The 135,039-nt window shown below is 38.6% G+C and overlaps 1 protein-coding gene across 1 annotated transcript; it reads left to right on the top strand.

Annotated features, from left to right (window-relative positions):
• Positions 1–18,213: 18,213 nt before the first annotated feature.
• On the top strand, positions 18,214–124,655 carry LOC117402897 (PH-interacting protein-like). Its single transcript, XM_059024145.1, has 40 exons — positions 18,214–18,434; positions 18,542–18,600; positions 18,685–18,714; positions 18,864–18,923; positions 23,756–23,906; positions 24,009–24,107; positions 24,395–24,555; positions 47,659–47,880; positions 49,279–49,379; positions 50,624–50,694; positions 54,158–54,258; positions 55,772–55,812; positions 56,956–57,054; positions 59,902–60,055; positions 60,397–60,531; positions 60,980–61,108; positions 61,511–61,736; positions 64,025–64,162; positions 68,785–68,968; positions 71,655–71,760; positions 72,271–72,411; positions 76,035–76,114; positions 77,301–77,523; positions 78,065–78,184; positions 78,596–78,703; positions 88,952–89,076; positions 89,424–89,506; positions 90,927–91,038; positions 92,479–92,540; positions 106,304–106,459; positions 107,587–107,707; positions 107,981–108,106; positions 108,738–108,813; positions 110,895–110,945; positions 111,732–111,881; positions 113,677–113,829; positions 114,866–115,029; positions 115,934–116,202; positions 121,964–122,125; positions 122,574–124,655. The coding sequence occupies exons 1-40, from the start codon at positions 18,395–18,397 to the stop codon at positions 123,296–123,298; spliced, it is 5,514 nt and encodes a 1,837-aa protein (XP_058880128.1). The 5' UTR covers positions 18,214–18,394; the 3' UTR covers positions 123,299–124,655.
• Positions 124,656–135,039: the final 10,384 nt, after the last annotated feature.

The following is a 135,039-nucleotide window of genomic DNA, read 5'->3' as shown; positions in this document are numbered from 1 at the left end:
AGACGAGTGACAGTTTGTGATTAATTCATGTTAGGATTTCATATACATAGGTTTTTAATGTTTACTTCACATGAATTCCATATCATTCATATATGTAATTATCTTAGAATTATTAAATAATCTGTAGTCAGACCACATCATAAAAAAGCAACAGAACAATCAATGCCTTCTTGTATGCAATGGGTTGAGAAATGTGCGTCAGAACACACTAGCAATAAAACTGGCCTCAGCTTCACCATTCTAAATGAATCATTAATGTTCTTCAACAGATGTTCCTCTTTTAAAAAAAATACATTCATAATGTATATAACATAACCAGTACAAGTACACTGTATCCATAGCAAAAAATGATTAGACTGTGCCTTGCTTGTTATGTGACTGGAGCAAAAAATGACAAATAATAATCTTAAAAACAACTCATACATAGATACATCGTTGTTTTCTCACTAGCAAATACATTCAATGTGTGTTCTAATGCATGCTAGTAATGGATGTAGGCATTTTGTTCCAGGCAAGGTTTTTCGACTTTAAGATATATGACAATTACCAACTCTGCAGTTAACACTGGTGCCTTTAAATTAGTTTTTATTTAATCCACTGTGGTAATTTCCCAATGCTATTAAATTAAAACTAGCCTTGACAGAGTAGTGGGGAATTATTATAGACTTCAGTGTTCAACAATGTCAGTCTGATTGCCTGAAGCAAAACACAATCAGAGGCCTTGCACATTTTTCTACAGTCGTAAAGTTCATGCGTTTTCAGGGGTTTTTTTTCAGCTCTTGAAAATCTTAAGTTAAGAGTTGTATTTCTACATGGAACTAGTCGTGGGTGTAATCAGGAATAACTTCAGTAGGTGGCGCAATTAAGATTAGTTACTCTGTCATAAAAAAAAATATATATATGATTGCATAAGTAAATACTGTAACACATATTAATATATGATATTCGAGCCACGTTTGTATGGCCCCCACTGCAAATGGCATTGCTTTTGTTACCAGATACTGGTATCTTAGGCTGCAGTCACACTGGATCAGTTTCAAAAGGACTCGGTCTGGTTCGTTTCATTTGAAACATTGTATCAATATGCTTGCTGTTCACATTTATCTGCAAAGGGGCCAAGTTCGTTTGGATGCCAGCTAAAGTTCTTTTTTTTGGTCCTTTTCCATTTTCTTCAGGACCAAGTTTGTTTTCACAATGCATTTTACTAGTGCACTTGGCTCATTTATATGGTGTGTGAACCGGATGTTTACAATATCCTGCAAGGCAAATTGAAAGATGGCAGCTATTGATGTATTGCTCTGGTTTTTAATATAGCATGGTTTAGATTCTTACGTATTGCTGTGGAAGAATGCACTGGGGGAGCACTCCACTAATTTAATTAATACATTTCTTGAATGCCCACAGTAAGAGAATAATGCAGTTTACACAATTCTTCACGGTTCTATTACTGTCAGCATTAAACAAAGTAATTTAAGAAATGATTGAATATATTTACTATTTTTGTGAGTTTTGTCCAGTTTGGCTTGGATTTTGGTGTTTGGCAAAATTTCTATCAGAGCTTTCTTGCACTGTTCATGTAGTTTAGGGTTACCAGATTTCCACAGTGAAAAACTGGAACTTTTTTTTCTTAAATTCACTGACACCGTAGCAATTCTGAAGCCATTAAAATAACAGTATATATCAACACAATAGTTTAACAATTAAACATCAGGTGAATGTATTGCAGATCATACTGTTAACGTCACCAGACTCCCTGCTGCAGGGTATGGTTAAAGGAGAGTCAACCTATCTGGAAAAGGGACACTGAACTAAGATTTCTATGGAACACTGTAAAGGGACTGTTTGGGACTGGTGGGCTGACGTCAGGAGGGATGGGATTAGGGGCACTATGAAAGCAGCCGGGCGCTCTCACCACAAGAAGAGTGTCGGGAGTAAATGAAGAGTCTGGTTAATGTTGTATACAGTACACGGTTGTTTAGCATGGTTGAGGCCTACAGCGACCAAGTACATTCAGAAGCCTGTAAAAAGTTAATTGCAGCCGTTTCTAATATTAGTTTCAAAGGGACTGCCAGCTGCTATGGCTCGTTCAGTTGGCACTCAGCAATTGTACAACAAATAAACCGTGAATTGGAAACTGCAACATCGTCTCCCTGCTCTTCTTAACCGTTACAATACCAAACTTGCCAACTGTTGAAAATATCAAATAGGGAGATTTTTTTTCTTGCAGCGGCGGGTGCTAAATTAAGATATATACATACCATTTTTATAGTTTCCCCTATGGGGCGAGCGAGCCAGCGGGGGCTGGGGGTGGGGGTTGGTGCTCAATTAAGATATATGCATACCATTTTTATAGTTTCCCCTATGGGGCGAGCAAGCCAGCGGGGGCTGGGGGTGGGGGGTGGTGCTCAATTAAGATATATGCATACCTTTTTTTTACTGTTTCCCCTGTAGAGCAAGTGAGACGGTGAGGGGGGTGGGGCGCTTGTTAGAGAACATTTACTTAAGGTAATAATACATTACAATTGGCAATCTACAATATCGGGAGTTTTTTGGCAATCTGCAATATCTGGAGTTTTTTGAGACGGGAGAATCATGATCTAAAGTGGGAGTCTCAACACGTTATTTTCTTTATATTGTCATGTAGTCAAAACATGTTAAACGTACAAAAGTCAGATTTACCATTTTAACATATGGGGGTAGATATAAGTATAGGCGCAGTGCAAATAATTGCAGATGCAAAATTCTAATTGAATTCCGGCCAGGCAATTATTTTGCACTGCGCCCTGCGTAAGCGTAACAGCAATGCAAATTAATCAACACGCACAAACAATGATCTGCAATTATGATAATGAAGGTCTCATGAGCGCATCGGTCTATTTAGCGGCCGCACTTGGAGAGTTAGGAGTACAGAGAGCAGTGGACGTTGCGTGACGTTTGTGGAGCACGAAAATACAAACCAAAAAAAATATGTCAGAGGAAGGGCAGCAAAGTCCTCTTGGCACACAGAAAAGAAAAGAAAAGTTTTCTGAGAAGGAGCTGAGAGTCCTTACGGCTGAGGTCACTCAGTATTAATCAGAGTTGTTTGGAAAAGCCTCAGCCAACATCACTTATGCTAGGATCCTTAGGAAATTATTGGCCTGCCCTTTATAGCATGACATCCAGAAATGTGCCTAGCACTCTGGAAAAGGTGGATTGGGCTATCCCTCCCAACTGTGGTCTGAAAGGAACCAGAGGCTAAGTAGTGCAGAGAACACAGCACTTTCACATGTGCAGGGATAGACGATAACACTTTATCACCGCATCCTCCGGCATCCCTAACAAAGTGACCCTGGGACTGAATATGCAGGGTCTTCTTATCTTGCCCTTCTCCTCCGAACGTGTTCCTGCTCTCCTCAACAAGTGTCACCGCATCAGGAAGTATACCACAGCAGCCTCCTGAAGCAAATGACAGGTCTCTGCACTTGTGTGCTTTTATACAGTTCTTACTTACTCGCTTCTACAATGATTTGCACCTTGTAAGAAGAGGTGTAAAGTTTTTGGAGGGTCAGCATGGATGGATTTACCAGTGAGCAGGAGGATGATGGAAAATGTAGTTCTGAGAGGTCCATGCTGGTTCATGTGAAGCCATCTTGAGGCAGGGAATGCAGTTTAAAAGTTTAAAAAACTGGTCAAAATGTAAAAAAAATAAAAATAAAACAATACACACACCTTACGTAAACAGTTGTAGCAACACATGGGACCATGTAACACAATAAAATAAAAAGGTCCTTATGTACCCTTTAAGTTACAAAACCTGGTACACAACGCGCTGTGATTGCTCGCGCATGTCTAAACAATTTCGCTAAGAAAGCAGGAAAACGCCCATTCAGATCCGGTACGTTATGTTGTTTTCGGTTTTCAACATCTTTTTAAATTTAATTTATCATATTATGTTCCAATCTTTTGCATCATTTTGTATGTAATTTAACATATTTTTCCACTATTAAGAAAATAGAATGTGAATATTTATCATATGCAATACATGAGGTCTGTAAATTTGTTTACTTGTACAACTTTGTCTTGTTCGTTGTGAATTGTTTTTTTCTTTTTAGATAAACTGGTTGTCTGTTTCCAGTTTTAAGTTTGCAAAAAAAATGATGTATAATTAACTTTAAAAAATAAACTTTCTGACATCACACAGGTCAAGTTTTGGTACTTGTACCATATTCTGACGATTTACCACTTTCTGGCCCTATACCGGGATGATTAACAATGTTACTGTTTCCGACCGGGACAAACAATTAAGGCTGAAACTGTGACAATCCCAGTTTTCCTGGGAGGTCTGGTAATCCTAATGTAGTTCCCAGAGACATTTTTAGTTTTTTCCTCTATTTGTTTCCTCAGAATACGAACTAAACGTTTTCTTCCTAGTTAGGTTACCTTGTCTGTTTTGTTTACTATGTGCAAAAGGACCGAGTCCAGCAGTTGTTTACATTGACGTTTAGCAAGCAAACCAAATGGATCGAGACCACCTCTTTAGGTGGACTCGGTACGGTTCATTTCCCAAGTGGACTTTGTTGTTCACCCGTCACACCAAACGTACCAAACCGTACCGAGTGCGGACCAAACCCTCTAAACGGACCCAGTGTGAACACAGCCTTAGATCATTTTCATTAAAAAATTCTATAGCTTTTGAGATAGAATATTTTGTATTGCAGTTCACAATATTGCACTAAAAATTCACCGTTTTTTTTTTTAACAATGGACTTGTGCACACAAGTAATGTAGCATAGTAATTTACAAATAAGCCTTGCATAGTCCTCTTCAAATTCCAGTCATAATTTATTTATTTATATCCAGGTCATTAAAAACCTCCATGAAGGTCCATTACGGACTGAAATATTTATGTTTTTAATGACTTGGATATAAACAAACTAATTAATTTGAGTTTGAAGAGTGTGCAATGTCTGTAAATTACTTGGCATCAGATTATTTCTCATGCAGACAGACATGTAAATGTGAGAGACATCTACCTCCCTGTAGACAAGCGAGGTCCAGCAGGGTTAACTTCAGGACATTGAAGCTCCATAACATGCATCTATTCAACACCTTCAACATAAGAAATAACATGTTGTTTGTTTTTTTTTTATTTATTTATTTTCTATTTCTAAAGATACTTTATATCCAATTCTGGAAGAATGTTCTGAACAACATAGATTGGACATAATGGTGGCCAGCTGGCTGGAACTCCCTCTTCTGGGCCTTAATTTGCCTTGCCGATACTGTTTGATAATTTGCTTGCATGCCATTCGATTCTAATTATTATTATAATTTTGTATTTGTTCACTAGGTGACGGGAGACCAGTAAGGAGTTACATTGTGAATTCATAACACAAGCATTACAGTAACTAATGGTCAACGCTATGTTAAAGACCACCGGTAAAAATGGGCTATCTGTCTACAGTGACCACTCAGATCAATCCCTATGTAAAAACTCTTCATATGTTAAATAGCCAGCATTTAAAGTCCACTTTTAAGATCATATTCATAAAGCATTTACAATTATTTGTGAAGCAGAAATCAAACTGAAACTGTTACAGAACTACCCTAATAAAAGTAAAAGCATAAAAACGTGTAATACGACATAGTGACCACATAGTAAAGCATAGGTTAGCATTATAAAGCCCAGAGAGGCATGGTAAAGCAAATTATTAAACATGGAAACTTGTAGTGGTAAATGCTTTGTGAATATGGAAAATAGACTCCTATGCCATCAGCTTATACTGTATAAACCACAACTACAAACAGATTCTGTTAATAAACACATTATTACCACTTGACTAGGGATATATATCTGGCCCTTTGAAAGTAATTTAATATATCTTGCTGGTGTCCCTTTAAATTACAGGGTTCTTAAAATATACAGTATCCAGAACTTACTGAATGCAATCTTTCAACTGATACTACAAACTCTGAAATAAAAATGATGTATTGCAGACACACATCTGCAGTAAGATTCAGGTACTATTGCGGTTTCCTGGATCTCAATTGAGTTGCGAGGCAGTGAGAATAATGAACATGATAGATGTCTCTGGACAATATACCTGTATATATATAAAAAAATACTTTTAATGATTGAATTAAGAAAAATAACATGGCACTATTGTGATATGGAGGCAGAACTGTGGGCTGCTTTATGTAGCAACCTGTTCATTTGACACACGATAAGTACCTGCTGAAAACTAGGTCATCCTAAATCCCGCCAGTCCTGCCTAGCCAGTCTTACACAGATGAAGACAGGAATGAATATGTCAAAAAAACTATATGTGGAATATATTGTTTTTCTCATGTTGCTAAATGTGTGTTTGGGTGTACACTACCCTTGTTGGAGATAATGTTTCACAGAAAAATAAAATCGCAAGGTAGATAAAATTATGCCTTAGTCCATGTTAAGCAAGAACTGTGACTACAGTATAAAAGACCAGAATTAAATCTCCATAGTGCAAACGGGAAGGTGGGGCATAACCCTGGGGTAAAATAGACCAACCAAGAAGGCTGTCTCCCTCTAGTGACATTCATACTGGATAAAGACTTGACATTTGTATTGACAGAGATAGTGTTTTGTGTGTATGTGTCACAAAGACGGCCGGAGTGGGTGGCGTCAGACCAGAGCCAGGAAATAAATAAACAAAACGAGAGGTAGAGTTTGGTGGAGCTGAGCGAATGCTTTTGCTCAGCATTTAATAAACAAACAGAACAGAAAATAAAAGGTTTGAACACAAAACAGGACACGGCACTTGCGCCAAAATAAACAGACAAACAAAACGTACTAAACACTTAACAAACGGTGCACGGAGAGACAAACAAACACAGTGAGTACAAACACTTATAGATTATTTTCCTTCACTTTACTTTACTTTCTCCTTCTCTTTCTCACCTGTTCTCCACTCTCGAACACCCAACCCCGAGTGAAAGAAATGTGCATCTATATATACTGTTGTGCTGGGATTCAATTACTAATTAATTGTTCACTTGAATCCCAGCACGTGAATGAATTACGTGCAACCCCGTGCTCACATATTACATACTTTAAATGCACGTGAAGTGATTTGTGCCATCCTCGTGCCTAAATACAAATCTACATTTTTAAATACACGTGAAACACAGACCCGTTTATATCCCGTGTACCAATCTCTATACACCAACATTAACACACGCAACATACAACACATAACACACACATGCACACAGGGGCGGGGCACATTGCCACATATACCCCCCCTTGTGTGCAGCACACATGGCCTCAACAGCCACCTCCCCCTTTAAAAACCCAGCAGTCCAGGACAAAGTCTCGGGCTAGGAAGGGAGGCTTCAGTGGGCCCATGGCTGGGCATGCTGGTCCACTCCTGCAGCGAAATTGCTGCGGGGGATGCTGGTCTCCTGACCTCTCCCCCTTTTCTTCGTAGCCGGTAGCTCCCCTTGGTGGGGCTCTGTCACAAAGACGGCCAGAGTGGGTTGCGTCAGACCAGACAGGAATTCAAACACAGACAGTGGTTGTGATGAGCTGAGTGCAATGGCTGCACTCAGCGTTTATTAACAAATAAAAGGTTTTAAACGGCACAAAAACACTGGACACGGCACTATATGCCAAAATAAAAGGACAAACAAAACGAACTAAACAGTGCACAGACAGACAAACACGGTGAGTGAAAACACTATTTACTTTATATTTACGTTCTTCCGTTCTTACTATTTAGTTTCTCCTTCGTTCTCCACTCACCGTACACCTAACCCCGACTGCATGCTATGTGTCTCTATATATACTGTTGTGCTGGGATTCAATTACTAATTAATTATTCACTTGAATCCCAGCACGTGAATTAATTCTGTGCAACCCCGTGCTCACATATTACATTTAACCAGCACGTGAAGTGATTTGTGCTCTCCTCGTGCCTAAATACAAATCTACACTTTTTAAATATACGTGAAACACAGACCCGTTTATATCCCGTGTACCAATCTATACACCAACATTAACACACGCACGCAACATACATACACAGAACACACAAATGCACACAGGGGCGGGGCACATTGCCACATATACCCCCCCTTGTGCGCAGCACACATGACCTCCCTGCGGAGGTACGGGCAGCAGAGGCAGCTCCTGCTCCTCTGCTCCGGGCGGTGGCGGAGGCAGAGGCAGCTCCAGCTCCTCTGCTCCTGGCGGTGGTGGAGGCAGAGGCAGCTCCAGCTCCTCTGCTCCTGGCGGTGGTGGAGGCAGAGTCAGCTCCAGCTCCTCTGCTCCTGGCGGTGGTGGAGGCAGAGGCAGAGGCAGCTCCAGCTCCTCTGCTCCTGGCGGTGGCGGAGGCGGAGGCAGAGGCAGCTCCTGCTCCTCTGCTCCTGGCGGTGGTGGAGGCAGAGGCAGCTCCAGCTCCTCTGCTCCTGGTGGTGGTGGAGGCAGAGGCAGCTCCAGCTCCTCTGCTCCTGGCGGTGGTGGAGGCAGAGGCAGCTCCAGCTCCTCTGCTCCTGGCGGTGGTGGAGGCAGAGGCAGCTCCAGCTCCTCTGCTCCTGGTGGTGGTGGAGGCAGAGGCAGCTCCAGCTCCTCTGCTCCTGGCGGTGCTGGCTCCCTCTGCTGTGGCGGCTGGGCATGTGCGCGCCGTGCTGCCTTCAGCAGCATAGCGAGAGGCTGCTGGGGGACACCAGTATCCTGCCCTTCTCCCCCCCAAAAATTTTCAGGGGGTTGAGCCTGTAACCCCTCCCCTTCCGGCTCTTGGGGCTGAACCAGCAGGCATTTTCCCTCTGCTGGTGGCTTGGGTCCCAGGGCTGTGGAAGCCCCGACTTGCCTCCCTTTGGGCTGTGGACGCACCGACTCCTCCCTTTTGGGCTGTGGACGCACCGACTCCACCCTTTTGGGCTGTGGACGCACCGACTCCTCCCTCTTGGGCTGTGGACGCACCGACTCCCCCCTCTTGGGCTGTGGACGTTCGGGCTCCCCCCACTCAGGCGTAGGACGTTCGGGCTCCTCCCACTCAGGCGTAGGACGTTCGGGCTCCTCCCACTCAGGCGTAGGATGTTCGGGCTCCTCCCACTCAGGCGTAGGATGTTCGGGCTCCTTCCACTCAGGCGTAGGACGTTCAGGCTCCTCCCATTTGGGCTGTGGACGCTCAGGCTCCTCCCGCTTGGGCTGTGGACGCTTAGGCTCCTCCCCATAACTGCGGAAGGGACAGTGGGCGAACAGGTGATCCTGGTCGCAGAGGAGGCACCCCGGCGATGGCTTGTTACATCGCCGTGGATGCCTGGCCCTTAGGCGGCACTCCTCCTCCCTGTCCTTCACCTCTTTATCCGTCTCTGCCTCCCGCTTGGGCTGTGAAGGCAAAACCAGCAGGCATTCACCCTCTGCTGGTGGAGATGGGGACAGCAGGTACTCACCCTCTGCTGGTGGAGATGGGGACAGCAGGTACTCACCCTCTGCTGGTGGAGATGGGGACAGCAGGTACTCCTCTGCTGGTGGTCCTGCTACCTGGGCTGCTGTTCCATTTATGGTTGCCTCCAGGTAGCTGAGGACAAACTCCACACCTTCCTCCAAGGTGTTTGGGGTGTGTTCCTCCTGATAGGCCTCCCATCTCTCACTGTCCATCATCCACAGGGCCCGGACGACTATGGGCAGAGACTGGGCCTCCAGCCCAGCATTCTCCAGCAACCAGCCCCGCAGTTTGATGGCGTCTTCTGCCATTGACTTTTTTTTTGTTGTTTTTTTCCCCCAAAACAATATTTGTAATCCTTTTTTTTTTTTTTTAAATACAGACCCCTCCTGGTCTGACGCTTGGAGGCGCGGTTATCCCACGATGACACCACGTGTCACAAAGACGGCCAGAGTGGGTTGCGTCAGACCAGACAGGAATTCAAACACAGACAGTGGTTGTGATGAGCTGAGTGCAATGGCTGCACTCAGCGTTTATTAACAAATAAAAGGTTTTAAACGGCACAAAAACACTGGACACGGCACTATATGCCAAAATAAAAGGACAAACAAAACGAACTAAACAGTGCACAGACAGACAAACACGGTGAGTGAAAACACTATTTACTTTATATTTACATTCTTCCGTTCTTACTATTTAGTTTCTCCTTCGTTCTCCACTCACCGAACACCTAACCCCGACTGCATGCTATGTGTCTCTATATATACTGTTGTGCTGGGATTCAATTACTAATTAATTATTCACTTGAATCCCAGCACGTGAATTAATTCTGTGCAACCCCGTGCTCACATATTACATTTAACCAGCACGTGAAGTGATTTGTGCTCTCCTCGTGCCTAAATACAAATCTACACTTTTTAAATATACGTGAAACACAGACCCGTTTATATCCCGTGTACCAATCTATACACCAACATTAACACACGCACGCAACATACATACACAGAACACACAAATGCACACAGGGGCGGGGCACATTGCCACAGGCTCCTACCACAGTATTTCCGGCAGCGAAGAAGCTGCAGTGGGAGCAGGTCTCCAGACCTCTCCCACGATCTCCGGCAGCGAAACTGCTGCAGTGGGAGCAGGTCTCCAGACCTCCCCCACGATCTCCGGCAGCGAAACTGCTGCAGTGGGAGCAGGTCTCCGGACCTCCCCCACGATCTCCGGCAGCGAAACTGCTGCAGTGGGAGCAGGTCTCCTGACCTCCCCCACCTTCTTCGTGGCTGGCAGCTCCCCTTGGTGGGGTTCCGGCCACAGTACTTCCTGCTGCGATGCGGAGCAACAGGCAGCCCCAGGCGATGCGGAGCGGCTGGCAACCCCAGGCGATGCGGAGCGGCTGGCAACCCCAGGCGATGCGGAGCGACAGGCAGCCCCAGGCAATGTGGAGCGACAGGCAGCCCCAGGCGATGCCAGACAGGCATCCTTGGGCGAAGCGTGGCAAGCATCCTTGGGCGAAGCGAGGCCGGCATCCTTGGGCGAAGCGAGGCAGGGAGTCAGGACAAGCTGGGGTGCGGGTGTTGGCCCTCTTCTCGGCCTCTGCGGCCGGGCGGTTCTTCCCCATGCTTCCCTCAGCAGCCTATGCAAGGGCTGCTGAGGACCGCCAGCTTCACGTCCTGGTCCTTCTGGTGAAGGGAGAGGCAGCTCCTGCTCCTCTCCCCCTGATGGTGATGGAGGCAGAGGCAGCTCCTGCTGCTCTGCTCCTGGCGGTGGAGGTGGCGGAGGTAGAGGCAGCTCCTGCTGCTCTGCTCCTGCCGGTGAAGGTGGGAGCAGCGTGTAGTCTCCTGGCGACGAAGGTAGAAGCAGCGTGTAGTCTCCTGGCGACAGAGGTGGGAGCAGCGTGTAGTCTCCCCCTTTTGCAGGGGACTGGTGCTGCTCTGCCTCTCTTGCAGGGGACTGGTGCGGCTCTGCCTCGGAAGGGGAAACCAGCAGGCATTCTTCCTCTGCTGGTGGAGATGGGGACAGCAGGCATTTTCCCTCTGCTGGTGGAGATGGGGACAGCAGGCATTCTCCCTCTGCTGGTGGAGGTGGGACCAGCAGGCATTCTCCCCCTGCTGGCAGCTTGGGTCCTAGGGCTATGAAAGCCCCGACTTCCCTCTCTTTGGGCTGTGGACGCACCGACTCCTCCCTTTTGGGCTGTGGACGCACCGACTCCCCCCTCTTGGGCTGTGGACGTTCGGGCTCCCCCCACTCAGGCGTAGGACGTTCGGGCTCCTCCCACTCAGGCGTAGGACATTCGGGCTCCTCCCACTCAGGCGTAGGACGTTCGGGCTCCTCCCGCTTGGGCTGTGGACGCTCAGGCTCCTCCCGCTTGGGCTGTGGACGCTCAGGCTCCTCCCGCTTGGGCTGTGGACGCTCAGGCTCCTCCCGCTCAGGTACTGGCGAGCTGGCATAGGGGCATCCCGACCAGTCGTGTCCCCCTTCCTCACATCGCCCTCAACAGCTCGGTGGCACCTCGGAGCAGTCCCTCCAGCGGTGATCCACCTTTCCGCACCAGGTGCACCAGGGGACCTGGTGCGGAAAGGTGGATCACAGTTGGGGTAGCTGTCCGAGGGGGTACCAGGGGCAGTTGGTGCTGGAATGCCCAGGCTCAGCGCAGCAGTAACACCCGGGCTGCTGTTCCTCCGGCTGGTGTTGTGGTTGCTGTTGCTGCTGCAGCTTTCCTTTCCCCCTTCTCTTCTTACTCCTCCTCCCTACCTTCCTCTCCTGGGCCGGTTCCTCCTCCTCCTCACCTTGGAAGGGGCAGATCGCCACCGTGTGTCCGTAGACCCCACAGGCCATGCACCAGCCTTGGTCCTCGAGGCCCCCGAGGAGGTCCTCCAGGTCCCGGCAGCCGTCTCTCCAGCCTTCCATTTTCACTTTTTTTTTTTTTTTTAACACAAAACCCCCTCTCCTGGTCTGACGCTTGGAGGCGCTGTTATCCCACGATGACACCAATGTAGCGTTCTCGGTTCCTGCAGGCAGGCGCATCACACAGAGCGAGGAAATCCACACACAGGCGGAGGGCGGGCGCGAACCCGGGACCTCTCGCACTAAAGCATAGCGCCGATACCGCTGTACTATAGAGCCGGCTCCTTTGCAAGGAGCGTATATCGGGCTTATGTCTCTGTGCGTGATTACGTCACCTACCAGCCCTACTCCTGCCTTCCCCCATGCACGCTACACTCTCCCCTGCCAGCCTCAAGTCCGCCCCGGACTTGCTAACCAGGCTACAGTCCGACGAATGCCTTGCTGGGGTACCTGCATCCCCCTTCTGACACCACGTGTCACAAAGACGGCCGGAGTGGGTGGCGTCAGACCAGAGCCAGGAAATAAATAAACAAAACGAGAGGTAGAGTTTGGTGGAGCTGAGCGAATGCTTTCGCTCAGCATTTAATAAACAAACAGAACAGAAAATAAAAGGTTTGAACACAAAACAGGACACGGCACTTGCGCCAAAATAAATAGACAAACAAAACGTACTAAACACTTAACAAACGGTGCATGGAGAGACAAACAAACACGGTAAGTACAAACACTTATAGATTATTTTCCTTCACTTTACTTTACTTTCTCCTTCTCTTTCTCACCCGTTCTCCACTCTCGAACACCCAACCCCGAGTGAAAGAAATGTGCATCTATATATACTGTTGTGCTGGGATTCAATTACTAATTAATTGTTCACTTGAATCCCAGCACGTGAATGAATTACGTGCAACCCCGTGCTCACATATTACATACTTTAAATGCACGTGAAGTGATTTGTGCCATCCTCGTGCCTAAATACAAATCTACATTTTTAAATACACGTGAAACACAGACCCGTTTATATCCTGTGTACCAATCTCTATACACCAACATTAACACACGCAACATACAACACATAACACACACATGCACACAGGGGCGGGGCACATTGCCACAGTATGCCATTAAAAAAAACAAGAAAGAAATTTGACCCAATTTTAACAGATTACAATGATTCATATATGTTATATATTTATTGTATATGCTAATCACAATTTAGTGATTCCAGGATTACCAGTTCATTCATTGAAATATTTGTCCATTTGTGGTATAATATTGTATCACGACCTGATGAAACTCCGGCAAAGAACAATGGTCCAGTGGTTAAAAAAAAAAGGGCTTGTAACACGGAGGTCCCCGGTTCAAATCCCACCTCAGCCACTGACTCATGTGTGACCCTGAGCAAGTCACTTAACCTCCTTGTGCTCTATCTTTTGGGTGAGATGTAATTGTAAGTGACTCTGCAGCTGATGCATAGTTCACACACCCTAGTCTCTGTAAGTCTCCTTGAATAAAGGTGTCTGCTAAATAAACTAATAATAATAACAAGGAAACTAACGATAATTTAGAGATGGGCAGTAAGAATATCACCAAACCTTTTTTTTTTATTTGTCACCTAAATTAATTGGAACCAGGTGAAAAGCCGTTTTAGAATAATATAACCTAGTTGAAATGACAGCACAGGAAGCTACAGCTCTCTGCTTATACAGAAAGGGTATAACATGGGCAAGAGCTATGCAAAGAAAAACCACATTACCACAGGAACATTTTTTTTCACCCCACTGCTTCCTGACACTTGACTCTCTAGAGTTGACTACACATTAAGATCTGTCCATTGAGATGTTGGGAACCTCTGTATTCCTGATTTTTCAGTACTTTTACCTTTTCTTTCTAACAGCTAACTTCTGTCAATGATTGAAGGGGTACAGTCAAACCCCTTTAATACTACTTCAAATGAACTGAGCATGAATGGTGACAAAAAGCAGAACTGACTTCATCTGGACTTCAGCAATAACCTGGCAGAACTGGCATTAAAGCAAAGAATAAGTAGAACAAAAATGCCTGTTTTGCTTTAGGACTGTATTTTATTTGGCTTTGCATTGATTACAGTAGTATTCATTAATACAAAAAAAGTGTTTTTAATATAGAAGTCTATTACACTGTGCATGAGGAAGCATAGTTCTATATATAGAAACACAGACAAATCCTCTTTTCAGTATACTAATAATAACTTATAGAAAGGGTTCTGAAAAAGAGTGATTGTGAAGTTTCAGAAACATTTGCTGTCTGACTCATTTACACATGTATGGAGTATGTATTTCTTGAAGGAAACCCAATCAATTGCATTTGCATTGTACAAATAATCTTATTATTTACTTTTTGTACTGCAGTAATCTATATGGGCATATCTATATCCCCACAGGTAAATTTCAATGAATAAATCTACTTAATTAGTTGATTAAGTCCAAGTTTGATAAATAATCATGTTCTGTGTAAAAGCTACATAACCTAATTTATCAAGATATGATTAAAAAATATTTTCAAATCCTGTCTCAGCCTCATAGGTTTGCATATACTGTAAAGCTATGTATATCAGGTAAAGCTTACATGTATGTACCATATATTGCATTATATTTGAGGTTGCATGGTTGCTAAGGAGTACAAGCTTTTTGATGTCAAGTCAGTAACATATAGTTACTCAGGAAATAAATTCAAGGACTTTAAGGTATTGATCATACACTGTTTATTTCTAGTTCTGTAAGATTATAGTGTGATGGGCTTTGTGAATTTTCCTGTGGTGTGTAAACTTATGTGAACAACAAACCATCACTGGATAGCATCTATGGCAGAGTAGATGCAATTCATTCCAACACAATTACAAATATACAATACTGTGAAACACCCCAGTAGTTTGGCTCTTTGTGGGTAGGAATTTTCCTTGCCTTAGAGAGGGTCTTTGGAGGGGACGGTCATCTGTGTATCTTTCTTCTAGTACTACTCACAGATGCTTGCAGTTTTAGGTCCAATTTAGTCTTTCCAGTCTACAAAAATGTTGGGAGTGTCTTCAGGCATCGTACAGTGTTTCTCTAGGTTAATTCACTGGCGTTTTATCATAGCAGATACTATACTTAACTTGTCGCTGTTGTTTAAATCATTACAATAGTGCCTTCCTTGGTATTTTACATATTTTTTTCAGACTGACAATAAAGAAACTTGTTTGCAGTGTAGGATATTTTTCAGTTGGTACAGAACATATTATATGTATGACCTAAACATTGGCAGTATTGGAGTCTCTCACTGTTAAAATAGTGTAGTTGACTTCAGGGTGTCCCTTTCAAGAATTAAAAAAGTAAAGCAATTTTAGTAAAATACGATGTCATAGCATGTGTTAAATTAAACTGTACAAGACAAACATTGTAACTGCACAATGGTAAGGGGAGCAGTGAATATGACACTGAATCTAATAAAGGTTTTAGTAAAATGGAATTAAAACTCTTAGGGACTACAGCTAAAGCAGTCACGTTGGGTTGTGATAATTACTTTTACAAGTTAACAACATGGAAAACCTGAACAGTTGCTATGGTTAACACTTTTGACATTAATTAGACTTAGAAAAAAAGACTTGGGGGCCGATTTACCAAGATTGGCTCCATCAAGGACATCTGATTTTACTCTTTACAATTCATAAGGCCTAGTTTTTTAGTTTTGACTTGTGGGTATAATACTCATAAAATCATCTCAGAATGAAATAAAATGAAAATAATCTATATAAAAGTGGTTGCAAAGCACCATTTTTGTTTGATTTTCCCTGGATGGCTTACATAACACAGTTACAGTAAATAAATAAGCAAATAAAACTAACCAGAGAACGCAAGAAATTGATTAACCTGATTGCTCTCTTTCTATATTCTTGCTTGTACATAAATATATATTTAATTATATGTACTGGTCTTATAAATAGTATATCACCCTTCATTCTTTGAAAAGTGTTAACTGTCGTGCAGATTTTTTTTCAATAAATGTAATGACAATAATCCATTGACATTTATATACAAAAATAGATGGCGCAGTAGGTAAATCCCAGCAACCACAGCCTGTGAATAAGCCTTTAAAAGCAGTACATGGACATTGAATAATAATTCCATGGAAGGTGTATTTCAGTAAGGATTTTAAAAAAATAATCAATTGTAAAATATGAGATTTTTTTAACACCACTGTTGAACTTAAAGCAATTTTATAACATCTGCCTCTTTTTAAGAGTCTGCAATTCTTATTTTTAAGAAGCTTTAAAAAAATCATTATGTTTGAGGTTATGATGGTGACAGTGATAATCATTTTAAATTTATTTTAAAGAATTCCATATACAGTACTACAATTGAGATTTATCATTGAATCTCAGCTTTGTATTATTAAAATGGAAACAAATGCTGATTTCAATATCAGACTTGTAGGTTTCTTCAATAATATACAGAGGTCAAAGCTGGAACTATTTTAAATTATTATTATTATTATTATTTATTTCTTAGCAGACGCCCTTATCCAGGGCGACTTACAGTCGTAAACAAAAATACATTTCAAGAATCACAGTACAAGTATTAATACAATTAAGAGCAAGATAAAATACAATGACTTTTAGGGTTTATATTTCTGAATTGGACAATGACTTTTGTTTACTGGACATACATTAATGTCTTGGCCTAGTAGTTGATAACACCTTTATCAAGAATATTAAACAAAAAAAGTTTTTCTATGAATATGATTAGTTTTAAAAGTACAGGTTTGTGAATTGTGGCCTTCACACAGCATTCCTTTTGTACAATAAAACACAATCATTTAATATCAAACAACTAAACTTACTGTATTTGGGCAATTATACTACTAAACCTTATCATTGTTGTAGAAAATGTTAAATACATCCGTGTCAAAAAACAAAATCTATTTGTTAAGTATAATGGTACGTCCATATGTTTTTGTTGTATGGTAAATGTACTTAGTTTTTTCATAAAAAGTATTACAAGAACCAAAAAATATACATATATTTACTGTTAGCTTGGCGTTAGTCTTATGCAGCATGTAGTTATTTATATATATTTGTAAATCAACTTTACAAAATGTCAAAATCCGATTTCCAATAATTGCAAAAGCATTGCCACGATTGCTAGCCAGCCATGTTGTTACATTGAGATCGTCGTACATGTTTTCAATGGAATAGTGGAAATTTATAGGACCCTTTTTCTTGTAAAAATCAGCGTTTTGATCTTTTCCTCTCCTGCATTAGACTGGTATTCCAGTAATTCACGAGGTTCAATACATTCCCCTGGTTTACAAACCCTTCCCCATTTTAAAGCCAGTCTGTTCATATTTCGGATGGAATGGAACTTTTCGGTTCTGATTACATTTCCATCAGTTCGGCGTTTTTTCAGTTGTTATATATATTATATATATATATAATGTTACTGCTTTATAAACAATATAGATCATTATAAAGCTGTAACATTACATCCTTCTCGTGTGTAAAAATACTGTATGCCAGAGCTCATAGCCAATGGACATTATTTACATACACAGCACAAAAGCCGCGTTTTCACCAATGTATTACAATGAAAATGTTACAAATCAGTATAACCAGCTGCGCCAAACTTTCTCATCTGGAAGAGCAGTTCCTTCCTTGTCCTCAACATTTCTCAGTTACATTTGCTTTCTTTTTTTTTTTTTTTTGCTCCAATGTTACCAATTTCAGCCACCCTCAACGTCTCTGTGCGTGCGTCAGGGAGGCAGCGTGGTATCCATACGCAAAGTGCTTGTGCTGAAAGAAAAAAAAGCAAAAAAAAAACAAAACAAAACATTTCTGCTATTCGCACCTCACCCCGAGACACCCTTCTATTGACAAAAAAGACGAGGCTGAGATTATTAACGGATGGGCAGGGTAGTGTAAATGGTGGGAGCACGTTGTTCTTGTGGACTAGATTCTGTAGCGCGGAAGGCAAGGTGGCCGGGACTCCTTCCTCACTCTGCTTGTGTGTTGGCTGAATGGAGGAGGAGAGACTCTTCCTGGTGAATAAACAGTGACAGCTATAGGGCAGATACTAATACCCATTTAGCACGGGCACACACCTTATACTTCACATTTAAACAACACAAAAATGGCTTCTGACAGTAAAGTCATCGCGCAATTGAAATCTGGTGAGTAAAGAGGGATTTGAAAGCATCGGCGAAGGGATTCTTTATTCCAAAAATTGCCCTGACGTCCCTCCTCGTATGTAATATAATGTGTTTTTTCCCCTCAACAGAGCTGTACTTCCTAATAGCCCGATTTTTGGAAGCAGGACCCTGTCAAAACGTAGCTGAGGTGGGTAAACATACATTTTAGACATTTTTGGAAATTTCTAAGTTAGGTTTATGGATAATTTCATGTTTTTATTTGCATTTGCAGGCCCTCATAAAAGAAGTGGAAGAGAAGGAGGTAAGCTCCAATGTGCTTGCATTGCTCTCGCTGCACTGCACTTTCTGATGTTAATTTCAGTCAGATGTTTAATTTAATATTTAAAATATCTAACTAAGCATCTGTTTGGGTAAAAATGTCACTGAGACGTGAATGTAATTTATTTCCAGCTGCTTCCAAAAAGAATTGACTGGACGGGGAAAGAGCATCCCGGGACTTATGAAAATTTGGTAAGGAATCCCTATAACTGAGAGAAACTTTTTTTAGAGAGCAAAATATAAATTGAATTTCCCGCAATTTCTAAAATAGAAAAAAAAAAACATTTTTGTGTAAAATGGCAAAAAAACCACTAAATATTCTGATTGAAGGACTACCGGGAATGGATTTAGGATGTATAAGGGTGCTATTTTGTGATTTTGGTAGCTGACATGTCGAAAAGATTTAAATAGTTTGGAAAAATGTGCTAGAAATACAGATACGTCATTAATGTTGTTCTGTCGGAGCAGAGAAGGACCGGGGGAGGGAGGGACTAGCGCTGGCGCTCAGAGCGGCGAACACAGATCAGTAACTAGAGATGGAGGCACTCTAGTCAATGTAATGCAGCTGCACCTTTTAAAAATACACAACATGATGGCTAACTAATTAAAATAAGTCATTAGGATTTCACAAGCGTGGATTTACAAAGCGTAGCGACATTATTTTAAAGGGGAATTGCACATTAATAATTCTTAGAGGGCAGGTATATGAATTGTTTTGGTGGAAAGAAACAACGCATCTCTCGAGTAGTAGAGGAGGAAGACAATATTTTTTAATTCCCTCAATACAGATCATATAACATAAATGCATCTTAAAGATGTAGTGTACATGGTTTCTTTCGAGTGGATTACATCATCAGAGTCGTGACTGGCTGGCAGAATTATTGCAAGTAACAATAATATGAAACCACATTTATTATTCTAATCGGAAAAAGGGGGAAAAAAACAGCTGACACCCAAAGAGCTTTGTGAGGCACGTTATAACTTTTAAAAGTTGTATTATTTTAGGGTTGGGAGGGGTTATTAAAGCACGAAATGGGGTTATTTTGTTTTGTGGTATTTACACGATTATGGTGTTTTTTTTATTTATTTTTTATTATTGCTGTAATGTTAAGTCTGTTCTGAGTGAAGGCCTGTATGGTTGCTGATATTGTTTAGAAAACGTTATTACTGTACCTTTTATTGACACTTACAATCATGTTGGTATTTTTAACCTGGGTAGGAAATGAATATGTGTACGCTGAAACAGGAAACTACATTTAGGTTAAAAACAGATCACTCGATCTGAAGAAAAAAAAGCATCAATGTGTCAGCTTGTCTTGAATAATGGTCTGTTTTTTTTTTTTTTTTTTTTAACTTTCTGATTATCATCATGAAATTTACATGCGTTAAAAAGGGCACACTTTTAATTCTGTTGAACAGTTTCCAAATGCCGAGGTAGGTGGACTTCAATACTGAAATAAGCCTGCATGGAATTGCGTTTTTATTGTTTTGGAGACGTTTCGTTTTTGTTGCAATGTAATAATGCATCCGTTGTTGCATAATTTTAAACCACCAACAGATACACTGTTATTTTATAATTATTTTGCCTGGCATTTCACATTATTATTGTGTATACCGGGGAGATTTGGAGTCTCGTTTTAAAAATGAATAAGTATTTCACACTTTTTCTTGAAATCTATAATATTGAAAATTTATAAATGTAATTGGAATAGTACAGTGCTCTAAGCGATAGACATACGCCACAGACGTTATGCATTTACTGGTTAAACATTACAGATGCCTCGAGACAAAGGAAAGCAAACTTTGCAAAATGTCACTGACCCAACTGCAAATAAGTGAGTGTTGTATGATTGCTTGCAAGTCCGACTAGTTTCAAGCATTTTCTCACGCGTGCTTTTTAAGTCAATAACCTAAAGCCTGAAATTCAAAGCCCTAATTGTAAAGCCTACATATGACAACATGACATGTTTTGTTTTTGTAGATGTCAAAGCTGTTTAATTGACTGAGGTAACTTTCTTAAATTCCTGTTTATTTAAATGTATTATTACAATGCACAGCAATACACATCTGACAACTGCCCTTAATGAGTGTTGCTCCTTTAGTTGTGTGTGTGTCTATATATATATATATATATATATATATATCTATATCTCTCTCTCTCTCTCTCTCTATATATATCTATATCTATATCTATATCTCTATATCTATATCTATATCTATATCTATATATCTATATATATATATATATATATATCTATATATATATATATATATATATATATAGATATATAATATAAATACACACACACTACTAATAAAAATGACAGGGGAGCTTGGGGTTAATTTCATATCAGGCTTTGTTGTAATTTTATATTCAGGGAGATTAAAGCTTTACATTCCAACGCAGAGTGATCTAGTTTATTTTTCATTTATTTTGTATGTATTTTTTGTTTGTTTATGGTACTGTGTGTAAGGTAACAATTGATTTACTAGATCAGCATGCTGATAGCTAAGCATGCATCTTGTTTATTCATGCATAAAAAACTGCAAAGGAAAGATGCAGACTGAAGTCTCAAGGACAGTGTCTTTTACTGCATGACATATTTAAAGTCATGCAGTAAAAGATGTGTGTGTGTGTGTGTGTGTGTATATATATATATATATAAATAGTGACTTTTTTACTGAAAATATAAACTTATGTTGAAGAAATTGACTCCCAAAGATAGGAATTGTGCATTTCCTTTAATATTATTATCTCTTTAATTTAGCTGCTTACCTTTATATCACAGTTTTAAAATGTATCATTATTATATATTTTTTTGTAAAAAAGGTTGATTGTGATTTATTTATTTATTTTTGTAAAGTGGAACTAAACATTTTTTCATCTGGATTTTTTCTCAATTGTTTTTTAAAATGTATTTGTTTTTTATGTTCCTGTTTTTCTTTGCCCATTTTAAAGTTTGCTGTGATTTACCATTGTAAATACGTAGCAAAATGCAGTAAAGCACAGTGGAAGCAAAGGGAAGTTTGGTTAATCACAGATATGAGTGGTAAAAACCATAGTAAATTGGATAATGGATAGTATGTTCCAGAACCCTTATGAGTTTATTATGTAAAGAGTAACATACACAATATGCATTATTTGTTGATCATCAAAAATGTTTATTTATCAACATAAACAACTTGTTAATGTTGCCTCACAGCTGTGCCGAGACTTTAACTTGTAAGCACTTATTGTTCAGAATTCTTCAGAATTGTTGAAAAAAACAGTACAGTAGTGAAATAAAAAAAAGTTATTTGAGAATATAATTAATAAAATAAAGCCCAGATTTTTTGTTGTTTTACAAACTAAAATAAACGGAAAGTTAATTGAGTCATGTGATCGTGCAACTGTTTAAGATTAACTACAAATGTGTGCACTGGATTGTAATCTTTAGATCAAGTTGTCAACAATATTACCTATATGAATGGGACAGAAACAAACATTGAACACCATAATCGTTTAAAATTTAGAATATTTAAAATAGTTGCATTTTATTACTAAACAAAAAAAAAAACACCAAGCACTGAACCTGTATTTTAACTCTGTAACTGGCTCGGCCCAATTCTTGCTTTTAGAATGTATGGGCCAAGCTAATCGTCCCAAACTGCGCACACTGTCTTTACCGCGGTTATTCTCCTATTAAAAATAATGGATTGCTTTGAAAACTACACTACCCAGAAGCCCAGCAATGACGCTTGTATGATACGTTTTAGTAAAATATGAATCGAGGAGTTGATACTGTATTTGTTTGTTATTAGTATTGTTTATAACTGTTACATTTCATCAATAGCTACAGTAAAACGTTTAATTCCTGGTAACTAACTGGAGTACTCAGAAGGGACATAGAAAGCATCAGTGGTGCCACAAAGTAACTGGAGCAGCAACTCAGAGTAAAATCTTAGATGCTATTTAAAATATCCAAAGGTAATCTATGTTAAATTTGTTACAATGTAAGTGTATGTATAATACAATAAATGTAACAAATAAATTAACATTTTAGCTATTTTACAGTCCTGTGAGTTATTATTTTTGCTATCTTCTTTTCTTCTGTGGTTTGGATACACATTTAATTCTTCTGCTGGACCCTTTGACCTCATGAAGTGGATGGATTTAGCAAAAAAAGACTTTTGCATCTAAAATGTATACTTGATACATGAGAGAAACATAGTTACACATAGATACTCAAACAGTCTACCAGACAAGATTACGTAAAATCCATGTTCAATTTTAAGCCGTTCTTTTCCATTAAATTGTTTGTTCTATACAAAAAAATTACGTTTCACAAATGTTATGTGACAAAATCTGTCCCTGTGTAATTTTTAAATATTTCTTACTGGAATTGTTGGTATAATAAAGTATAGTCTATTAATAAAACATTTTTTTTTAAAACCATGCAGTTGAAATCGGCTACTATGAATTTCATACAATTCTTGAGAAATGTCCTTACAGTAACTGGTATTATGGTAATTCCCTTATGTCTAATCCACTAAGCAAATAGTACTTGATTTCCTGGGGCATAACTGTTATGTGGAGTATGGCCATTAAAAGGGTACAACAAATAAGCAGCCTGTTGTTGGCACCACAAGTGCAGAGTTATCATCCAGACCACATAAACTGAGCAAACGTACAACAATAAGAGACTTTAATTTCCTGTGTCAGGCTTGGCGATACCAACTCCCACTGAGCAGAACAAGCGCAGAGTTCTGCCTGGGTGTTAAATAGGACATGTGTCTCACAGTAAACCATGTATACACATTCACATTTATACAAAATACACACTGCATGGAATATTCCCTAAAAATAATATTCTATACGGGTTCAAATGAAAAGCACAAAGCTTTATGGATTTAAGAGAATAAAAACATGCTGTATGGCTCACAAGCGTCTCTTTTCTGTAAGAACCGTACAGCTGTGTCTGCTGTGCACGCTGTTTTTTTTTTTTCTTTAAAGCTTTAATTTTTTTTTTTTTGTATTTAAACAGGTTAAGATTTACAGGCATATAGCTCCAGATCATTTGCTGCAAATATGCCAATGCTTGGGACCCGCGCTGGAGAAGGAGATTCCACCGAGTGTACCTGGGGTGCACTCTTTACTGGGAGCGGGCCGCCAGTCTCTACTTCGCACCAACAAAAGTATGAAATCTTTCATTTTAAAATGTATTTCTATTTTATTGTTATTATTATTTTTACATCAATCCTTTGCCAGGTTAATGCATGTACTCCTGTTTGAAACAGGCTGCAAACATGTGGTTTGGAAGGGATCCGCTCTTGCAGCTCTGCACTGTGGAAGGCCTCCTGAGCCACCATTAAACTACGGACACCCGGCAAATATAGGTAGGATTATTTTTAATATACTGTAACACACATGCTAAACTACTAAATATAATTTCATTTATTGTGGCATACATTGGGTGGACATTTAAATTTATAAGTTTTCTTTTTTTTTTTTTTTTTAGAATCAGTATTTACTGGTAGTTGCTTTCCGTTTCATGTTCTTTTACTCAGTCCTCCCTCAGCTGGTGGGATGATATTTTAACAACCAATTATTAAATGTAAAAAACAAGATTTAAAAAACAAAACAAAACAAAACAAAAAAACACATTGTCTTTTTTTTTCTATAGTGGACACCGCCTATGGAAGACGACTAAATGGGAGTTACAGACTTGGACAACTTGTCCCCACTGCTGTCTATCAGCATATGAAGATGCACAAACGAATTCTAGGGCACCTGTCTTCAGTTTACTGTGTTACATTCGATCGAACTGGCAGAAGGATATTTACAGTAAGTAACTCCCTACACAAGTTTGTTGTGTTTACTAATACCATTTACTGTTTCACAGGTTATGGAATGCATTATTGTTTGTGTCATTGTTAAGGCTGCCAATTTTCAAATTTTTTTATAAATCTGTAAACCACCTGCAGTAAACTGAAAGGTAACGATGGGCTGGGCCTTGTCAATTTAAAAAAAAAAATGTACTGGTATATTCTATATATATATAGATTGTCTGAGTGCAGTTATTGTTTAAATGGAAAGTTAGTCACTGAACCACTTAATGGAGCAAAGCACTAAAAATGAAAGGGATTTTTTTTTTTTTTTTGACGGGCTCACTGGACAGAAAGACACTTACTTGTCTACTGTCAAAGTGAGTTCCAGTATCAAACACCAGTAGGGTCTGCTGCGTGCTGAACACGCCTTCATCTCAAAATACACTAGCAGCTCTTTTGCTACAGACAATAACAACAACAAATTAAACATACCAGTATAACAGAAATGCAGGATCGCTGCAAGCCCTTATCAAGCTGAGTATGATCATGATAATAAATGAGTTAGGCTGCGTTGCTCCTTTTTTTTTTTGCGTGTAGTAGGCTATGTAAAGCCTAACAATTGTTAGTTTGCAGTTTTTGGATATGATGACAGTTTTTTTTTGTATGTTTTCTTCACAATTAACAGTTCATTTCCTAGAAGTGCTTACTATAGCTACTATAGCTAAATTATTTATTTTTTTATTAAAAAAACCTCATTTATATAGTGTATAATAAATACATTTTAAACCATTTTATTTACAGTTAATAAAAACAATAGCATCAGTAATAAAACAAATTTAAATTCAATGGATGTAGTAATTGTAACAATTTAATATGCAATTAAAACTGAGATTAACTAAGATTAATTTTTTTAATCGAGAGATTAATTGCGATTAATTTTTTTAATCGCTTAACAGCCCTAATTATATATATATATATATATAATATATATATATATATATATATATATATATATATATATATATATTTTCTTTTTTAATTTTATAAAGCTAATACATCGGTTCCTTTTATATAGTTGTTTATCCTATTTTATTTTACTGCTGTATATCGTGACATACTGTGATCTTTTTTTTATACCACAAATCTTTTCATTTTCTACAAATAAAATATCAGTAAGAATAGCGTAGCTCCTCAAACTCATTTGAAGGTACTGCACTGTAATCTATTACTTTTTACAAGGCAAGAGTACAGAGTGGGCAGTATGGAGCTTCTCACTTCCTGACAGGTGCTGGGTGTACAGATGTGCATTCTTCAAACCCGGTGTTCTGTCAAGTCTTTCTGAAATTCTTCTATTTAAATAATCTTATAAAAGGAAAAAAAAAATGAGATCAGTTTACTTTCATCTTAAAATATTTTCTGATTTATCAGCATTTTGTATAGTGTTGGTTTTAAACAATACACAGTATGCTCAGCAATAAAATGTATCTGTGTTGCAGTATGTCACAATAAAAAAAAAAGATCCAATCACTTACTTTTCAACACATAACATAAAAATGAATTTAGCCACGAGTGGTATATATTAAAAATACATCACCGTGTTGGCGTTCCCTTACCCAAGTCGAGTGTTCACAAGAGCATCCTTTATATAAAGCAAATACCCACCATTTTTTCACTCTCTGCTGTTGCCTGAACAGCTAGAATATATTTTAAAATTGTCTGCTAACACAAACACGAGCATGGATTAATTTGTGTCTACATGGATAATTAGAGAATATTATTTATTAGCATGTACTCTGGTAGCCTCACCTACCATTCACTGTGTTAAGGGTGTTTTTGTGAAGTCTGCCGGCAGCTGAGCGAAACGGAAGCTGAACAGAGGCGGGTTATTAATGTTGATAATCTCATCAGGGCGACGGCGAAAGTTGACTTGCTCTGGCCGGTTTAAAGTCCAGCGTGGACTCGCCCCATGTTCTTGATAAATCACGCTTTGTGTAAAATGTGTAAGGCTCGAATTTGCAGGGCTCCAGACTGGGACTAAAATGGATGCAAATGGGACAAAAAATTTTTTTCAGGGTTAGGCGCATTGGCTCCCTTTTTTAAAAGCATGTGTCAATATTTATGAATGCGCTATGACGTCGGTCTGTAAGGGGGGAAAAATGCATATCGCATGTTTTAATAAACTGAAGTGTGAGAAGGACAGTAACAAATACACTAACAAATGCTTGTAAGCGCAGATAGGTTCTGTATTAACATCAGCAGAAACAGTTACCACAGTTGCATGCAACAGTTGTGATGGTGACCAAAGTGTTGAGTGTTTTGTAAACATTTGGTATTTAATATCGTAAATAGCAGAACTTGCTCACTACAATTTAAATTTGTTTTTACTGAATAATAAAAGGTAACATTTAATCATAAGAGTTGTCTGTTTACATGCTATCATATGAGGACTTCACGGACACTGAGCATTGGAGCTGCAGCATTCTGTTTCTCATGTTACACTGTACACAATTAGAGGCGCCGTCACCAATTCCAGACACAACACTTGCAAAATATTTAAAATATAAACATGCTGCGTTCTTTGCAGTCATCAGCTGCATAGATTAACCACTCAGCAGAATGAGACAACAAACAAGTGAGTACAGACATTAATTGTTTTACTATCACTTTAGTGTCTTAACAAGTTGTTGTATTTTATGCAGTTGAATATGGTAGCAACTAACTAGCTTCTGAAGTGGCACCCAGCAATTGAATTTGGTGACCAATTTTCTTTTGGCCTGGAGCCATTGGGTCCTAAGGCAAAAACTTTGTCTGGAGCCCTGATTTTGTAATTTTGTTTTAAAGAAATGTATTTTAAAGAACAAACGGGGAAACAAAACCAAAACAGGCTGTGATGCTTATTTGACCAAAAGTGCTTTACCAGTGTTATTGCAAACACTTGCACAAGCAAATGAGACAATGGTGTGATTTTTATGTTTTATGCTTAATTTACTGTATCATGATACGTATCGTGATCCTCGTATCTCGATACATATCGTATCGTGAAGACACTGCCGATACCCAGCCCAATGTATCTCCTTCGCAATAAAATGCAAGAACTACAGTGTGCCTGAGGCTCCTGCAATTTGGTACTCAACAGGTTGTTATACTGTATAATATAATTATAAATTTAAAATCAAACAATATGCAGTAAATCCACTTCTTCGGCTGAAATGTCTTTTTTTGTGAGATTTGTTAAAGTGGTTTTCCGTTGCCATTAGAATGATCTGTGTGAAAAGGGTATTAGCTGCATAGATGGAGCAGTTTTGAGCTGTGTGAATGGGTTTTTTAATAATTTTAGAGACGGCTCAGTGAAAGTGGCTTTAGTCGCTACATAATTTAACGTAATGTAATGTGCCCTTCTAGAGGCTTAACACTAGAACCGCCGGATTTTCCAACTACCTAGAACCGCCACGTGGGTCACTGTGACCCATACATTTTTAAACTGCTTCGTTATGAATATTAAAGACATACTATCGGATACACCTGAAAAGTTTTATTCATGAACAACATATCTAACATCTGCATCGCAGAAACACTGTATTTAAATGGAAAATTAAACATAAAGGCTTTATTTTTAAAATGAGCGCATATACAGCACGACTACAAACAGTGAAAAAATATAATGAAATATACATTTCAAAAGAAACGGGTATGTACATATACCCGTGTACAGATGTAAACAGGTACATGTACACACAAAACTATAAAACCAAAGTCATTGTTTCTAATACTACATAAAAAGAAAATATAACACTACTTCCGCTATGACGGCTGCATTGTACTCTATGGAGGAGCGTACGCGTCTGCCAGCTGACTGTGCCTGCATCCAGGAGCTCTGTTGTAAACAGACTCGGTTCCATTGAACACTATTGTGTAAACACATGTAAACTGGTACATACAAACCTGTAAAACCAACATGTTTTTTTTCTAATAGTAATATAAAAAAGAATATATAACATACGTTTCATATTGGGCACCTAAGTTGTTATCCTACCTGTCATTTCAGTTTGCTGTATGCATCTGAGTGCAGCTTCCCGTATTCCAATCAAAATGACTACTTTCAAGATTAAATATTTCCTTCTGATATATTCCCAGTTTGTGGACAAAACGAAGGATTGTTGTCTCCCAGGTACATTGAAAAATAAGCAACTAGCTTTCACTGAGTTTGCATCTTGACAAATCCACAATCATAGCAATCTCTGTCTCGTAGTCAGTCTCCAAACAAAGAAAGACTTGAAATAAAAAAAAATAAACAAGTGTGCTAGGAGGAGGGGGAGTGTCTTGTTTGCTGCATTTACAAAAAAAATAGAATATCTTACGTTACATTAAAAAAAAAAGACGTGTATTGTAATGCGTGGGTCACATTGACCCACGTGGCGGTTCTAGGTAGAATTGTTTATAACTTTATAATTTTTGCGATTCTGGCTATCAAATGCCGTCTAACTATTTAATTCATATATTTTAGGAAAAGTCAAAAACGGACGCACACATACGATTTACAACGGAAGAGTAATTAACATTTTAAATCCAAAATGGGCCAAATTGACCTGCATGGTGGTTCTAGTGTTAAAACAGGGCCCAGTGATGGTTTCATTTTCTATAATCTTGTTGGCTATGTTCAGATTTGGAAGTGTCTTTTCTCAACACTTCACCATCGGATAGGGTAGGCAGGGGTGTGCAATTCGTATCGCCCGACGCCCCGGATAACAAGATTTGTGTGAGGGACAAGTTTTGCCTTTATACTTTGCCCGTCGGACAAGTAGTTTTTATGTATTTATTTTTCCTATGTTCGTTCTGTTGCTAGAAAACACAGGTATATTTTTAGAGCCACGCAAGTTTCTGAAAACTGAATTGTGGAAGTTTAGCACCTACGCACAAACATTTTAAAAAAGTGTTTACATCCCACCCCTATCACTTCTGATTGGCTCGCTGTAGAAAAAGTTGATCTTCTGTTGGTTACAAAGAAACACAGAAATGGCTGCCAGGAGAGCCACTTTTTTTTTTTTTTTTTTTAATTTAGTTGCCAATTATTTTTATTATTTTCTCCCAATTTGGAATGGCCAATTATTTTATTAAGCTCAGCTCACTGCTACCACCCCTGCGCTGACTCGTTACCAATTATTTTTATTATTTTCTCCCAATTTGGAATGGCCAATTATTTTTTTTAAGCTCAGCTCACCGCTACCACCCCTGCGCTGACTCGGAAGGGCGAAGACAAACACACACTGTCTTCCGAAGCTGTGCCGTCAGCCGACCGTTTTTTTTCACACTGCGGACTCACCATGCAGCCACCCAAGAGCTACAGCGTCGGAGGACAACGCAGCTCTCGGGCAGCTTACAGGCAAGCCCGCAGGTGCCCGGCTAGACTACAGGGGTCGCTGGTGCGCGGTGAGCTGAGGACACCGTGGCCGACCTAACCCTCCGTCCCCCTGGGCGACGCTCGGCCAATTGAACGCTGCCCCCTGGAAGCTCCCGTCCTTGGTCGGCAAAGGAATAGCCTGGACTCGAACTAGCGACGTCCAGACTATAGGGCGCATCCTACACTCTAGGCAAGTGCTTTTACTGGATGCGCCACTCGGGAGCCCCCCTAATCTTTTAAATTTAATGTATTATTTATGTTTTTTTGTAAACTAGCAAATAAGTGATGCTGTTTTCTTAATGCATGAACCTGACATTTTAAATGCAGCAATCTAGTAAGTTACAACAACGAAACAACAAAACACCATAGTTGCTAAGGTATTAGCGGATTACAAAAAATTGTGTTGTGTAATTTGTAAAATTAGTCTACTTTGTGGTCAAGCGTCTACAGTACTTGTTTAAAAAAAACAAAGTTTACTGTTTAGAAGCATTTCAAGACAAACTTCTTTTTTCTTTCGACTTTAGTGTTGCTAACCTAGTTTGCAATTTACCATATTTACATTTTACTAAGTTTACTAGGTTTGAACAGAAGCATGTTCAATCCATCACAAACATGCACAATCCATCTATTTGTGAAACAAATAAAACATGAAGATTGTTAAATATGTTTATGATATAAATGAAATGCTTATATATGATTATCTGTACAATATTTTATTATTTTAAAATAAAATACAGACTGCAGATCTCATGGCAATGTGTATGTTTATGTATGAATTCATTTATGTATTTATTTTTCAGTGAGAGTAATAAAAAGCTGCCAGGGTATGTTCCAGTTAGCCATCATGGGACAAGATGTTAGATGAAAAATAACTGAAAAATGCTGTACACTGTTTAAAAAGTATATACTAGAAATAAACAAAAGAAAAAAACTTACTTTGTCTTTGCGGAATTTGATGGAGCCTACTGTAAATAGAACCTGGCAGTTTATATAAAAATCAAAGTTCCACAAAGCAGCAGTAATAGGTCGCAATGATCTCGGATCTGTGATGCAACAAACTAAAACACTTGTACATTACAAGTTGGATTCAGCTTATAGAGAAAGAGTGGGGAAAAAAAAACAGGCAGAAGCTATTTTTATATTTGAATAACTCCCAAATACAGCTTTTTATAGTTGTACCTTAGTATGTTACCTATCTTTACTAGCAAATGTGTTCCAAACTGCACTGAAAGGAACATTTCCTTAAAGTATTTTATAAATTTGTTGAGGTGAGGTGGGGTCACAGAGAACCTTTTGTGTTTCTTGAAGAATTTAGTAAACCAGTCAAGCTACAAGGCTAGATCGGCCCCTGTTAAATCGCTACTTGATAGATTGTGTTCACTGTTAAATAAAACCAAAATCCTACAAGTTTTATTCTACTTTTTTGTGTGTATTTTGTGCAACAGGGAGGGGGCAAGTAGATTCTTAAGAAGGACAAGTGGATTTTTCTAGCATTTAAGAATTGCACATCCCTGGGTAGGTCTCTTTCTTTCCTAATTTATTATTTCAACCTTAAATGGTAGAAATACATGTATTTCTGTGTCAGCCTGGTTATACCTACAAATACGCTGCGCTGTCTTTGCCACAGTAATATGATATTGGGGACCAATTGCCCCCTTAGAGTGGCTACAATAAAAATTCACAGATACTATGAATATCTTTTGGGAATCCATAAACATTGTCTGACAATCTCTTCCAGTTTTAGTTGTTGATGTTGTCAGGGAGCCACCTTTATTCATTGACGTGCTTTTGACAACCCGTGTATCAACATTCAGTTGAGAAAAACAGATGCCCTCTGATGCAGCCTGAAGAGGAGGCCAGGTGTGTCAGTTCTTCTCTTTTTCTTTTATGATATACAAATGTAGACAGAAGATGTATTCTGAGACTATTTAAAATGCTGTGTTTCTTGGAGGGAAAGGGTTAAACAAGCAGAAGATTTGCTTTGTGAGCCATGTATCACCCCAGCATAAGTTCAAACCATCCATCTGTGAAACATTACGAGTTTTATTGTGTTATCTGACAAGCTGCTGCCAGTAGTTGGGATGTGCATTCTGAAAACGAAGCTTAGTGTTACAGAACACCCTGCAGTATTTGCTGGGAATGCATTATTTTACCTTTGCTGTAACCCAAGTTGTCCATATCCCAGCATTTATAGTTTTCAACATAATCCTGATTGTTTTTATTTTTTTTTTAATTCCCACATCATGGGTAATAAATCAGCTGGGGAATACATTTCTCAGCTTTTACTCTGGAGGATCCACCAGGAGAAAGATCATTTATTTTATAAACATTATAGTATGTATCCACATCATGCAAGAAAAAAAAATAATAAACTGGGGGTAGAGTTTAAAAATCATATTGATATGGCTTCCAGGTTTGCCATGTCTAGTCCTTCAACTTATTAAGGCCGTAAATCTGTGTTTATTTACATTGTATTAATTGATGATGAATGTATCCAAGACACTCTTAAAACAGTAAACTTATTTTCATTCTCGGAAATAATAAAATATGTTCTATGCATATTGGTGTGCAGAACTAGTCTTTTATTGGCCTGATTAATCAAAGTTTAATATGTTTTAGAAAAATAAACCTATACTTTACATGTAATTACTAATGAATGCAGTTTTAAAAGAACAAAACCATATGTATGATCGAACATAGTCAGAAAACGCATCGGGGCTGTACGCTAACTTTTACCAATTTTACCAATAGCAGATGGCAAATAAACATAGCTAGTACAGCAAGCCTGACATGGACGCAACCTTCCATGTTTATTGTATACTGTATATACACTCACTGTATTGAACAGCTGTCTGGGCATCCACAGCCATACAGTGTTTTGGTCACATGCACATATCCAGACTCGCATATCAGGTTCACTTGCAAAATGCAAAGTGCACTGTGGGGGGTTCACCTGCTGCTGTTCACCAAGTAATCTATTACATATTTTGTTTTTTTTAATCGTCAACAGAAACTATTTCTTTTGGCCTTTGTAGTATGGTATCCTTGAAAGTTTTGATTGCACAGTTGATAGAATCCAATTATGCATCCCTCAGTGCAGGGCCCTCATGTTCCTTCTAAGGTAACATGTCTAGGTGCACACACAAATATTAGGCACAACAAAAAAATCTCCAAAAAAAACACACAATCTTGTAACAACAAAGTAACAATTACAAACCGAGTTCAACACAAAGTTGAGCCACATGCCTCGCTCTTTAAGACCAATACAATATAAAGTCTGGCGCTGTTTGAGTTGTTTGCTGCTGTTCACATTGTATTAGTCTAGGGCTGCACCGATAAAGATTTTCTTGGCCAATACCGATAGCCGATGGTTATCTACCCATATCGGCCGATACCGATAGGATACCAATAATAGATAGGAAAGTAAGCTATTGTAAACTACTAGAGTAAGGCATAGGGCTTATATTTAATTTGTTTTGTAATTATAAATGTTAAAAAAAATAAACAGATATTGTTTACTTGTATTTATGACAAAAATGAACGTGTATTGTTTACCTGTTGCATTTACTTCAGAAAATGAATACAAAGAATAACGCAGTATTATATTGTGTGCTTGACAGCAATTTATACATTTGTTTTACAACAGTCACACAAAAACAACATTTTGCATTTGTACTAGTAAAAACACTTCTTTAGAAAAAAATATATAATGTGACTAAGTTTTATAGCCACTTGCTGTCAAACATTATAACTTCAACCTATACTGTACAGTAGAAAAGAAAAATGTTGCCTCGCAATGTCACCTATAACAATGTTCATTAAATTCTTATTAAGCATACACTGATTAAAAATGCAGCCCAACTTAAATTGTTCACTTAATCAAAAAAAAGATGTCGTAAAAATATTCAATTTTCAGTTAAATTCAGTCAAACTTTAATTGCAGCACAGTAGTCAATTTCTGCTTCAAAATGCTGCTGAATACATCCGCAACCAATGCAGATTAAGCAAGATAAACAAAAATTACAAAAGGCCATTTGTGTTCAATAATAATAATTAGTGCTGGGACAAATATACGAATATTCAAACAAATATTTTTTGACATTCGGATACAAAAATCAGATGTTCGTATTCGCTAGCAATGACAAAAATACATTGCACTTATTTAGCGCATGACCAGAAGTTGTGTGACAGTTTAAAAATGGGAAATGAAAAAGAGCTCAGTGTGATATGTGAGATTTAATATAAAAAAAAAAAAAAAAATACAGGATCAACACAGCAGCTCGAGCCTCTGTTTAAGTGTTAGATGGCAAAAAGTAAACAAACCAGATTATACGCGCGCATGCTTTGCAATCTATGGAAAGCCATCTGCGTCAAAGTGCTGTGCTGCTTTAGAGCGAGTCAGAATCTCCATGGGACCGAAAAAAGGCGACACTCATTCTGAAATGCCTCGCTTAACGGTGCCCAACTTGCTGGAAATGTTGTGCAAGTGATTTTTATATAGATTGTATGTATTATATATTTTTTGTTGCGACTTTATGTGGAATGTAATAAACGAGAACCAAAACGATTAGTTTGTTTCCCCCTTCGTTTTACAACACCATTTCCACGTTTGTTTTATTTTAAGTGTTTAAAGTTCAATTTCATTTTTCATTTGCTTGTTCATCTACAAAAAGGCTGTACAGAATTCCTGAAGAGAACCCTGATATGGATACTCAGATGTCTGAGTATGCATTTGATTGGTTCAATTGTACAACATCTCTCATTGATTTGGTTTAATATTACAACATCTAACGTTCGCGTAGCTTGTCTGACAAACTAAAGTTTGGTACTGCTCTTCCTGCAGCTTTCAGTCTTGCTCCCACCCATTCCCACACTTAATTTCTGCTCCCATCTGTTCTTGTGAGATTTAAAACTCTTTATTCCCGATCCCACCCTTTCCCGCCAGTTTTATTTCTGTTACCATCTATTCCTACAACCATAAAGAGGAACGTATTCCCGTATTGTGGGAATCCCACGGGCCCTGCGGGAGTCCTGTCCTAATGTCACTCTCTAACCTGGATACATGTTCTAGAATCCATGATTAAGTCTTCCAATTCTGTACATACAATAAAAACGCCCTTCACTGTCTTGCAAACCATGAGTACTGAACACTGATCAAAGCGCATGTTGTAGTGTGTGGGATATTTCTAGTCACACCAACAACTTTAAATTGGGCGTACCGTAGACCCCCGAGTATATCTTTGTTTTAAATGGGTACCATATTTCAGATTTGGAAGGATCAGTGTTCTATGCTTATTATTATTATTATTATTATTATTATTATTATTATTATTATTATTATTATTTATTTCTTAGCAGACGCCCTTATCCAGGGCGACTTACAATCGTAAGCAAATACATTTCAAGTGTTACAATACAAGTAATACAATAAGAGCAAAAAATACAATAACTTTTGTTCAAGCAAAGTACAAGTGTGACAAACCACAATTCAATAATACAGCAGATAATAGTTACATCAGGATATGATTAAATAGTGATAGTTACATCAGGATATGATTAAATACAAAGTACTACAGGTTAAACACTTGGCAGATTACAGTATTCTGAAGTACAGGAGTAAATGCAGTAAAATAGGGGGCAGATAAGAGCAAAATAAAGCACATTTACATGAAGGGTGATAGTGTCCCAGGATACAAACAGAGGAGTTCTACAGGTGCTGTTTGAAGAGGCGAGTCTTAAGGAGGCGCCGGAATGTGGTCAGGGACTGGGCAGTCCTGACATCTGTAGGATGGTCATTCCACCACTGCGGAGCAAGGGTGGAGAAGGAGCGGGCTCTGGAGGCAGGGGAGCGTAGCGGAGGTAGAGCTAGTCTTCTAGTGCAGGCGGAGCGGAGAGGTCGAGTGGGGGTGTAGGGAGAGATGAGGGTCTGGAGGTAGATGGGTGCAGTCTGGTCAAGTCATCTGTAGGCTAGTACAAGAGTCTTGAACTGGATGCGAGCGGTGATCGGGAGCCAGTGGAGCGAGCGGAGTAGTGGAGTAGCATGGGCGAAGCGAGGCAGAGTTCTGGATGAGCTGGAGCGGACGGGTGGCGGACGCAGGGAGGCCAGCCAGGAGGGAGTTGCAGTAGTTTAGGCGGGAGAGTACCAGGGCCTGGACCAGGAGCTGGGTAGCATAGTTGGTGAGGAAGGGTCGGATTCTTCGGATGTTGCTCAGGAAGAATCGGCAAGTGCGTGCCACAGTGGAGATGTTCTGGGAATAAGAGAGGCAGGGGTCCAGGGTGACTCCAAGGTTCTTAGCTGAGGAAGAGGGAGAGAGTGTGGTAGATTCCAGAGGAACAGAGATAGAGAGATCAGAGGAGGGGGAGGAGGAGGGAAAGAAAAGGAGGTCAGATTTAGAGAGGTTGAGTTTGAGGTGATGCGAGTGTATCCAGGAGGAAATAGCAGACAGACGGGTAGAGATACGGGAAGAGATGGTGGAGTCAGAGGTGGGGAAGGAGAGGAAAATCTGAGCATCATCAGCATAGAAATGGTATGAGAAACCATAGGATGCGATGAGGGGGCCCAGGGAGCGGGTGTAGAGAGAGAACAGGAGAAGACTCAAGACTGACCCTTGGGGGACTCCAGTTAAGAGAGGGTGAGGTGTGGAGGTTGCTCCACGCCAGGTTACCTGGTAAGTGCGGTTGGAGAGGTAGGAGGAGAACCAGGCCAGAGCAGTGCCAGAGATCCCCAGGTCAGCAAGAGATGATAGTAGAATAGAGTGATCAACAGTGTCAAAGGCAGCAGAGAGGTCGAGGAGAATTAGGACAGAGGAGAGAGAGGCAGCTCGGGCACACTTAAGTGAGTTGGTGACAGACAGGAGGGCGGTTTCAGTGGAGTGGGCAAAGGGGAAGCCAGATTGGAGAGGGTCAAGCAGAGAGTGGTTGGACAGGAAAGCAGAGAGCTGGCGGTGTACAGTCCGCTCGAGGGTTTTGGAGAGGAAGGGTAGGAGGGAGACAGGACGGTAGCTCTGGAGGGAGGTGGGGTCGAGGGTAGGTTTTTTGAGGAGGGGAGTGATAGAGGCTTTTTTGAAGGCAGAGGGAAAGATACCAGAAAGTAGAGAGGTGTTGAGGAGAGAGGAGATGAAGGGGAGTAGAGCAGGAGCAGCAGCTTGACCTGGGAGGAGAGGTCAGAGTCTGAGAGGGGAGAGAAGGTGGAGAAGGAGGGTGAGTTAGTAGGGAATGCAGTGGGTGTAGGGGTTGGAGCGGGAGGGGGTGGGGGAGAGGGAGAGGTGTTAAAGAGTTTGTGGATATCTGAGATTTTAGAAGAGAAGAAAGAGGCAAAGTCATCAGAGGAGACAGAGGAGGGAGGGGAGGTTTTAGGAGGGAGGAGAAGGTAGAGAATAGTTTACGTGGGTTGTTAGTGGAGGCTTGGGTTACAGATTGGAAATAAGTACATTTAGCAGAGGAGAGTAGAGGAGAAGGAGGAGAGGAGAGTGCGGTAGAGGTCTAGGGCAACAGGGAGTTTGGTTCTCTTCCATTTCTTTTCAGCAGTTCGCAGTGTGATTCTTGCTGAGCGGAGCGCAGAGGAGAGCCAGGGTTGGGGAGGGGAGGGGCGAGCAGGTTGGGAGGTGAGAGGACAGAGGGAGTCGAGGGAGGAGAAGAGGGTGGAGGTAGCAGAGTCTACAGAGAGTTGTGAGAAGGAGTCGATAGGAGGGAGGTGAGAGAGATCAGTGGAGGCAAGGACAGAGAAGGAGAGAGAGCGGAGGTTACGGCGAGAGGTGACAGTGGGGGTAGGAGGAGCAGGGAGAGAGGGGAGAGACAGAGAAAAAGAGATGGAATAGTGATCAGAGAGGGTGGAGGGGCAGCAGGCCCTGGAGAAGGTGAGGTCCAGTTGACGGCCAGCTTTGTGGGTAGGAGGGGACGGAGAGAGACAGAAGTCGAAGGAGTGAAGGAGAGGGAGGAATCCAGCAGAGTGGCTGGGGTTGGAGAGATGGATGTTGAAGTCACCCAACAGGACAGTCGGGGTAGAGAGAGAGGGGAGGAGAGTAGATAGTCGAGTTCATCCAGAAAGTGAGTGAGAGGCCCAGGGGGGCGGTACAGAACAATGAGCAGGAGTTGACAGGGAGAGGTTAGTTGGACTGCATGAAATTCAAAGGTATTGACAGAGAGTGAGGTGAGATTGGAGGGGACAGAAAAGAGTAAGGAGGGAGAGAGGAGAAGACCCGTCCCACCTCCCCGTCCAGTGAGATGTGGGGTATGGGACAGGACGTAGAGAGAGGACAGGGCAGCAGGAGTAACAGTGTTATCAGGGGCCAGCCAGGTTTCGGTGAGAGCAAGGAAATCGAGCGAGAGGTGGGAGGCAAAGGCAGAGATAAAATCAGCTTTGTTAGCAGAAGAGTGACAGTTCCAGAGTGCACCAGAGAGTGTGCGGGAGGGGGGGAGAGGCAGAGAAATGAGGTTAGAGGGGTTGGAGGAGCAGCAGCGGAGACATAATCCTGTATGCTTGATGATTACAGGATTTTATCTTGAAATTAGCTGTGTTATTTGAGACTGGGTTTATATATTTGAATACAAATAATCCATTTGGAATTAATTCCCTGTACTGGTGTAATATGTCATATTGAAAGTGAAGGAAAATGTTGACTGTGGTTAGCTTATAGAAAGAGGTGGATATAGAATTTTAGTCCTTCTCAAGAAAAATGTAGATTACCAAATTTTTTTTTTTTTTTGAGGGATGAATGATTTAGTTCTGGCATGGTATAAATGTATTGATATGTAGCTGCAACAAACGAGAAAATAGCCACAAATTCAGAAAACTAGTTTATGGATTTGGTAACACAGTTTCTTCAAATTGCAACTGTGTTAAAAATATAGTTAAACTGTACAATCATTCTTCGCAATCATATCTGCAATATGACACATAATTGGGGTCTCCTTTAGAGCACTGTAATCTGAGTGAGAACCAATTTTCTGAATACTGAAATTGTGCTGGCCATGTTCTTATTGTTGCAGTTACATAGCATTATTGGGATATGCTTGTAACATACTGTATACCTGTAACACACGTTTATTCACTGTCAAGATTATTATTTTCAAACATAAATACATTGCATAATTGGTGGGTATGTTACTGCAACAAAGTTTATAGTTTTTCAAAAGCAGGTTGAAACTTCAAGATTTGGATAACACTGAGCTAAAAATATGATGACATGATTTTACTTTTTATTTTTTTAAATTGACTAGTTTTCTTAGAAACTAGTACTCAGAAGGATAGATACGTTTTTAAAAAATATGAACACTTCAAATCTAAATAATTGAGTTGTCAAAAATAAAAAGTAGCATACACTGGATTATTGTGCAAAATTATATTTTTGTGTAAAAACTTCCCTGCTCTGATTGCATAAATCAGCTGGTGACTTCCAGTACTGAGAGTAGGAAGAGTAAGTGCGGCGGCTCTGCCCTTTTTTAAGGGTATTAAAAGGTATAGGTAATCTTTTTTTTCTCCTGTCTATACTTTGTCTGTGTCAAGATACCATTTAACACCATGGTTTGAAAGCGATTAGGACAGCCATCTTGACTTTCTTCAGAACCATACATTAAATGTATCTGTTTTAACAAACTTTACAAGTAGAATTTAATTAAAGCGTTTTGGTGATGAAGACAGATTTTAATAGCCCCCCAACCCCCCCTCCCCCCCCCCCCCCCCAAGAAAGAAAAAAAAAATCCCTCAGAAGCTTGCAGGCATTAATGAACAATTTTATGCAGAACAACCACAAAGATGAAAGACTTAAACACTGCTGGTATTTTTCTTTTTTGGTTTACATTTGTGTAAAAAAGAATACCATATCTTTGAATATTTGAATGAAGGGAAGGCAAAGTTGTTTTTATATCCACAGCCTTTTTTTTCCTTTTGCAAATTAGATTTGTTTAAGTGATGAACGACAAACAGTACAACGGTTGTATTGGGCATTATACAGTGCATCGCAATCAGCAACCATATAAGTTGGATATTAAATGGGCATACTGAAATTTATCTTTTTGGGAGCTTTTGAATCAGATTATTCAATGTAATTTGCTATTAGGAAAGTGCTGTCAAGGCAAGTAGAACAAAGTTCAGGCACGACCAGCGTGTGTTGTATTGAAAGCAGTGTGTGCTGCGTCGGCGTGGCAAGAAATGGGCAACAACAACAAAGAAATGCTGAATAAAAGATTTACTCTATATTGAGATACGTCTAATTGAAATGCATTTTTAATTAGATTTTTTATTGTTCTCGTTTTGTGCCCAAAATAAATGAACAATGTAAAAATTGACAGTTTTAGTTTGATGAAGTTGATTCACCCAAGCACTTTGCACCGGTCAATTTTAAGGTTTCATTTGATACCAGATTTATATTATGAAGTTCATTCAACAGTCTTGAAAAATCCAGCACAGACTGTTTTTCTATTTAGTTCACTCTTTGGTTGTACACCCTCTGTTTTTATTAAGCACTTATGTAGGATTTAGCCCTGGGCATTCAGGAAATTCTAATGCCAAGTTTAGTATTTGCTGGATTTTTGAGTATGAGAACAGTTAGCAGCATATTGGTACAGCTTGGTTGAAAGTGGTCAGCACAAATATTGCTGATCAGGTAGTTAAGATTTGTTTTTATCAGTACATTTGTCTTGGATTCAGATTTATAAACACGTGGGTCATTTTGAAAGTGGACAAGGTCAAATAGGAAAGTTAAAAACTGAAGGGTTTGATCAACAGCTTCAGTTTTTTTGGACTCTGCAACTTTTGATGTGACCATGTCCACATTTTGATTGGCTCTGCCTATTTTTGTGTGATAGTAATATTTTCTGGTTTGTGTTATTTCATGTATTCTGTGTTTCATAGAGCATACAAAAGTGAATCGTATATAAAACATTTCTATATGTATTGTTTGTCAGTTTTTCATCTGTTGCAGACAAAACCTATACTGAGTGAAATTATCATATGGGACGTTAGTGATGGTAAAACAAAAGGGGGGATTATGTTAAATCTTGAGTAAAAATGCACGGTGGATATTTTGTGTTGTGCTATTTTATTTTATTTCACTTGTTTCTCCCACTGAACCCAAATATGACTTTGTGAGGTTATTGTCAAGTTATATTTTTCCTTGTATTTTCATTTTCTTTTTGAGAAGTCTCCTTAAATTCTGTTATTGATCTGAACTTTATCGTTTCAGAGTTCTCGTCATTGCTGGGTTGAATGTCAATGTCTTTATTTAAAATGTATTATTTCTTCTCCATTGTACTGTGCTTGTTGTGGCTTGAGTGATAATGGTGACGGTATGAACCTGCTGACCAGGGAGGGTCATGCCGTAGGAACTTGTATATTATAGGAATAGATTTTTTTGCATGTACCTACAAAGATTACAAACATATATATTTTTTCAATAGCTTTGTTTCCATGGCAACATAGAATATATGTTATAATATCTTTAAAACATTAGGTTTTGGGGGCTCCCGAGTGGCTCATCCGGTAAAGGTGGTCCATGTGGAGTGCAAGATGTGCCCTATAGCCTGGAGGTCGCCGGTTCAAGTCCAGGCTATTCCACTGCCGACCGTGGACGGGAGCTCCCAGGGGGCAGAGCACAATTGGCCCGGGGGAGAGCTTAGGTCGGCCAGGGTGTTCTCGGCTTGCCGCGCACCAGCGACCCCTGTAGACTGACCGGGCGCCTGCGGGCTTGAGGCTGAGCTGAGCCTAACATACAATTGTTTTCTCTCTGTTTCATTTATTATCTCTGTTTCATTTATTATTATTATTATTATTATTATTATTATTATTATTATTATTATTATTATTATTTTTATTATTATTGTTATTGTTGTTATTATTATTATTATTATTATTATTATTATTATTATTATTATTATTATTATTATTATTATTAACAATGGTAGGTGCAATTGAGCTTTATAATACAAATTCGTTCTTCTGCTTGTTCATTTTCCAATGTTTGCATATCCTTGTTTTACCTACATATACATACATACATACATACATACATACATACATACATACATATACACACACACACACACACACTTTCGTTTATACTTGGGGTGTACAGTACAAACTGTTAGTACCCACTGACACAACTTTTAATGACATTGCTGGAATGTTGGGGCTGTGGCGTTTATTTGAAGTTTTACGGTATGTCTTTGTGTGTGATTACGTCACCTACCAGCCCTGCTGCTGCCTTCCCCCGTGCACGCTACAGTATTAACATCGCTTTTGTTTATTTCTTTCCGTGCTACCTGACTTTAATAAAGCTATAATTAACAATATTAAACCATGGCTGTTTCTTAATTAAATAATATTTTTTATGACGAAGAAACAAGCTCAAAGCTATTTTTCTAGCTATGCATTCCTTAAAGGAAATGGATCTCTTTACTGTGTAAAGGATGTAGTCACTACACTGTTTATTTCATAAAGACATTCTGTCTGGAGACACACCTCTTGTTAAATCTTGCAAATAAGTCAGAATTAGCAAAGAAATAATAGGGAGGATTAATTATGCGTTTACATTAAAAGGGCTGCTATTTAAATTACAAATGGGTAATACACAGCAGTGAACCTGTTTAGAACAACGAGTCAGTCAACATGCTTTTTTTTATCAGTGTTTCATATTTTATTCTGGTTATTGTAATGCCAGTAAAATGCTAAACTTAATTTGTGGAGTACTGTACTTAGGATTAATCTCACATGACATTGGGGGGCGGAATTGGCCATTTTTGAAAAACATTCTCAAGAATGGAAAATCAGAAGCCCTAAAGATGGTTGCAATTGAAGGCAGTAGAGACGCCACTGTTTTATACAGCAGTATAAAGCAATTTTTTGCAGGCCTCCAGTTAAACATGCAGTCAATATCTATGATAACAACTGACAAGGCTGCATTTATGATAGGATCTCAGACAGGCTTCATAAAAGTATATATACGCTTTATAAAAATTCTATTTGTTTTATATATGTAATCAGAGGATGATTCAGAATCGGAGGCAGAGACACAGTAAATGTCTTGTTTCAATTTAAAGTAAATTGTAAAATTGTTGAGATGCTTGTGTTGAAATATTGTTTCAAAATTGTATAATGCAACAAAAATACATTAAAAGGGTTTATGCTTGGCTGAAGGTTTCTCACTGAATTTACCCTTTCTCAGTCAAAACGGCAAGTTTCTCAGTATCTAAAAAGCTTAGAGGGAACACTGCTGTAGTGATGGTGACATACTGTAGATTTACACATAGAAATGTGTATCTGCCTCCCTTTTAATACTGTTCTTGAGGAATCAAGCTGATTTGTGCTTTCTGTGTATGAAGCTGGTATTAGAAAGATTAAATGCAATTGTGATTCAGCTGCTGTCAGCCTTGTATCAACTGCAGTGTAACAGAGTCTTGTAATGAGGGTTGATATTATTTGTGGCATGAAATTAAACACTGATCACATGATCTCAAACTCATTTTTGCATAATATAAATCTGGCACAAAAATAGCTTTTTGCATTCTTTTGCTAAAGACATTTGCTTTATCATTTATCTTCAGTTCTGTCTTCAAAATATTAATTTATTTAATATTTATAGGGTCTATTAATTTGGTCTAAACAGCAGTGGATGTAAGACATAATAAAATGTGTGTACCAAGATAATGAAAATCTAATGGTTATAATATTTTAGTTTGTAAGAATAAGTAAAAATAGCCAGGGATGGGCTGGTATTTTATAAATGTGCTTAAATGTTAACTTGTTTTTTGTTAAATTAACTGGAAAACTATACATTGTTTTATTTTGCAAGGCTAAAAATGCTATTTCTTAAACAGTGTGTCATGTTGAAAACCCACATTTTATTCTCCCACATTGATAATATTTTCAATAATAAAAAACAGTTTTTATTAAATTTAAACTATGACATTAAATGTAAACCTACTGCTCTTAGCTGCCACAATGATTTGCAAAAAATTATACCAATCAGATAAAAAAAACAAATCCAAGATAAATGTAAAATACTAGATAGGGGGCATTGAGATATTTAAAGAATAATTGTTTCCGTGGAAAATGTGAGTAATTTCCATTTCACATTTCAGATGCATGCAGCAGTGTGACAAATAAATCATCAGGCTATTGATTCACAATACCTTAGATGAGAATTGATGTGGAAACTTTTCCTCATGTTGACAGAGTTGTACTTTTTTAATATGTATTTGTAGTACTTCTTTCTTATGTTAAAGAGTAAGTAGCGGGGTTCTGAAAAAATATAGCGTTATACGTTCCCATGTGTTGCTACAACTGTTTAAATAACGTACATGTAATTTTTCATTGTCAACATCCTGACAACTTTTTACACGTATAACTGTAGCCTGTTTCAAAGCTATTTTCAAAATGGCTGCTCAAGTGCATTGGGGTTTGAGATCTGTCCTCAAATTTAAATTGCTGCAGGAAGAGCGATTTAAAAAAAAAAGTGCTCTGGCTTTTCTGTTCCGTACCACACCATGGATTTTTATTGCTGTTTGTGGGCAATAATCCTTACACTGTTAGTGCACTAGAGCGGCTATATTGAAAAGATCTTTGAAACAGACTCAAGTTATAAGTGTAAAAAGTTGTCAGGATGTTAACAATGGAAAAAAAAAAAAATTACAGGTATGTTATTTAAACAGTTGTAGCAACACGTGGGGATCTGTAACTGTATTTTTCAGAACCCCGTTTCTTACTCTAAGTGGGACTGATAACATTTTGAATTATCCCAATTTAAAAAGAAATGTGTCATCCTGTAAAGGTTTACAAGTGGTTTGCAAAACAAAAGAAATTCTAATTTTAAATTAAAGGATAAATTAACTTTTACATGTTATCCTAAAATTAACTCTATACAGTTTATTTATTTACAGTGTTTAAGAAGTTTGTTGTCGTTTTTTTTTTTTTTTTTTACTTTTTGTTTTTGGAAACCATCTGTAGTAAAAACTGAACAGCCAACAATGGGCAGGCTTTTCTAAATAATGAGTTAACTGAACAACTCGACTGTGACATTGGCAGCTTTGTTTTAAAAAACAAAAACAAAAAAAAAACACTGCTCATTGGTTTTCATATTTATTTTGCTTCCCTAAGCTACAGTAGAACTTGTAGGTCATGAGTCTTACCACTTGCTGCAGCATGCAGTATACCTACTTGCCAACATTTGGAAACTGTTCAGCAGGACGCATATGCAAAAAAACCACTATCACATAATAATAGACATATCCCCTCAACTTAACACCACACGACCAGCATGACACTAAACATAGACACAATGAAGCGCTCTTACCTTTGTATACCAGTAAGTTAGTGATCAGCAGATGTGTCAGCCGCACGAAGAGCACATCGTGTGGTTTTCACTAACAGTGCTGTGCAGAATAAATGAATTTTTTTCTATGTGTAAATATTGGGACTTTCTTTCTATGCATCGGGACGTGGGACGTTTGCTAGGAAATCGGGACTGTCCTGACCATATAGGGACTGTTGGCATGTATGAGTATCTGAAGCATGGCGTGTGTAGTTCATACTAGTGGCAGGAAAGTTAAGGAGCTTTTGTGTCTGCAGCTGAAACTACCTCTTAGGGAATTCCAACAAGCTGGTCTGATCTCTGGAGTGGTGAGTGAATTGTGAATTGCGCTATTGCCCCGGTTTATTGCAAAACAGAAAATAAAAAGGTTGAACAAAACAAATGGCACGGTGGCCAAAATAAATAGACAGACAAACAAACAGTGGACGAACCCCAAAACAAGTATCGTGCGAGTCCTCCCGCACAAGTAGCATTTGTTTTAGATTTTTTAGTTTTTAATTATTTTCTCCTTCTCTCTCCCGATCACACAACCCTGAGTGCTTTGTGCATCTATATATACAGTTGTGCCAGGATTCAATTACTAATTAATTATTCACTTGAATCCCAGCACGTGAACTAATCTGTGCACTCCCCGTGCTCGCATAGTAATACACATTTTATCTGCACGTGAAGTGATTGTGCAATCCTCGTGCCTAAATACAACTATATAATTTAAATCACTTGTGCTACATAGCCCCATTATATCCCGTGCACCAATACATATACACCACATGCAACAACACACAAAATATGCACATGGGCAGGGGCATCCCGCCACAATCCACCATAATACTTGCCCAGCAAAACAGTTAAATAAATAGTAAGTGATTAATTAAATGTATAAGGTAGGCCTGTTCATTTAGTGATTCCAGAACACCATGTCCCTCGACATTATACAGTGTTCTGCAGTCAAATATTTACAAGTAGGGAAGCAAAGTTATGATTTTCCCAAACGGAAACCGACATTTGCATACAATTTCAAACCAAAAGATACTACTGCCAAAAGATAAAACTTTTGAATTTTTTTTTTTTTTTTTTTGTACAGTGAAAAAGCTTCAGCGGTTGTGGGAGCTCATTGAACTCCATGCTATATGTAATCATTTTAATATGGTAACAAATCAAAAGTTATGACAAGACTTACCTGATTGCCCTGAGTGTGAATAAGCACAGCTTCTGGGTGTTAAGATGTCTGGGTCCAGTTTTCTTTTTAGGTTTATTGAAGAAAGGTGCTGCTGCTAACCTAATCCTTTCATTTAAAATTACATTAAAAAAAAGACATCTTAAGAGTTGAAAAGCTGATGCTGGATGTTTTGAGGTAAAAAATCGTAAAATAATCTGTTAAAATATCCTATGTAGACCTAATAAAAAATTTAATAACGATGCTAAACTGACTAAAACAGCCAAATTCAAAAGTATAGATGCTTCTGTGAGCAGGTCAGTTTATTATTTAATGTAGCTTAATTTACTGATACTGTGCATTTATTGAAATTAGTTTTGTTTGTCTGATTACTTTGTTGCTGCATACTATCGGCACATTGATTGAAATCAGTGTAAGGGCCTTATCGTGAATTCATATGTACTATAGTAGCGGGCTATAGTAAACCAGCATATTAAACAACAATTTTGTGTGTTTTCTGGGGGGCTGGCAGTGGGCCTAAATTAAAGCTTTAGTTTTTTGCTGATATCTAGGTGACATTTTAAATTGGAAGTGTTTCCTCATCAGAGACTATTTTAAAATGCTGCCAAACATCTTCATCCCTTTCAAGCCAACATGTTCTACTCAGACGTAATTTGACACTTACAATCAACCGTGGCGACAATCTGGGTACCAGGAAAATTATAAATAAAAAGGTTGAATGTCTCCAATACAGTATTTTTTTTTTTTCTGCATTACGTCTACTTGTATAATACATTTGTATGAGGGATGCAGTAACACTCTATTGAGCTTATTTATCACAATTTTAAAAATAGTTTGGTTTTAAACTTTCATTTCGGTTTTATTAAAAACCAGTTGAACATCAAACACATTTGGAATGACTAACAGTAGTGTGGAGTGGTAGGGCAGCAGTGTGGAGTAGTGGTTAGGGCTCTGGACTCTTGACCGGAGGGTCATGGGTTCAATCCCAGGTGGGGGATACTGTTGCTGTACCCTTGAGCAAGGTACTTTTACCTAGATTGCTCCAGTAAAAATCCAACTGTATAAATGGGTAATTGTATGTAAAAATAATGTGTAAAAAATAATGTAATTGTATGTAAAAATAATGTGATATTTTTCTAACAATTGTAAGTTGCCTTGGATAAGGGCGTCTGCTAAGAAATAAATAATAAGAATAATAATAAAGTAACTCTGGACTTCTTGTGCTCTAATTGATTTCAGGGCTCAGATGATTGTTTAGTTAAGATCTGGGCGACTGATAATGGCCGGCTGTTGGCCACACTGAGAGGACACGCGGCTGAGATCTCTGACATGGCTGTGAATTATGAGAACACCATGATTGCTGTAGGCAGCTGTGATAAAATGATAAGAGTCTGGTGTCTTCAAACCTGTGCCCCCCTCGCTGTTCTAGAAGGCCATGAGGCATCTATCACATCACTACAGGTAAGACAAGGCAATAGTTTTTTAAAATCATGTCCTTTTATGTGGTAAACATTTTGTATATATGGAACAAGTCACTTCTCTGTCCATTGGGTAGAAGCAGGACCCCACTATAGGCAATGTGTCATGACAGTGAGGCTGTGATGTGTAAATCATTTATATAGTCACTTGGGAACTGAACTGCAATGGTGGAGAAATTATATTTGTCTCATTTGACTGGAGTGCAAGCTGTGTAACACATCATTCTACCTACCAAATATCTGTGCACTGTGACTGTGTCCTTTACTTCCCTGTTGCTGTTCAGTCCCCAAATGTTTTTATAACTATCCTGTAGAAGACCGCTTGTTACAGGAGACCACTTTAATCTAGAACCGAACCATATTTACCCATGGAATCTTTTTTTATACCGCATCCCTTTTCCCCCCCGAGAAGGTCATTTAAATATCTTCCCAAACAAAACAAAATAGTTGGTCCATAAAGGTGTGGGGCTGCATCACCAGAAATAGCGATTTAGTTCAAACCTGAATTATATGGAGATTTTACTGTGCTTCTGGATGTGGATTAATTGGTCTTAATTTTATTTTCCTATATGACAGCGACACCAAGTTCACCAGTTAAGCCTATTAACTTTTATAGAACGCAAACAAAAAAATAAAAGCATTCTGAAATAAGAATTGCTATTCTTGAATGCCTTTGGGGACATACGGACCAAAAGATAGTATAGCTCTGAGAAATGCAGTGTTGATCAGAAGTCATGCAATCAAGGACCAGGTGTCAGTGTTTGCAAGAGGCACGTCTGTAATTCAAATGTTGTAGATGTGCCACTGAATGAAGGTGGTAATGCATGTGATTTCTCTGTAGATTTTGAGTTCTAGTTGCTTTACAGGTGGTCGGTGACATTACTATTTGCGTGCCTTCTGAATAACCCTATGGCATTCTAAAGGAGATTTGGAAAAGTATTTTGTAGATGCGTGGCATGAGGTAATGCAGTAAAAGCAATGGTAAAGCTAAATTATTTTCAAATTAGTGCATAAAACTTGAAGTCTTGAATTAATTATTACTGAATAATGTGACTTAACTTGGAGATGTTACTGTTTTCTATACAGTGTGTAGTGCATAATATATGGTAATTAAAGTAAACAATATCAAGAACTATATGTTGAAATGAAGAAAAAGCTTCAGATGACAGCCTGACTAGTAATTAACTGGTTTTAATTAGCATTTTCAGTTAATTCCACACACACCTGGACATCTAACAAAGTAAATTTGTTATTATTGTAAACTTGTTCTGTTAGCTGTATAATTGACCCTTTGTCCAGCACCAATGAGGTCCTGACAGCTCTGCTTGTACAATATGATTTTAATAACAGTTGTGAACACCTGCCTCTGATTTGTTTCTAGTTTTCTCCACTGTGCAGTGGCTCCAAGAGGTATCTGTCTTCCACCGGGGCAGACGGCTCCATTTGTTTCTGGCAGTGGGATGCCAGGACATTAAAATTTAGGTCAGTTGCTAATTAAACCAATATTTTTGAATATATAAAAAAACAGGATCACCCTACCAGGTAAAAAAAAAAAAAATGTGAAAATGATCTTGAATTTTGTTAATATTTGTTATGTTTTGTTATTTTCACTTGGATTGTAGCTGGACTTATACCCAGGTAGCCTGGATACAGAAGATTTATAAGAGATCTTAAACATGCTGTGAAACTGTCCCAGTAGTATTAATGCTGTGTTTCTCATTAATAAGTTGAAAAACGGCATGCTCGGTACCATGTGTTTACAGAGGCTTGGATGGAAGCATCCGTAACAAGCTGCTACTGGGGCATTGAGTTGTGTACTTGCGTCTGTCACACAGGTCAACCTTGTGTTATCAAAAGCAGTGTGAAATCGCGTACCTGACCCGCATGTCACGGGTCCTGACCCAGGTAGAGCATGCCAGTTTGAAAGGGGCTTTAGAAAACAGATATTACCAATGCAGAACATCAGGGTACAATATTTCTTTTTTTTTCTTTAACCCCGCAAATGTTTATACTGTGGTGACTGCAAGAGTGGTACCGAATATCGTACCAATATTGTATTTTTTTTAAAGAATTCCCTGAAAAGTTTTTTTTTAAATGTACCATTGCTGCTTTTTCAAAAATTCAATTAATCTCATAAACCATTTCAGATATAGACTTTATATTTTTTGTATTATTGAAACATTGATCAAAAGGTGCTGTTCTCTTTGACCTAGTTTGGCTGCCGTGTTGTGGCCATGTAACTTTTTTTGATTTTGGATGATATAGACCAAACGCTGAGAGAGAAACTGTATTCTGTGATTCTCTTGTCATGTTTATAAAAATTGTCCAGTAAAATTGTTACTTATTATTATTATTATTGTCATGAAACTAAGTTGAAATACAGTAGCTGTGATAAATAAGAGTTGATAAAAAGGCTGGAGACAAAACCATGTGAATCCAAAACTTATAATGATATGTGTTTTATGTGTCTTTACTATGCAAGACTGTGTTGACTTTTACTTTGTCTCGCTGCCTTGCAATTTCAGCCAAGAACTATTGGTTTCAAATCTCTTGGTCTTTGACAAGGGAGATGAATTACTTACAACTGAATTACTTACTTCCTTTTATCTCTTGTAAAACTGCAGTACGTATAAGGAGGAACCTTCTATTATGATTGTGTGTTTTGCACAGTTTTTTTTTTATGTACATACAGACAAAGTTACTGAACTGTCCTTTTGTGTTTTTAGTCAGCGACCAAGTAAATTTACAGAAAGGCCAAGACCCGGAGTCCAAATGATCTGTTCTTCCTTCAGTGCTGGTAACACATTCTCACTTTATTCGCCTGCTTTTGGTTTTAGATTCCTTGTTTGTGGAGGGTTTTTTTTTTCTCTAAAGCTAAGCATTTCAACTAGGAAATTTGAACAAATGGCAGGGTTTACATGCACCTGAAAATTGACTCTACAGTGATGACTGTGATGTTGTCAGGTGAATACATCGTGAAACAGCAAACTTCAATTTTAAATACTGGCTTGGTCCTTTTGGCAGCGCGACTTTAATGGCAGGGTCAGTCGCTTTCTCATGATAAAAATAGCTGTAAAAAGCCATGTAAACCGGAGCAGGAATCGTTCTTGTGGCTCACGAGATTTCGGCAGTCAAGATCCCGTTCTTCTGACTTAATCTCACGGAATCTCCAGCAGAAAGGCCGTACAAAACATACACACCCCCAACACACAGACACACACACACAACATATACAGGTAGTGGAAAAAAATGGAAACGCCAATGTAAAGTTACTTAATAGAGCGTTGGGCCACTATGGTATCCCGCTCTGTGGAGTTCTCGACGGACCGTTCTTGATGAAACTGGCTGCTTGAGCCCCAGGTTGAAATTTGCAGTCAATTGATCTGCAGTTGCTCGCCTGTTTTGCCTTGCACTTTGAATTAATGCACGGATATCACGATCCTGGAGTATGCGCTTCCTCCCGCTGTTGCCCTTTGCTGATGATGTCTTTCCCTCGGAGTTCCATGCCGACATCACCTTAGACACAGTTGCTTGTGAAACATCAGCAAGTTGAGCTGTCTTGGTCACTGAAGCTCCTGCCAAACGCGCCCCAACAATCACCCCTCTTTCAAAGTCACTGAGGTCTCCTCTTGCAGCCATGCTAGCCATAATTATAGGCAACCAGGCCTGTCCAGCATTTTTATACATGACCCTAAGCATGCTGCGATGTTATTTGCTTAATTAACGCATGAGCCACACCTGTGTGGAAGCCCTTGCTTTCAATATACTTGGTGTCCCTCATTTACCCAGGTGTTTCCATTTTTTTTGTCCACTACCTGTACATTTATGGACTACTTTAACACTAGAAACACTGCGGTTATACTCATACCTACAACCACCGACGGCAGTCATTATTACGGAACATTGTAAACATCATTAATATTAAAATGAAAGACTATAGAATACAACTATAGGATACAACTCAAGTGTTATTCAAGCACATCATATCAAACATCTGCACAGCCGAAACATGAAATGGTTTATTTTCTAACTTACCACATATAAAGCACTACTACCAGAAATGAAAAACTATAGTAAAATAAACATTTCAAAAGAAACTAGTGTGTAAACAGGTTTATCTACATACAAAACTGTAAAAACAAAAGTAGTTTTTAATCTAAAACGAAAGTAACATGATTTCTATTGCATGTGTGTCACTCGCAGCACAGAATCCAGGTTGAGCTGCTGCACTCTGCAGCTTTGCAGTTTTCTGATCGTAATGTTTCTGCTGAAGTGCTGTGGCTAGCTTCAAGATGAAATCTCTCCTACTGATATTTTTCCCTGTGCGTTTCTTGTACAAAACAAACAAACTGATGGCTGCCAGGTCCAGTAGAGAGAACAATAGTCTCATATATATATATAAAAAATAGAATATTGTAGATTATATTTAGGGCTTCTGTTTTTCAGGTTTTATTAATTGTATTTTTCAGTGCTTATTTTAAGCTATTTTCGAGTTTTATGTAAATTGTTTTTTTTGGGGCTTTCGTTTTTGATATACTGTATGAAATTAGTGTTTGGCTACTTTTCAAAATGCTTGAGCGTTTTTTTTTTTCTCTCAAAATATGTATAATAGTAACTTGACAGTACTTGCACACTTAAGTTGTACCCTTCTTTCCTTTGCTGTCTTCCACAACAAAATCCCTTTGGTCATGGGCACATTCTTCTGGGGTTTTTGTGTTTGCATTTTTGTATATTTGTTTATTTAGCAGACACCTTAATCCAAGGCGATTTACAGAGATTTTTGCCACAATTCTATTTTAGATCCTCCGTATCTTAACTGTAATACACCTTTAAATCCCGCTAACTAGCCTCTATCCTGATTGTAATCTCGTTTTCAATCTCGCAAGCAGAGTCTGTAATAGAGATGTAGGAATGTGCTCAGTAGTTGGGGCGGGTTTAAAGTATTCAGAACGAATCAATGATAGATGCAAATCAGGAAGGCGGGACATTGCCCAGCAGCGCTGGGAAACGTATTTATTATTATTTTTGTAGTAGTTTTTATTTTTTAATGGGAAAAGGTAAAGTCACTATGAATTGATTAACCATTTCCACAGTTTTTCCAGTGTTTCGTGGCTATCCACCAATTTCATTTTTTTTGTATTGGGGGTGGGAGGGGGTGTTTTATTGGGTTTTATCGGTTAAAACCAAAAATCAGAAGTCCTAGTTATATTCAAAATAAAAACATGTATTTTAAAATGTGGTTCTAGTGTTAATGAAATTTAACTTTTAGATGTTCCACAAACACACACACACACACACACACACACACACACATAAATTCTAAGTAGTAAAACTTGTACTAAGTAGAAATTATATTTTATATCATTTTGTGTGTGTGTTGGAAAGGTAACCAGACAAACAATGTGCGGCGTAATTCAGAATGTGCGCTATAACACGTGAATTCATTTCTCTTGTTAAATGTTTTTATCTTCATGGCAATGGATGAAGCTCTCCTCACGATATTCAGAGGCGTCCTTTTCCTACTTAGTAAGCAGACACAGACATTTAAATTCCCCCTCCCCTAAACGACTATGAATTGAGTAATCTGTATTAGTACAGACTATTTTTCTTTTTCCAAAATCAGAACTGCATAGCAATGCATTTCCTGAAAAGTATGGCACGTTGTGATGAAAACTGTCATGACTTGTGCATGTAAACGCTGCCATTGCTGTTTGTTTGTTTTTTTTTCCCTTTGGCAAATAGAGCTTTTTTTGTTAGGAAATGTTGATTTGACCATACTTGACTATGATGTTGTGTGCATATTGCAAATGGCTTATAGTGCCTGCAGCACTGTTTTTTTTCACTGCTGTGAAGCATACCCATTCAAAATGTTAAATTAATTGATTAAACCTTTGCACTTTATTGAACACTTTCAGCACTATGGTTCTATAAAGAGTTCTTGGCAAATAACTGAAAACAGCAAACTGCTAGTGCAGTCTAGGATTAATAATAAAACAGACCACTTGGATCTTGGTATGCCTGTATAAAACACTGGGAATATTTAATATGTCACAGAAGGGCTGTCTGAAAAATTACAAGCAGATCATTTTTTTTTTTTTTTTTGTAAAATTAAAGCAAGGTTACTTTAAAAAAAAAAAACATGTAACACAAATGTTTTCTTACTCTGTTTCACATTGTCAGATGTTGTTTGCCTTCAATAATAAAGGTATGTATGGATGTCTGAGTTCAAAGTGTGAAATGTAATGTTGATGTTTTTAAAGGTGGAATGTTCTTGGCTACAGGAAGCACAGATCAAATAATTAGAGTGTATTTCTTTGGATCGGGACAGCCTGAGAAAATATCTGACTTGGAGTCTCATACTGTGAGTATTAAAAACTTGAGCTTTCAAAACAAGTACAATACAGTCAGCACTCGCATATCCCACCCTATAAAACTTTGACTTCAGTGACTGTTAGACGCAGTGGCGTGCCGTCAGGACCTTCAAGGTATTCTCTGCTGACCAGACAGTGCCAAGTAAACAGTCAGTCAAATGACATTACGTTGCCTCACTCACTTGTGTACAGTGTGCTTGCTTATACTATGAAGCATACTACTCTAATTATTATTTGTTCATTTGTCTGACGCCTTTATCCAAGATGACTTACAGGGTTTACTAGAGGTTTTTTAAGAGTCTAGGGCAGGGGTAGGCAACCCTGGTCCTGGAGTGCACTTCTGGTTTTTGTTTTACCCAAGCCCTAATTGATTAAATGATTGGCTTAATTGGTCAGAATTACCATGTGTTCCAGGTATTTAGCAATTGATGATTAAGAGATACCTACAAAACCTGCAGGATCGTGGCACTCCAGGACCAGGGTTGCCGACCTCTGGTCTAGGGGTTTCCTGAAGGGGATGTGATCAGCCACTAAGAGATCTGCATTTCCCCCGCATAAGTCTAATTTTGTCATGTTACGCATATCTGATTATTTCTCTTTGGCCCGTTCCAACCCTTGTCTGTTTTTCAGGGAACACAAAAAAGATACAATATCAAAAATACAAATCTGAAAGGACTGTGTTTTAAAATAAGTAGGCTTCCATTTAGATGTACTGTATTGGTTTGGTTGGTACAGTACTATATTTTCAACAGAAGTAGTATCTTAATTCAGAATGATATGATTCTGAAAATATCACTTTCCAAAACTAGAGACAACATGTTAAGTGTAATACAGTACATACTTTTAAATCCATACGTATTGTAGCGGTATTTAAAATTTCCCATTAACGACCTAACAGCAAAATGAAATCTAAATGTTATCCGTGTGAAGAACTGCGTAAAATGTAAAAGGCAATGCAATTTGGAAAACCAAAAGATTATAAAAAACAAAAAAAACAGATTCCAGAATATAGTGCTCAATAACGTCCTCATGTCACAGTTCACTTGCAAATGAAAATACACAAAAGCAACAAAAGATCACAGATAAAAAAATATACATCACAGTGCCTTAAAAAAAACTGTTTGTTTTTGCTGCATTTTTGTCAGGTGAAACTGGAGGAAGCGCTGTGTAACTTTATAATATAAGACAGACTGATTTGACATTAGAGAGAATAAAAAAATAAAAAATAAATAAATAAAATAAAAATAAAAACGCAGGCTGTGACAGATATTCGGATCAATTGTAACAGTGAAGAGATTGGCTTTGTATCAGAAAACTGGTGACAGAGTAGGAAATCGCGTGTCACGGGTAAGTACGTTCATTTGTTATATATCTGGGTAACATATCAGTCATTCATATATATATATATATATATATATATATATATATATATATATATATATATATATAAAAAAAAATTCGTATACAAGTGACAATGTATTTTTTTGTTTCTGCTATTGATAGGATAAAGTGGACAGCATACAGTTCTCTAACACTGGTGAGAGGTAAGCGTTCTAGTATAAATACATTAACATGTATTTAAGACAGCTGCTTCTTTACATGTATCCTGTTTTGGGCTGCACAAATACAACAGGTAGGCTATGTAGGGATCAAGATCCCATTGGCATAAAGAAAACAAAAACATGCATATAACAATCTGGAGTATTTAAAAGTTTCCAGCTGCTTTAAATCACGAGCCCTAAGGGTTTGTCAGTAGGATTCAACTACAGTTTGCCAAAATACTCAGTAAAAGGAAATGTGACCAATGTCTGCCACCTGATTATTATTGTATAGTTTATACACTTTAGTGGTTTGATTAGACAAAATACTGTAAAATGCTGTCTGTCAAGTAGGTTGGCATGCCATAAGAGCATCAAAACTCGCCTATCCTTTCAAAGGTCCTGGCATGCATAAACATCACACTTCACTAGCTTCAAACACTGAAACCATTCTCATTTCACTAGCTTCAAACATTGAAACCATGCTCATTTCGCTAGCTTCAAACATTGAAACCATGCTCATTTCGCTAGCTTCAAACATTGAAACCATGCTCATTTCGCTAGCTTCAAACATTGAAACCAGCTCATTTCGCTAGCTTCAAACATTGAAACCATGCTCATTTCACTAGCTTCAAACATTGAAACCAGCTCATTTCGCTAGCTTCAAACACTGAAACCATGCTTGTTTGACCACTTCTAGCCTTAGCAGATGCCTTTTTATTGTCTCGTACTTTTCAGACAATTGTTTAACAATTTTATTTACCATTATTGTACAGAAAAAATCCTGATATGATTACCGTATTTTTTTTTCCCAGGAGACTCGTTTTGAGCAAAATCGTGTCAAACATACTGAAACATTAGGAAGCTGGTTCTTCTAAAAAGAATAATGTTAAATGGTCTAACACCAATTTTATGTGACAGGTTGTAATTATCCTGTTTAGTGCACAATTCTACCTGCAGCAAAAATAGCAAAGCATAGCTCATCAGTTTCACTTCCTCTGTTCTCAAAATTGATATCCAGTATCAAGCACTTGCAGTATATGTATTGTGCCATGGTTTCCTTCAGACTTTGTTTTGATGAATTTCTTTTATTTACGACATCAGTTAAGAATGTTAGAGAAAACAGACATTTTTATTCTATCCTCTCAGGTTCGTCAGTGGAAGCCGAGATGGAACTGCACGCATCTGGCAGCTCCACCAACAGGAGTGGAGAAGCATTTTGTTAGACATGACTACCAAGTTGTCTGGGTATGTACTCTAACATAGGAAGTATGTATTAGGAAGCATTTACAGCAATCTCACTACTGTTTCTGCCCTTGCGTGTACTATAATTTGGGCATTATATTGGTATATTCTGTGTTGCCATAATATAGTTCTATTATATGCAAGTTCCTATGGTCGGCTGCTTAATTTAAAAACAAGCCACCACCATTATCACTCTTGCTACAACACGCACGGTTCAACAGAGAGAAAATAATACATTCAAAATAAAGAAATGACCATTCAATCAAACGATGACGAGGTTCAGACCAATACCTGAAGAATTTTAATAGTTGTTTTTAAAAAAAGCAAGAAACGAAAATTCAAGAAATAAAATACTTGGTGATATAAACCTCACAAAGTGACCTCTGTTCAGTCAAAAGCGCACATAGTATGGCCGCATGGTCCAAGCGCAGCTTGTCTGCCCGGCATACATAGGGAGGGTTACATTTTTTTATATTTTGTAAATATACATTATTTCAGCAGTTTATGAATAAAAATAATAGAATGAACAAAAAACACTATTATACATTTCTTACTAATCTATAAGATTTGCGAAAGACAAAAAGCTGACAAACAAGAAATACTTCTGCATTACTGCCCAAAATCAACTGGAGACATATTATTATGTGATAATACATTTGGACCCATACATTATTCTATTTATATTACATTGGTTTACTGGTCTTTTCTATGCTGCTAGATCAGTCTGCAGTGTCGAGGGAACCTTTCCTGGAACTGCAGCGTTGAAAGAGTTGATTCCTGTAGTAGTTGATTCCTGTAGAAATTGCTTTTTAGGCAGTTGTGTGAATGAGAATGAGCAAGTGTTGCACTTTACATTGTTACCTCTATGTATCTTGGTGTCCACTTATCCAGTTGTGATGAAAATTGTTAATAAATGCTAATGGTAATTTCCCCTTTGCCAGTTTGCAGCTAATTGGGGGAACTTGAGCGTAACAGCCACAAAGCTTTGATTTGAAGAACATTCAAACAGACCACTGTCTACAAATGCCAATAGTACTACACCAGAAATGCTTACATAAACTGTGCTGAATAACTATGCAGCTGTAGGGAGAATTGGTGTTTAGTTACCCAATTAAAGATGATAATTAACTAATTTGTGTAATTAATTATTGTTCATTTTCGTTTCTTCAATGGCAATCCAATTAATGGAGCTCCTTTTTAAACAATATTTTAGTTTTCTTCCAAGTTAATGGAATTATTCAGGGTGTTTTCTGTTATTTGCAGCTGGCCATTCCAGTTGTCATTTGCTGCTCTTCATTTCTCTAACTATTGGGTGCTTTCTAGATGTTATTTGTAGCTGGCATTTCAAGTTGTTAGCCACTGCTCTTCACTTTAAGGACTGACTAACCAAACTCGGTGAACAAAGACGTTACTTACAATCGCAATATTGAATTAAGGCACCAGCACCTGGGAACTATAGTTATCGAGCTAGCCCTACTCCCTTTCTCAACTTGTTACAATTTTCAAGGTGCCATGTAATTATACACCAAAAAGAACAGGGGCCTCACTATCTCTCTGGTTGTCATAGATAAGGCCAGCTAGTCTCCAGCTCCCTTCTTAATCACAAATTCCAGGTCCTGGACTATTTAGAAAGATGCTGTTTTCTCTTTACTTGTGCTGATACCAGATAATGAAATGCGAAAGTAGTCTAAAATAATATAATATTTACAAAACGATGCAGATGTCACAGCATAGAACTACTCCTTAAGTTTAAATAAATACAATATGTATTGCATATGTTACAATTGTAGTAAATGAACATGCGGCACATCTCCAGACTCTGCTGCAGAACCGTTTACAATTAACTTTTAGTGATGCACTGACATACTCTGTTTATTTTTACAGTTAATCTAACCATAAGTTAGCCGCAGCAAGTCTACCATACAGTAATTTCTAAAGTTTCCTTTGCTGCAAAGAAAATCATAAAGCAGGAAATTTGCTCTACTGTAGACACTCCGAGAAAGGAAAGCTTTTGTGTTTGCTGTTCAATATAGAGAACCTTTCAATAGATGATGAAGGGCAACAATTTCTTTCATCTGTAAACCTTTATTTGTAGAACCTTCCATGCATCATGTCTCCACCTGAAATATTAATATGTTGTTTTTAATTGACTAAATAGTGTATTTTAAAGTAATTTTTAGTTGAGGAATATCATAATTATAGAATTATCTGTTTGTAAGATTTGGTCTCATATTACAACATACATTTTAGGTGTAATCTATTTACATTTTAAAAAGCTGGCAGGAGGCAGGAAGATTGAGTGATTTAGGAAGAGAAGAAAAAAAGCTTAAAACAGGGAAAAGCACAGGCATTATAAAAGACAGAACTATGATATTGGATGAAGAGAGGGATGAAATAGACAGATAACAGTACTAGTGTTTTTGGTAGCAGCAGCACCAACATACATCTTTTTATGAATAATTGACAGATTTTTAACAGTATACATCAGTACAATTTAAAAGTTCACTAATTACAAAGTAGTATTTTTTTCTGTAACATTTAATGATATTATAGCTAATTATATTATCACGGGCAGCAGTGTGGAGTAGTGGTTAGGGGCTTTGGACTCTTGACTGGAGGGTTGTGGGTTCAATCCCCGGTGGAGGACACTGCTGCTGTACCCTTGAGCAAGGTACTTTACCTAGATTGCTCCAGTAAAAACCCAACTGTATAAATGGGTAATTGTATGCAAAAATATCTTGTAACAATTGTAAGTCGCCCTGGATAAGGGCGTCTGCTAAGAAATAAATAATTATTATAGGGGGTGAGAAATTACATAATTAACTTAAACTTCCAACATTTATATTCTAGCAACAATCCTCCAGGTTTGGAAGACAAAGTAACTAAAGTGAAAGTTACGATGGTGGCCTGGGATCGACATGACAACACTGTAATCACAGCAGTGAATAACCTTACACTGAAGGTTTGGAACTCCTACACTGGGCAGCTGATACATGTCCTAATGGTAAGTGACCATATGTTCAATAAATATATGACAAATAAGGTAATACATGTAATCGTTTAAAAAATAATTGTGTTTACAGCTCACTAAAACATTCCATTTAGGGGAAAAAAGGGGTGGTGGTCCTGTTTAATGTAACTTAAACAATAAGGCTAACATAATCATTGTTTTATATTCAAACTGACTAGAATGTAACACAGTTTATTGTGGTTGTCTATTTGAATACACTGTAGTTCATGAAATATGATGGATCAGGTTTTGAAAGGATTAAAATAAGTGTCTATTTATAGGGTATGTACAGTAACCAGAGTCTGATGTGCAAATGCCTTTTTGTGTCTTTGCAGGGACATGAAGATGAGGTGTTTGTACTTGAACCTCATCCATTTGATCCCAGGGTGCTCTTTTCTGCAGGGCACGACGGAAATGCCATAGTCTGGGATCTGGCAAGAGGTGTCAAAATTCGATCCTACTTCAACATGGTAAAATACATTTGTTGCTGAATTCTCCCCAAAAGTTAATTGTTTCTTTTACAGCAGGACAGTGTTTTCAAGTACTGGAGATTTCAACAGTCCATTTTACTTGATTCTGAAAATAACTATTTTTTTCCACTTTGAATAAACACCTTTCAGTTGTGTTGGTGCTTCTCATAGCTCTGTTTTAATTGTTAACTATGCATTAGATTTTATTTTGCTGTTTGTCTGTGACCCACTTCTACAATTGTAACTAGCTACATGTTTAATTATAGAAAAGCAGCCACACATATATGCACACAAAAAGTTACAAATGTATTTGCTTAAATCCGTATCAGTAATTTCACCACTGTTACTTAATCCTTATCTATACAAAATATATACAAATACTTTTTTGATACTGCACTAGGCCTTTAAAATATGTGATGTCCTCTCCTTTGTGAATTCTGCATTTCAGATTGAAGGCCAGGGCCATGGCGCTGTGTTTGACTGTAAATGCTCACCGGATGGACAACACTTCGCATGTACAGACTCCCATGGGCACCTCCTCATATTCGGCTTTGGCTCTAGCAGCAGATACGACAAGGTAGAAAACCCTTGTGCAGTAGCATTGCTTTCATTCTATACTTAGGGGGCTTAGGTCACAAGATAAATGATTTACAGTATGTATGTGTATAATACTGTGATTATTTCTGCATATATCTTTCATTTCTAATGCTTACTAACTATGCCAGTATAAATTGCTTTGTAAAAGGCTTCTCAAGGCTGATTGTGGGGAATCTTGGTAAGCATGGCAAATATTGGAATAAGCAAAAATAACAGTAGGGAACCACTCAGAACATGCATGATGGGATAATCCTGAAAGACTGAGCCACTTAAAATAAAATAAACTGTGGTTTGCTTCTCAAGAATATATTCTCTCTGTCAAAAATACAATTGATGTGGCAGATATTAATCCACTAACCACCAGCACTTCCCCCTCTTACAGATTGCAGACCAAATGTTCTTCCACACTGACTACCGGCCACTAATCCGTGATGCCAACAACTATGTGTTGGATGAGCAAACCCAGCAAGCTCCACATTTAATGCCTCCTCCATTTTTGGTGGATGTGGATGGCAACCCTCACCCTTCTAGATACCAGAGGCTGGTTCCAGGACGAGAGAACTGCAGGGACGAGCAGCTCATTCCCCAGATGGGTGTCACTTCCTCAGGTAAAGGGACCTACACTAATCTTGTGTTCACTAGCACCGGTTGCTTGAAGTATCTACATTATATCATTTTGTTTTTTCTAGACATACTAGGTTTTAATATTGTTCATAAAATGATGGAAGTCTTTGTATTTGCGCAACAAGTTTGATACCCGATTGTTTCAGCAGGATTGAATTCTGTGTAGTGTGAGATCAGATCGAGGGGCCATCTTTGTAGAGACTAAGGGGCTGATGTAAGGATAGGCGCAGTGCAAACAATTTTGCACTGTGGCCTATGTAAGCTTAAGCGCAATGCAAATTACTCAACACACACAAATAATGAGCTGCAATCCTGATAATGAGGCTCGCAATGAGCGCCGCCTGTGCATCGGGGTATTTAGAGGCCGTACTTACAGCCCAGAGGTGAGGTGAGTTAGGAGTACAGAGAGCAGTAAGCGCTGTATTAGGTTTTACAGACCTTTTTAGGTGTGTATATGAGGGCACCCCAACTATGGTCCAGGCAGCGAAACTGACTTCAGGATGCCAAAAAGTTCTCTCGATGACAGGTTGTGTTGCTACCTGTGCATGGTTGTCATGGTTGTAGTGAACTTGAGCTTTGGTTTCTGCATTGCTCAATAGTGTCATCACCCAGGGTCGCAGGCCATAGCCACAATCCCCCAACATAGAAAATGGTGTCCTATTATAATTGGGGACAATATGAACATTTTAATTTTTGGGGAGTCCATCGCTAAAAATGTATATTAAATAATGCATTAACATTTTGCCGTATAAATTATGTATATACAGTTTTTTTATTTTTTATTTTGTGTAATATAAGCAATTTTTTATGTTTTGGTGTATTTTTAAAACTCTTTCCTTAAGATATGCTTTGATTTAAATGCTGAAATAAATAATTCATTTTAGTAAACAAACTTTACTCAATAAGGTAAATGATTAATACAAAATCTCACAAGCTTTTCGTCAAGGACATTAAATAGTACTTTGCAACAGATAAGACACCATCCGACGTTACTGACTTTACCCTCTCAGTTTTGCCACCCTGTTGCAGTTTTTTTAAAGCCGTCAGGTTGTTGAGCCAGAATATTGTCCTCTATAGCGAAACGATTCATTTAGTTTTGGCTTGCTTACATTTATACTCCAGGGGTTCTACGGAAGAGTGTCACGCTGTGGCTTTTTTTTTTTTTGTTATGCTTTTTCAACTGAGACTGTCTAAAGCCTACAAATCTCACAGAACTATCAACAGTGTAACAAACAGTGTAATCAACAGTGAACAAGTACACAGAACACTCCTGCATGTAGTTCAAGCTCAGATAGTGCGATCCATTGAACATATTCTCTTTTTAAACTAAGCGAGTCTGCAGCAGCGTATGAAGCAGTCAAAACGCTAGTACTGTCTGTATTACTTTTATTTTAATACTCTGCATTTTGATTTCAGCTAAACACGTTTTTTGGCAGCAATATCTGTGTTTTGCAGCCGCAAATCACTTTGCACATATCCTTACATCGGCCCCTAAGTGTTCTTTCCAGTTCGAGTAATTTTTAAAACTTCCATTTTTAAAAAAATCCATTGCATGTGTTGATAAAGTCCATGCCTGAGGAAAAGAACATGAATATATTATTTATTATTTAATGGTTATGTGTGTATTAGCTCTTCGTTGTACAGCTATTGAGATTTTGTTCAATCAGTGAAGAGACAAATAAAAATGTATGTCATATGCAAAAGAGGAATACAAATTTGACATTGATTATTTTTAGATTTTAGAAAAAAGGAGTAAAGGCTGAGTTTTACGCAGTACAAAGGTACCATGAAATGTTCCTGTCAGGACAACTGAGGAAGTCGGCATCTCCGGTCACTTTTTTTTAAAATTTATTTATTTATTTATTTATTTATTTATTTATTTTTTAAGTAACAAAAATGCTTATTTGCCGCCACACACAAACTACTTTAGATGTGTAATGACTGCAGTATAGGATACTGACCTTAAGGTTAGGGTTTCGGTGTAGGGAGAGGATTATTCATTGTTTTATTAACAATATGATAGCCAATCAGAGTGCAGTGTCCTGACAGGAGAATTTCATGTTACCTTTGTAAGGACAGCGAGTTTTACCCATTTGTTTCTTAATGAGGATATTAATACAAATATTTACATGTTGATTTATTTTAATGTATTTATTTACTGTGTAAAAAAGTACATTTATTAGTTGTTAGATCAATTTAAAGTGTGCCTTGTGGAGTGGCATACTGTAATTGTATCTAATCTATTTTAATAAGCACATTATTTACCTCTTAGGGCTAAATCAAGTTCTTAGTCAGCAGGCAAATGACGGATCAAGTCCCCTAGACACCATGATTCAGCGCTTACAGCAAGAACAAGATCATAGACTGTCTGTAGACACATGGAGCAGTGGTTTGAACAGAGGAAGCAGAGGTAATTTCTCACTGTTACACACTGTGTGTGTGTGTGTGTGTGTGTGTGTGTATATAATTACAAAGATCTTTCATTCTAGGATTCCTATCAGGTTGTTGCCAATGGTACTACGCAAGTGTCAATGGGTTTCTCATGTTAATTCCTTGTTCTGAAGGTTTGCCTGTCACTCAGAACAGGAATAAAAGAACAGCGGGAGTGATTTGTCCGAGAAGCAGTGGACAGACTGCAGTTTGACCGGGCAAAGCCCGAAATAAGTTTTATTTAAATTTTTATTGTGAGCGGGCAATTCGAGAATATATACATACACACACTCAATACAATACAGAGCACAAGACCCGCAATGAAGGATGCATCATCACTCTTTAAGAGTCCCCTGTTTTCAGCTGTACTGCACTTATTGCAGTGTGACAGTCTGGCTCGCAGTGGTGATGTGGATGACGTCACGGACCAGGAAGTAACTCAAACCAAACAGTGGATGGGCGGTTGAAGCTGAGTGTTAGTGCACTCAGCGTATTTAATAAACAAAATATTAAACAAATTAACACAACACAAAACAAAAGGGCACAAGGGCCAAACGAATGAACAAACAAACAAGTAAGTGATGTGCTGGGAAATCCAGCACGTCTTAGCAATTGTTTTGTTAATGTTGCTTTTTCTCTCTCCGCTCTCCCGTACTCTCCTCTACACTCTCAACCCCGAGTGCAGAGTGCTGCTGGTTTATATACTCTGGCCGAGGGATTTAACTAGTTGGTAATTATCCCCCGGCCAGAGTCTGCACGCGTTTGGTAAGGATGCATGACTGTCAGCTAGTTAAATAATCAGTAGCTGATCAGCCATGCATCCTCACGGGGTTTTTAAATATAATAACAAAAGACGCGGCGCTTTTACCCGCGCCGCAAACAAAAATACAAATAATAATAAATAGGGGCGGGACACTCCGCCACACATGCCCCCCCTTGTGCGCAGCACACATGGCCTTTTCGGCCACCTCCCCCCTTAGTCCCCAAAGTCCCGGTCAGCAGTCCCGGCGCAGGAACAGGGGCAGCAACGGGCCAAAGGTGGCGGCCACGGTGGGATGTCCTCCTCCCACCCAAACAGCCGTAGTGTTCCAATGGCCCGCGCACCGGCCAGCTCCTCTGGCCAAAAAATTTTTGGGGGTGGTCTCCAGACCTGCCCCCCCTTCTTCATGGCCGACAACTCCCCTCCGTGGGGCTCTGGCCACCCTTTCTCCTGCAGCGAAATTGCTGCGGGGGAAGCTGGTCTCCTGACCTCCCCCCCCTTCTTCATGGCTGACAGCTGCCCTTCACGGGGCTCCAGCCACAGTATTTCCTGCCGCGAAAGTGCGGCTGGGAAAGCTGGTCTCCTGACCTCCCCCCCCTTTTCCATGGCTGACAGCTGCCCTTCACGGGGCTCCAGCCACAGTATTTCCTGCCGCGAAAGTGCGGCTGGGAAAGCTGGTCTCCTGACCTCCCCCCCCTTTTCCATGGCTGACAGCTGCCCTTCACGGGGCTCCAGCCACAGTATTTCCTGCCGCGAAAGTGCGGCTGGGGGAGCTGGTCTCCTGACCTCCCCCCCCTTTTCCATGGCTGGCAGCTCCCCTTCGTGGGGCTCTGACCACATGATCTCCGGCCGCGAAAGTGCGGCTGGGGGAGCTGGTCTCCTGACCTCCCCCCCTTTCTTCATGGCCGGCAGCTCCCCTCCGTGGGGCTCCGACCACAGTGTAGTGACCCCAGGCGAAGCAGGATCCCTGGCGACCCCAGGCAAAGCAGGATCCCTGGCGACCCCAGGCGAAGCAGGATCCCTGGCGACCCCAGGCGAAGCAGGATCCCTGGCGACCCCAGGCGAAGCAGGATCCCTGGTGACCCCAGGCGAAGCAGGATCCCTGGCGACCCCAGGCGAAGCAGGATCCCTGGCGACCCCAGGCGATGTGGAACAGGCAGCCCCAGGCGATGCGAGGCAGGCATCCCTGGGTGGTGCGAGGCAGGGCAGGAGCAGTCCTTCCCATGACGGTGGATGTGGAACCAGCAGGTATTCACCCTCTGCTGGTGGAGGTGGGAGGGGAAAGCAGTCCTCCCACAGCGGCTGAGACGGAACCAGCAGGTATTCACCCTCTGCTGGTGGAGCTGGGAGTGGCAAGCAGTCCTCCCACGGCGGCTGAGGCGGAACCAGCAGGTATTCATCCTCTGCTGGTGGAGGTGGGAGGGGCAAGCAGTCCTCCCACGACGGTTGAGGCAGAACCAGCAGGCATTCATCCTCTGCTGGTGGAGGTGGGAGGGGCAAGCAGTCCTCCCACGACGGTGGAGGCGGAACCAGCAGGCATTCACCCTCTGCTGGTGGAGGTGGGAGGGGCAAGCAGTCCTCCCACGACGGTGGATGTGGAACCAGCAGGCATTCACCCTCTGCTGGTGGAGGTGGCGGAGGCAGAAGCAGCTCTTGCTGCTCTGCTCCTGGTGATGGTGGAGACAGAAGCAGCTCCTGCTGCCCTGCTCCTGGTGGTGGTGGAGACAGAGGCAGCTCCTGCTGCTCTGCTCCTGGTGGTGGTGGAGGCAGAGGCGATGGGGCGGATGCTGGCCACTCAGAGGGAGGCTGTGGCGGTGCTGGCTCCCTCTGCTGTGGCGGCTGGGCTGGTGTGTGCCGTGCTCCCTTCAGCAGCATAAATAGAGGCTGCTGGGGAACACCAGCATCCTGCCCTTCTCCCCCCCAGAAAAATTCAGGGGGTTGAGCCTGTAACTCCTCCCCTTCTGGCTCTTGGGACTGCAGCTTGGGTCCTAAGGCTGTGGAAGCGCAGACTTCCACCTCTTGGGCTATGGACGCACCGACTCCCCCCTCTTTGGGCTGTGGACGCACCGACTCCTCCCTCTTGGGCTGTGGACGCACCGACTCCTCCCTCTTGGGCTGTGGACGCACCGACTCCCCCCTCTTGGGCGTAGGACGTTCGGGCTCCTCCCACTCGGGCGTAGGACGTTCGGGCTCCTCCCACTCGGGCGTAGGACGTTCGGGCTCCTCCCACTCGGGCGTAGGACGTTCGGGCTCCTCCCACTCGGGCGTAGGACGTTCGGGCTCCTCCCACTCGGGCGTAGGACGTTCGGGCTCCTCCCCAGGCTGTGGAGGCGAAACCAGCAGGCATTCTCCCTCTGCTGGTGGAGACGGTAGCGATGGCTCCTCTCCCTCTGATGCTGGAGACGGTAGCGATGGCTCCTCTCCCTCTGATGCTGGAGATGGCAGCGATGGCTCCTCTCCCTCTGATGCTGGAGACGGTAGCGATGGCTCCTCTCCCTCTGATGCTGGAGATGGCAGCGATGGCTCCTCTCCCTCTGACGCTGGAGACGGCAGCGATGGCTCCTCTCCCTCTGGCGCTGGAGACGGCAGCGATGGCTCCTCTCCCTCTGGCGCTGGAGACGGCAGCGATGGCTCCTCTCCCTCTGATGCTGGAGATGGCAGCAGCAGGGTCTCTCCCATATCCGCAGCCAGGTAGTTGAACACCATGGCTGCGATGTCTGGGAGGGAAGCTGGGTGGTGTTGCTGTTCCCAGGCCTCCCAGCGCTCCCCATCTCTTGCCCACAGGAGGTTGATCACTGCAGGGAGGGCTTCCTCATAATCCCTCCCCGGCTCCACCAGCCAGTCCCAGACTCCCTCAGAGGAGAGTGCATTCGTCCTCTTTGGAGGATGCAGGTCCTCCCTCACTGGACGCTCTGGCTCCTCTTTCTCCTGCCATGGAGGGGGTTGGTCTGGTGCCACGTGCCCAACCTCACCAACCGCGAAGCACCACTCCTCACCCTTCAGGCAGGTGAGGCAGATATCCAGTGTGGCAAGGTAAGGCTGATGTTGCTGCGCCTCCTGCTGCTGTTGTTGCTGCTGCTGCTGCTTTCTCCTCCGGCTACTTTTCCCCATTTTTAATTTGAAAAAAAAAAACGAACAAACAAAAAAAACGCACTTTTCAATCCTGGTCCGGCTGTTGGAGGCGTTGTTTGTCCCACGCAGGACACCATATGTGACAGTCTGGCTCGCAGTGGTGATGTGGATGACGTCACGGACCAGGAAGTAACTCAAACCAAACAGTGGATGGGCGGTTGAAGCTGAGTGTTAGTGCACTCAGCGTATTTAATAAACAAAATATTAAACAAATTAACACAACACAAAACAAAAGGGCACAAGGGCCAAACAAATGAACAAACAAACAAGTAAGTGATGTGCTGGGAAATCCAGCACGTCTTAGCAATTGTTTTGTTAATGTTGCTTTTTCTCTCTCCGCTCTCCCGTACTCTCCTCTACACTCTCAACCCCGAGTGCAGAGTGCTGCTGGTTTATATACTCTGGCCGAGGGATTTAACTAGTTGGTAATTATCTTATTATCCCCCGGCCAGAGTCTGCACGCGTTTGGTAAGGATGCATGACTGTCAGCTAGTTAAATAATCAGTAGCTGATCAGCCATGCATCCTCACGGGGTTTTTAAATATAATAACAAAAGACGCGGCGCTTTTACCCGCGCCGCAAACAAAAATACAAATAATAATAAATAGGGGCGGGACACTCCGCCACATGCAGTCATGCATTTCTCTCAGTGAAATGTGTTGCTTTCTTGCAAAGAAGAACTAGAGCCCATTTTGTTTCTTACTCCTCAGGTTCTGTGAGCTCTTCCTCAGAGGTGCACTCACCACCCAATGTGGGGCTGAGGCGCAGTGGTCAGATTGAAGGGGTACGACAGATGCACAGCAATGCACCGAGGAGTGAAATTGCCACTGAGAGAGACCTTGTAGCCTGGAGTCGAAGAGTGCTGGTACCAGAGCTACCTCCAGGCATATCCAGGTAGGACTAGTCCTCTCTGGCTTAGATCTTATAACATATGGTGGGGGGTGGGGGCAAAATTACAGGCATTACAAGAATGCAGTTAACATATTTATTGATTGGTGAAATACAATTCAGAGTTGCTGCAGTATGTCCACTGTTTTGTCATTTCAAATATTTTCACAAAATAAACATTAAACTTTAATGCTACAGTGTACAGTGAAAATCTTCATCTTGGTTTTAATCGCATATTTAATTACTGCATCCATGTCATTTGAGTTTGTTTTATTAGTGATGTTGTTGTTAATGTTTTATTATTATTAGTTAATATTACTTCTTATTACCTATAAGGCCTTACATGGTCTTGGACCTTCTTATCTTCCCCCATGTCCCTGATCGTTCCCTCAGATCAGAAAACGCTGCTCTTCTGACAATCCCTAACATTCGTTTGAACTCTGTCAGTGCCAGGGCATTTAGTTATAGACCCTTGTCTTTGGAACTTGCTCCCGATTCATATCAGGAATGCGAGCACAATTGAATCTTTTCAATCCTGTTTGAAAATGTATTTGTTTGGTCCTGTTTATTTGTAGCTGGATTATATATTAGACATAGGCTTTTTTATGTTTCTTTTGTAAAGCGCCCTGGAATGCTTGCATTGAAGAGCGCTATAGAAGTTAAATTTGTGTTGTTTTCGTCGTTGTTATTATTATTATTATTATTATTATTATTATTATTATTATTATTATTATTATTATGCAAAAAACAGCCCAGCATAAAAAAACCTGTTGTCCTATTTCTGGATTCATATTGTTGCCCCTTTATAGTTGTATATTTATTTACACAGAATTATACAGAAAAACTCCAGCTTTTTCTGTTAAATTGTTTGAACCAACTGCTAAATCATAATGAAGTCAGTTTATTACTCATCTTAATGCATTTGAAATTATACTGTATACAATACAATACAAATTTAACTTCTATAGCGCTCTTCAATGCAAGCATTCTAGGGCGCTTTACAAAAGAAACATAAAAAAGCCTATGTCTAGTATATAATCCAGCTACAAATAAACAGGACCAAACAAATACATTTTTAAACAGGATTGAAAAGATTCAATTGTGCTAGCATTCCTGATATGAATTGGGAGCAAGTTCCAAAGACAAGGGTCTTTAACTAAATGCCCCTGCTCCGTTAGAGTTCAAACGAATGTTAGGGATTGTCAGAAGAGCAGCGTTTTCTGATCTCAGGGAATGATCAAGGACATGGGGAAAGATAAGAAGCTCCAAGACCATGTAAGGCCTTATAGACAACAATAAGAACTTTAATAATAATAGCATCAGTAATAAAACAACTCGAATAAAATGGATGCAATAATTGTATCCATTAAATATGTAATTAAAACCAAGATTAACTAACATTTAAGATTTTTAATCTCAAGATTAATTGCAATTTTTATTTATTTTGAATGGATTGACTGCCCTAAATATGATGGTATAATATTTGATGTGTTATTTTATTCTGTTGTGTTGTGTACTACGCAGCTAATGTGGTACTGTAGCTTTAATTAGAAGACCAACGGGTACTGTGATGTTGCTGCTCGCTGCTTGTGTTTTTAGAATGATCTTCTTCAGATCGGGTTTGGGTTAAGTGAATGTTCTGCATCGCGATGGGATCATTCGCAAGACAACCCCACCCCGAATGTGAAAAAGTTTCGGGCTTCTAAAAATTAATTAAACCCAAACCAATGGGGATGACCCGATTCTAGATGGGAGAGTATTTCCTGTTGGGGTCCAGACATGTGTATATATAAAATATAACTGTATTAACCCTTCTGCTACGGTGACAATTCTACTTGTTTGTAGACTGTATTATACCTTTCTAAACAGCTGAGAGTCATAAGATTATTAAGAGAATAGCATTTTCACTCCGATAAAATATATTGATTTACCTAATTTGAATGTATAAAAATACGTTTTGTACTCAAATTCATTTTTCTGTAGACAATAAGTGTAATTTAGTGATCTCCTACCTAAAAACTGTACAACTATCAGTGGTAACAAAGGGTACCTATAGCAGTTGTAGTGCTTCAGTAAAATATGTACTGAATACCTAGTGTACAAGACAGTGTAAGAGAAGTGCTATGGTAGAATATGTTTGAAACATACAAAATATATGCAAACACTGATCATTTTAATTTCAGAAACTGAGCACCGTCCGTTTCTGGTAAGCTTCGCCGAATCTCCCGACCAGAAAACAAAAAGCTTGTCTCGCTTGCTGTCTATCAAAACGAAAGTAAAGTTAGAAAGTATATAAAGCCATCTGCGATTGGTTGTTGAAGCCTTTGGAGAAGTCGGTCATTTGGTAAGCAAAAATTGGCATCACCATTACATCATCGTTCATATATGAACGATTTCTAGCAGCATCGTAGCAGAAGGGTGAAAGGCAGGTGTGAAAACGGTATATATGTGACTAAGGCTTTACCAGCCACATGTATGCTGCAATTAAAATCACCAACACTGTAAGTACAAAGTTGCTACAATACAATAATTAAAGAAGTACACTACAGGTTCACTATTTTTTATTGCTATAAAATGTGATTTAAATAAAAAAAATACATGAAGAATTGCCCTCTATTCGTTCTCTTGGTGTGCAAAACAGACGATTCCACAAATAAGAACATGAGATGTTTTTAATATTTTCTATTTCCAGTAAACAGGAAAAATGGAGAACTGCCAAGGGAGAAGAGGAGATTAGCATTTACAAATTAGAGAAGAAAAAGAGAACGATGCCAAGTCATATTCAGAGGGAAGCTAAGGTAATTCCTACTCAAACAGTACTTCCTTTTCCCCTCATGATACAAGACGGGACAATGATTTTATTTAACCCCTAAAGGAGTTTGTGCTGATCCTACTTCTCCAAAAAAAAATGTTATAAAATGGTACATTCATAATATTGAAAAGCTCAATTTCATTTAATCAACCTATACACTTTCAAAAAGCTAGAACTAAATTTGTTTGTAAAGCATTTACAGCACTGGGGAATTACCCTAGATTGACCCAGCCAAATGCTGCAATTGATATTGCTTAGTTTACCAACTTAACTGTTACACTACAATAACAAAATACACTACGTGTCACAAGTTTTGAAGTTTAATAACGTATTAACTTTTGTTGTAGAAGCCAGTTGTCAAAACAATAAGAAGCGTTGTTTTAAGCTTGTGGAGACTGTAAATATGTTAATAATCTGGTTGTTGTTTGAATTTAGTGTTGACTGCATAGATGGGATCATGTTGCATTTTTCATTAAACAAATGTGACTCTTCCCAGAACCACGGACCTGAATCTGTGAGTGACGGCGGGGAGCCGAGGAGACTGCAGGTAAACCAGCACAACTATCATACGAGAGCAGCAGTGGAGGAGACTGGCAGGCAGGGGGATGCAGCCGAGGAGGAGAACAGCTCCTCAGAGGTAAGCCACCACGCAAACATAGATACAATATCCACATTCTTCATAGGTGGGTCCAGACGTACTACGTGCAGTTGTACATTTACTTGCTTTCCTCTTGTTCCCTTGGTCTGATCAAGCCTATTCTTTTCTACCTCAAAAATGCTTTTATTTTGTAATGTTTTGCAACAGCATATGGTTTTACATTTGTATTTACATATTTTACACAATGACAGTGTTTTGTTCACACATTGATTTTGGTACTTCAATACAAGTACATTTATATAACAGCAGTGTTTATAAAATGAGCACATTTTAAATGCGCTTAAATGCACACTGCAATTGATAGAAGTAATACAGCGAGTAGAAAAGAGGTAGAGGAAGCAGAACTGAAAATAGTCACATTTGGTGGATAAAAAGAACATTGAGTGGTTCACACAGTGTTTAGATCAAATAAAATGATTTACATGTACAGTGCAACCAAGTTGTTATAAAGGGATCCGCCATTTAAAGGGAAGGTGAATATGTACAAGGAAGTAACAGTATACTTTGTTTAAATTTTTAATGTTGTAAAAAAATTCAACCAATTAAAAAAAAAAGATAAAAAAAAAAAAATAATAATAATAACTCAAAGAACCAGTATAACCGTTTCCTTGAATGTAAATATTGAATACTTTAAATATTAAGCTAAAGCCCAGGACAAAGCGATGCGATTTTACAGGATCGGCTGATCGATTTTTCAGTCGGATCGCAAAGTTTAAACATGTTTAATATTTTGCGATGCAATTCTCTCGCATCGGCCAGTGTGTTATATCCACTCTCAAGTCTTAATGTCAGCAACCAATTAGTTAACCGCATTGGGTCATATGACTGGAGACATGCATGCACTCCCCCTCTAATTCTATCTGTCTGTCTGTCTATCTGTCTATCTGTCTATCTATCTATCTATCTATCTATCTATCTATCTATCTATCTATCTATCTATCACAAGAGTGGGTATATCTAGCTTGTGATATATTTTTGTTTTCTCACTTGAGTGAATAACATGAGTGGGATAACATGCTTACCGGGACTAGTTTTGAATGCGTCTTTGTTTGCATTCCAATCCAGTGCTGGTGAAATTCAGGATGGAGCTGCGTGTTGGTAGTTCAAACAATACTGCCACCTATACATGTTTTATAACAACTTTTAAAATCATTTCACATTTCTGTTGTTGCTTTGATTTGGACTCCGATATCCTTGAGAACGAGTTTAGTCAAGAAATGCCAGTTACCTGTCTGCCTGTCTTGCCTGTAGCTCTTTCATTAATACCGGTAACAGTAGGAAACAACAGAGCGGATGTAAATTGACAGACTGAGCTCAAGGTTATATTCAGTGCTTGAAATGGGAAAAAAAAGCCCTTTGATGGGATGTAGTGGATTGTGAGTTGTTACTGTTACTGCTGTTCCTTTATCTGTATTCCCAGTATCTTAATCGTTTGCAGGAAATACAATAAGAAAACGTATGGCATGTAATAAATACTCATTCATTCATATATATATATATATATATATATATATATATATATATATATATATATATATATATATATAATTACAGTGCCTTGCAAAAGTATTCAGACCCCTGACCAATTCTCTCATATTACTGAATTACAAATGGTACATTGAAATTTTGTTCTGTTTTGATATTTTATTTTAAAACACTGAAACTCAAAATCAATTATTGTAAGGTGACATTGGTTTTATGTTGGGAAATATTTTCAAGAAAAATAAAAAACTGAAATATCTTGCTTGCATAAGTATTCAACCCCTGTGCTGTGGAAGCTCCCAGTTTACACCGATGAAAGAAATTGCCCTAACAAGGACACAATTACCTTACCATTGGCCTCCACCTGTGAACCATTAAAGTTGCTGTCACATTTTCTTGATAAAAACCTCACTGTTGAAGGATCATTGGTCAGGCTGTGAATCTGAAGGAAAATGAAGACCAAAGAGCATTCTACAGAAGTTAGAGATAAAGTAATACAAATGCATAGATTAGGGAAAGGGTACAAAATAATATCCAAGTGTTTGGATATCCCAGTGAGTCGTATATACCTCCCTTTTTTCACTTTAATTTTTCTGAGAAAGTTCTTCTTGAAAATTGCTTCGTAACCAAGTTGACTACGATGTCTCCGTTGTCTGGCTTTATTTTTTAATTTGTAAAAAGCAATTCTAAATATTACTTGGACGTCAGACCCCGAAGAGATGGACACACAGACAGCACTGGGGTAAATGAAAATAATCTTAATATATAAAGATGAAAGTTTATCTGTCTGTTCCTTTATACATTCGGACCCCGCAGGAACCAGTGCAACCAAACTTTGCAAATGTTATGATTTACTGTATTTCTTTAACTTCACCTCCCGACACTCGTTTCCGCCTTCAGTTTGAGCAGGCACAGTCTGCACGTGAAGTGATTGTGCAATCCCTGTGCCTAAATACAAATATACATTTTAAATCACCTGTGCTACATAACCCATACTCCATATACCACTACATACATGCATAAAATACGCACAGGGGCGGTGCACCTCGCCACACTCTTCCATTGGTTAAACCTACTCAAGACCCAACTGTTTATGTCCTGCCGCCGCTCACTTAAGATTGGACTGCCGCGGAGAAATTCAGATCTTCCATTGGTTGATCTTATTTTATATATATTATTATTATTTATTTCTTAGCAGACGCCCTTATCCAGGGCGACTTACAATTGTTACAAGATATTTTTACATACAATTACCCATTTATACAGTTGGGTTTTTTACTGGAGCAATCTAGGTAAAGTACCTTGCTCAAGGGTACAACAGCAGTGTCCCCCACTGGGGATTGAACCCACAACCCTCCGGTCAAGAGTCCAGGGCCCTAACCACTACTCCACACTGCTGCCCATATATATATGTATATTACAATTTAAAATCGTGCTGAAATTTTATATATATACACACACGCGCACACACACACACACACACACACACACACACACACATATATATGTTGATCTCGTGTGTGTGTGTGTGTATATATGTATATAAAATTCAGCACGATTTTAAATTGTAAAAAAAAATAATCTGTGAACAACTCTCAGGACAAATTGTGCATCCCTTCCTGCGATTTCATCGGGCAGTGTGTGATGCCAACTCACAAACATGTTTTTGCGATGCAACCTCCTCTATTGAGATGCATCGGGCAGTGTGTTCTGGGCTTAATGGCATTGGCATTGCTTTGTCTTTTTTTTAAATATTGGGTATAGGGTGTGTGAAGTGAATGGTCTATTGTAATTGCTTCTTCAATACAATATATATATTAATGCGGATTGGTATCGTAACATTTCTCAGTTTATGTCTGCACTTGTACTTTGTCCAAACTAAACCCTTCAAGGCCATAAGCCAACTAATTTGTGTTCAGAATAAGTCTCCTGTATACTACCGCCCCATTGATTTAATAATAATATCAGAACAATCAGCAGTGTGTTTTAAAAGAGCATTTACAAGTAGCATCTGTTTGTAGATTGAAAGGCTGAATAAAAGAATAACTGGCGATTGCAGAAGCAGTAAACGACAATGCCCTCATGAACTAAATTGTACAGAATTATATTTGTAATGACAGGAGGGTGAAGTTCGTCCTGCAAGTGGTGAAACATCAGAAGAGGAGGGGAAGGCCTGGCCAAGTGACAGCAGCAGCTCCAGGTAGGTGGAGTTCTGATATACCCTCCTCGTAGCTCATGGAACTCCAGGTCATATATATTGGAGCACTGGCCAAGACTGTTAAAGGAGCATTAAAGGGATTAGTATAAGACTTGATGTAAAACACTTTCAACATTCAGTCACTGAAGTCAAATAGCAGGGTGTGAACAGGCTGGCTGTAGGGGTGACGTCAGGCCAGGAAATGAAACCAAAGCACACAGTAATTGTGGGCGAAACCGAGACGCTGCGGCACGCCAGTGTTTTATTAACACAAATAAAAATAAAAGGTTAAACAAAACAAAAACACTGACACAAAACAAAATGGCACCTTGGCCAAAACAGACAGACACTAACAAACGGGACGAACACTAAACACATAACAAGTATCGTGCTGGCCCTCCAGCACGATAGCAATTGTTACCTTTAATTCTTAATTCTCTCTCTCTCTCTCTCTCTCTCTCTCTCTCTCTCTCTCTCTCTCTCTCTCTCTCTCTCTCTCTCTCTCTCTCTCTCTCCCCGTACCTTCTCCCTGAACATCCAACCCGAGTGACTCAAACATTCACCCTTTTATGCAGCTGTACCGAGATTGGATTGCTAATTAATCATTCAATTGGAATCTCGGTACATCTGCACGTGAACTATTTCTCGTGCTTCCATACAAATACCCCTTTTACTCTGCATGTGAAGTGATTGTGCCACCCCCCCCACATTATATCCCGTGCACCAATACATCTACACCAACATTTAATACACCACACGCAACATATAAACACATAAAATACACACAGGGGTGGGGCACACTGCCACACAGGGATTTAAAGACTAATGGTATGCTATTGCTGATCCTTTGAGAGGAATGTGGGACTTCTCTCCGTCAATTCTCATTAATTAACCACCTAATGTATCTATGCCTGTGACAACCAACCTTAAGACAAATGGCTGTCCTAGGCAAAGTATGTTTTTTTTTAAAAACAATTGTGATGGCATTGTCTCACAACAACACACAAAATGTTCTGCTGCCTGTAGCTCTATCCCTTTTGAAAACACGATTGGTGTGTATCAAATAGATTACTGCTGCAGCGTGATTTCCATTAGATATCTAGTTTTCTTTGTTCGTGTGTAAGGTGCAACTTAATATGCCAAATCTGACCTGTTTTTCAAGGCTCTCATTCTTAGTTTTGTGTTTCAGTGACTACACAAGTGATTATTCTGACTGGACAGCAGACGCTGGCATCAACCTGCAACCACCAAAGAAAACTGTTCGACACAAAAAAAAGAAAAATGCAAGCAGTTCAGAGGAGGATGGGGAGAAGAAAAAAGAAAAAGAGAACAAAAAGGAGAGGAAGAAAGAAAAACAAGACAAAGATGGTGCATTACCAAAGAAAAAGAAGCCAAAGGAAAGAAGAATGAAGGTAAACGCCAATTAAATAACCCAAGAGACAGTCTGTATGCACCAAGTGAGTATTTAAATGCCATAGTCGTTTTAGATAACACTGTCTTTCATGTAAAAATAAATACAAAAAACAAAACAAATGGGGAAACACATATTAAATGTACATCAATTTATAGTTAACTGCTGGCATGGTGGGTTTCAAAATCTTTACGAATATACCAAACAAAATTGTTTAATTGTAGATGATTCAAAATTCCATCCCTTTTAGATTAATTATTAGTGTAACGTATTACAGAATAATGTTGGTTAATTAATTTTATTCCGTTTAACCAAGCTGCCAATAATCCTCAATTTAAATTTGTGGCTGTTTTTGAGCCTAGTATTGAGGCTTTGTGTTCATTTAATAAGGACAATAATTTTTCAGTGATATGAATAAATGTAGTATAAAAACCAATAACATATTTGAGACATTTCAGTTTTATAATGAGGTTTGTCAACCAAACTTGAATCCAGTACCGTGTATCACAGATATTGCACACTTTTGTAAATTTGTTTTTCAGAGACTTCCAGCGGAAGAGTTCCAAGAACAAGGTCTGACGCTGGAGGAATGGCTGCCTTCACCGTGGATCACAGACACTGTCCCTCGGAGATGCCCTTTCATACCACAGATGGGAGATGAGGTAGCACTTAGTTTAAATAAATGGCCTCTAGCCATGCATCATTTGATGTGGTACAGATATAGAAGTTTGATGGCAGTGGTATTAAGTCTGCTGTTTTTAAATAATTAAAATAGACTCATCTAAGTGGGCATTATTTTGAAAATGTGTTTGTTAAAATAAATAAATAAATAAATAAATGTATATTCTCCAGCCACCCTGCAAATATTTTGCATCACAGGAGATCAGGCCTGTATATTCCTCAAATATGTAAATGGCAAGAAAATTCTGTTTTAGCTCACTTTTTAAGCTATACATGTCAATCAGAGATACTGTTATATGAAAAAAAAGAAATCACTAAATATTGATAACATTGATTTAGTTAAGGAAGTCAAATTGTGAAAGATAGTAACCTTTTAAAATGTTGCTTTCTAGGTGTACTATTTCCGTCAGGGTCATGAAGCTTATGTGGAAATGGCCAAGATGAACAAGATTGTTGGTATAAACCCTAAAAAGCAGCCCTGGCACAAGATGGAGTTAAGGGTAAAACACCTTTACAAACTAATTTTATGTACGTAACATTGCCGAGTTCAGAATGCTCTAGAGTGGAGATTGTGGCATATATTGAGAAACATGGGAATTATAGATGTAAGGCCATTACAAAATGTATTACGTAGGTATATTGTTGATTTGTGAGTAATTAATAATTTAGTGTCATTTTAGGGCACAGCCATGACCTCCAGTACAGTAGGTCAATTAAATTGGTGTTTCCCTATCAAGTACAAAATGTAACCATTACCTAATGGGTATTTTAACCTAAAGACCCTTATACCCTGAATAAGATATATCAAAGCTGCACTTAGTTCCTGTGCATTTGCAATGCAGCGGTGTCGGTTACTACCCATACCTTTACTAGGAGGAGGCTGTGTGGTCCAGTGGTTAAAGAAACGGGCTTGTAACCAGGAGGTCCCCGGTTCAAATCCCACCTCAGCCACTGACTCATTGTGTGACCCTGAGTAAGTCACTTAACCTCCTTGTGCTCCATCTTTCGGGTGAGACGTAATTGTAAGTGACTCTGCAGCTAATGCATAGTTCACACACCCTAGTCTCTGTAAGTCGCCTTGGATAAAGGCATCTGCTAAATAAACTAATAATAATAATAATAATACTAGGTTCTACAGACTTTGGTCGTGGATCCACAAAACCCTGGTTTTTGGAACTAAAGTATTAAGGGTGGCTTCCGGGTCAACCCTTACAAATAGACATAGAGGTGAGTTTCTCCCTCAATTTTTTTAGCCCTAGCTGCTTGTACTGGGGTTCCTAATGGTAATGCACAAGGTGGCCTTTGGCTTAGCCTTGTAGCATTCCAGTTGGTCTGCAGTATTGCCTTGCGACAGCTTTGGTATTCATACATTTCGTACTTTATAGGGAACATTAGGTTATTATCATAACCCTGGTTCCCTGAAATAGAAATGTAACCATTAACCTTCAAGTTCGCTGCGTCTATGATTGCAGCAGTAAGGAAGGTCTTGAAGGAAAAATTATGTTTGTGTCGGCAGTCTTTTTATGACCTTGGGGGTGGGCACGACTACATCACAGGCACTACATGCAGCTTTGATATATCTTATTCTGGGTATTGGGGTCTTTAGGCTAAATACCCATTAGGTAATGGTTACATTTCTATTTCAGGGAACCAGGGTTGTGATAATAACCTAACGGTTTATCCCCAGTAGCTTAACCCTCTGCAGTCCATTCATGGCAGACAGCAAAAAACAAAAATCTTTCTCTGTTAAAATGAAACTTGATGCGGTGGACAGAGTAAGAAAAGATGAAACTCAAGCAGCAGTTTCAAAAGATATAAATGTTGCAGAATCTACATTGCATGGATGGATAAATGACAAAGAAAAACAGAGGTTTTCTTGATGAGATTGACTCCACAGATGGCTGCACTAAAGACAATGAATTAGACTGCTTTATTCGCTTGGTTTCTGCAGGAACGTCAACAGGGAGGCGGGCACATAAAAGCATATAGGGGGGTGCCCACATCAGCGCAGGCAGAGACGAGTGAGACAAGCTGCTGTGTGAATGTGCTGCTGTGTCAGAGTGCAAGACTGTTGTTTTTGGTGTGGCCAAGACTAACAGGGACCGGGAATAATCATCCCAGTAAATCATGGATTTGAGTACCTGCAAATTGTATGTGTCTCCTTCCTTCATTTTCAACCGTACGCTACAATATTAATTTGGCTTGCGGGCATTGTAAATCATTTCGGGAAGAAAAATGCCAAAATTCGTTGTGGCAAAACACAAATAACACGGTCTCCTAATTATGGACCCTGACAACCGCATTATAACTGGGTACTGTATATTGTATGTATTATTAAATTGTAATACTGCATAGCTAAAATATACAAAATGCAACTTATTTGGAGTCAAATGTTACATTTTTGTATGCATTGAAACATTTAGATTAAACTTCTCTGCTTTAATTGCCAAAAAAAAAAAAGCTTTTGCAAGAAAAAATGAAATAGACTAGCAAACTGGCCAAGTGTGTGACCAAATTTCAAGTTGCATTTTACTTTGTGGGCTAAATAAAGCAAACTCTTTCCAATACAAATTTAGTGTGGACAGTGAATTTTAATATCGTATCTAACATACTCCCCAGATTATTACAAACTATACAAATATATATTTTCTGAATATACCATATATACCATGTACTGCATAAAGATAAACAGGGCTTGTAATTAGGTTCAGGATTTTTTTTAAAACAGGTTCAGATTTGCATCGAGGTAAGTTGTACTGTGTAGTGCATAATGCAGTTTTTTGTTATACAGATTATCAAGGAACACAACAAAGTGTCTGAAACAGTAAGTTGTGAAACAGGTGGCAGCTGTTAAATATGAAACTTGCTTAAATAAATGCAGTGTGCCCATGTCTGTGTATGGATTTAATAAAAAGCTCTTGGATTGTGTCAGCATGTCAGATAATTGAAAGATGCTGTTTTATACAATCTCCTCTCTTTTTTAATTTATATATATATACAGTACCTTGCATAAGTATTCACCCCCCTTGGACTTTTCCACATTTTGTAGTGTTACAACCTGGAATTAAAATTGAATTAATTAGGATTTTTGTGTCACTGATCTACACAAAATAGTCCATAATGTCAAAGTGGGGAAAAAAATCCACATATTTTTCAAAAGTATTTATAAATAAAAAACTGAAAAGTCTTGATTGCATAAGTATTCACCTCCTTTGCTGTGACACCCCTAAATAAGCTCTGGTGCAACCAATTGCCTTCAGAAGTCACACAATTAGTTGAATGGAGTCCACCTGTGTGCAATTAAAGTGTCACTTGATCTCAGATTAAATACACCTGTTTCTGGAAGGCACCAGAGTTTGTTAGAGAGCATATCTAAACAAACAGCATCATGAAGACCAAGGAGCTATCAAAACAAGTCCGGGATAAAGTTCTGGAGAAGCACCAATCAGGGTTGGGTTATAAAAAAATATCCCAAACTTTGAACATCCCCTGGAGCACCGTTAAATCCATTATTAAAAAATAGAAAGAATATGGCACAACCGCGACTCTGCCTAGAGAAGGCCGTCCACCAAAACTCAGTGACCAGGTAAGGAGGGCATTATTCAGAGAAGCAACCAAGAGGCCAATGGTAACTCTGAAGGAGCTGGAGAGATCCACAGCTGAGATGGGAGAAACCGTCCATGGGACAACTATAACCCGGACGCTCCACAAAGCTGGGCTTTATGGAAGAGTTGCGAGAAGAAAGCCACTGCTGAAAAAAACCCATATCAAATCCCATTTGGATTTTGCCAAAGGGCATGCGGGAGACACAGCAAACGTGGAAAAAGGTTCTTTGGTCTGATGATACCAAAACTGAACTTTTTGGCCTTAGCGCAAAACGCTATGTGTGGCGCAAAGCCAACACTGCTCATCACCCTGAGAACACCATCCCCACGGTGAAGCATGGTGGTGGCAGCATCATGTTATGGGGATGTTTTTCATCGGCAGGGACTGGGAAACTGGTCAGGATTGAGGGCAAGATCGATGGAGCCAAATACAGGGAAATTCTAGAGGAAAACCTGTTTCAACTGGGGCGAAGGTTCACCTTCTAGCAGGACAATGACCCTAAACACACAGCCAAAGCTACACTGGAGTGGTTTAAAAACAAAAACCTGAATGTCTTAGAATGGCCCAGTCAAAGGCCAGACCTCAATCCGATTGAGAATCTGTGGCAAGACTTGAAAATTGCTGTTCACCAACAGTCCCCATCCAACTTGACAGAGCTTGAGCAATTTTGCCAAGAATGGGCAAAAATTGCAGGATCCAGATGTGCAAAGCTGGTAGAGAGTTACCCAAAAAGATTCACAGCTGTAATTGCTGCCAAAGGTGCTTCTACCAAGTATTGACTCGGGGGTGAATACTTTTGCAACCAACAAATGTCTTTTTTTTTTTTGTTTAATTAACTTTTGTGTCACAATAAAAAATATTTTGCACCTTCAAAGTGTTAAGTATGTTGTGTAAATCAAATGGTAAAAATCCCAATTAAATCCATTTTAATTCCAGGTTGTAATACTACAAAATGTGGAAAAGTCCAAGGTGGGTGAATACTTATGCAAGGCACTGTGTGTGTGTGTGTGTGTGTGTGTGTGTGTGTGTGTGTGTGTGTTTATATTTATATATATATATATATATATATATATATATATATATATATATATATATTAGCTCAAAGAGCCAGCTGCCCAACGTTTCGATATGTTGTACATATCTTTCTCAAGGGAGCCTGTGTTTGAATCAAAACATTGGAGGTATTTATAGGTTTTTGACGGCATGACAACTACTTGTTATTGTTTACATTCAAATCCATGATTTATTCTTACATGATGTAATGGTGTTCTATATATTGTGACATCATTTTTACTTCTATCTTTGAATCTGTATTAATTCTAATTAACATTACTTTATCTAAACTTATATTTTTATTATATCATGCAATGCTGGCTCTGAGGATCAGTCTAGATTTGGCCTCCTCAGCGCATCAGTATGCACAACTTTTGAATGAATTTTGTTTATTTATTTAAATGTTATATATTTATTGAAGTTAATTAGTTCATTCTTTTCTGTTGAGTCCCGCTGGCATAATCGTGTTCAGCCTATTTATCCATTTACTTTCTTTTATTCTTCTATATGTCGCATTGTCTAATTTGAGCTGTTCTAATACTACAAACTTGACATCATTTATGTCATGTCCCTGACTGGTGAAGTGCAGTACTATTGGTTCATTCATTTTTTTATTTCTAATTAATGAAAGGTGGTTCTGAATTCTTTTATATAAAGTAGTTCCAGTCTCTCCAACATACTTGATTTCATCACATTTTTCAGAGGCTATTCCATAAACAACATTGCTATTTTTACAGTAGGTATTAGTTTTTAGTGGATATGTGGTGTTCTTATGTTTAATTATATTTTTTCTTTTGTCTATGTATTTACACACTTTACATCTACTAGTGCACATGTTCGTAGAACCTATTTTGTCAATTATTCTTTTATGTTTACTGTGAACTAAAATATCACCTAAATTAGCTTCTCTTTTGAATGCTACAACTGGGGCCTTAAGAAATACTTTTTTTTAATTTTTCTGAATTATGTAGAATCCGCAAGTGTTTCCAAACTATTTTAGAAATATTGGGCAAAAGTTTAGAGTAAGTCATTATTAATGGGACTCTTTTGACCTTTTTATCTCTATTTTTATAATCTAGTAGATCATCTCTTTTTAGTTTATCCACTTTTCTTAACTCCGTCTCTATAATTCTTTCTTTGTATCCTCTTTTTTTAAGATTTGTTTTTAATACATTTCTTTGTTTTACATAGTCACTTTCTTTTGAGCATATTCTTCGTATTCTTATTCCTAGACCCTTTGGGATTGCCCTTTTAGTGTGTATCGGATGTGCAGAGGACATGTGTAAATACTGGTGCATGTCAGTAGGTTTACAGAAGAGGTCAGTCTCAATTGAACCTTCTTCAAGTTTTACTATGGTATCTAAAAATTCTATTTCTTTCCTTGTCCATCGAAGGTCCACCTTAATATTACTGTGTATTTCATTTGCCATTTTATGAAACTGGAAAAGAGATTCATCTCCATGTGTCCAAACCCCAAAAATATCATCTACAAACCGAATGTATTCTAATTATCTGCTTGAATGGAAAAAAGAAACAAAAGATCCAAAAAATGGTAAATTCATTCAAAAATAAACGTCAATATTAATCGTCAATTTGGCCAAAAAATAAAAATCGAATAGTAGCAAGCCTAATTATGAGTTATTGATAACTCATGAAAAGCCTTAATGTTGTCAGCTAAAGTATAAAATCATGTTGATGCAGTCTAAAATACACACACACACATTTTATATATATATATATATATATATATATATATATATATATATATATATATCTATATCTATATCTATATATATCTATATATATATATCTACACACACACACACACATATATATACACACATATATATATATATATATATATATATATATATATATATATATATATATATATATACAGTGCCTTGCGAAAGTATTCGGCCCCCTTGAACTTTGCGACCTTTTGCCACATTTCAGGCTTCAAACATAAAGATATGAAACTGTAATTTTTTGTGAAGAATCAACAACAAGTGGGACACAATCATGAAGTGGAACGAAATTTATTGGATATTTCAAACTTTTTTAACAAATAAAAAACTGAAAAATTGGGCGTGCAAAATTATTCAGCCCCTTTACTTTCAGTGCAGCAAACTCTCTCCAGAAGTTCAGTGAGGATCTCTGAATGATCCAATGTTGACCTAAATGACTAATGATGATAAATAGAATCCACCTGTGTGTAATCAAGTCTCTGTATAAATGCACCTGCACTGTGATAGTCTCAGAGGTCCGTTTAAAGCGCAGAGAGCATCATGAAGAACAAGGAACACACCAGGCAGGTCCGAGATACTGTTGTGGAGAAGTTTAAAGCCGGATTTGGATACAAAAAGATTTCCCAAGCTTTAAACATCCCAAGGAGCACTGTGCAAGCGATAATATTGAAATGGAAGGAGTATCAGACAACTGCAAATCTACCAAGACCTGGCCGTCCCTCTAAACTTTCAGCTCATACAAGGAGAAGACTGATCAGAGATGCAGCCAAGAGGCCCATGATCACTCTAGATGAACTGCAGAGATCTACAGCTGAGGTGGGAGACTCTGTCCATAGGACAACAATCAGTCGTATACTGCACAAATCTGGCCTTTATGGAAGAGTGGCAAGAAGAAAGCCATTTCTTAAAGATATCCATAAAAAGTGTCGTTTACAGTTTGCCACAAGCCACCTGGGAGACACACCAAACATGTGGAAGAAGGTGCTCTGGTCAGATGAAACCAAAATCGAACTTTTTGGCAACAATGCAAAACGTTATGTTTGGCGTAAAAGCAACACAGCTCATCACCCTGAACACACCATCCCCACTGTCAAACATGGTGGTGGCAGCATCATGGTTTGGGCCTGCTTTTCTTCAGCAGGGACAGGGAAGATGGTTAAAATTGATGGGAAGATGGATGGAGCCAAATACAGGACCATTCTGGAAGAAAACCTGATGGAGTCTGCAAAAGACCTGAGACTGGGACGGAGATTTGTCTTCCAACAAGACAATGATCCAAAACATAAAGCAAAATCTACAATGGAATGGTTCACAAATAAACATATCCAGGTGTTAGAATGGCCAAGTCAAAGTCCAGACCTGAATCCAATCGAGAATCTGTGGAAAGAACTGAAAACTGCTGTTCACAAATGCTCTCCATCCAACCTCACTGAGCTCGAGCTGTTTTGCAAGGAGGAATGGGCAAAAATTTCAGTCTCTCGATGTGCAAAACTGATAGAGACATACCCCAAGCGACTTACAGCTGTAATCGCAGCAAAAGGTGGCGCTACAAAGTATTAACTTAAGGGGGCTGAATAATTTTGCACGCCCAATTTTTCAGTTTTTTATTTGTTAAAAAAGTTTGAAATATCCAATAAATTTCGTTCCACTTCATGATTGTGTCCCACTTGTTGTTGATTCTTCACAAAAAATGACAGTTTCATATCTTTATGTTTGAAGCCTGAAATGTGGCAAAAGGTCGCAAAGTTCAAGGGGGCCGAATACTTTCGCAAGGCACTATATATATATATATATATGTGTGTGTGTGTGTGTGTGTGTGTGTGTGTATATATATAGATATAGATATATATAAATGTGTGTGTGTGTATTTTAGACTGCATCAACATGATTTTATACTTTAGTTTCACTGTCGTCATTTCATCCTGTTCTGACAGATCTTGACTGAAGCAGAGCTAGAATGCTCTCATTCATTTAAATGACTGTCAATCACCAATACCTGCACCAACTGTGCACTTTCATTTGCCAGCTACAGCGCCTGTCATTAAAAGCACCTACTTTGTAATTAATGGGTTAAGATGTAGGTAAGCTTTTGCTATAGGTATACGGTGACAGTTACTAGTTTGATTTCTAGGTGTATTTGAGAACACTTTTACATTTGTGTATGATCTTTCTCTATACAAGGTACAGACCAAACGTTATTTCAATTAGAATGTTGGTAACCATGGTTTTGTTGCATGTTGAATATGATAAAAGTGTTTAGCTAAATGAGACGTTCTCAATGGCATAAAAAGTCGATTTCACCCATTATCTGCTTGAATGGAAAAAAAGAAACAAAAGATCCAAAAAATGGTAAATTCATTCAAAAATAAACGTCAATATTAATCGTCAATTTGGCTAAAAAATAAAAATCGAATAGTAGCAAGCCTAATTATGAGTTATTGATAACTCATGAAAAGCCTTAATGTTGTCAGCTAAAGTATAAAATCATGTTGATGCAGTCTAAAATACACACACACACACATTTTATATATATATATATATATATATATATATATATATCTATATATCTATATACACACACACACACACACATATATATATACACACATATATATATATATATATATATATATATATCTATCTATAATGTGTGTGTGTGTGTGTATATATAGATATATATATATATATATATATATATATATATATATATGTGTATATATATATGTGTGTGTATATATATATATATATATATATATATATATATATATATATATATATATATATATATATATATATATATATATATATATAAAAATGTGTGTGTGTGTATTTTAGACTGCATCAACATGATTTTATACTTTAGCTGACAACATTAAGGCTTTTCATGAGTTATCAATAACTCATAATTAGGCTTGCTACTATTCGATTTTTATTTTTTGCCCAAATTGACGATTAATATTGACGTTTATTTTTGAATGAATTTACCATTTTTTGGATCTTTTGTTTCTTTTTTCCATTCAAGCAGATAATGGGTGAAATCGACTTTTTATGCCATTGAGAACGTCTCATTTAGCGAAACACTTTTATCATATTCAACATGCAACAAAACCATGGTTACCAACATTCTAATTGAAATAACGTTTGGTCTGTACCTTGTATAGAGAAAGATCATACACAAATGTAAGAGTGTTCTGAAATACACCTAGAAATCAAACTAGTAACTGTCACCGTATACCTATAGCAAAAGCTTACCTACATCTTAACCCGCTAATTACAAAGTAGGCGCTTTTAATGACAGGCGCTGTAGCTGGCAAATGAAAGTGCACGGTCGGTGCAGGTCTTGGTGATTGACAGTCATTTAAATGAATGAGAGCATTCTAGCTCTGCTTCAGTCAAGATCTGTCAGAACAGGATGAAATGACGACAGTGAAACTACAGTAGCCTAGTAAGGGAGCACTGAGTTGACTGCCAGCGACATCTACCCATTCAGAGCGGAACGGAGACGGGACAGACAGCAAGTATAAAACTACACAAACTAGAGATGATTTCTAAATGATTATTTTTGGTGAGAAAATAAAAAAATTGCGAGTGGTTTTACCGATGTTTATCCTATATAAATTTATTTCAGTCGAACTCATATTTTTGGGGAATTCGACATTTAACGAGCTTTACCGATTAAAATCGAAAAGTAGCAAGCCTACTCATAATTTACAGCCTCGAGTGGCCAACAAATAGCTGGTATGATCCCCCAACAAGACAGCCTGGTAAATGTGTGCCTACAAGAATTGCACATCTCTCAAGTATAATACTGCTAAAGTGAATATAATTAATATGTACAGGTATAAGCTATATAGGGGGTAGATTAAATAAAAAAATCTATAAGCCGCCTTAGCTAAAATGGGTTAAATGTTGGTATTAAAACAACAATTCACAATGCCATCCAATTGCTTGCTATTAAAACAAAAATTCAAGGTGTTGCAGAAAGTGGATTTTGTGGCTTCTCTAATGCCATGTAGGGGGTGTGATTGTGAAATAAAAACACAATCATTCAAGCATTGTAGAACCTGCATTAGGTAACATGGAGCCTTTTTTAAAGGCAGCTTCCAAGTTACTCTTATACAGCATGCTTGAAGATTCACATTTCAAAAACAATAGCACAACATATAAATGAAATATAAAATGGTCATTTATATCCTACCAAAATACACCAAACCCAGCTGTAGACTAATACAAGTGTAAACACACAACTTAAAAAAATAAAATAAAATAAATAAATAAATAAATAAATACGACCACTGCTTACAATATATTTTGCACAGAGAATTGGTTTGTTCTTAACAGGAGCAAGAGCTGATGAAGATTGTTGGGATCAAATATGAAGTGGGACTGCCCACCCTATGCTGTCTCAAACTGGCTTTCCTTGACCCTGATACTGGTAAACTGACAGGAGGATCCTTCTCCATGAAGTAAGTATAATTTAAAGAATAAGACTCTAGCACTAATCTGGGACTGCTTTACATTCCCTAAAGTAATATTGCCTATGATTACTGCAAATCTGGGTCTGTGAAACCATCCGGAAATTATTTGTTGGCATAGTGCTCTCCAGTTAATTATATAGCTCAAGCTACTACTAAATAATTGAAGCATGACAGGAGTAATAATAGCCTTTGTACAAATAGGTAGATTTGGGTTTAAAAAAATAAATAAAAAAAGACTAAGATTAGTTAGTATATTTTTTGTGTGTGTGTGTATTAATCGGTTTAAATGCATTATTTTATTCTGTTGATTTTTTTTTTTTTTTTTACATCCTTAGGTACCATGATATGCCAGATGTAATTGATTTCCTAGTTCTTAGGCAACAGTTTGAAGATGCAAGGACAAGGCAGTGGAGAATAGGTAGGTGCCGTAACTACAGTATTATATGGCATTTTTTTGTGAGATTTATTTTCTAGATCTAATGGAAGAGCTTGTACAGATACATATGTCACAAAAGTTTACACATCTGTAAAACTAGGGGATACATTGAGGTCTCTGTCAGTTTTTATGTAGGTGACTTTCTGTGTCTGAACCTCTTGAGGGGAAATGTCTGTTACTGACATAGTTGAACTTTAATTCTCCACTTAATTAATTAATGTATGTATTTATTTGTTTATTTATCAAGTAATAGATGTAATTTGCCTGGCATTCAGATCACAACCTAGAACTATTAGTTGTTGGTCTGGGCAGTTTTAAGACCATTAATAAATCTGAATACAATTTTCAAATGAATGGTAATCCACTTAAAACCGTGTAATAATTAGCACTGTATTTTGTAAATCGAGCAGTTGACAGCCTGAGAGATGTGCACATCCAGTTGAACATTATGTATCTGTCTGCATCCTTATGTCGTACTTGTATATATCTAGAGAAACACGTTTTCAGTTGCGATGAAACTTAATTTTATCACAACTGAATAAGTCTCGGTTAAACTTTTCACAAGTGCATATAGTGTAAGCCATTGCGATTTTGACTTTTTCATTATACTTATTGACCCAGTTTTGTATTCAAAGATGTGGTTGTATGTCACCAGTGATGTCAAACCATTTGACTCTGGTGATCTCCCTCATTAACACAGGAATGTCAGTAATGTACCACTGCAAGAACAGTAAGAACAAGAGACTTACCACAAAAATTCCTAAAACTGATAGACCGTATAAAGGGAACTGGAAACAATTTTATTTGCAATGTAATAAGCTGGCCAAACTTTACTGTAGAACAGGGAACTTAATAGCATAATGCATGATTAATGTCAAATGGTATTTGGAAGGGATATTGGAGAGCTAAAGTCTATGCCACAGCTTCCAGGGAAATTTAGTTAGTCAATGGAGTTAAGTGGTGAGTCAAAGAGGCACGACACAGCAAGTTATCCTTGGATATGAACATTTGTGACCTGTGTATTAAAAAGCCATTTGAGATCAAGCCCAAGACCAAGATACATAAATCAGATATTGTTGTAAACCTCAATATGCAGTCATTGTTGTGTGACAGCTTTGGACATGGATTGAAATATGTGGCTTTGGGTTGTATAACAATGTAAGATTGTACTTGGGTGAGAAGCCAACAGGTCTTTGGTTTGTGCCGTCCTGCCCCCTTTATTAAATGATCAGAATTCTGAAAATATTCACCATTTACCATGCTCCTACAAATCATGTCACGTGAAACCCTACCTCATTTGGATTCTCATGGGTTCCACATGGCTACAATAAAAAAAAAACTTTTGATTTATGTAAACTGGGTTTTGTTTATGACGCTAACAGTGTTTTTCATCAACATGTAGGTGATCGCTTTCGTTCTGTGATTGATGATGCCTGGTGGTTTGGAACCATTGAAAGCCGGGAGCCATTTCAAGCTCAGTATCCTGATAGCTCATTCCAGTGTTACAATGTCTGGTGAGGAACAGTACGTTTATTCATTTCAATACAGTGTGTTTTAGGTGAAGACAGCACATTTCTTTGTAGTAAGAATAATTTCTAATGTGTTTGTTTGTTTTTTATTTATTTATTTATTTATTTATTTATTTATTTATTTCAGTAGTAGCAAATTATCATCCAATTCTGATACTGCAGTTGTCTTTGGTTGCTCCATGCTGGCACTGACTCTCAAATTTGCATTCAATTATGATAGATGGTTTGTTTGTAACAATCTGGATAATAACGTTTCTCTAATCTAGTATGCCCCTTCACATACTTGGAGTTGATTTTATAATGATCTAGATGTAATTGGTAACAGAAAATAAGTCTGTTTTATGGAAAAATAAAATGGTTTAGTAGAGCAGCCTTTTAATCAATAAATGTGTTATCTGTTGATAGTTTGACTTAATGAATACACCAGCTATTTAGATGTCGTTATATTTAAGGCCATTATTGCTATAATCAAAAATATTAGAAGGAATGCAGTACGGAGAAATGTCTGTAGCCGAGTCTTTTTTGTTAATTAGGCAACATTTGTTGGTGTATGCCTTTCTAGTATTTCATATTGGACATGTTGTGAAAGTCATTTTTTTCAAAATGTGGGTATTGAATGTCTTTGCTCTTTAATGTCAATATAATGCCTTAACTAGCAATATATTGACATGTATTATGAGATTTCTATTCTAGCGATATAGTAGAAAAGCCCATACAGATCTACATATGCCACACAAGTTTACAGTTATCTGTAAAGCTAGGGGATAGATTGAGGTATCTATGTAGGTGCCTTTTTCTCTGTCTGAACCTTTTGTATGTGTAATAGGAGTGTGGGAATCCACTGCGAGAGATAGGAGAGGCAGGGGTAGTGTATTTGAAATGCTGCACTGCTACCCAGGTTTATTTACAGTCATTTAGAGTCAAGTTAAGTTAGTCCTTTTGTAATCTTCACTGCTAATATATGCATGCAGCTATGGCCAAAATTTTTTATATTATCTAGAATTTTAGGATTGAGACATAACTGAAACAAAAAAACAACTATATGAACATAATTTTTTCAATTTGTAAAATTAGTTAATTCTATAGGGTGATGCAAAACTTTTGGCCATAGGTGTATGTTGGAAGAAGATCAATTCCTTCTAGCTTAGGAGACACTCTAGATGGACACTGTTACTACCTACATAATACTGATTGTACAAAAAATGTTAATGTAATGTCAGCGATTTTTTTTCTTTTTTTTTTCATTTTTTTTCATTTTAGTTTTGGTGTTAGTATCATATTATTTCACATGTGTATTTGTGTTTGTTGAATTTAATCTGCTTTTTATTCCTGTTTTATATAACTTTTTTATATATATAATATATGCAATTGTTTACATTTTGAAGGGGAACCATTAAACATTTGTAATATTTTTCAACCTTTTAGCTGGGATAATGGTGATACAGAAAAGATGAGTCCATGGGATATGGAAATCATTCCCAATGATGGTATGTAGCTCATTAGACTCCAGTCGAAAAATTGTATATTTGATGAAATGTCTGATTTTTATATGTACAGTCAGCACTCGCATATCCGACCCTATAAAATTGACTTTAGTGACGGCTACACGAGTGTGACACATATCTGATTATTTCATTTTGGACTGTTTCAACCCTTGTCCGTTTTTTCAGGGAACACAAAAACGATACAATGTCAAAAATACAAAATTGCAGAATATAGTGCTCGATAAGGCCCTAATGTCACAGTTCACTTGCAAATGAAAATGCATAAAAGCAACTAAAGATCACAGATTTAAAAAAAAAAAATCCATCACAGTATCTAAAACTGTTTAATGATTAACTGTTTTAGATAACCGTAGCTTGTCTCGTTCGCTTTGTTTTTGCTGCATTTTCGTCATGCGAAATTGGAGGAAGCGCTGTGTAACTGCACAATAAAAACAGACTGATTTGGCATTGGCGAAAAACTAACAAAACAAAAAAGCGGACTGTGACGGATAAACAAGTACATTGTAACATAGAAGAGATGGGCTTTATCAGAAAACTGGTGACGGAGTCGGAAATGTGAGGGGTAAGTGCGTTAATTTATTACATATATATATATATATATATATATATATATATATATATATATATATATATATATAATGGGGATTGATTTTATTCTTAATACAAGGGCGGAAAAATGCGACTGACATGTATCTGGATAACGAATATCTGAGTGCTGACTGTAGAATAATATATGGGCTGCCGTGAATTACGAGAAAATATTTAATCGACGGTCTCTGTGACATCATAAACCAGAAGAGTGACGCTGGAGTGATTTATGAAATAACACAGAACCCTGAGATTTACATATTTCTCCTCATGCACTGCAGCCCATATGTTATTTTTTTATATTACATGGATTTAAAAAATATGATACCTTTCCAGGTTCATAGGCTACTCACCGGCCTTGTTGCCATGTTCAAAAATATAGATTTTAACAGTAATTGTTCAGCTTGCGTAGTTGACAGCAAATCATATTCTGTTTGCAAGTTCAGTCTGTCTTTATACTGGAAAGCTGGAATATTTCTGATCCAACTTCAAAATGAGATCAGTTATCTCAGTAAGTCTCCCTGTACGCCGCTTATTGGCTTGGGCAGTGTATGAAATTATTTGCCCACGAATGTAGGCTTTCAGGGTCTCCCACGAGTAGAGGAAGAAAGTCCAGGAGTTGTTAATATCTAGGAAGAAAGATATTCGTGAGGAAATAAACTGGACAAAACTCTGATCAGAGAGTAACGGGATTGAAGCGCCAGTTGTTTCGTGGTACGTTTCCGTCAGGAAAAGCAAGTACCAATACTAAGGGGGCTTGGTCAGAAATAACAATGCTGCTATAAGCACAGGAAGAAATAAAGGGGAGTAGTTTGTTATTTAAAAAATCAATACGAGAGAAAGTATGGTGGACAGGGGAAAAGAAAGAGTCTTGAAGTAGGAGAAAGAAAGCACCAAGCATCAGCAATACCATTTTGAACAAGGGAGGAGGAAATAGCTTGATAGTAGGGATGGGACGGTATACAATTTCCACTGTATGATAACCTTAAAAAAAAAAAAAAAACCACGGTAACCCTGATATCACGGTATGCAAGTTATAAAATGAAGCAAATACAAAACAGTTGCATCAAACATGGATTTTATTTTAATTATTATTTTTATTTATTTTCAACATAGAACCCTAACTCCCAAACCAAGAAATTCTTAGTCTTAATTCTCTGTACTGCAGTATATTTTAGAAAATAGAAAAATATGCTCAACTTGTTTAATAATATACTATGGAGCTTATTTTTTGTCCTGTAAAGAAAAACGTTAATCTATTTATCAGAAAAAATATATATATTTTCCTTTGTCTATATACATTTCTGTATTCAACCTAAAACTGAACTGAGGCCAAATAAGCCATTAACCTTAAAGATGTTTTCTTTGTATTAAGTACAATATAAACTTGGTAGCAATTTTAGTCAAGTTTTGACAGGTTTTTTTCAATGTTTTTCTTTGTGAACCATTGAAATTCAGTTCAACTTTATACCCAACTAGTGCATTAACACAAGCACCACCAACAACATTTACAGTCAATATGCCCTTGCTTTTGAATTTTTATTTTAGGTTATGGTGTAAAAACACCAACATATTCAGTTTTTCTGGTTTTAAGTTTAACTGAAATGGTGTTGAAATGTGACCTGCAGAACTAAAAACCCATTCAGATGGCACACTTGTAGCAGGTATGCAGAGGATCTTCTTGGTCAAACTAGCTAACACTGGTAGATCTGCTGCATGAGTATTCCACCACATCAGAGGATCTTTTTCAACAGTGATTTGTGGCAAAGCTAAATAGTGAGAAATCTCACTCCTAGCTCTGGTTTCATTGGAGTCCTCCACTTCAGCACATTTCCTCTTTGTGGTAATGTTCTGCAGTAGCTGACAAAGGCTACCTGGTGCCAAGCCTTCACCTGTGCTACCTTGTGCAGCATTCTCTGTTCCTGTGGGTACTTCTTGCTGGGGCAATTCAACAATAACAGTGACTATTGCCATTTTCAGAGAAGCTGTCCTTGAATCTGGGGTCTAGGAAACAAGCAATATCAATCAGTTTTTTGATGTTGTCTGTTGAGTACCTTGCAATCAGATCATCCTTTATGGTAGCCTTCATGTGCTTGGCCAACTCTCTGTCATTAGTCTCTTCTGTGAGCAGATTGTTTGTCAGGTGATGAAGGATTGGCTTCAGTGCCAATATAGTGACATAGCTTTCAGCTAGAGAATTTGTAAAGGTGTTCAACAGTCCAAGATCTTTACAGACATCTTCAAGGGTGGCAATATCTGTGTCTCTTGGCATTAAGTGCCACACACTTCTATCACATGCCAGGGCAGCACACACAGCCTGTTGTTCAATGAACCACGACACCATGGAATAAGTGGAGCCCCACCTGGTAACTACATCATGGATAAGGGTGTGTTGAGGGACATTTGAGAACAGCCTGCTTTTTGATTAGCTCCCTTCTCCTTTTCCAGCTGCTGTTACAGCCCTGAACAAGTTGCCGACAAGCTCTCACAACAGTTTCTATTCTGTTCATTTTTAATGCCTTTCCAATGGCCAGATTCAGATTGTGGCCAAAGCAATTAAGCCACACTGCATGCAATCCAAGCAGCTCTGCAAAAGCTTTTTCATGTTTGCCCCATTGTCAGTGGTTATGCCAGCAAGGTTGCAGATGTTCAGGTTCCATTCAGAAAGGAGTTCTTGAAAAAAGGCTTAAATATTGTCAACGGTGTGGTCCTGGGGGATTAAAATTGTTTCCAGACAGTATGTTTGTAATTTCCTTTCTGATATGTAATTAACTGTCAGGCTCAAGTAAGGTTCTCCATTGCCTCCATTACTAGTCCATAGATCAGTTGTACAGGAAAACCACTCAATTTCTGAGTGAACTTTCAGCTTCTTTTTGTAGTGCAGTGTACATCTTGGGTATTTCCTTTGCAGAAAAAACGTTTCCTGGAAGGTAGCCTATACTGTGGGTTTAACTTTGACACTAGATTTCTAAACCCTGGCTTCTCAACTATCTGAAAAGGTATCATTTCTTTTGCAATGAAGTAAGCCACAGCAGCCTTTAGATCCTGAGCCTGACTGGAGTTGTCATCTAATTTATTTCCTTTCTCAAAAGCTGCAAGTATGTTTGGCTGCACTGATGTTGATCTACAACCTTGTTTTTTGCAACTAGCTTGGCCCTGACGAAAGAGAGAAACACTGTAAATGAGAGATTCTCAGTCATTCCACATTTAAAACATAACGCAAAATTTTATTTCATATATCACACAACTTTTCACGGAATGCTTTAAACAGACTATTTTACATTTCAATACCATGAAAAACAAAAAAAAGCATAGCAATTTTAAAATGTTTTTTTTAAGACAATCAATTTTAAAACTTTAAAAGAACACTGAAATTGTGCAATATGTTATACTGCCACAGTACAGCAGTATTATTCATATTTATCCTTTGCTCAAAAGAATGCTGTGCTGCAGGCCTTGGCTTTTAAAGTGATGCAGTTTTTCAAACATCAGATTAATTTGTTATACTGTAGATAAATTAAAACAAACAACAAAAAAAAAATAAAGTGCAGTTTATTTGCCGGTAAGAATTCAGGAATGATTGGTCATATTGCTTAAAACACAAACATTAACTATTATTGGTCATTATTTAATAGCAGAGAAGACTGCTGTATTTACAACTTACTTTTGAGATGTCTGCATAAATAGCAGGGTGATGGTCCCTGAGGTGTGTAAAAAGGTTAGATGAGTGTCCAACACGAGCAGAAACCGATGTTGTGCAACGTCTACAAAACGGCACTCCATCTTCAAATAACACACCGTCTTTTTTCTTATATCCAAAATACATCCATGCCTTAGATTTAATACGTTTTGCGGGCAGGAAAAGATCTTCCTCATGAATTTTACAAAGGCTTGAATGGTCATTGCTTCATTTGGAAGCAGACATTGTTAATGACACTGTAATAATGTACAGCACTCTTTGAAACAAAAAGGCGACAATGATGATTAATAGGAAGGTGAGAGAGCAGACAGAGTACGACTAATGCGGCAACAGTGAGCTTCCAAAATAAGGGAGAGAGCTCGCTGAGTGTTAAACTTTTTCTGTAGTCAACTGAGAGGCAACAAAAGGAATCTTTTTATGAATAAGGATAGCAGTGCCCCTTGCCTTGCCATGAAAACCAGAATGAAACAGCTGCCCCACCCATGCCTTACATATGCGGTAACGATTGAATGTGCACAGATGGGTCTCTTGGAGGAACGCAGTGTTCACCTTGAGTTGAAGATGTTCTAGAACCTTAATGCATTTCACTGGATGATTAAGTCCCCTGACATTCCAGCTTCCAAAATTTGCATTATAACCTGCTTTGCAGGCCCTACTACTTGTGTGGCATCATAATAGGAGGAATGTTGGGAAAACATACATCCAGTGACCACTACACAGATCACACCAAAGCAAAAGTAAAACATCCTCCTCCACCATTGATACAGTTTTATGTGACTCAACAACAAAAGAGAAAAAAAAACAAAACATCACCCCTGACATCACCCCCCCGAAGAGTGACATTTTGCCTGCAGAGTTCCTACTGTGTGTACTTGTCAACAACAGTTCTGCAAAAAAAACAAAAAAACATGCAGATTAATAAACTAACAACTCAAAATTACAGTGGACTCAATAGCCCAACTCCTTTCCCACACTAGACAAACCATGAGGAAACTGTAATAAGAATAAAAAAATAATGATAATAATTAGCGGTGGGCACCAGTATCGATATTTTGATATGATATCGATATTGTTTGATAACGGTAATAATTTCCATATCGCGATATCGTTGGATAAAAAAAAAATCACGTAAGACAGCAGATTTTAGCACTATTATTGCCAATACTGCTAAAAATACAAACGCAGCTATATAATCAAGTTTATTTTATGTTAAGATACAACAAATCTTATACATACCAATCATTGTTAGTCTCCTAGGCAAGCACCACACATTAAAGCATTATTTAACCATTTTATTCCACTGATTGGCATTTTTCTTTTTCTAAGAACCTGGTTTAACAAATGTATTTAAAACATTCAATAGCTATAAATCAAGAAAAACAACAAATCCACAACCTGTGTACCCTCTCTCGTGTGCTCTACTCCCCTTTCATCACCCGTTTCCTCTCACCGGCCAATCCTTTACTGGAAATTATGACCTGTTTTCAAAAAGTGTGTGCATCAGCTAATTAAGAAACAAGACCATCCTTTTTTAAAGGGATACACACCTAAAAACAAATTTAACACAAAAAAACATTGGCTTAAATAATTTGGTGTATATATATATATATATATATATATATATATATATATATATATATATATATATATATTTCTTCCATTCAGAATGTGCTCACAAGGTACCACACACTGTTTGCATGCTACATTTGAGATATGTACATGTGTCACTGTGGTTCATTGCATTTTTCCCCTGCGATTTACTTAAACTGTTATTAATGTATTTTTAAAATGTGAACTTTCGATTATAAATGAGATGTATTTAAAACATCAAAACACATCTCAAAATAATGCAACATTCAGCATGACCCAAAAGGCCCAAAACAAATAAAAACCTCAAATAGCTATTATAAATTATAGTGGGCTGTATGGCCTAAACAGCAACTCCACTAACGCTGAACAAGCTATGAGGAAAGAAATTGTTATAATAGATTAATAATAACTAAAACACAAACCAGCTAATATAGACCATTAAATGTTCTATATATTTATATTATTATTATTCTTTATTTCTTAGCAGACGCCCTTATCCATGACGACTTACAGTTGTTACAAGATATCACATTATTTTTACATACAATTACATTATTTTTTACACATATTTTTACATACAATTACACATTTATACAGTTGGGTTTTTACTGGAGCAATCTAGGTAAAGTGCCTTGCTCAAGGGTACAGCAGCAGTGTCCCCCACCTGGGATTGAACCCATGACCCTCCGGTCAAGAGTCCAGAGCCCTAACCACTACTCCACACTGCTGCCTCACTACTTGTGGCAATGTGCCCCGCCCCTGTGTGCATATTATGTGTTGTATGTTGCGTGCGTGTGTTAAATGTTGGTGTATAGATTGGTACACGGGATATAAACGGGTCTGTGTTTCACGTGTATTTAAAAAGTGTAGATTTGTATTTAGGCACGAGGAGAGCACAAATCACTTCACGTGCTGGTTAAATGTAATATGTGAGCACAGGGTTGCACAGAATTAATTCACGTGCTGGGATTCAAGTGAATAATTAATTAGTAATTGAATCCCAGCACAGCAGTATATATAGATGCACATTTCTGTCACTCGGGGGTTTTTAGGTGTTCGGTGAGTGGAGAACGGGAGAGAGAGAAGGAGTAACTAGAAGTGAAAAACGTAAATATTAGTGTTATCTGCTCACCGTGTTTTGTTCGTCTGTCTGTGCAATGTCTAGTCCGTTTTGTTCGTCTGTTTATTTTGGCTACAAGTGCCGTGTCCTGTGTTTTTGTTGTTTCAAACCTTTTATTTTCTGTCTGTTAATTATTAAATGCTGAGCGCGATCACGCGCTCAGCCTCACCAAAACCCCAAATCTCTGTTTGTTTATTTCCTGGCTCTGGTCTGACGCCACCCACTCCAGCCGTCTTTGTGACACTACTCCACACACAATTTAATTGACGTTAAGTGGTGGTAAGACAATGCTAATGGTAAAAGCACACACACATAATAGCGCCATCTGCTGGTAATGCGAAAGATAAACAAAGGTGCTAAACATCATAGCAAGGAGCCTACTTAAATCGCAGTAAATTTACGTATTTTTCACAGGTAGGTTGCGGAATAAAATTAGGATTTCGCTGACCTGTTTAAACATTGAATAAACCTAAGTAGAAAGTATTTCAGAACACTATAAAGCCTAAAAATAGTGGTACTCGCTTCCTTACTAAAACAGAGTGCTGTCATTTGTTAAAGGCGAGCATGCCGCATCCCCCTGCAGTTGACTTGCCAATACATTGAGACTGCACGTTCTGCATCCACTGAATTGGTTGGAAGTTAAGGCAAAGCTTTGCCAAGTTATACAGATGTGGAAATTGATTAGAAACAGCCCCAAAACTCATTTACCCAAGGGCATCTGGTATACTTCAATAAAGGCAATATATGCAGCACATTCGTTGTCATGTTATTATACCCATCCAATAATTTATTTTATTAGTACTGAGTCAAAACAAAGAAAACCTGGCTATTCGGGTCTAAAATTCCAACTGCAAAAAAGTAAGCAACAGGTTGAATCAAGGTGGCTGTGCTAGATCGTTGTAGTACTGATAAATTGCCGACAGGAATACTTTTTGTCTGGGCTGACTTTCCAGTTTGGTTTCTGAAAGCTGTTTACTTTATGTTCTGTTCAGCAGCCTCTGTAGTAGCCTTTTGTTTAATGTGTGATCGATCGTATTTTCTCCAAAGACACATTACAAGATGTGCAAAACAATTACCTCCATCTGCATGTACAGTTTCTTTGGGAAATAACATGACACGATCAATCACCGAAATATACTTTAGCTTTTTTTGCTTTGTCGTCCATTTCTACTATTTTACCTTCAATGCTGAAAACTAGATTTTAGCAACCTAAATCAAAACAATGCAGCACTGACTTTGTCCCACCTCCTACTGCACAGTACAGGTCACAGAAAAGCAGTACAGACGCACTCACTGATAGGCTGATTAAAACTTTGTTTTCATTTGAATAGTAAACAAGAACGTTAACCGCTTTGGAGAATTTTTTTTGTAAATGTTATTTGTGGCTGTTTTTTGTTTGTTTTTTGCTTAAGTGCAATGCACACGGGACGGCGAAGGAATCAAAAAGGGCTAGCTACAGAAGGAAGACACGTAGTTTGTGTCGCTTGCGTTGTGCAGTAGTTCATTTAAATGAGGTTTCTTTTTTTTCCTCTCCGTACGCATTGGCCCCTAAAAGAGGTGAATTTCGCGGTGACCCCTCAATTTCATGATTTCCGCGAAAGCGCGATTTAGGTAGACCCCTAATTATAGCCAACCAATAAGCATGTCAACTTTGAAGTATACACACGCACTATATATATATATATATATATATATATATATATATATATATATATATATATATATATATATATATATATATATATATATATGGAAACATACAAACATATGTCGATGGGTGTGTTAAGAAAAACGGGGAGAAAGAGAGAGAAAACAAACAAATTAAAACAACCAAAAAAAAAAAACACCATGATATGACACGTATGGCTAGCTCATCATAGCAACACGGTAAAACATAAACTCTCAACAAACAGAGACAGGCTCTATCCTATGCTGTATTATGAATAATAACAGGAGATCAGCACATGAAACAGTAAGCAACACAATACAATAACTCAGAGGCTGTGTTCAGCAGGGAGGTAGTCATTGCTGACCATAGAGTCAAAGGGTTCTGCTGTCCACTGCAAAAAACATAGTCACATACCCTCAGCACAGTCGATGATGGCCCGTTCAACTGCTTGTACTGGCATCCAAGGAGGGGAGAACGTGCTCTTTGTAAAACGTGGCAGTGTCTTGCGGCGATTCAAACATTCGGCTAGTTCCGTTGAATGTAACCCGAAGATGGGCAGGGTGCAACGGGCCATACTTAATTCCGGCAGCACGCAACTGGGATTTAACTTTGTTAAAGGCAGCCCGACGTCGTGGCAGCTCAGCACTAAGATCGGGGAACACAAAAACTCAGGACCTCTGGAAATTAAACCGGCCCTCGCTCGCGTGAAAGACGTAGGATCTGCTTCTTGGTTTGATAATGGTGCAGCCGTATGATCTGCCGCGGCTTCGGGGCCAAGGAACGATGCACAAGATCAATCACCGGTGGATTATCCAAGCTCACCACCCAAGTACCTCAGTAAAAAAAAAAGAAACCATGAATGTAGTTGGCCTTGATCCTTCAGCTCCGGTATTACCCTGACGTTCTGTCTGCGTGAGCAGTTTTCAAGATCATCGAGTTTCAGCTTTATTTTAGTATTTTCAATGGCCAGAGAAGAACATAATGACTCAACAGACACAAGCCGATCCTCGACATCTGTTAAGGAATGCACCACTTTTGTCGCTGAGTTGAAATAAACCAGTTGTCACGTCAGTTTCAGTTTCTGGCGTCGCTTGTCACTTTCAGTACAACTCCAGTTGCTGTTTAGATAGAGAGCAGACGCAATAAAAGCAAAAGTTGCATCGGGAACATTAAACTATGAAGTATTGGGGAGATATAAAGTAGGCTACTATTCAAGATAACAATTAAGAGAGTATGAAAAATGATGTTTCCCCAAAAATGAAGTGAGTGGACTGTGTCCATCTCGTCCACCTCCCAGTCTAACACTGACTATTGGCAAAATTACATAATTTCTCAATGTTACTTTTACATTTTCTATGTGTGAGATTGTGCTTCCTTGTGAATTTGCAACAGCCGGTAAGTGTCTAAGCTCCAAAAAAGAAAAGGCAGCCCAGGGCCGGCCTAGGTTTAGGCCTGCAATCCGGGATCAGGACCGACCTTTACATATATATGAATGCAAAGCAGACTTAGTCGCCTTTTTGTATCACATTACCAGTTTGATTATGTAGCTCAGTAGCAGGGATCCTAGGAATCCGTTTGCTGCAGAATAACAAAGAAAAAGGTGGATTTTCTATGGTAACACGGGAAAAGCATGGATTTTCTATGATGTCGGAGATTTTTTTGTTTTACATTCCCAGCGCATCAGCATGACAACCGTCTGGATTGAGCTAAGTAGGGTTCATCTCTGGGGTCTTCAAGTGGGCACCTTCCATCCTCTGTGTTTCGTCGACTAGCCCACGACACCTCAAGAGGGCTTGACGGTAATTCTGGCGTCCCAGCATCACCTCTATCCGTCTCCCACTCAAATCAACCCAGCTTACTTACCCGTACATCATTCTTTCTATTGTGCTTGAGATCCCCAACCAGAATCTTTCCGTCTCAACCACAGCCAGTTGCTGCTCCTCTCTGCTGCTTCAGATAAGTTCTTCACTGTGCGACGCAACTCTTGGCCACTGAATCCGACGTCTCTAAGAAATCGGGTTGTAAAGTGTGCCACAAATCATCGACAACCCACCTCCACTGGGTAAACCCGGACACTCCATCCTCGCTGTTCCGCTTCAGCGGCTAGTTGAGCGTACCGAAGTTTCTTCCTTTCATACGCCTCATACACAGCATCCTCCCATGGCACTGTTAACTACCAGGTGAACAAGACGTGCTGATCCAGACCACAAGACAATATCAGGTCAAAGGTTAGTGGTGGCAATCTCAGGTGGAAAAATAAGCCGTTGACCAACATCTGCCAGCATTTTCCAGTCTCTAGCAGCTTCCAGTTGTCCTGGGCGAGGCTTCGTTTTACACCTTTTCTTGGTGGTTGCTCTCCTGGACGGTCGAATATTGTCTTTTGTGTGTAATGTTTTGATGGAACTGGTGGCAACTTATTGGTCATATTACGCTTGTCTTCCAACGCTAAGGCCAAACATCGCAGCACCTGGTCATGGCGCCAATTAAACTGTCCTTGGCTAAGGCCACCTTACATCCTGTCAAAATGTGCCTTAATGCTGCAGGTGATGAACACAAAGGACATGAGGGATCCTCTCCTACCCAGAGGTTTAGGTTCTGTGGTGATGGATGAACGTCATATGTTGACCTGATGAGGAAACTGATCCTTCTCTGTTCCATTGTCCATGGGTCTTGCCAGCCGATCTTGCGTTGTTCCACACTCTTCCATCTCATCCATTCTCCCTGCTTGGCCTGGGAAACCGCCTTTACGCACCTCATCCTCTCCTCCTGCTTCTGCACCTCGTTGACTACCAGCTTCCTCCGTTGAGCTGGGGTTGCCTTGTAGGAGGAGCTGAACTGAGACCAAGAACCCCTCTTCCATGCTGAACTTGCCCCATGATATCACCGATTCGAAAGACAGCCTTTACATCTTCCACGCTTTTCTTTGCCACCCACTTTTCTTCCAGTTTTCAACACAGGTGCTACCTCGCTTACGCATTTGTCGCGTGACTCTACTAATGTAATTTCCAGTCGGACCTTGTAAATATAATTAATGTTAAATAATAGTTTATTTTTGTATAAAATGATTCCAGGTGTAACCGATTATTGAATCATTAATTATTATTTAATGCCGTATCTTTCCTTAGGAGGGAGCAGTAGTATTAGGTGGTCAGTTGTGAGCTTGTCGTGTAAATGTCAGTAATTGTATGTACAATCTGTTAGTCATTTGCAATCTGAGTGAAGTATCCATTACAAAAAGAAATATTTATACCTGTCAACACTACCAAATTGCTGTTTCCTGCGTTCTACATACCTCGGTGTTCTTCAGAGAATAACAGTAAGTCAAAATAGTCAATAATATATATGCTTTTTTTATTATATACCATAAAATTGCTACTGTGCTGCATTGAAAAAAAAATAATAAGAAACATCTGCTACAAATCACGGATTACTGTATATCCCGGTAGCTCTTCCATTGTGAGTGCAGACTATCGTTGCATTTAAAAAAAAATAATAATAATAATAATAATTGTAAATGCTCAAAGGCGCCTTAAACTGCAAATGTGAATGGGGTTGCGGACCGAAATGCAATAGTGTGAATGGGGTCTAAATGTGACTAGTCATATTAAAGACTTCATCATTGTGTTCATTTAGTCATTTTAACCAGTTATTGTATTTTCATTGGATGACTTGAAAAGTAATTTACAAAAAACAAAAAACAAAGGGTATTTCAATCTGTAATTTTCCTTAGTCAATTTTTCAGTGCCCACAAAAACCTGCTGGAGTATAAATAACAACAAAATTGCAGTGTATTACACTAGTGCTCTGAAACAGTGTCTTGTAGTTTATATATAGAGGCTGCTGCTGATGGGTGTCACAGAAACGATAATGTATTGTTGTACAATTTACCTTAATTTTTTGGTTAACTGTATCTCTTGTATTCATCAAAGATTTAATTAGTGTAGACAGTAAACCATTTCCTTTTAAAATCGCCATATCAAACTTCAAAAAATTGCATAGGTAGTTAATATATTGCCAGAATACAATTTTAGAAGTGTACAATGTTTATTTTTTGTAAATGGATGTGTAGAATGCTGATGTTTTCACACACACACTAATGGTTAAAAGCTTCTCTTCCTGAAAAGCCCTGTTATTTATTAAATAGCTGGCCTGCTTTACCCATATGTGAATAGCTATTGCATTGCATATTTGTTGGGTCACATCACCACACAAGACATACCAGTGTGGATATTTATAACAAAATGAATAGACAATGCAGTCATGCTTTAAAAATCTCTCAATTCCTCTTTGCAGTTATGAAGGACATCAGCTGTAACAGTTAAATTCTAATTAAATACAAAGGTTGAAAAACAATGGACTGTATGTCAGGCAGTTGTACTTGATATGAGTCCCTCTTGCGTTTTCTCATTGGCTAAGAAGTCTGGCAAAAATGAGTCAATAGAACAGCAACTGATTACGCAGAGGATGCGCCGCAAATGTTTGAGTACTGTAGGTATTTATACAGTATAGAAGAGTGAGGATGGCCAGATATCACACACTTTGGTAAATTGCTGTATTATAAGTAGTGCAGCAGTGTGGCGTAGTGGTTAGGGCTCTGGACTCTTGACCAGAGGGTCGTGGGTTCAATCCCAGGAGGGGGGACACTGCTGCTGTACCCTTGAGCAAGGTACTTTACCTAGATTGCTCCAGTAAAAACCCAACTGTATAAATGGGTAATTGTATGTAAAAATAATGTGATATCTTGTAACAATTGTAAGTCGCCCTGGATAAGGGCGTCTGCTAAGAAATAAATAATAATAATAATAAAATTTTCAATAGTTTTTTAAAACAATGTTATAGTTTCTATGCAGTAGATTAAATTGATTAATATGTACAAAATAAAACAATCTTTGTAGCTGCTCATTTCTAATTTCATGCTGACATATTTAATTTCAAAGTCTGTATTTAGCTATGTTTTTTGCCCAACTGTGTTTAATTAGTTAGCAGTAGTGTCTTGTATGATCAAGCCCTGAGCATACTGGCGTTTCTGTTTGTGCACTTGTGTTTATTTCCAGTGTGTTTTTTGTGTGCTTTTCCAGCGGTTTTTCCAGATGAGCTGGGGCTAAGCGTCCCCCTTACAGAGGAGGAGCATCAGCAGCTGGTTTACATGCCTTTAGAAGGAGAATGGGGCCCCCGAACCAGGGACGAGGAGTGCGAGAGAATCATTGCTGGAATCAACCAGCTAATTACGCTAGGTACGCTAAATATTGGTAGGCGAGCGATATTTTGCAGCCAAGACGTTTTCCCACAGCGGCAACTAACTAATCAGATGGGTGGTTTGGGATTGCATGATATGTCATACCTGGATGAAAGCTTCAGAATATCCATCAACATGATTTGTGTGATTAATATCATATATACTACTTCATCATACACATAAGTAACAAGAAGACATTAATCCCAAATTACATTCAAAACATTTTGGCCTGGTTTTATTCAGTGCCTGTTAGGGGTAATACAGTTATTGATATTTAATTCTGTAAGAACAGAAAGTTAAGTGGGGAAAAATGAAGCTTTCAGAAACATTTGCATTTTTTTAAGCATAATGAATGGTTGCTCTACTAAATTAACACATTTTTCATATCTGTTAATTTAAAATGTAACTCAATCTCAAACACAGAGTCAAGCAATACATGTACTTTCCAATTTTGTAACCTTTAAATAAGCTTACTATTCATGAATGACAAGGTAGCGTTGAGATGATGGGAAACTATTACTATTGCACATTACAATTCCTCCCGTTTCTTTCCTGGTCCGTAAATAACAATGTGTTTTTAAATAAATGAACTGCATATACTGGACATGCTGCTAAATGGCATATTATTTATTTTGAAATTCTTCCTCTTCTGTCTCATCACTGGAACTCCAGTCCATAATTTGTGGTCAGTTTGGCTGTATTTGTAGGGGCATGATTTATTATAGAAACCGCTGATGCATACGCTGTTGTATGTCCACCAATTTTGCGGTATCGCCCCTCACCGCTCCCCGTTAGTGGTGTGGCACCAGACTTTACGCAGACTCATGTTGTCACTGTCTATTTGTCTTTTCATCAGTGGAAGTGTTTTTTTTTTTTTTTTTTGTACTTTTTGAGGAATTAACCCAAAATATTGTAGATTCTATTCCGATGTGCTCCAATATAAATAGTTCACGTCTAACAATACCGTAAAACCTGAAGAATGTATGTTCAGAATAAATTGTAACTAACAATTTAGTATCATTTAGTATAAGTGTTTTTTTTTTTTTTTTAAACAGTACTTGATTAATTGTACAGTTTTTAAATATAAATCCAACTGAATTTACATCTGCCATTCATTCATTCTAGACATTGCTGCACCATTTGTAGCACCAGTGGATCTTCAGGCATATCCTACCTATTGCACTGTAGTGGCATATCTCACTGACCTAGGCACAATTAAAGAGAGGCTAGAGAACAGGTTTTACAGGTAAGCTGAATTCATTCTTTCATGACCGGGTGTTGTGTTAGCTTTCATGTACCAAATGTTACTGTAGTGTCATGAACAACTTTAAGCACCCATTTATAAGGTATTCAGTTCAACAAAAAAATAAAGCAGAGAATAAAATTAGACAATGTTTTGACGAAAGCTCACCGTTCTATGTTTTGTGTTAATACAGGTTTTGAAAGACTTGTTTTGCTTATCTATGAAACTGTTATAATTCTGTTCTTTTTTTTTTTTTTTTCCCCCCGTGGGAAACAGGCGCTTGTCTTCACTGATGTGGGAAGTTCGATACATAGAGCACAACGCGCAAACCTTTAACGAACCTGGAACTCCTATCGTAAAAACTGCGAAATTTGTTTCTGACCTAATGCTGCAGTTCATAAAGTATGTTTTCAATACAAGTATACAGTATAGTGTGTGTGTGTGTGTGTGTATATATATATATATATATATATATATATATATATATATATATATATATGTATATATATATATATATATATATATGTATATATATATATATATATGCATATATATATATATGTGTATATATATATATGTATATATATATATATATATATATATATATGTATGTGTGTGTGTTTCTTTTATATAATTGTCAGATATTGTTCATCTCACTGATCTCAACTTAAGAATCTTAAGAATAAGTCTAAAAGTAAATGTTTTATTTTTTATTCAGGGATGTGTTGGTGGTATATTTTAAATTGATGTCTAAAGTCACCATTCCTCCAATGTAAAAAGTTTGAGTAGATGTAATCCTAGCTCATTTTTCACCTCTTTTGTTTTTGATGTTCATTAAAGATTAAACAAAGGAACAGTGTTAAAACACCAACTAGATGCTGCGTTAATCCATGATCTACTGTGGCCATCTTAAATCTTGTTTGTTACACTAAGAACCAAAGTAAAATGTCTTACAAGTCAAAATTCTTCTTTTAGTCTGAAAAAGATACTTCATTACCCCTGCACTTACCACTGGTATTCTCTTTTGCACTAGAGACCACAGCTGCACGGATATAATTCCACTCTACAGTAGCATGAAGAAGAAAACATTCTCAGACTCGGAAGAGGAGGTGATTTGAGTGTTTTCTAAAGAACCACAAATCAAATGGTTTCATGTTTTTTTTAAAGAAATGCTGTTGGAAATGTTTATTAAGTCTGTTAAAGTATATTTTATTGATCTAGACCAGGGGTACTAAATAGGCGGACTCCGGTCCGAATCCGGACCGCAAGTCATGTAGAACAATCTGTTTTTACTTGCAGTCACATTGGAAATGCTTTGAATTTTTCAGACATGGTTCTTATGAGAGTGCCATACGCGAGGGTACAGTAGGTGTTGATGTGACAAAGTAGAAGATACTCGGTGTGAGCTATGAATGAAACAAAATGTACAAGAAGTCAACAGCTCAAATGAGTTAAAACTCGTGGCTGCTGTGGCCTGTTTTGTAAGCGTCAACACATCCCATCTCTATGGCTAAGTAAACAACCGTCATTAGTAATATTTTTGAAAATACACAATTAAGATACAATTTTCATACCTTGGTACGAGTTCAGAAAATCACACTTCACAAAGACCAAGAAAACGATGACAGGTGCTGGTGCTACAAAGCCCATTTTTGTTAAGTAGCTTTTCCAAGCCGATTTAAAAAATATTACGTAAGGCTGTTTTTAAAAACACATAGATATTGGCGCATCCTTCAGCGATCCACCAAAATGTGCTATGTGTGCAAAGCTTACCAGTGAGGATGCTGATTGTATTGGCGCTTTAAATTGTCAAATTCTATGTTCCAAGTCAGGCTTACAACACTTGCAGTTAAAATGTTTCCTGTCAAGTATCTGCAGATCACATATGTGTGGATATTCGTTCTCCAAGATGAACATTATTAATATTAATATCAGCGTTCTGTTCTGACTGATGCAAATCTTTGCTTCTCTGTATTGCTCATGCTGAGCTCACCTGTAACTCGAGGCCCTTGAGGACCTGCCACTTCTCCCACTCACTGCGAGTATTAGCTGATTATAAATGTACTGAATATAAAATTAGTGTATTTTTATTATTATTTGTAAGGTGTTTTTATTTTTAATTCACTTGAAGGAGAAAGCACATTGATTTTTCAGTTCAGTTTTTTTTTCTTGTGCTTCAGTTTTGTTTGCCACAATTTGCTTTGTTTTTGCAGTGGTGGAACACAATTTGGCTCTGCTAACACAGATACATAAGAATACAGTAGTTATACAATTCTGTGGTTATGGCAGGGAAAGAACTCATGCAGTAACAAGTCAGTAAAGAAGGCAGACTAGTACAAATGAGACAGAGTTTTGATTCCCCAAAAACTCCTTTAAAGAAAGAACTCTCAAAACAACAACATGTGTAAAAACTATATTCGTGTAGCTCTGTGTTTGTTTGTCGGTATGGGGATAGGAATGGAAATGTGCTCTTGACCTTGACCTTGACCTTGCTGTAACCAGGAATTCTGGCCCTTCACTAAAATAATTGAGTACCCCTGATCTAGACCACAGTTTTATCTTTGAAACATTGCATGTTGAAAGGTTGTTTCTACATACTCTTAACTGCAACGAAAGTTGATAAATAAAATGAGCTGTACCGTCTAAAGCATTGTAGCTTATTACCAGTTCTGAAAATTTTTTGGCAGCAGTGAGTTTACATTGAGGTAAATGTAAGGAACTAAGAAAAGTGACATGCTAAAAGAATCAAGCTGAAATTATACTTGTTGCGTTTCGGTTTCATAGCTTTCTTCAATAGTGTTGCTAGTCAGCTGAGTCATCAAGGGTCATGATCAAGGCGGTGCTATCTTATTCTCTTATTCTTTCCTCAGGTTTTTTGTGTGGAATACAAACCTAGCCTTGTTTCAAATTGTGTCTTAAGGAAAATTGTACTTATGGTCACTGGTTTATTCTGAACACTACAGCTGCAATATAGTATGTACTTCCCTTATAAATTTACATTTTTTCACACTACTACAGGAAGTGGCTACTAGTACATAATTAGGATAGGGAACATTGCAGGCCTGGGGCATGCATATACTTCTCTTCTCAATCATAAAGGTGGTGTTGAAGAAATATGATCTCACTGGTTACTATCTCTGCAATACAACAGGTTTTATCAAATCAAAATGTCAAATTTTCTTAACTAAAGGATGAAGATGAGGATACAGATGCTCCGAGTACTTCAACTAGGAAAAAGAAGGTAACTCTGCCCTGTCCGTATCTTATCTGACTATTTTGACAAAAGTAACTGCCTTTAGTTTGCAATTTGACACTTATGTCTATTTTATTTTATATATTGTATTGTTACTCCCAGCTTTGGTGTGTGATGCTCCCACCGTCGCTCGCTTTAAATCAGCTCTCAAGACCCACCTGTTCTCTCGTGCTTTCCATGCTCTTTAAGCCTGATATCTGCTATTAGCAGCTGCATTGCTGCTACTATTTAATGTATTATGTTACTATCATGTATTATGCACTTTTTTATATAAACTGTATAGCATGTATTATCCATGTCTCTGTATTTAAAGTAGTAAATACTTGTTGTTGCATCTTGTAAAGCGCTTTATTATTTATTTATTTCTTAGCAGACGCCCTTATCCAGGGCGACTTACAGTTGTAAAAGTCGCTTTGTGATGGTGGTTCAATATGAAAGGCGCTGTATAAAGTAAAAATTGATTGATTTGATTTTAAGTTTTTATTTTTTAGAACTTATTTTATGAAATGATATAGTAATGAGAAACTACTAAAACATTTGATAATTTCATAAACCAAAGCTTATTTAGGAGAAGTTAATATCATGCTGAGATATTCTGTAAAATATCTTCGTTTAACAGCTCACCTCAATGGCTTAACTGTGGGGAAAAATGCAAATGCAGAATATGCATTTTAATTCTTGTGAATAAGACTTTTATCAGCAACACTGAGTCCGATTTGGGTAGTTGGGTAGCAGTGAATTGTCTGTAAGTGTTTGCTTTTTCTTTTCTTCTAGGAACACAAACCCATAAGGAAGCTACGTAATACTGCACAGTCTTATGATAACCAGGCGTGGAAAACTCAGTGCAAAGAACTGCTGGATCTGATATTTCAATGCGAAGACTCTGAGCCTTTCCGGCAGCCTGTTGACCTAGAGGAATATCCGGTATGATCATTTTTTTATTACTCTACATTAATTAATCCCTTCACTAACTTCTCTGTGCTTAAATACACTTAAGAGATCATCGTTTCCACACAGACACCTTATATATTACTTGATATAAGATAAGAGTATTCACATCAGGATACAAGATGAACAGAAAATGACGATATCCTGCTATTATCATGATAAATGATCATTTGGATCTAGAACTGATACTTCTATATAATTTTACTGAAAGGAACAGTTGTACAATATTGGGCAGCAGTGTGGAGTAGTGGTTAGGGCTCTGGACTCTTGACCGGAGGGTTGTGGGTTCAGTCCCCAGTGGGGGACACTGCTGTTGTACCCTTGAGCAAGGTACTTTACCTAGATTGCTCCAGTAAAAACCCAACTGTATAAATGGGTAATTGTATGTAAAATAATGTGATATCTGTATAATGTGAAATAATGTATAATGTGATATCTTGTAACAATTGTAAGTCGCCCTGGATAATAATTGATGTCAACAGTAACAGTCTAGAGTACAAGTTCAAAGAATATATATACTGAATTTCCAAAAGTAGTACAATAGTACATGTTCAGACAGTAAATGGACTACAATACTAAGTACACTCTAATTTCAGTGAATTATGTTAAATTAACAAAAAAAGAAAAGAAAAGAAAATTGCCTGTAATCAGTAGTCATATTCAGATATACTGACAGCAGATACAATTATAGATATGAATGGTTTACTGGAAAGAAGGACTCCTATTCTCAGTATTATATTGCATTAAATGGTCACTTTGGATATTTTTTTTTTTTAAATCAAAGAACATTTGTACTAATGTTCATGACATGTAAACCAAAAAAAAAGATTTGTTTTCAAGAAAAACTAACAAGTCTACTGCACTGTGTTTACCTTTCTTACATGGCTGGAGAAGGGCTTTGGTCTGAAACATCCCAGATTTTTCTTTTTTTAATAATTTAAAACTTTTGTGTACATCTGTGGGTGCACACAGACGAAGGAGACAGTAAATTCCAATATAATCCAAGTTTTTTTTATTTTTTTTTTTATTAAACTCCACAAAAGAAAAACTTGCTCGCTTTTATACAGAAAAGACAATCGGGGTTGAGAGACAAGGTATAAAGAAAATTAACAGTTCAAACAGGATTTGTATAACAAGAAAAAAACAAAACAATGTAAACTAACTGGACAGTTAACCACGTCCAGTCGGTGAATAAGCAATTTGTTTCTGGGTTCTACCAGGTTGTTTATTGGCTTCAGCCTATCCCCTAGCCTGGGAAAAAAACAGCACCGTCTCTTTCCACTTTGTTGTATTTAATTCCAACAGCACTAGCACAGGAAAGAAGATTGCAGACACAAAGGCAGTTTCAGCTTCTCTTTGTTATTCCCGTTCAGTCCTGGGTGTAGATAAGCCCACGCTGCTCATTGCACGGAAGCCAGCCTTGACTGGCTGTGAAGGCTTTCTTTTAAAGGTGTCCGGATCATCCAGAAACTGGACGGTTACAGGCCACAGATGCGGGCCAATTAAGGCTAATGAAAAATAATAATGGTATAACCCTGATCCCCCTACCTATCCACACCTGCAGCCTGTTTACCCGTTAACTCCTTGATGTCATGGCAGGCAAGTGTGCTTACCACAGGTCTATCGGTGTGTTATCTGCAACACCTGTGGGGCTCGTTCCTAGCCCGCCATGAATGCCTCTTGCTGGTGAACTTGTGAGCTGGCTCTTATTATTATTATTATTATTATTATTATTATTATTATTATTATTATTATTATTATTCTCTTGTAGGATTACAGGGACATCATTGACACCCCAATGGATTTCAGTACGGTGCGAAAGACTCTTCAGGCTGGAAACTATGAGTCACCAACACAGCTGTGCAAGGATGTGAGGCTTATATTTAGCAATTCCAAGGCTTACACACCAAGCAAGAAGTCAAGGGTAAAAGGATACATTTTAATGATATTGCACACTGTGTGCTAGACTTCACCATTTTGCTCCATGTTTTTCCAGAGAGAGAAACAATACTTGAAGGTGCTGCTTCATTTAGGTTGGTTATGTTACCCTTTTATATTCCGTCTTAATTTATTCCATACATTCTCCTTGGCCATACCTCCAGATTTAATTGAGAGTAAGGGCCAGATTTTCGAAAGGGGTTTCATTTTCGGTGGAAATGGCAAAATCCGTTGAATTTTTCCACAGGTTAATCTGTTAAATATCTGCCTATTTTCTAACGTGATCCTCCGTTTTATCCGCTGGCGCATCACATTTCATGCATAGTTTAGTGAGCATTTAAGTTATTTTATCCGCCGAAATAATACTTACGGTTCAATTGTGTTGGCAAATGCTATATAAACACAATCGAAAATTGTACCGAACCAGCTGAAAAATGAGTCAAAACGCAAAAGACGAACACAAGGGCAAATTCTTATTTCCATTCAGTTTTACCAATCGCTTGTTTAATTAGGACAGCCTAAAACAAACAAACATGATCAAAACTAATGATTTGAGTTGTAGGTTTGAAATGAGGTATAACTGTAGTGTACAAAAATGAAAATTAATGAAAAATGGCGGATAGCTGAAGCAGGCAGAAAGCTAACTGGTGGAAGTTTCCGTTATCCACCACTTTCATCTTTAGAAAATAGACACAAATTCTTAGATCATTACATATTCCACCAAAAAAAAACCGTCAGAATAACTAATGAATCAAACTAGCCGATAGAGGCCTCCCGAGTTTTCCGCAGCTTTAGAAAACACTGAATCGGTGGAAAAAACAGAGGTGCAGAAAAAAACTGTTGAAATAATGCGATCCTCCAGCGGTTCTCCTTTGAAAATAACCCCCTAAGTGTCTGGAAGGCATGTATTTGAATAAACTGGAAAACCATGACACCCTAAAGGTAACGCTGTGGATACCCAACTCGGTTATTATTATTATTTCTTTAAAAGAGGCATTTTAATTTATTTAACTTTTTTCCAGATTTACAGCATGAGCCTGCGGCTTTCAGCTCTGTTTGAAGAACATGTCAGTATTATTCTGTCTACCTATAAGTCTGCCCATCGATTCCATGCAGCAAAAAGTCTAACCAGACAGAAGAAGAAAAGGCGGAGAAGTGCCTCCCCTTCCAGCAGTGCTGCATCGAGGTTTGTTTCCAAAACACTCGGAAAGGGATACAGATACAATCACCCTTTAGAATGTAAAAGCAGATTTGAGCAGAAATTGATGATTGATTGTATGAACAGTTTGCTGACTTGATAGTAACAATCTACAGTGTGCAATACAATATTAACAATGTTTAGCAATCCTGGAATGACCAGTACAAAAAGAAAATCTCTTTTAAACTTGTATAATGCGTAGACAATGATGTACTATACATCAGCATATAAAATGTATAAGTGCATTTAGTATTTTAGCATTAAGCTAAAATAAAAAAATAAAAGCCTAATATTTAATCTGGCTAACCAGTAGAGACCATAAAAGTTCAAAAGTACAGTAAGGTATTAACTTTTACATGCGTGCACAGATTATGTTTACAGACTCTTTACTAAGCTGTACTGGGTTAACAGCAGAATGAAGGGTTCTATATAATATCTAGTGTTCTCACTTTCAACAAGTTTTCATTCATCATGTGTCGCAAAGAGAAGCCGACGAGGAATTGGGTACAGAACAATACTACACGCTAGACCCGTGGAAATAATTCAGGTTGACTGTTGACACAGCTCATCAGCTTTGCCATTTGTTTTCCTTTTATTTTGCTGCCAGAGCAAAACCAAATAGAAAGAAATGTCTTGCAGCCGTCGGTGTGGCATATGTTGGTTCATCTACCCCCTCTGTATAGACTGTCTGAAGAAGCATTTTTCAGCACAGTAGTCTCTAGTTTTGTGTATTGCACAGCTTCAGGTCAGTGACTTTTTAGGTTTCTGTTTGATAGAGAAGGCATTCAGATGTCTGAGAAATGTATTTATAGCTGTGTACCAAACATTCAGTCCCATTATGAGTGTTGGGAAGCAAAAAAAAAAAGAATCCTGTCTTGCTTCCCATCCACAGCCCTGAAAGGAAGCGTCGGGCAGTGAAGTCCCAGATGAAGCCAGAGCCCTCAACGTCATCTCCTTCCCTGGGAGCCTCTCGCTCCCCAGCACTCCGCCAGGCTGCTGCTCAGATGAATGGTAGAGCTGTGGAATCTGCAGCTGTGGTTCGGACAAGAAGCACCAGGCGGTTTGGAAACCTTTCTATCACAGAGCATCCAGCTACATCATCTGGAGCAAAAACATCTACTTCAAAAAACAATACCTCCCTCACTGTACATGGTAAACCAGGTAGGAATAACTTGGTCCAATTTATAATTTCTGTCCATCCCTAAAGAACCGCTTTCTGTCAAAGCTGTGAATTTTAATTGGAAGAAAAAGCATCAACTGAATATACACACACACAGGACTGGCGCCAATAAATGATTTACGGCAAGACTAGGGGTGGGGATTATGTTGCCCATTTTTCCTCACTTTATTATTATTATTATTATTATTATTATTATTATTTATTTCTTAGCAGATGCCCTTATCCAGGGCGACTTACAGTTGTAAACAAAAATACATTTCAAGAATCACAGTACAAGTAATAATACAATTAGGAGCAAGATAAAAATACAATGACTTTGGTTCTAGCAAGTACAAGTATAACAAAATACCATTCAATAACGGAGCAGATAACAGTGTCAGTGATAGTTACATCAGAATATAAATACAAAATACTACAGATTAAATAACACTTGTGACAGATTACTGCATTTAATCATGTACTTTAGAGTACTGTAAAATAGGGGGCAGATAAGAGCAAGTAAAGCGCATTTAAGGAAGAATGATAATTGTCCAGAGGGAAAAGGAGTTCTACAGGTGCTGTCTGAAGAGGTGAGTCTTGAGGAGGCGCCAGAAGGTGGTCAGGGACTGGGCAGTCCTGACATCTGTAGGAAGGTCATTCCACCTTTTGCGGGGCGAGGGTAGAGAAGGAGCGGGCTCTGGAGGCAAGATATTTAGTGAGAAAGTAGTCTAAGTGAAGTTATCTGGCCACAAACTCCCCATCCCCAGTTGTACTGCTTCAAACATTTGAACCCCTTACAATACCAATAGAAACCATTGCAATGAAAATGGTAGAGTAACTGAGTCAATGCATAAAGCATTAACAGTGTATACAAACAGTATACATTTATTACTTCAGGACTGCATAAAGCACATAAACGCCAAGTTATCAAAAGTGCCCAGCCATTTTAAAGTGGAGATATCAAAAACACAAGCCAAGTTTCAAGAAACCATTGGAGCAACCTTGCCCAGCACAAAGCAAATAGGCACAACTGTAAAAGCGGTGGGGGTCAAGGTTGCCCCAGTTGTTTCTACTATGACTTGTGTTTTTCAGGCACAATAAAAGCGGACTGAACTTGCATCAAAAACGCAAGCCAAGTAGCTTGTAGGCAGGTACCATGGCATGCACTTGGAAGCTGGCAGGGGAGTGTGTAGAAATGCAAAAATAGACTCGCCCAAATAATTGGCATGGGCGAACCAGATTCGTCCAGTATAGATTTTAAAGCGTTGGACGAAACTAGACTCGCCTGGGCTAGCCCTGAAATTCAGTGAAAATTGTTGAAAAAATGGGTGTCGCCCAGTCGTCTTTTTCAGGTTCTGGGCCAATCTAGATTCACCCGATTGGACGCGGGCAAGTGTCAAAAAAAAGTGGTAACTTTGGGATTCGCCCAGAATCCCTTGGTGAAACTAAATTAGCTGGGCAAAAATAATTATAGGAAAAATATTTTTACAGCAAAAGTTTTGCTTTTGTGGATGAGGAAAAAATGTTAGATGTCTAGAAACAGATTTCTACAATAATGTATTTCAACAATTTTTTTGCAAAACTTCAAAAATGCTAATTCAAAAGTATTCATACCCTGACAAGGAAAATTAAATTAATAGCTAGTTGAGGCACCTTTAGCAATAATAACCTATTTTAAACGATTAGGATATTTGTCAATGAGTTTTTGGCATGATTCTTTAGGGACTGGGTTGTGTTGGACCGTCCAGTTGCTCTTTAAACCAAGTTTTGTAGCGGAGGGTTTCAGATGATTGGCCAATAGCTTTTGGTATGCTATGGAATCTATTTAACCATGTATTGGAACTAAATTTCCATTAGAGGAAAAACAGCCCGATAGAAGGATATTACCACCTCCATGCTTGACAGTAGGTATGGTGTTCTTTTCTTTGTGCGCCTCACCAGACTTTCTCCAAACGTAACGATTATCAGCGTGACCAAATAGCTTGATTTTTGTTTCATCACTCCACAAAACCTTTGGCCAGAACACATATCCATCATTCAAATGCGTTTTGCAAACTTTAAGCGATTGTCCTTGTGATGTTTTCCTAAAGGTGACTTTTTCCCTGGCCTGCAATCATTGAGCCCTTCACCATGCAATACTCGACCTATGGTGAAATGGAAACCCCAGTTCCACTTGCTGCCAATTCACTTTGAATGTCTTTGGCAGTCAATCTCGGATTGTTATTAACCTTCCTCACGATTCTTCTACTTGTTCTTGGTTAAAGAACCTTCTTTCTTCCAGACAGAGGGAGCGTTGTGACAGTACCATGAGTCTTGTACTTTTTTTTTAAAATCTAGTAGTCGCCAATTGATTTTACCCCGTTTTTCTCCCAATTTGAAATATCCAATTATATTTTAAGCTCAGCTCACCATTACCACCCCTGCGCTGTCCTCCGAAGCGTGTGACGTCAGCCGACCGCTTCTTTTCACTCTGCAGGCCCTCCATGCAGCCAAACCAGCAGCAGCAGTGTGGAGTAGTGTTTAGGGCTTTGGACTCTTGACCAGAGGGTTGTGGGTTCAATCCCAGGTGGAGGACACTGCTGCTTTACCCTTGAGCAAGGTACTTTACCTAGATTGCTCCAGTAAAAACCCAACTGTATAAATAGGTAATTCTATGTAAAAATAATTTGATATCTTGTAACAATTGTAAGTTGCCCTGGATAAGGGCGTCTGCTAAGAAATTATTATTATTAATAATAATAATAATAATAATAATAATAATAATAACCCAGAGCTACAGCGTCGGAGGACAACACAGCTCTGGGCAGCTTACAGGCAAGCCCCAGGTGCCTGGCCAGTCTACAGGGGTTGCTGGTGTGCGGTGAGCCGAGGACAACCTGGTCGATCTAAGCCTTCCTTACCGCCCCCGGGGCGGCGCTCAGCCAATTGTGCGCCGCCCACTGGGAACTCCCATCCATGGTCGGCAGTGGAATAGCCTGGACTCGAACCAGCGACCTCCAGCCTATAGGGTGCATTCTGCACTCCATGAAGAGCACCTTTACCAGTGGTCTTGTACTTCTTGATTATAGAAATAGTTTAAATTGGGATACTCAAATGCTTGGAAATCTTCTTGTATCCTTCTCCAGCTGTAGGACAATAAATCATTTTCTGCCTAAGGTCTTCAGGATAGCTCTTTACTTTTTCCCATATTGATTTATTGGTAATCCACAATCTATTATCATATTGAAATTTCAAGCACCTTGTAGACAATACTATCATAGCATCAAAGGGTATGAATACTTTTGAAATATCATTTTTGGAGTTTTGCAAAAAAATTGCTTAAATAAATAATTGTAGACATCTATTGTAACTTTTTTCCTCATCCACAAAAGCAAAACTTTTGCTACAAAAGATTTTTCCTAAAATTCTTTGTTTGAGAAATTCCCAAAATTATAAATTTCCATTGGGGTCTGTAAACTTTTGACCACAACTGTGTATATTCAAGGAAAGGCCTGCACGTGGATTAGGGAAAAGTCTTATGCAAAGTTTTCACATTTTGTTGGCACCTGAGCGTACTCCACAACGCTTTCAAATTAGACTTTACATGTAGAATCTAAACAAACTCCACATTGATAGTTAAAAAATGCATATAGAATATAAATAAGTAAGATTTACAGGGAAAAACAGATTAATCTCAGTTGCAGAAGTATTCACCCCCTTTGCTACTGCAGCCCTAAATCAGCTAAGGTGCAAATTGTTTGTTTGAAAGGTCACAAAATTAGTGAAATGGTTTCAGTGTGTACTCAAAGTGGTTTAACTTGTAGATAATTTCAGTCAGGTATATAAAGACTTTCAAGCTGCAACTCACATAGTGATCCAACAAAGCAACCATGAAGACCAAGAAGCTTTCGAAATAAGTAAGGGATAAAGTGGTAGAGAGGCACAGAGCAAGAGAAGGGTACAAGAAAATTTCAAAGGCGCTGATTATCCCTCTCAGCAGTGAAGTCCATCATTAAGAAGTGGAAGATGCATCAGATCACCCTCCCAAACTGAGCAGCAGGGCAAGCAAGAAACTAGTTCGGGATGTCACTCTGAAGCCAACAATGACCTTGAGAGATTTGTGTCAGAGATCTTGAAGCATGTATGGAGTTTGCGAAAAAGCATGTAGATGATACTGCAGACATGTGGAAAAAGATTTTGTGGTCAGACAAGACAAAAAGTGTCTAAATTCCAAGCATTACTTCTGGCACAAGCCCAACACTGCACATCACCCAGTCAACACCATCCCAACTGTCAAGCATGGTGGTGGCAGCATCGTGTTATGGGGATGCTTCTCTTCAGCAGGGACTGGGAAGCTTGTCAGGATAGAGGGGAGAATGGATGGTGCAAAGTACAGGCAAATCCTTGAGGAAAACCTGTTTTGAGTCAGCCAAGACGGAGGAGGAAATTCACATTTCAGCAGGACAATGACCCGAAGCACAAAGCCAAAGCCACACTGGAGTGGTTGAACAAGAAGAGAATAATTAATGTTCTTGAGTGGCCCAGTCAAAGTCCTGGCTTGAATCCAATCGAAAATTTATGGCGAGACTTGAAGATTGCAGTCCATCGACGATCCCCAACAAACTTAACAGAACTGGAGAAATTTTCCTGTGAAGAATGGGCAAAAATTTCACCATTCTACTGTGCAAAGCTAGCAGAGACCTATCCAAAAAGACTCATAGCAGTCATTGCTGCAAAAGGTGCTTCTACCAAGTACTGACTTAAGGGGCTGAATACTTATGCAACCAGTAAATTTCATTTTGTACATTTTCTTTGCAAGTTTTGCTGACATTTAACCTCTGACATACATTATTTGTAATTCAACAAAATGTGAAAACTTTGCAGGGGGGTGAATACTTCTGCAAACCACTGTGTATATGTGTGTATAATATATATATATATATATATATATATGTATATATATTATACTTATTATAAATTATACTTTTTCCATCCAGCTGAAGTAGACTTGTAGTCTGAAACGTCCTCATATAATTTATTTTTTATATCAATTAACAATTTTTGTGTTTCTTTTCGATTTTGCTCGTTTTGGTACACAGCAGTTTTCCTTTTTCAAGTGATATATCAAATATTTTATTTATTTATTTATTTATTTATTTATTTATTTATTTTTTTTTAATTTTTTTTTTTAAATTTTTTTTTAATTTAGTCGTCGCCAATTTTTTACCCCGGATTTCTCCCCAATTTAGTATGCCCAATTATTATCTGTATCCTTGGCTCACCGCTCGCAACCCCCCTCACCCCCCCCCCCCCCCCCCCCCGCCGACTCGGGAAATGGCAGCTCCTCTGAAACGTGCTCCTGCCAAGCCGTCGTGAGAGATCCACAGCAATGCCACCAGACCTATAGTGTCGGAGGACAACACAGATCTGGCGGCTCCACTGCAGAACCACAGGCGCCCTATCAGCCACAGGGGTCGCTGATGCGTGGTGAGCCGTGGATTCCCCTGCCGACCTAAGCCCTCCCTACCCGGGCAGCGCTCAGCCAATTGTGCGCCGCCCCCTAGGAACTCCCGGTCACGGTCGGCTGTGACATAGCCTGGATTTGAACCTGCGATCTCCAGGCTATAGGGCACATCCTGCACTCGGCGCGGAGCGCCTTTACTGGATGTGCCACTCTATATCAAGTATTTTAAGAGAGAAAATAATATTACCATTTTGCATTTACATTTAAGATCCTACACTAGAAGAAAAATGCCCCCAATATAACTGTTTCCTTTTTTTTAGTGACAGATAGTCCTAACAAGCAGTTCAAGGCCCAGAACACTGTATCTTCTGCTTGCCTCTCAAGTGATACTGAGAACACTAGGAGTTCCTCCACTGCAGAAAGTGCTGGAGAGCAAAGGAAAGTGAAACGGAAACTGAAGGCATCGTTAAGCCAGCAGGAGGGTAAGAACTAAGAAAACAAAGGCCAGTGCAGTCGTGCTAAAGATTTTATACAGAGTGGTTGTGACAACTTTGCAGTACCATATTTAAAGAAATGTATAAAGGGTGTTTGTGAAAGTGCTGCATTCTTTAAGTTTATATTATATTGAAACCCTTCAATCAACAAGTGGTATCTGTTTTAAGCAGTTGTTCAGATTCATATACTGTGGTGGTAGTCCTAGTTTGTTGCCTTGGATAATGCCTTCCTAAATATATAAAACAATGCTGCCAGTATCAATAGCAGTATCGTCCTTCTCATGAACATTGCACATAGTGAACTGGACTGTATTGCATGTGTAGGATCAAAGAGTGTAATAATAACATAAAAATCAACAACTTATTAAGAGGCACTCAATTCATTCTGAGTAGCCTGATGAACTATCTTAATTTTCAAATGTTCTGTTATTTCCAGTGAATTCCCAAGATAGCTCGCGGGCACAGAAAAGCTTGCAGCTGAACGGACACGGTGGACATGGTTCAAATGACGTGGTAAGAAGAGGTCGAAAACCAAAGGCAATGACCGTCGCAAAGGCAGCATCTGCTGTGGTACCAGAAACTGTTGTGAAGCCTTCTGGGAAAAAAAGGGGACGTAAAAGCAAAAAAGAATTGGAAGCCATGAGAGGAAATGAGCTAGAAAATAGAGCTACAACGACAGAGGAAGAGGAAAGGGAGCAGTCGACCAGTGATGAGGCAGGCACCTCTGCTGTGGCAGACACTAGCTCTGAGCAAAGTCCTATAGTTCAGAAGTCCCGCCGGGGCAGGAAACCCAAAGGAATGAAAAAGACACCTGAAATGCCTTCTGCACCCACTGCAGTGAGCCCAAAGATGCAGACACGAAGCAGTGGGAGGATTGAAAGGCCCATAGAACGGATGGAAGAAGAGGATGAGGAGGAGGATGATGAGAGGACTGAAGAGGAGGTTGAGGGGGTTCAGGAACAGAGCAATGACAAAGGCTCTAAATTCCCCATGAGAACCAGAAATCAGGGTCGAAGGACAGCTTTCTACAATGAAGATGACTCTGAGGAAGAGCAGAGGCAGCTGCTGTTTGAAGATTCATCTTTAACCTTTGGGACTTCCAGTAAGGGGCGAGTTCGCAAACTGACTGAAAAGGCAAAAGCAAATCTAATTGGCTGGTAAACCACAACCTAAAACTAAAGAATAAACTAACAAAGACTTTGGTAACTTTTGCTCTGTGATATCCAGGTAAAGCTTAAGCTAGGGCACTTGAGGACACTGCAATTCTTGCTGCTAATTTTTGTATATTCAGTGGTTAACCTACCTACTTTGGGACCAAAATCGGGCCCTTTGCCCAAACTTTGATATACAATATGTTGCCCTTTTTAATGAATACTGTTTTGAACGTGATAATACTAAATACCCAGAGTATAAAAGTATGTTTTATAATTAAAACTTCCAACAAGACCTGTTTAAAGAGGATAGTCTAGTTTATGGTGGCCTGACTTCAAGTAAATATTAATGTAAATTACACATGAAAAGCTTTTCTGTTATCTGTTTGAAAACAGTACAGCTCCATCTTGGGTTTAATAACCTTTACTTAGAACAATATACATTTTATAAGCAAAGGACCAAGTACCAATGGAATAGTCATTCCAAAAGTGTTCCCTTAACTTATCATGAAATTTTAGGAGCCCATTTAAGCTCATGTTAAATAAGAATGTGTATCCATTTCCCTAGACAGATCTCATACGAAGCCAATCATTCACCAGGGCCATTGTCATTTATGTACATTGAGTTTTAAGACTTCTTTGTTTAAAATACTTTTAATCATGATCTACATAATCTTGTTTATTATGTACTCTTAAGCCCCTTTCACACTGGCATTTCTACCCAGTTTCTGGCTACCTGGGTCACAATCCTGCATAATGTGAAACCACGTACCTGGGTCGTACCGGGGTTAACCCGGGTCCCAGTGACCCACCTCAGGATGTGGGTTGACATGCTTTGACCCAGGTTGAGCGAGACAAAGTACATGACGGCCGACGAATTAACAAACAGCCACGCCTGCATGAAGGTTTCACTTCCGCAAAGAATGTTTTTGTTTATCAACGTTTGGGCCGACTGTTCAATCCAGATGGAAGTGTCTAAGAAGCTGCTTCCAGGGCATTGATGTGCGTATTGTTTACTTGCATCTGTCACCCAGGTCAACCCTGCTTTATCAAAAGCAGTGTGAAATCGCATGCCCGGGTAGGTTCTGACCCGGGTAGAGCATGCCAGTGTGAAAGGGGCTTTTAGATGAGGCTGTAGGCATGGCTCTCAAACATCATTCATTTTTAGTTTGCACTATTTGTTTTTTCAATGATGAATCACAGATGACCACCATTGCTTGGGTGTGCCACACAGGTTATATGTACATACCTTGCATGTTACCAGACTGATGCATTTCCTACAGTTCAGCTGATGTCTGAATGGACTTGGTGTGTGATCAACATTATATATATATATATATATATATATATATATATATATATATATATATATATATATATATATATATATATCTAACAAGGAGGAACTGTTTTTCAAAGACATGGTGAATAAAGGCAAAATGCAAGAAAAAATAAAAATCAAGCCAATTAAAGGACTGTAAAAAAAAATGCATGTGATGAAAACATGGATAGTACAATGTTCAATTACTCCAGTCTCAAGCTTTATTCTTTTGTGAAAAAGCCAGCTGACTTGACCATCGTATGTCACAACAACTGCAGTTTTAAGGCCACAGAATTCCAGGGATGAAGAGCATTTTATGCCAAGTTGCAGCTCCTGACTTCTGATAAATCCATGGACTAGATCTTATCTGTAGCAGTGTTGAGACTGCATTCAACTGTAAATGTAAAACAAAATTAACCTTGAATGTGCACAGGCAGGCAGGCAGGCAGGCAGGCAGACAGGAACTTGAATGAAGTGCTGCAGCAAACATCCACCTTCAAGATACTTCCACTGTGTTGTTTAGCATCATCTTTGGATTGTATGATAACTGGCATACATGTATGCACCAAGACATTTACAATTTATATTGGAGGAGTTTATGCAAAATGTGGATGTTATCGTAAAAAGAATTGCTTTGATGCTACCCTAGTCACTGTGCAACCTTTGGTGAATACAAGTATTATGGTAAGGCCACAATTCAATAAAAACATTTATAAAATTATTAATTTATGAACTATCTATCTCCACTTTGGTTTTTGGCACATCCTTAATGGGACAGAACTTTTTTACAGTACTTGTAGGAAAGGTTGTGTACATAGGAAAAAAGGAACTAGTGAGAAACCGAATTTAGAGAACACGTTACAGTTTGTATACATATCATTCAATTGAAGTTACAATATATAAACTACACCACCTGAAATGTACTTATTGTAATATTTTTCTGGGAAACCCCCATTGAGCTGAAACATCTTGTATACAAGGGTGTTGTAACACTAGCCATGGAATTATGTAAATATATAGAAACCTTATGTAAATATATTAGAAACCTTAACTTTCACCCACCAATCAGGAAGCTCCTTTGCTGGCACTACCACACAGTAGGTGGCCAGAGAACGTTCAGATTGAATGTCGAGCTTTAAAAAAGCGAAAAAGGGAGAAAAGCAAAAAACTAAATAAAAAATAAATAACTTTTTTTCAGATTGAACTCTTTAAAAAAACTAAATTACAGAATTACTAAGATTTTGCTTTGATGCTAAGTGAAATAGAAAAAAAAACTGTTCAATGTTTAGTAACTTTAAACTAATGATTTATGTGTGTGTAAGAGCCTGTACAATAACAAATGTATTATGTTCTAGTTCTGAGACATTCTTAGTTGTGTTTCCCCTATTTTCTATTCAAGTATTTTATGCAGGCATTTTGCAGTTACAACAATTACAAGAATCATTAGTCATCTAATAGTAAAAAATCTGTGTCTTCTCAGCCAAAGAAAACATCATAAAAATAAAGGATAACGGATAACAGGATTATCATTTCTGAAGGGCAACTGAAAGAAGCTTCTCCAATAAATCCTCTTTTTAGTATGCATACAAAATTCCCTAGATTGGTTTTACACAGTAAGTCAAGATGTAGAGAAGTATTGGAGAATGTCAAAACTGATGGCGTATCTGGAACGTGGAAAAGGCCTGTTGGTGCAACTATATCCAGCTGTGCAAGAGCAGAAGGTGACTGGGAACAATGGAACATCTTCAAAAGTCTGAACCCAGGACCTTCATTATATTGACAGCGTGCATGTTGTCATTGGAACTTTCCTTCATGGAGTGTAGAATGTTGGTCACATGATGGCAAGCAAATCAATTGAAATTACGTCATTCAAGTACAAAACACCCTCCGCAAAAAAAAAAAAAAAAAAAAAAAGGCAATGGAGGCTTTGAAATGGGACCGTCATGGATGGAAAATCAGGAGATTTAAACAGGACTGCTATATGCTGAGACTCATTGTCCACATGGCATGAAAAGACCATTTCACACAAAAAGGAAAATCTGTTGGTGTCAGTAAAATGCAAACCTGTTTTTTAGACAGTTGGTTATCTTCATGAAAATAAGCCTTAGACACGATCTAGCCTGGATTTCATACTTTTGTGTCCTTAGCTGGCCATGAACTGTATGTTTCATAGCCTTTTGAATCCTGGAGGCAAAGGTGATGCATTTTTTAATGTATTCTACAAACTGTGATTCATTCAAACTGACTTGTAACCTGTGTAGATACCCAAGTGATTACAAAGTAAGGGGAGTATAGATTACTAGACAAGCCCCTTGGTACTAGCAAGAAGGAAGTGGGCAAGAGGGTATAACTTTTCAATATTAGGGACAGCTAAAAATGTACATTAGAATATATATATATATTTTTTGTTATATGTATATTTGGGGTGTTTTCAAATGTTTACCCTGTTCACTGAACATAAAATTTAATTTGCTGTTTAGTCACATACTCCCTTGTTTTACCTAACTAATTGCATTTCTTTCTTTATCACTGAAACTTGACATATTTTGCCAAAGACTGAGATTCAGAGCAGTGGCCCTCAAGTGCATTTTTGTGCGCGGAAATCAGTCGCTTATAAAAAGCGCGCAAAATATCCACAATAATACCCATCTGTGATGAATGTCTTTAATGGCAAAATTGAACACATTGCACTCACTTTGTTTGAGTGTATATACCCTGTAAACAACTGAAAATAAGGGGTGCTCCATTTTTAAGAGATTTTATTTAGCATTTTATTAAGAAACTAATTTGAACTAAAATAGTAAAATGGGAGTGGAGTTTGCTTGACCATACATAGCAAGTGGATTGTGTTCACATTTATACATAACAAAGTTACACTAATATATATATATATATATATATATATATATATATATATATATATATATATATATATATATATATATATATATATGTGTGTGTGTATATGTGATCAAAACATGTTTAAAGTTGTTTTGAAGACTGCTGAAATTTTGGGAAAAGATATACATTAGATTATCCTCTATTTATTATTATTATTATTATTATTATTGTAAAAGCTCACTTTATTTTTAGAAGATTATTTCCATTTATTGTTAAGTGGCCAAATCACTTTTATATACAGTCATGTTTCATTTGAACATTGCATATTCTTTATCTGCACTTTTCCTGGCATGTGATTTATGCTGACACAAGAGAATATATTACCAGAAGAATTCTGTTTAATGATTGTGCCTTCTACATTTTTGTATTTCTACTCGTCTGCATTAATGTTCTGTAGGCGAGGTTTAAATAGATGGTTTTCTGAAGGGCCTTTTAAAGAAATGATTGCCACTGAAAGAAACTCTTAATTTGTTTTAATGCATTTCTTTTCTGAGGAAAATATGGTTTCTTTTTTCATTAATGAGCAGTCAATCATATATTAGAACAGAACATATTTTTAATGTAATGGGTGCAGCATTTTTTGTAACACTGTAATACTAACCTGATTCTAATTCACACTCATTTTGAATGTCTTAGAGTAACCAGTCACATGGTATAAAGTGTTTGTTGAAAAACTCCCTAGTGCAAGTGCAGTTTTACCAAAAACACAATAAACTTATTGTTGGTATAACACTGGAAACTACTGTGTAATAAACATCACAGGGTTATTCTGCAAAAGGTAATGTTAAGTAAAACTGCAGTGTCCTTATGAAGATGCCTGTTACCTAGATTTTATCAGCATATCTTGCTGTTGTAATGACAGCTATTTGGTGGTTTATTAAATGGGCCTGAAACAGTATTTTCTTTTATACTACCCTGTGCTTGCATCTGTACTATCAATTCCAGTTCCCTTGCAAGTACGAAATGTAACCATTATCTGATGGGATATAGTCTCTTATATCAAAGCTGCTCCTTTAAGTGCCCCGTATGCGTCAGACATCGTCTCTGCCCCAGGAGATAAATACGAGTGATTACATAAGGCTCAGTGTCATTTTCTCTTTCAGCCTTGCCTGAGGAAGGAGTAAGTTCTGACTTCAAGTCATAACTATGGAGATAAGTTGAATATTCTTTTTCTCTCTTTTCCTATTTTGAAATCATTTCGCTTTTTAAGCGATAATTCTTCTTAGAATTGGGTTCTGATTAAGTCCCCTCTGCGGCTGTGTGCCCTGTGCGAAGCCGGCGGCTCTCCCCGCCCCTTCCAAAGGATTCATTACCTTGTTGCGGCTAAGTTCATGTTCTCTCTTGCTGCTCGGCTCTTCATGAGTCAGTATTAAAATCTTTGCTAGCGCCTTTTCATATATATGTATTTATAACTATTAGATATATTTTTAGCAAGTGTCTAATTATTTTCTGTTTTTCTTTCAGAAACCTAGTCCGTGCATAGGCTTTCTCTGTGTACTAGAATCCGCCTCTGTACACTGACAGTATACTGCACTAGCTTCCAGTCAGCGTTTTGCGCTACAGAGACACTGCCAGTGTTAATGGCTTTTTAGCTGCACTGACAACGAAGTCTTTAGATTTTTTTTCTAGTTAGCAGGCAACTGCAATCCCTGTCTGTTTTACAGTGCATGCTTGCAGTTTGCCAGTGGCTTTTTCAGATCTTTACCTGCACACCACTTGTCCTGGTACCAGCCCGGTACCAGTCAGTACCAGAGCCTGTACCAGTCAGTACCACTCACCTGGTCGGTGCCTGAGCCTGTACCAGTGACCTGGTTAGTACCAGAGCCAGTGCCCCCGCTACCAGTCATTTGGTTCGTACCAGTCATTTGATTCATACCAGAATTGGTACCAGTGACCCGGTTGGTCTGGTTTGACACCAGACCGTTACCAGTGCTCCATTTTTGTGTACACAACAGTTTTCAGCACCAATCAGATTACTGTCTGTTCTTGTGCACATACATTGCACAGCAGAATAGTTTTTTCAGCCTTGCACCATGCCTGGGTTTCACCTTTGCTGGTTGCAAGAGAAACATTCCAGCAAAGGATAAGCACAACAGGTGCATCCACTATCTGGGAAAGGAGCATGCAGAGGGGGCAGCTAAAGACCACAGCTCTTGTGCGTTTTGTTCTCATTTAAGAGGACACTGGAAAGCAGGCTGGCCCACTGTTCCAGGGACCAATCTGCATCTCTGACACCGCTGCAGTATGACTCTCCCCATTCGTCCCCTTTAGTGCGGTCAACAGATTCCCCACTCCCTGTTACATCGGGAGCTAGGAAACGATCTTCTAGGGGTAGGAGCAGGACCAAGAGCCCATGCTCCTCTAAATCCTCCTCTTCATCATCTGGCTTTTGAGATCTCACCCTCTCCACCAATGAAGAGGAACAGCAGCTGCCGTAGCAGGCATACTGGTACTGACCGAGTTGCAGGGTAAATGGAGAAGTTTTTTGAAGCTATGAACCAGCAGCAGTCCCTTTGGACGGAGCTACTGCAGCCCCTGCTAGAGCTAACGCGCAGAACCATTTTCACGGTGTGCAACGTGGAGGCCGGCGCAATTATTGGCGCCCTGCTTACAGGCAGCAGCAGCAGGCGTGAGCCTCTATGAGCCAGCAGCCCTAGGGATTTGATGCCACAGGTCCAGGGCCTGGTCCAATAATGCCTGCATGGATTATTGGCACCACGGATATTTGGGTGATTACTACCATCGGGGACTGTTACTCTCTGCAGTTTCAGCCCCCTCCCTTTCAGGGCATTATCGCAACAACGGTCTCAGGAAGTGGTGGCCCTACTGCAGAAACAAGCAATTTTCAATTGTTCACCCTGTCGGCGAGAGAGAAGACCGATCCTTGACCTCAGACGGCTCAATCTGTACTTGAGAGTCTGAAGGTTGAAGATGCAGGCACTGGCGTATTATTTTGAACGCATCCACAGTTGGCGGCAATCAGAGTAATTGTTTATTTGCTTTGGGTCCCAGTTCCACGGACAAGCCCTGTCTAAACAGCGGCTGTCAAGGTGGATTGCTGACATGGTCAGGATTGTATACGCTGTAGCCAACCTGCCCCCACCAGAAAAGGTCACCAGTCACTCAACAAGGCCTTACAACCTCTTAGGTATTATTCTGGGGCGCATCTGTCTCAGACATTTGCAACGTTGCAGTATGGGCCAAGACTCTTGGGCCATTCTGCTCTTTTTTTATTATGTTCCACTTTAAGTCCTGTGGTAGTTAGCCACACACCTCTTGGACTTCTGGTGTCAAATGTTGAGGTTACTCAGTGTAACCTTGCAGCATATACACTGCATGAGCATCCTCCCTCACTGTACTGTGGACTATATGCCATGGATCCTCATAGGTCCTCGGCCAGAATGCTAAAGGCAGTTATCTTCCTTTTTAGCACATCTGACAGTTTTGGTATGTCTGTCCATTAGGTAATGGTTACATTTCGTACATAACCCTGGTTCCTAGAAATAAAAATGTAACCATTACCCTTCAAGGTCTCTGTTCTCTCTAACGCAGCAGGCCTGAAAAGAAAATGGCGCTGAGCCTTATGCGTCACTCGTATTTATCTCCTGGGGCGGAGATGACATCTGACGCATACGGGCCACTTAAAGGAACAGCTTTGATAGAAGTGCTCAGGTAGTTTGGGCTATAAGAAATCATATCCCATCAGGTAATGGTTAAAAACATACCACCAACTGTTGTTCTGTTGCATTTTAACATTATATTTGTAAAATACTATATGTAAGATTTATGTGTTTTGAAACACAAATTGTGCTTGTGGTGTAAAATGATGGTTGGGGGTTGAAGGAGGTCTGCCTTTAGTCCAAACATGTAATACTTGGAATGGACTTTTGAAGTAGAGGGTTGAGACAAATCATGTACAAAACATTGTATGAAACCTGCAGTATGCAAGGAACAGACCCCTGATGAAAGGAGAGCTCACAGTTTTTATGTATCACTGTATTCCTTGTAACCTCCAGTGAACTCTTTTCCTATTTGCTGTTTGGGCAATTTTGACCTGTTGTGGGACCTTCTATGTTAGTTTGGATACTTTTATAAAAGAAAACAACAAAAAATAGAATGTATGTGTAGGAAGTACTGCTGTCAGATTGCAGTACATACTGATATTTTTTAAAATGAAATAAATTGTGTTTTTTTAGTTGTGTCTAGGTTTTTTTAACCAGCTGGGTACATTTATTTTATTTTAAAGATCTGACATTGAATCTAATATTAGCTATGGTAACTCAATATTTCAGTTTAAAATTAGAAAATAAAAAAAACAGATTGTGTATATTGTTAATACAAACTGAACCGTGTCATGGTCAACATTGTCTCAAGAAGTCGGCAGCACTCAGCAAATCTGTATTTGCACCGTAGAGAAAATCTCTCACCGCCATGATTTGCAATTTTTGTCCTTATTCTTGATTTTTTTTTTCAGCGTACTTAATGTCTGAAATTTAAAAAATTGTTATCCTGAAGGCGATTAGCTACTTTTGTAATTGTGCTACATGACTAAAATGATCAGCTGCTACGTAGGTAGTATTGTAAAATGCTCAGCCCCTGCGTAGGTAGTATTGTAAAATGATCAGCCCCTGTGTAGGTACTACTGTAAAATGATCAGCCCTTAAATAGGTAGTATTGTAAAATGATCAGCTGCTACGTAGGTGGTATTGTAAAATGCTCAGCCCCTGTGTAGGTAGTATTGTAAAATGATCAGCCCTTAAATAGGTAGTATTGTAAAATGATCAGCCCCTGTGTAGGTAGTATTGTAAAATGATCAGCCCCTGTGTAGGTAGTATTGTAAAATGATCAGCCCTTAAATAGGTAGTATTGTAAAATGATCAGCTGATACGTAGGTGGTATTGTAAAATGCTCAGCCCCTGCGTAGGTAGTACTGTAAAATGATCAGCCCCTGTGTAGGTAGTATTGTAAAATGCTCAGCCCCTGTGTAGGTAGTATTGTAAAATGCTCAGCCCCTGTGTAGGTAGTATTGTAAAATGATCAGCCCCTGTGTAGGTAGTATTGTAAAATGATCAGCCCCTGTGTAGGTAGTATTGTAAAATGATCAGCCCCTGTGTAGGTAGTATTGTAAAATGCTCAGCCCCTGTGTAGGTAGTATTGTAAAATGACCAGCCCCTGCGTAGGTACTACTGTAAAATGATCAGCCCTTAAATAGGTAGTATTGTAAAATGATCAGCCCCTGTGTAGGTAGTATTGTAAAATGATCAGCCCCTGTGTAGGTAGTATTGTAAAATGATCAGCCCTTAAATAGGTAGTATTGTAAAATGATCAGCCCCTGTGTAGGTAGTATTGTAAAATGATCAGCCCTTAAATAGGTAGTATTGTAAAATGATCAGCTGCTACATAGGTGGTATTGTAAAATGCTCAGCCCCTGCGTAGGTACTACTGTAAAATGATCAGCCCTTAAATAGGTAGTATTGTAAAATGATCAGCCCCTGTGTAAGTAGTATTGTAAAATGATCAGCCCCTGCGTAGGTACTACTGTAAAATGATCAGCCCTTAAATAGGTAGTATTGTAAAATGCTCAGCCCCTGTGTAGGTAGTATTGTAAAATGCTCAGCCCCTGTGTAGGTAGTATTGTAAAATGATCAGCCCTTGTGTAGGTAGTATTGTAAAATGATCAGCCCCTACGTAGGTAATATTGTAAAATGACCAGCCCCACCGTAGAAAATGTGTAGTTCATTTACATTTATTTAGACCACGTTCAAATCAATATGTACTAAATACTTGAAATGTGCACGACATAATACGTGTTTGATCTGGACGGCTTTCCATAGGTGATAGGCTTGCAACTGGTAAGCAGTTCTTTGTGACAATAGGATTCCTCAACCACAATACTCCCTTAATCGCACACCATAATGTATCAATCTGTTTGTACCACTGAATCACAGAAATGTAAAATTATGATGAGAGGTATTTGTTCTGAACTTTCAAAGTTACTGATGGGGAACCAAAGTCAGCCACTCTGTATTGCTGATTGTGGTGAACTCTTGTCAAATAATTAGATGATGCCGTCACATTTTCAGTGAGAAAATCAGTTGTAATGGGGTAGGTCTCTGTTTTACAACAGCCGTTTAAGACCTGGTGGTCCCTGCTGGCAGGCTTGGGGGAAAAATACTTCGGTAAATGTATCAAAATACAAACTACTTTGGAAACACTGCATTTAAAAAAACCATACAGGAACAGAAAAAGTACATATTTTTGTATACAAAACATTATTTACAAAAATCTTGTTGTGACTGTTGTGTTCTCACATTGAAAAGGTTATTTGCTTATCTGAAAAACAGTAAATGGTAAATTGTAGAATATTTAGATTTTTATAACCACCATTTAAAGACATTCTTTTTGCACCATCAGTGAATTATCAAGCTAAATAAAAACATAAATACATGTAAAAATAAAACACCTGAAATGTCCTCTTCTTGTACTAGACAGAGCGATCTTTAGCAGAAATAGTTCCAATTGTTGAAGACATCTTAAAGAAATGCTGCAGTTCTATGCAGTGTGTTCAATCATTTACCAGAAGCAAACCAAGCTACATATTTTACACAGCAAATTAAACCGACTGCAAGGCAAACATTTGCTGTTTCTGTTTAAGTGGTAAGAAATATGTGTATATACACCTATTCTTTCAGAAATGGGAATTTTCACAGAGAACTACATATTACACTGAAATGGGTCAATTTCACAGAACTTGTGAAGCAAGTGATAACCTTGAAAAAATACAGCCTTTCTCATAATAACTTTTACTAAATGTTAACACTGAAGTTTTATCAGAATTGGATACACGGTTTTCCAGATATATGGAAACATGTAATGTGTGACATATAGCTACAAAATGCAGGTGTTTTTTTAAATATTTGTTTTGGTGGTGGTTTAGTTCTACCTTAGTACATACTGATCCTTTGTAAATGGAGTGTGAGTCTGTGGTGTAATTTTCAATGAGCCCCTGTGAACAGACTGGCTTGTGTGGTGATGTCAGGCCAGGAAGGTGTAGCACACAGACAGCACTGAGGTATGAATGAATGCGTTGGTGCGCCGGTTTATTGTTAAATAAATTAAAGGTTTGAACAAAACAGAAACACTGAACAAACAAAACGACACGTTGGCCAAAATAAATAGACAGACAAACAAACAGTGGACGAACCAAAACAAGTATCGTGCGGGTCTTCCCGGACGAGTAGCAATTGTTATATTTTAAATTCTTTCTCCCGTTCTCTCCACAGTGAACACCAACCCTGTGTGTGTGAAAACTATTTTATGCAGCTGTGCTGGGACTTGCTTGCTAATCAATCATTCAATTAAATCCCAGTCTACTAATTGTGCACTCCCTGTACCCCCATTACATGACCATGATTTAAATGGTCATGTAAATCTGACTATCCAATCACACTTTACATACAGGAACAGAAAGCTGCAACACTACACTTGCACCAATCAACTAATACTTCTCAGAAATTCCTACTTATTTG

Source organism: Acipenser ruthenus, chromosome 5 (assembly GCF_902713425.1).
Source record: "Acipenser ruthenus chromosome 5, fAciRut3.2 maternal haplotype, whole genome shotgun sequence".
NCBI classification, from domain to species: Eukaryota; Metazoa; Chordata; class Actinopteri; order Acipenseriformes; family Acipenseridae; genus Acipenser; species Acipenser ruthenus.
The sequence above is the reverse complement of the archived record's forward strand: the minus strand, read 5'-3'. Positions and strand labels throughout refer to the sequence as shown.

Bases quoted from the DNA above. Each gene is read 5' to 3' on its own strand.
- LOC117402897 (XM_059024145.1), top strand. From the start codon at position 18,395: ATGGCTTCTGACAGTAAAGTCATCGCGCAATTGAAATCTG. The intron at 24,556-47,658 runs GTAAGTAACTCC...AATTGATTTCAG, and splicing joins CTGGCAGAAGGATATTTACA to GGCTCAGATGATTGTTTAGT. The intron at 60,532-60,979 runs GTAAAATACATT...TCTGCATTTCAG, and splicing joins TTCGATCCTACTTCAACATG to ATTGAAGGCCAGGGCCATGG.